A 118,707-nucleotide genomic window follows, 5' to 3' on the forward strand; every position below is an offset into this window, starting at 1 on the left:
CTGGGCTCATTTTTTCTTGCAGGACTGGTTTGTGCTGCAGGGTCTGCAAGGAGTGGGCATTCATCCCTCCTCTGACACATCCCTGCCTTGTCCCCCTCCTGCTCCTGGAGAGCAGAGCTGGCAGGAGCCTCTCCGTGAAGAAGTTAACCAAATGGATCGGATCCATGGCAGGATGGGGCCGGTAGGAAATGCAGCGGTGTGCAGTGCCAAAGCCGTGGTGTGTGTGCTTTTTCCATTGGGAACACTGACTCATAAAACGGAGTAAAGAGCTGTTACATTTCTGCATGATGAAAAAAACGGGCCCTAGTCTAGTCCCTCTTATGCATTCACACAGTCTCTGTCCAGTGAACGCTTTCCCTGTTAGAGCTTGTGAAACCTGGCTTCCCTTGGTAGGAATTAAATTTATTTCAGCTGAAAAGAATTGGGTGTCACCTTGGATGGGCCTTCTCCTCACCCCTAGCCAGGGCTAAGCACTGGTCTTGTGACTTTCAAAATACCATCCAGATTATTCATTTGCTGTTATTTTAATTCAGCTGAGAAGAGTTTGGCCGTGTCTCCCTCGGGTTGTGCTGTCAGCTGGTTGCTGATCAGTTATCCAAGGTATGCTTGGTAGAAAATAGAGAAAGAAGCCCTTCCCTTAGTCGTGGTTCCCACTTCTAATTCCTGTTTCAAATGCAGAGTGTGAGAGACCAGTAGGAGAAGTAGATCAGATCAGATCAGTAGATCAGAAGCAAAGAAGCTTTGGAGAGGGTGAGAGTATTCTCACTGTATCCAGCACAGGTGCAACAATTAAACATTGGATTTTATTGCATGATGTGATACAAAATGATTGTGATGTGGTGTTAGACCTTGTGCAGTCTTCATTATAAGTAGATAAAGTTTAGGCAAAAAACCCTTGAACCTCTAATTACTGCAACTATGAACTGAGATACACAGCTAAGTTGCAGTTTGTATTGCTATGCCTAATGAGCCATGGTCTCAAACTACCTGAGATTTCTGCAAATGCCTCTTTATGTTGCCTAAAATAGGAAAAAATGCAATATAGTTCAAATATTGTGACAGATCTTGAACTGCCTTTGGTAGCAGCAGTATAACAAATGTAGAAGTTTAACAGACTCTGTCAAGTCTGGAGTTGGATCAATGATCCTTGTGGGTCCCTTCCAACGCAAGATATTCTATGATTAAAAAATAAAAACAAGTATTTTGCTTTGCACTGAGGTTCAGACACAGCTCAAGGAATCACTGCTGTTTGCCCACACCCTCACCATTGATAATTGTGTGAACTGTGCTTTAGCCAAAAGCTGTTCCTCATTTTTGAGCAGCCCAGGCTTGGATGCTGAGCTTCTGTGGTTTTGCTAGGGTGGGAAGGTCAGTTGTTGGGGGACAATAACCTTCCTTCTGTCAGGTTGAGTCCATTCCCCTTCATTCTATCACCCCAGGTCCTTGGAAATAGTCTCTCTCCATCTTTCCTGCAGGTCCCTTCAGGAGCTGTGAGGCCACAATTGTGTGTCTAATGGAGTGTCTGATCTAGGTGGTGTAAAGAGATGGCACTGTTGTTGTGGCAAGACTTGTCCCCTCAAACAATATCTTCCATGATTTTTTTTTTTTTTAGGGGGAATCCAGAGGGATGTAAGCAAGATTACAGTTACTTGGTGATTACTGCATCTCTCCCAGTGTCCTGCTCGGGCCGCTAAATTAAATTTTCGTGAGCTTAAGGCATCCTAGTGAAAAAATTCTTGTTGCTTGGATTGGACTTGGCTCTCTTTAACCAGTGGGTTTTTCATGTGCTCTGGGAATGCATCCTTGCTTTTCAGTTCAGTGTTCTGGCTAGATGAACTTATCAGTGCGTGTGAATTTCTGGAGGCAGGGTGGTTTCCTGCTCACAGTGGGAACAAAGTTAAAGGCTAGGAACTCTGCTTAAATCCTTTTGTTTTTAGCAGAATGTGCTGTGGCCTTTGGCATCCCCTAATTCTGCTTCTCTGCAAACTGATAGATGATTATGGTAATTAGGGCATCTACCATTTGTGGGAATGTGGAGCATCCTGGAAAAGAATGCAGCCTTTTTAGAATTGCAAACCAATAAATCTGTTGAGTATTAATGGTTTGTTAAATTTATTGAGTCCTTTGGGACTGCTGAATGAAAGACCTTATATAAATGACACTTAATTTTGTTATTGCTAGAGAAGGGCTTGCACAAAAGCAGCAGTTATCTGGGAATCTGGGAAACAAAGGTCTGGAGCTTGCTGCCAACATCTGCTACCACTTAAAATTTACAGCATGAGGCACTAATTTGTAGAGGGATTCTGCAGCCCCTGAGTGTGGTTATCCCTTGGTGAGGCTCTTCATATGCTGCATGTGTTCTGCCCACCCTAACTCCTTGGGAAGGGACTCTGCCCTGGGTGGTCACAGGGGTTGTGGGACATTCTGGTTACAAACCAGGTTACAAATCTGCTTTAAACACTGTTTCCTCCCTCACAGAATTGAACAGAAAGGAGCAGTGATGTTTCTTACTCACGACCTCAGGTGTCCTCACAAACATGAGCTGTAGAGTACCAAGCAGTTTTCCAAGGCAGGTAAGGAAGCTTTCTATTTCTAGGAACTCCTTCAAGCTCTTGGGTCTTAGCATGTGGAAAAATCCATTAATGTGTGGTGTTTGGCTCTGGCTGCTTTGCTTCTGGAGCAGTGGGAAGCTCCACCCCTCCATTTGAAGGGAACCTGGGAACCTTGCAACACCAATCTACTGTGAGTCATCTACCCACAGGGGGAGAGAGGAATAAAACCTTCCACCTCTCCAAGCTGATTGCCATGGAGTGCTGCCATGTCCTAGCAATTTCATGGATGCTATGATGAATTCACTAACAAGCTTCTTGGAGGCATTCTGTGCTGCAACAACAGCAGAGGGAACAGGGCAGGGCAAAGTCACTTATTTAATGCTTCTATTTCTCTTCCTGTTCTGGACCAATAAATTGTGAACTGGCTTTTGACCAGCAGGTTTGCTCACAGTCTTGAGGAACAGGTAGTGGTGACTGGTGACCAGAGTTTTGTGTGTTGATTGAACTGAACTAAATTCTTCCCATAACAGCTCAAATGGATCACTTAGCCATTTTAGGAGCATATTCAGCTAAAAACAAAGCCCATGATTCAGTAAAGCATTGCTTTCTTTATCCTATTTTTAAAACATATTCCAGGGAGCTTCCAAATCTTCTTTTGATGGCTGTTTTTGGCTTTTTATATTGTCTGTGACCAGAAGCTGTAGAAAGAGGCCAGAACAACTTCTCAGATTTGTGAGCAGCCCTTCTAGGGCACACAAGATCCAACCTGAGGTTTAGTTTTATGTCAGGTTGAGGAGGAGTTTACTTTTTGGAGATCTCCCATGGCACACAGACTTCCTCACCACTAGGGGAAGAGAGGGTTCCACCTCCATCCCCTCTCTTGTCTCTCAACTGGCCTCAAATTCTATCCACTGCATTTGTGCCACTGATGCTCAAAATGATATTTTAACTCCATGTTATACATAAATACTTCATTATTCAGCAAAGCCTATTATTAGTGGTTGGGAGGAAAGAAAAGGTTCTTTTTCTGAGATCCTTTTTCTTTAGCAGCTCAACTACAAATGGAGGCAAAGAAAGAGAAGCAGTAAAGGAGTACTTTTCCTCCTGTTTGATCTTCCCTGCTCTTAGGACATTTTTGTTGCTCTTTCCACCCCACAGAGATGAATGTTTCCTTCAGCATCTGCCCTCCCATGAGCCCATCCCCACAAAGGCCTGTGGTTGCTCAGCACACTTGCATTAATAATAATTTGGCTGGAACAGTGCCCTTTGTTCAGGAGAGCTGGGATTGCTCTTGCACTTGCTTTCCCAGAGTACAGGGAAGGAAGATTGCCTCCATAGCAGCCCTGCATAGCTCAGGAGGGAGTGGAGAATGGAATGCCAAAGATCAGTTGGTTCCCAGATAATTTGATGGTGGCAGGACCTGTGATTTCCACAGTGGTTGCTTCTGGTTTTGACCATGAGTCCACAGCCTTCCCACTGGCCTGCTGGACTGGGAGGGTGGAAATATTAATTTGAGCATGGAAGGTTTATCCCTTTGCCAGTGGCTCAGGAGAATGGGGTGTTTGTGCATGGGTGTGAATTCTGGTTTTGCAGGGATCTCGTTTCTTTATAAAGCAGCTGATACACGTTTCCTTCCAAAGGCGTGCAAGACCTTTTCACTCGGGATTTGCCTGTGTTTTCATAGACTTTGAGATCTGATTACATCTCAGATCATGCTCAGTAGTTCATATGCACAATCCAAACTGTTTCACTGCTTCATGTTCTGCTCTGCAAAGTTATTGATGCTTAATGGGTTAACTCCCTTAGTTAGTAAAGAAACTGATTTTTTTCTTCCTGGTCTTGAAGTTTCCCCTTAGGAACAATTCAAGCTGACTCCCTCACAATTTTGACAGCCTTTGATACTTTCCTAACAAGGTCTTAAGTAAGTATTGTTGCTCCCTAGTGGTTTAGAAAGAGTAAGTCAGAACCTCAAAGACTGAAAAATAAAATCAAAATTACTTTTTTCCACATCTTCTGTTTTTAAATATTTTAAGGCTTGTTAGTTCCTATTCCCCAGGAACTTGGGCCTTGCTGAACTGTAGCTGCTGAGGTGCTTTTTATCACAAAATTACTCCCAGAGCAGCATGTTGAATGAGATATTGGGTGATCTGAGAGTTGACAGCATTGATTGTGCAGAGTGTTATTGGCTTGACCCCTGTGCTGATTTTAAACATTTCAATGGTGTTGAATATTTGTTAGAATCTGATTAAAATTTTGATGTGCTCATCCTCAGGTTATCTGTGCAAGAGGGAAGTACCTGGGCTGGATTCTAGGCAGATGGATTAAAAGTTAGGCTCTACGTGGAGTACATGGAGCATCTTCCTTGCTTATGCATTCCCTAACAGAGGAACCGAAGTCAGGACAACACCAGTGTGGATGGAAAATATCATTCCCAGCATTGGACTGAGGGTATGTACAGATACAAGAGTCCCTGATGTCCGGGAGAGAGAAAACCTGTGCTGCTGCAGCTCACTTTGCACTCCAGTCTTTTTGGTTGTGATCTCTCCAGGAGCAGCTACTGCTGAATTTGCTCATTGGGACTATTCAGCATATCCATATTGGTGATTTTATTTGCAACTGGAGAGAAAACATAATCCTAGTGCATTTTACACCCTCTTGGATCAAGGACTGGATGCATTTTCTATCTTCCCCCGCAGTAGTTTTAGGAAATGTTGTTTTGTTCCTGGTGATGCTCCATCAGAGCTGCTCTGAGGAGATACTCTGGCTGACACGTAGCTTCAGCCTTGGAGCCTGCTCCAGAAACATTCCTGCCAAATGCCAAATGCCTGGCCACTGAGTCCCTGCTTCCCAGCACCAGCAACTGGCTCCTTGCAAGGTGGGGAACTGCTGGGGGAGGGAAGCATTTCATGAATCACAACTCCCACGCCTTTGCATACCCACAACTTCCCAGCCAAAATGCTTCCACCCTTATTCACACTAGATCCCACCTTTACTCCAGAATCTTTTCCATCTGTCCTGCAGGCTGCCGTGCAAAAGGGAAATGAGAGAATCGAGGGCTTCTCTGAAAAGACATTTTGCTGACTTTAAGCCAATAAATGTGTGTGCCTGCACCCAGTGGCCCCTGATCTCCCCTGTTCCTGCTGCCACTGCCATCACCAACACTCGTGACAGCAGGAAGAGGATGGATTTACCAGTCCATGATGTAGGAATATCTTGCTGCTGGACAAGAAGCAGTCTCAATTTCGGAGGGTCAAGTGGGTGCCTTGAGAAGCTTTCTCAGCTCTGAGAGCTTCCAGAGGGACTCTGCTCGTTTTTCATGGGGTGTGTATTTGATAGTAGGCCAAGGAGGATATTTTTTCTGGGTCTTTAGCTAGTGGCAGGGATTTCCTGCAATGTGAACTGCTGACTGGTGTAGGGCACTCTAAAATGGCTTGGTTTGGAGGACCTGGGTGGGAGTATCAGGCAACACCTGAAACTTTTGTGCTTTTGGGATATTAGCAGTGCCTGGAAAGGAAAAGATAGGGATTTTCTTGCTGATGGGGAGTGGTGAAAGCAAACCACCCTGTTACTAGAACATGAATCATGAAGGTACAGGCATCAGTTGCCCTTTCTAACATATGTTGGGGTGGTAAGAGTGGTGTTCTTCTCTTCCTCTTTCTTTTCCCATATCCATTAAATAAGGATTATCTCTTGCCTGTTTATCTTCCTAGATGTAATGCAAGGATATTAATACCATACTCTTTGAGTTGTGTTTGGATGCCCAGTGAAATGGATAAGCATTAAGATGCCAAATCCCACTAGGCTTATCTTGTCCTCAAAGAGATTCCCAGAGCTGGATCCCAGAGCTCCTTAAAAATAAGTATTTCAATATGAACAGAGCCCCTTCAGCTGGTTGAGGATGCTGAAGGTTGGCAGGAGTGGCTGCAGCTGGCTCATGGTTTGAGGAGGAAATGCCAGGCAGGAGTTTGTCACTGTGTAACTGATATTCTTAGCTCCACCCTGCTCCCCGTCCTCCGGCTAAAGCTTTCCATGGAAAATTTAGCTACCATTGGCTCTGGTTGAGGCTCCAGGCATTGAGGCAACGTTCATTTGTGCTGTTCAGGTCTTTAAAAAAACACAGCAGGGACTAAACCCCCAGTGAAGTCACAGTCTGGGTAGTGACTGATGGATGAAAAGTTGGCCTGGTCCCCCAAAATGGTGATTATTTCTGTCCTTATAGTCATGTCTGGGGTGTTCAGGTTACAGAGAGGGGGTGACTCAGCTCTATCAACAACTGAGCTGCCTTACATTGTCTGTCTTCACCTAAGGACCTTGGGCAGACTGGGAGTGGAGCTCAGTGACTCCCATCAGCTGGGCTGAATCGTGGCCATGGTGGGAGGCAGGTTCTCCCCAGCTCAGTGATAAACCATTCTCCAGTTAGGCTGGCACTAAGGGTTGGGAGCATTTGGTTTGGAAAGAAATATGGCATTAGACAACAAAGAGTCAAGACGCTTATTTTGTTCACAACTGAGCTGCAGAGAATTTTAGGATGTGGTTTTGACTTTTTCTTAAGCATTTTGCTTTCCTCACAGCTTTGTCTAATGTGATAAGATTTCAAAGAGTTGGTTCAGCCAGAGGTATGTCTTCAGGAACCTGCAGGTTCACACTAGGTATCTGTGTCAGAGCTAGAAATAAACCCCATGTCTCCAAAGACTTGATCTCATCAATGCAAGGGAGTTAGAGGTGCTTTTTCCTTGTGTTATATGAAAAGAAGGTTAGGCTGGAGTGTCTGCCTTGGCAGACACTGCTTTTCCTTTTCCAGGGAATGAGGGGAAGGAATTCCTTCCAGTGGCAGTGAGAATTGCCTTTGTGTTCAAGCCCATAGACTGCAAGAGATGGAGCTGAACATTATGTACAGATTAGAAATGTAGCTTTGCCCAGGAACTAAAGATGCAGGAAGAAGAGTCAGGGCTCTGGCAGCAGCCTGGAACGTACACCAAGTTCTTACATTGGGTGTGGGATTAAAGCTTCATCTTATGGCCATTGCAGGGAAGTCTTATGGCCATTGCAGGGAAATCTTATGGCCATTGCAGGAAAGACTGCCTTCCAGTGATTCTTGGAGTCCTGGGAAATGGGTGCCATGGGGGAATGCTGCAGCATTTCTGTAAACCAAACCAGCTGCTTATTAGCCTTAAAGCTCTACTGCCGAAGCTGAACATGCTCAACTGCTCCAGGAAAAATCATACACTTGAATTAGAAAGCCTGAGGCACTCTGTTGTTCTTTGGGTTTTTTTAATATCTGGGAGAAGGAACCACAAATTTTTTTTTTCTCTTCACTGTGTTAGGGTGAGGAAGAGATTTTTTTAAGAATTAAAAAAAGATGAGCCATAATTTTTTCTGTTTGGAATCTGAGGGGGTAAAAAAAATCACACCTCTGAAAAAAAAGAGAGAAGAATTTTATTGGACCTGTTGAGGACACAAAAAATGTCTTATATTTCAGTTCAGCTTGAACAGCGGAGCTTGGAAAAGAAAATTAGTAGAAGAAAGAAACATTGTTTTAAATAAAACCACTTCAAGTTCTAGACTTGGAACTTTTCCCTTGAAAAATGTTACAGTGAAACATTTTGTGAAATTTGAAACTTAAAACTCATCTGGAGTCACTCTTTCCTATGAATATTTTCATTTTCAATGAGGTCTCTATTTGCTCCAGTGCTCTAGTGAAATATTCCTAAATAATGTATGCCTGTAAAAAAGAGCCTCTTCCCTGCATTCAAACCAACTGTTGTTCAAAGAACCTTTTCTATGAAGGCAGAAGATGTATCAAGGTGTATTTGCCATAGGGATAGCCTGAAGTTCAAAGACACCTTCAGTCATTCTGAACAGCTGGGTGGTGCTGGAAAATAGAGAATTTTTGAAAGATGCTTTCAAATTTTGTAAATTTTGAAAGTGAGAGAAAAAGAGGGAATGGTTTAAAACTCAAAAAGAGAATATTTAGATCAGATATTGGAAAGAAACCTGGCACAGGTTGCCCACAGAAGCTGTGGCTACCCCATCCCTGGAAGTGTCCAAGGCCAGGTTGGACAGGGCTGGGAGCAACCTGGGCTAGTGGAAGGTGTCCCTGCCCATGGGATGGAGTGGGAACGAGATGAGCTTTGAGATCACTTCCACCCCAAACCACTCTGGGATTCTGTGACCCCCATGCACCCAGGGTTTCACCTGCAGTGGCTGCACGTGACCTGTTGAGTCCATGCAGTTGTTTTGGTGTCTGTCTGTTGGAAGCACAGCCACAGGGAGCACGTTTGGCACTGTGGCTCCTGTGTGATGCCGTGGGCTGTGATTCCTGCATGGCTGCTACGTGCACAGGGAAGAATTTGATCCTGTGCGAACAGGACAGCCACGTGCACTTACAGGCAATTCCATGTTCCCTTTCCCAGGGAAAATGTGCTGCTCAGCTGACATACATCCCTCTTGATTTTGCTTGCCAGCACTTTCCAGCTGACATGTTTGCACGAAGGCTGCACCAAGTATGAACTGTATTAACCGTTTTGTTTTTTACCCCCTTTTGATATTCCTATGTTATCCTTTTCTGTTCCTGTCTAATATTTTATCAAAAACACTTGGAGTAAAAGTGAGGAGAGAGTTTGTTTTTACTTGCCATAGGTTGAGGATAGTGTAAAGCTATAAAAACACAGGCAGAGAGAAAAAGACCGTGAAAAGGAGAGATAGAAATAGTGGGACTGTGGTTGTTAAATCTTAGACCAACCAGGCTCCTGTCATCTGCCTGACTTCTCCTAGCTCTTACACTGGTCACTGAGGTAACTGTGTCTGTCACTGGAACTGAAAATTCTGCAGAGGCTGAACGAGCTCTTGAGTTAGGAAGCCCAGTTTGCTGCCACAAGCAGCCATGTGTATGCTGTCTCCTCATGGATTCACCTTGGATGCCCTGGCTTTCTGTGTCTGTAAGATGGGGTGTGACAAGGCTTTTGCTTCCACCAGGGCAGCCCATCCCCATCACTTTTACAGGCACTTTGCAGCTCAGACCAAGTCTAATTTGCATCAGGCAGCATGGGCTGATGAACTGGAAGACATGCAGGAATAATGCCAAGCAGCAACTCTTGCCATATCCCTGGACTGCACTAGAAGTCACTCTTGCTCTGTACTGAGGCTGTTCCAGTAACTAACTGGCAATTCCTAAAGAAATATGTCACCATGAAAGATGCCATTAAACCTAGCCTATTTGTCTCCTGATGGAGACATTCCTTGTCTGACTTCCTCGTGAATCATGGGGAGAGAGAGAAAACTTGCTTGCCAGGCCTCCTACTCATTTTTATCCTGAGAATATTAATCCAGGCTTCTTCTCCAGAAGCCTCCATATAACCAAACCAAGAGAGAACAGGAAGGAGAGCAGGAGATGGGCCAAAGTCCTACAGCTTTCGTCCTTGTTTCTGCCAAGAAGTGGCTTTGGAAGACCAGAGAGGGTCACACCACCAAACTGAGCAGTGTGTAAGATGCAGTTCATGAATTTCAGTGCATCAAACTGAAAAAGAGTGGGATCACATCAGATATTGGGGGAAAAAATCCTTCGCTGTGAGGGTGATGAGGCCCTGGCACACGTTGCCCAGAGAAGCTGTGGCTGCCCCATCCCTGCAAGTGCCCCAGGCCAGGCTGGGTTGGACCAGAGTTTGAATCCCATTCTCAGGAGAGTGATAAAATTTTGCAGGATTTTTCTGTGTCTTGGGCTGACGTGCTTATAGCAACACTGTTACTTTAAAGGCTGATGCCTTCCTCTCCTTTTTGTGCTCTAGAGCCTCAACCACAAGCCTTGCTTTAATTTAAATTTTAAACAGCTGACAGACACACACGCAATGAAGAATTATGAGCTGTCGCTGCCAAGGATGCCATCAAATGGCCGAGTGAAAGGGAACATTTACAAACTAATAGAAGTTGTTATTAAGGGGATTATTAATGAAAGGCCTTCAAACAAAATAACTCACTCTCCTTCCAAATGCCTGAGGTTATTTTTTTCAGCCTCCTCTTTATTTTTCTTCTTACTAAGCTTTTTAGGAAGCTAAATACCAAAAGAAATGATTGAAGAAGCTGTCACCATCATATGGGTAATTTTTCTGGGACCTGGTTTCGCAAGAGCTCATGTCATGTGTCTGTCCACCCCTGCTCATTTTCACAGATGTAGTGAACTTCACAGCCTGTTCTAATTAACACCAGGCCTAATGAGGGACTGCGAGTGGGCATTCAGGGGTGGGGAGGAGAAGGGAAGAGAAAAATAATTCATACTGTTATTACTTGGTTTTGGTTAGTTAGGGGAAAAAGGTTGTAGGGCTGGAAAATATGACTTGGCACTTAAGGTTTCCTGTGGCAAATGGGGTGAAGAGCTGGGATTCAGGGGAACTGGTGTGTTTTCCTGGGTTTTGGATCATGTAGGTAAGGATTTGCCTGTCATGTCAGAGGAGGTGTGAAGGTGTTGCTATACTGGGCACTGACTCGACAAGGTGACAACAGAGGTTACTTGCTTTGCTTTGCTTTGCTTTGCTGCTGGGATGTCACTGATTCCTGGCATTGTCTCCTTCCCAGCAGCTCCAGCTCCTACTCCAAAGTAAGTAGTGCTGTTTTCTGGTGAGTGTAACATCCGCAGGTTGGGAACGCCTGGGCTGTGCCAGAGCAGGCTCTCCATAGGCTAGGCTGGATATATCAGTGCCTGAGGAGCAGATGTTCTCTCTCCTGTGCCATCTTTCCCTGGAAAGAGGTGGGAGGACAGCTCTCTTAAGTCACTGGATGTCTGCACCCCCAGCAGAGTGGGCAGCAGGCACAGGAAGGAGAATCTCCTGCTCTGCTCTGCTCTCCTGAGACCACTGGAATACAGTGACCAGTTCTGGTGTCTCCAATGCATGAAGGACATGGGACTGTTGCAGCAAGTCCAGAGGAGAAACAGAGTTGACAGGCTGAGGAAGATGGGGCTGTTTAGCCTGGAGAAAGTTGATATATGGAAGAAATTCTTCCCTGTAAGGAGCACAGGGCTCCATCCTTGGAAGTATCCAAAGTCAGGGTGGATGGAGCTTGGAGCAACAAGGTCCGGTGGAAGGTGTCCTGCCCATGGCAGGGGGTGAGATGAGCTGGTATGAGATGATGGTCCCTCAAAATGCTGTATGAGTGAAGTGCATTTCTGAGCTGGATACAGGCTTTTCAGGGAAATCAGGGCTTTTCTGGGAAGCTCAGAGCAGTTTGGCAGATGTTTGTGGATGGAAGTACCCACAAGAGAAAGGCAGGGATTGATCAGTGTGAAGAAGAGGAAGGGCAAGGCCACAGTGGCTGGGATGGAGGAGGCAGCCTGTGCTCCATCTCTGGAAGGGACCAGGCTTGCTCCTGCAGCTCTGGTCTGACTTGGGCCATGAGCTCAGACAGCTGGTAAAAAATGGATGATGCAGAAGAAGCATCTTTGGAGCTGGAAGCAGTAAAAGGCTTGGCTTCTTCCACGGCAAATGTTTCCATGAATCAGGATGGAAAAAAACTTCAGCTGAATTAGTTGTGTGCAGCTGGGAGAGGGGACTCTGCCAGTTCCCCCCTCCTTCCTGTCACTGTGAAGGAAAGTTGGGAATGTCTTTAAAGGGATTTCACATGATGCAAGTGCATCTTTCCTGAGGTTTGGGAGGCAGAGGCCTTACTGGTGTCTTTTTTGCTTGCATATGATGTAGATTGTCCCCAAGGGCCGCATGTCCCTTGCTCTCAGCCTTTGCAATCCAGCTGCAGTTAAAATCCTCTGGCCTAAGGAAATCAAGGAGCTGAGCTGCTGCTCTGCTGAATGAAGCACCTATCTCATGGGTGGCACTGGACAGCTCAGTGGGAGCCTGGGAAAGGGAATAAATGGGATTTGCTCTCTGTTAGTGCTCACCACCCTCTTCCTGCCATCTCTGTAACCTGTGACAATGCACAATCCTCTCAGCACTTCTGAGCTTTCTGTGAGGTGCAGCTCCCTCAAATCCCTGGAAAATACACCTCCAAGTGTGGAGGAGTTGGCATTCACAGGAGCACAGTGTTCCCCAGTGAGCAGCCAGCAGTGACTGAATACAAAACTGATATCTCCATCAAGTCCTCCTGTTCAGGAGCTGCCTCACCTCAGAAGTAGAAATTTCCATGCTGTTATTACTCCTGCATCTGGAGGAGCTGGGAGGGTACTCCTAGGCAAGGAGGCCAGTGTTAAAGGATTTGGAGGTAACTGAGGCAGAACAAGGTGGGCTTTAAGGACTCTCTCAACCCAAACCAGTCCATGACATTATGATCTTCACTTCATGAAGGTTTTGACTGGCACAAGGAGCAGGGGACAGGTGTACCAGGGGTTTGGCACAGAGCTAGATGTGGACACAGAGATCTGTGAGTAGCTGACATTACCTGAGTAACATTTGGGAATGCTTTCCTGGTTGCTTGCTCTTGGGAAGACTCTATTGCCTTAACTGGAGGGATTGCTGCCTTGTGGGCTGAGTAGGAGGGGAGGATCATCCCTGCAGCCTGCATCCTCTGGGCAGTGGGAAGGAGCAGTATTCCCAAGAAACATCTCTCCCTTCTCACTTAACAATGTAAGATGATCAGGGCAGCTGTGCTTTTCAGTTTCTGGTCTAAGCCCACGCCACATTTCTTTGAAAAGCTTTCCTGTATCGGGTGCTTGTGGTCCTGCCTGTAAAATGGTGTTTCCTGAGAGCTTCCTGATAGTCCTCTCTGATTTCTTTCCTTGTGGGCTGGTCCTCTGCTGGTTTGCTTCTAGATTTGCTCTCTGCTCTGCTTTCTGAGCACTGTCTGTGGTAGCCTGAGGTGTGCTCAAGCCTCTCCCAGCTGTTGGTGTGACTGATGTCCCTCAAACATTTTGCAATCAGTGCAGCACAGCAGGTCTGTGGGTTCCCCGTGCATCTGGGCCTGGTTCTGCCACCTCAGGTGACACCACAGTGGGCGCATGGGCAGTCAGTATCCATGGATTTACTCTGTGTAAGGACAGCAATATCACAGAATCCCAGAATCATCTGGATTGGAAGGGGCCTTAAAACTCATCTCAATCCACCCCCTGCCATGGGTAGGGACACCTTCCACTAGATCAGGTTGCTCCAAGCTCTGTCCAACATGGCCATGAACACTTTGGGGAAAAATTAGTCTTAATGTGAAAATCTCTGTTTTGGTCAGAATACACATTTTCCACTGGAGCCAGGACAGATGGAACACTTTGCCCATTCGTGCAGTAGTGTCTCTCCCCTGGCTGCATGCAGTTGCTTTGGAAGAATAAGCTTATTTAGGGTTCAGGCTATTAAAAACATCTGCTTTCCCATGTATCCTGAAACTCTGCAGGGTTTGAAAATGGAGAACATGTATCATGCTTGTCCCAGCCACCATAAAACATTGGCTCCACAGTTTAAATTGTGGGGTTCTAATGATGGTTTATCTGTATTATTCAGTCCTGTGTAATGCACTTTTGGTTGTGGTGCTGTGATCTCTCTTCCTGCATTGGACCTGGGCCACCTAGCCATATTTGCAGTGTGTGGTTAAACATCAAATGCATCAGAATAAGCAAAATAATCACTTCCAGACTAAACACATTTTAGATTTGTTTAGAATATTGAACAAGTTTCATCACTGGGAGATGTCTCTTCTGTGACATCAAGCTACATAGATGTGTCTCTGCTGATGCCAATTTCTTTTTCCCGTGTTTTTGGACTAAAAGCATAAAATCCTCTGAAAATCCTCCTTTGACTGTGGTAACTCTTGGATGAGGGTCAGTCTGAGCATCTCTGAACATAATATCTATGTCTTCCATGGCCTCTGTGGAGCAAAAAGTTACAGACGGTTATCCTCCTCTTTCATGTGGGAAAACTGGATCATGAACAGACAATAATCCTCATCTATTTAGCTTGGAATGAGTTGGGAGAAGCTGGTGACAGTGCTGGAGGAAAGCAGAGTTTTGGTATTGGTTGAATTTGCTACAAGACCCTTAACTATTTTTAGCAAAACTGCCTTCTGGAGATCAGGGCACTACAGCCCTCCTGCTTCCATCTACCCTTTATTTTTTGGAGCTGATTTGTCTGTCTCCTTGCTGGCTACACTTGTGCAGTTGTGGAAAGAGTTTGTAATGCATCTGTGTTGCTGAGGGATTCTCTGGCTCCCAGTTTCTCTGGAGGGAAGGGTGCAATTAAGAGTCTCCCACCAAATTCCAGTGAGTAATCACACATGGACCATTGTCCCAAAGCAGCCCTGACTCAGGCACCAGCCACCCTCTGGGTACCACTGCAGGAAGAGCCAACAGGCTCCTTCCTGGCCTTGAAAAGTGGTGGGAATGCTGAGTAAGAGCAGGATAAATAATAAGGCTGGGTCCTGAGCCAAAAAAAAAAAAATAAATAAAAAAGGTGACTGTAGTCAGTATGTGTTGTCCAAAGTTAAGGCTGAGCTTTTACATGGCCACGGTGAACCATGGGTGCTCTGGAATGGTTCAGCTTCCCATTGGGAAGCTTTCCTTTAACAAGGCATTTAAGTACATGCCTCAGGGCAGAGAAGAGATTTTGGCTCACTGACAGTAATATCAGACATAAATCTGATCATCTGACTGGAGTCAGCCTGAGATAAGATTTAAAAAATTAGTTCCTAATTGAGTTCTTCCCCAGCCAGGGATAGTTTTTATCTTGGACTTCTGAAGTTCTTTACAAATGAACCCTGGCTTCCCCTTTCAAAATATTTCATCTTGGACAACAATGTAGTCAGTGATTTCAACCTGTTCTTGGAATGTTTGTGCTTGCAGCAATTAATTTTGCAAAGTCAAGTTGTCATTTTTTTCCCTCTCATACCTAAATAGTAAAAGACACATTACTATGGATAGCACACAGGGTTTTGTTTCCCAAATCATTGGAGTACAAGAGTGAGGATGGAGAATTTGTGACAAATTGTTGTGTTGATAAACAAATGGGCTAAAAGGAATTAGTTTCCCAAAGTAACTGAAAGTCCTTCTGCATATGTTTGGCTTTTCTGAACACATTCTTTTCAGTATGTTTAGTTAGAAAAAATACTTTTTTATCTACCAAGAAATGTCTATTCCGTTTGTTTTTTTTTTCAGAATATGAAGTATTGAAATTAAAAAAAAAAAAAAAGCTTCCATTTATATTCCAAGAACAATCAAGATTTTAATTCAGATGCTGCTTTCTTCATATTTTTAATGTCGTTAAGAACAGGGCATTCAGAGATGACGCTGGATGAGTTCTGTCATATTTATGAAGTCATGGAAATGGCAGCATCTGGATACAGTATGGAAATCCTCAACCAAAAACTTTTTAAGTGATTACATTTTAATGTAATCATCCAGGTTTATTCCACTATACTGTGTGTTTATTGGATTTGGATGGAAGATGAGTCAAGACTCAAACCCATATTGTGGAATGTCAGTTAAGACTGCGTAGCCTTAGGGAAATATCCCTAATTGTGACTGTTAACTGTGTGCACTTTTCAATATGTAATTGATTCACAACCATCATGAGCATCAAACATATCAGCTGCAGAGCAGTATCTGTTCAATATCAACATTGTGTCATGACCTTTTGCTTTCTGAAGTATCAGTAGCAAAAAAACAAAGTAAACTGTGTGCGTGGGCCTGACCCTGCAGTGCATCACTCCTGCTTGGCTAATTCAGCATCAGTTCCTTAATTACCAAGTGGGAATAAATTATAAATAATAATAAAGAATAAAACCTGAGGCACCATTTGGGATATGTTGTCCCAGGAGGAAAAGATTCTCCCTGATTATCTTTCTGTGTGTCCGGTTGCTGCTAAACCCCAGCAGACAGGATGTGGTATCAATGACCTGTCCTAATTATCATGTACCTCCCCACAGGTTACTTAAGCTGCTGATTAATGTGGCTTTCACTTTTCCCACATAGCAGGGTCACAACAGTTTTGTCTGTAATGGGATTTGCCCCTCTTGTAGCTATTTCCAAAAGAAGTCCCTGAAGTGATTCAAGAAGTCACTTGAAATGATTCCATGAAAAGAGAATGGGATCACTATAACATCTATTTCTTCCTGTTTGCCAGGCCAAAAGGAGCTGGAAAATAAAGAAGGAATACAAAGAGGTATTCAGGAGTGTTCCTCATGTCAGGACATTTTCTGCCACTAGCCCACCAGGACAACTGGTGACACTTCGCTGGGGATAATTCCAGAGCCATCTGGACACAATCCAGGGAGGTTGGACCATTGACTCTCTGTGGTCCCTTCCAGCCTGACCCATGCTGGGATTATGTGAAACTGAAGCCAGCCGAGGACTGGAGGAGAGTTCCCATTCCCTTGAAATTCCCTCATCCTAGTCCAGGCTTGGGGGATTGCTGGACTGTAACAGTAAGGGTGACCAGAGCTACCTGCAAAGCTGCTGTGGGATAATGGCTTTTATTGGAGCTGGAAACTGTTGGATCAGTTCCCAGCAGCAGCCATGGGGATGGCCTGCAGGAAGCAGCTGAAAGCAAACAAGCATTGGGTTTTTACTCTTTCTGAGAACTGTCTGGGTCACCTCCTTATCTGTGATTTTTATTTCTCAAGAATAGGCTGCTCAACTCTCGGGATGAGAGGACTCAGTGCCTTGGAATTACAGCTGGGAAATGCTTTTGGAAAAACAGAAGATGTGCTGGAGGAAGATAGTGTTGTCTCTCTGGCCTGGCAGGTTTGCATAGGTTTGGGGCTTTTTTTTCCATTAAGATGATACATTGATTATATTATGTGGAGGGAGGTATTCCTTGGAAAACTCATGATTTCCTCACACGACATGTCTGTGATGTTCTGTTGCTATGACCTCAAAAGAAACAAACAGCTTCCTTGTCAAAAAGCCTCCAGCTCTCTTGAGCAGGCTGTGTCCCAAGAGGTCTGACTGTCTCCCTCCTCCTGAGGGTGTCTCCTGCTCCTTCCTTCAGGATTCTTCCTTATGTATTTGATTCCTTTCCTTTATATAGGTCTGCAGTGGTCTGGCAGATCTCAGAATCAGTCCACAGCTTCCGAAGTAGTCATGTGTTTATAATATTCTGGGAGGAAAAAGATTTTAGCTTGGGAGTAAAAGAAGATGACATTTCTACTGACTTTTGTATTGTGTTTGACTTTGGACTGTGCATTGCTTTTTATGTTTCACCATGTGTTATTCCTCACCCCTTGTGGACTATAGAATAGGAGGGAAAGAGAGGCATGGGCAATAACTGGATTAAAACCAATATTTGATTGTGGTCATGTGATGCTTCTTTCTGGCCTTAGTCTCTGTATTTATAACAGAGGGCCAAGCAGAGCCCAGAGTCAGGGCTGAGTGTGGGGGACAGTGCTGAATCCCAGGAGAGACAATATCCTACTGCAGGGTGGGATAATCTGCTCCAGGGGGGAGCCCAGTTTCTCAGAGCACTGTTATTCCATGCATAATGTTACATTAGAGCATTGCAGGAGTGGATTCTGCTCATTCATTTCAGCTCTAAGGGCTGACAGTAGTGAGGAATTCCATGCCAACCACACCTCCCTGAGGATTTCTTGGCTCTGTAATTCCTCACGTGCTGGAGCAGATGATCTGCAGCAACATGGGGCTTCCCCTTCTTGGGGTGGCTACTGGGATTTCCCAGCATGTTCAGGCAGAAATTAATCTGCTTCTTGTATGGAAGGCCCATGTCTGCTCTGGATGTGCAAGCAATGTGTGCAAAGCTCTGAAAGGTGAATGTCCCAGTCCTCATTGTGCAGGTCTCTCAGACACTTGATGAAATCTCTGACTAATGCAGAAAATTAAAATTGTTTTTAAAACTCACCCTGTGTGCAGGAAAAAAAAGCATAAATGGAGAGAAATATGACTTTATCTGACAGGCTCTAAGCTGTGACTGATTTATCTTCTGTGTTGCAACATGATCCTGCCCTGAGCTGCAACAGAAGGAAATTTGCCTTGCAATCAAAGAGTTGTTAAAAATGTGTCTATTTCTGTCAACCCAAGTGGGGAAACCTTTGGATCCCATTCAACAGGTTGGGATGACTCAACTCCCAGCTGAGTTGGTCACACTGCCCCAGTACATACAGTATGTGACACAAGGATTAATTCTTCTTGGCTTGCTCACTGGGAACTTTTTTGTGGCATGTTGCAAAATCCTGTACTCTTAACCCATCAGAAACCCCGTGGTATAAGCTGGACCTTCATTACCCTCAACATATGATGAGGAATAGGAAGTTTCTGACCTAATTCCATCATCTCAGTCTCCTTATCATCATTCCCATGTTCTGTGGGACATTTCTTCCAGCATCTCCTCTCTTGTGAGCTCATCTCTTATGGCCTGCAACAGGGAACAAGATTTTCCTAACCCTTTAGTAGCTGTGAGGTGGAGGGTGGGATTTTTCCAAAGCACTCACCCTGTGAACTGCCCTTCTGTGGAAATAAATGGTGAGCAGTCTCAATTTTTGTGGGAGCAGGGTCAGAGCAACAATAGGATTTTTGTAGAATCCCACAGATCAAGCCAAGATTCCAGCACTCACCATCCTGAATTCTCTTTAAGGACAAGAAGGGAAATCCCAACAGGAGACCCCAAAGGAACATAACATTTTCCCTGCTCATTTCAGCACACAGTGTGGGAGCAGAGACCTCTTGTGAACTTGCCTGAATGCTCCTACCTCTGTTTGTTGTACAAAGATGGAATCTGAACAAACAGAATCAGGGCTTTTTCAGTTATATCGCTGCATGATCTTGAGTTAAATGAGCTTGGTCTTGAAGTACCAGGACATTTTATTAATCACCTTTGCTCTAGAGTGCAGACAGTGACATTGGTCTTAGAGGGAACAGGTTTCTCCCAAAATTATCACAATCACAATCATACTGAAAGGGATTAAAGCCCATTTCATCCCACCCCCTGCCATGGGCAGGGACATCTTCCACTATCCCAGGGTGCTCCAAGCCCCATCCAGCCCGGCCTTGGACACTTCCAGGGGTGGAGCAGCCACCGCTTCTCTGGCCAACCTGTATCTAGGCCTTCCTACCCTTACAGGGTAGAATTCCCTATTTTCCTAGCCCTGAAACCCATGTCAGTAGGCTGTAGATTCAAAAGAATGGGGGAAAAAACCAAACTAAAAAAACAAACAAACAACAAAAAAAAAAAAAACCAAAAACAAAAAAAAACCCAAACAAAAACCACTAAAAAAAACCCAAACCAAACCCCAACAAAACTAAAACAACCAACCCCCCCTCCCCCCAAAAAAACCCCAAAACCTCAACAATAACAAAAACAACAACAAAAAACCCAACCAAAAAAAAACCCAACAACAAAAAAAGCAAAACTGGGTAACTTATATTTCTCTTACTTAATTTAATCAAGAGATTGGGAATTTCAGCCTCGGATCAATGACACAATGTGAGACTGAGACTTGCAGATAAAAGAAGTGAGTGGCTCCTGTCTGAAATATTTGTAATGTAAATAGATGAAGATGATGCTGAGGGAGAGGGACATAAAATGATATAGTTGGTTGAACAATAAGTCTTCAAGTGGTTACTTGATTAGAATTCCCACCAGAATTCAGCCCAGGTTGATTAATCTGCCTAAGGTTGTGTTCTCCATTGGTTTGAGGAATGCTGTTTCACTTCCTTGCTGCTGGCTAGCCCAGGGGGCCACAAGTAATGTGTGACTGAGCCCATTTCTTGGAGGAAGGCTGAATTTCAATTCCACTTCTCCAGGGGCCTCTTCTTGAGTCCCAACTAGAAAATGTTGCATCTTTTCAAACAGCTTTTTCCTGTGGCTGATTAAAATAAAGCAGGGTCCTCCATATCACCTGGCTTGGGAAAAACCCACTGAAATCTGAGTGAAAAGCCAACTTTTGTTGAAGTTCTCCCTGTCCTAGATGTGAAGACTCCAGCTGTGTCAGCAGCAGCACAGAGCTGCCTCCTCCCAGTCTGTGCAGCTCCTGGCTCTGCATGTCAGCATGGTAAAAATAACCCTGTTTTTAATCTAAGTGGAAATATTAAGGACTTAATTATCATCTGCTTTGGAGCTATTTTTTTCAGCTGAGACTGAGGAGATAGGAAGAATCTGGCTGCTGTTCCCTGGTCCTGAACCACCCAGCCACACTGAAAGCTAAAGCAACTTGGTGGCTCTTGTATTTTTAGTGGCCCATGTGGCAGGAAGGGATGAGAGGGAATTGCAGTTACTTCAATACCCCCTTGTTCCAGGCAGGAGTGTGTGCCTGTCCCCAGAAGACCCCTTGGCTGTGTGTAGCTTTATGTGAAAGAGGGAAAGTAAAATCTATTTTTAGGCAGTCTGAGTGGCCTGTTATTGGAGGCAAGGTTGTTGACTCATGCCCATCTGATATCATTTAAAGGGTTAGATATTGCCAGCTAACAAAAATAAGTGCTGTTACTCCCTCCTAGTCAATAGAATTAACTGTTCTTAGCTGACATTTGCTTTTATGGCAGAAGCTGTGCATCCCCAGGGCCCTGTTAATAATGTATATATGGCTGAGAAGGTGCAAATCTGGATTTTCTTGGGACTGTGGTGATGGAAACACAAATATGAAGGCAGCAGCGTTGCCAGGGAGCCTTCAGCTCTCTATGTTCATCTCTATTCAAAGAATCCACTGAAATGATAAAGGAAGGGGACAAAAGGTTGTTCTTTTAGCACCAGGGGCTCTTCCCTTTCCATGGTAGAGTCTTGGAAAGGCCCTTCCCTCGTCCTCTTCATCCCAGCCTGCCTCAGGAGCATTCTCTTTGTTAAACAGAAACTCTTCTGCTTCCTGTCTGTTAGTTTTTGGCATCAGTTTGGAAACCCTGAATTGCTCCCTGGGGATGAGCGCTGGAAAAGTGATGGGAACTGGTTTCCTATCAGCAGCTGAGATGCAATTCCTGGCTCCACTTTTCTAGGGAAAAGTGTACAGACCTGGACAGAATCATGTGCACAGTGGGAGAGACCGAGCACCTCTCGTGGGCTGAATGTGTGAAATCCTGAGGCAAATTCTTGCAAACTCAGGGCACGTGGGAGATGGGAGGGAAAGCATCAGCTCATAAAGCTTTGCCTGCTGGCTCAGGAGCAGGGAAAGAAATGCATAAAAAGTGAACATAGTTCTGTTTCTTTTTTAGGTCACAGCTGGAATTAACCATGAGTGGAATTAACTGAAGTAGAAGAGAAGGATGAAACAACAGGAAGAGGAACTGCTTGAAAATTGGTGAGCCAAATGTCCCTTTTGAACAAGGAAGATGAAGGATTTACTTGGTGTAAGGTCACACAATCTACAAGATCCTTGTCTTTCCTTCCCTCAGCTGGGATAAGGGAAGCCAGAGCTCCAGGTATCCCACCTGAAATGTAACATTAAGGGGAGATGCAAATGGCAGGTGGCCAAATATACCTTCCACTGCTTCCACTGCAGCTGTGGCCAGGCTGACTCTGGGAAAACACAGCAGCAGCCAGAGAATCCCAGAAAGAATCCCAGAATGTTTTCTTTTGGGAGGGACCTCAAAGCTCATCTTGCTCCACACCCTGCCATGATCAGGGACACCTTCCACCAGCCCAGGTTGCTCCAAGCCCCATCCAACCTGGCCTGGGACACTTCCAGGGATCCAGGGGCAGCCACAGCTGCTCTGGGCACCCTGTGCCAGGGCCTGCCCACCCTCACAGGGAAGGATTTCTTCCTAATACATAACTTAAACCTGCCCTCTATCAGTTTAAAGAATCATGTCATTCCATAATCATTTAGGTTGGAGAAGATCTCCAAGGCCATTGAGTCCAACTTGTGCCTAATCCCCACCTCGTCATCAGCCTGGAATGCTGAGTGCCACATCCAGGCCTTCCTTGGACACCTCCAGGGATGAGAACTCCACCACCTCCCTGAGCAGCCTCTTCTGGTGCCTGACAGCCCTTTCCATGAAGAAATTCCTCCTGAACCTCCCCTGGCACAGCTTGAGGCTGATTCCTCTCATCCTGTCACTTTTTGCCTGGGCAAAGTTGCCGATCCCTACCTGGCTCCTGTTTTAGAGTGAGGAGGTTTCTCCTGAGCCTCCTTTCGTTTGGAGACAGAGCTGAACTCCTCCCCAGAGCTGCTCTAATCCCTTCAGCTGCTCAATACCCAGTGTGATGGCCATTTCTCCCATTGAGGGAATGCTCAGAGCTGCTCTCTGGGTGCACTCTTTGGCTCACCATAGTGCCTTGATCACACTGTTAGTATTCAGGCTAATCAACACCAAATGGGGTCTTGCTTTCAGAACAGATTTTTTTCTGTACCATGATAATAGGAGTCATCTCAGAAATATTCCTGGAAAGGGCTTGTTTTTCCCCCAGATGAAAATGGGGGCAGAGAATGGCACTCTAGAGCCAATACCCCAACCCTTTGTGGGGTTTGGAAAGACTTCTTTAAAGTGTTGCTCAGTGTCACTGGATGGGTAAAACAAAATTTTGCTGATCCCCAGGTTAGCACTGCACGTGCTGGCACGTGTTCCCTTTCCCCTAACTAGAAAATTTACTCCAGACTTGAAAAAAATCTCTTCCCCGATGTAAATAAATTCCTTTCTAATAAAAACACATTTTATTTTTCTGACAAAACAAGATTTTTCACAAGGGGAGTGGGGGAAAACTGCATTCAAAAACACACAGCAAGAAAGCACATCATAAGAATATAGGCCAAGTAGTCATCAACAATTAGAATAATTTCTTGGACAGGGCCCCAAAATATATATTAAAAAAAAAATCTTCTTTATTTATGCTATGTTGATTAATGATACGCTAATAGCTGAGGCATGTCTTTAATAATAATTTGGTTTTTAAAAAACCTAAGCAGAGCTGGGATCCTCTTTGGGCTGAAGGGGCATTTGCAGTTTTCCAGCAAGGCAGACACTGGGACCATACCCAGCAGCTCTTGGAGATCGCAGCCATGCTCCAACAACGCCCAGAAAGCACATGCCCAACTTTACCCTTCCTCCATAAAACTTGTGGCACACAGTGACAAGGCACAGGGAAAGAAATGCTGGATAAAGGGAGAAAGGATGGAGTTGGCCAAGTCAGGCAGGAGGCTGTTGTTGGAGCCAGGAGCTGAAATCACCTCTCCTGAGGATGCTCTTCACCATCACTGCCAGAGGCAGAGCTGACCTTCCCGTGGCTCCCTGTGCAAGATCCCAGGCTCCACAGGACCTGACACTTGGTTCCAGCTTCTCCTTTTATCTTTTTTGCTCCTTGGCCCTCAGGCTGCGTTCCCTGGAGTGTACCAGAAGCATCACTGTGAATTCCTGTCAGAGGGCTTTTCCAATTAGAAAAGAACATACAAAACCAAACAAAAACCCCGAGCTATGACCCAAAACCTTCCCTGAGGGCTTTTTAACCCAAGCTCCCAAAGAAGTTTAATGCTGTGGTGGAGGATTTTGTTGTGCAGTGTGGCCTGAAAGGTGGGGAGGAGAAGGGAGAGCAGGAATTAATCCTGTGGTGCGTGGTGAGCAGGATGTTCACCTTGCAGACAGATGCTTTTCAGCACTTAGTGGAGATGCACTCCCTGCCTAGTTGCATTTAGCCAATCCCTGACCTTTTAGATCAGTGGGAAGAGTCCCAGGCAGTCAGCAGACTTGGGAAAAAAGCCCCAAATGACAGAAAAAATTAGACTTTGGGAGTTTTGAACTGTTTTTGTTTGACTCATGGCTGCGGGTATTTTCCTCTCTGTGCAGCTGTTGGGAGAACTGGGGGTGGCTACTGGGAGATGATTGAATCCATGTGACATCCCTGAGGTAAAAGAGCTCTGTGGTGAGGCCTTAAAATGTTACAGCAATCCCAAGAACCAAGAATCCTGACTGGCAAGACTGAGTCTGGGAGAGCTCTGCTGTGAATTTCCTGGAGCTATTTGGGCAGTGGTAGCACCCACTGCCCCCAGGGTTATGTGGGAGAGGCCAAAGGGATGGGTTGTCGTCCCCAAGAAACTGCTTGCAAGAGAAATGAGGAACAGAAATTGCTATTGCAAATTTGAAAAAAGAAAACAGGAGGGTTGGTCAGATGTGGGGGCTGATGGCTCCTCTGGCTGCTTTTAGGTGCCTCCTTGGATGAGCTGACTGTCTAAGAAGGGTTTTAATGAGGTGAAAAGGAGCTCAGCTGCTCCAGGAGTTAGGACCAAGGATGGCTGTATCCTTGTAAATCCTGTGTCAATTGTAGAGAGGAAGAGAGGCTCAGGAAACTGCATGGCTGTGCTGCTCACAGCTGCTGATTCCTCCCTTCCCAACTCTGCTTCCAAGAGGGGTCAGAGCCAGGGCAGCAGTCAAAGTGCCAGGGAGAAGTTTCAGTGCTGATAGCCATAGTTTCTCCTCCATCTGCAAAGCTGAAAATGGAGAGAGACCAAGAAAAAGTCTGAAGTACCACAATGATGATGATAATAATAATAATCCCAAATTCCCTCGTAGTCAGTCTCATCTCACCCCACCCGTTAGTTCTTCTCCAGAAATCCTGTTTCCCCAGGATTTCTGGCACCCTGAGGAGGACAGATCTGGTGCAGGAGTCATGCTGGGGGTCAGAGAGATAGGATGGGATGTGGGTTTCTTTCAGGACAGCAAATTCAGATCATGGTCTGCCAGAGGTTTTTCCATGCAACCTTAAGCCTACCTTTTAAACTCCTCTCTGCCTCAATTTTCCAGCAATTAAATGGGGTGGTACTTTTCTCTTCTGCTGTTTGGATTGTCAGTTGTCTAAAACAGAGGCAGTTCCATCTCCCAGCATGCTGGCTCCTGCTGCAGCTGCTGCCATGGCATCCCTTTTAATGAGGGAATGAGCCTCTTCCTCCCTCTGCTCAGGACCAGCACCAGGGACAAGGAGCCAGGATTTGCCTCTGAATTGCCAGATTCCAGCACGGATTATCCAGACACATTTACAAAAAGCCACAGGACAGCCTCTGCTCGGAGAGGGAGCTCCCTGAAGGTTTTGTCCCAGCCCACACTGTCCCCGGAGCAGCTGGGTCCCTCTGGACTGCCGGGCTCTCACAAGCAGGGCTGGCCCGAGGGCTCTGAGCAGGTGTTGCAAATTTTCCTTCTTTTGTGGTTTTTTCCTCCATCAGGGCAGGACCATCTGTGATGCTCTGAGGTCACTAATGGTTTCCAGGATCGCCAGGAAATAGAAAATACTTGTGCAGCCTACGACGTGTAGGGCAAGCAGATACTATGCTCACATGTGCAGGAGCACAGAACAGGGTGTAGGGTTTGTGAAACATTCCAGTGGAGCGGCTTCCAGCGGTTTCTGCCTAAAGGAGGATGCACAGCTGTTCCGAGCTCTATTTGCATGACAAAGGCAAAAACAATGCCGTCGTCTAAGTCACCTTTTTCTCTGTGTGCCAAGCAGGGCTCCCTTCCAGCTCCTTGCTGGGACCGCTTCCACCTGCAGCCAAGGAGTTCCGAGGTGTTAGCCCTCAAACCCACCTGGAGGCCTTGGGTTTTTGGGCTTCAGCCCAAAAATGAAAATGAAAGCCTGCTGGAGCCAATGGGAGTCTTTCCATGAAATGCTCAAGGGTTTGCTTTGCATTTCATTTGCTCTCTGCAAAGCTGAGCTGTGGCCAGTTGAATGACTCTGCTTTGGGATACTCATGCTATCCTTTGGAGGGCTGTTTCAGAGGTTAGGAAGAGTCTCCAAGCAGGAAGCAAATCCTACCAGGAGCACCAGGGTCTCCTGGATTTAATCACCCCCTGAAAGCTTGATGAAGCTCTTTAATGGGGCAAGGCCACTTGCTGCTGCTGTCACTTGTGCACAAATCCTTCGTGGTCCAGAGGGAGCTGTGGGTGCTTGGAGGAGAGCTGGGATGTGCTTGTGTAGTTTTGCAACTGCTCACAACATCTGTCTCAGGATCAGTATTCATGGATCAGCTAAAAGGAACCTGGTTCAAGTGGGAGGCATTGTGATAAAAATGTCTGGAAGTTTCATTTGCAGCCAGGACAGGGAGCTGAGTTTTCCTAGGCTGGCATGGGTTTCTTAGGCTTTGACAGAACAGTTTTTGTTCTGACACTCTCAGAACATTACTCTTTTTTTTTTCTTTTTTTTTCCTTTTTTTTTTTTTTTTTGCCTCTTTGAGGGAGATGTTTTCATCAAAATCTAACTTCAGTATGCTATAGACTGTGTGATTTTTATAGTATATTAATAGTCTGCTCTATTGCTTAGCTGTTAGTGCACCAAACTATTCTACTTCTTTGAGAAGAAGAGGTTTTGTGCTATCAGAAAAAAAAATCAGCTTTACTTAAGCAAACTATACTGATATTTCTGGGTGTTTTTTTAGCAATTCACTAAATAATTTCTACACTTTTCATTTTATTTGCCTTTCTAGGAGCTTACAGAAAAATACTGGGGCTTTCCAGAGACCAAAAATCATACCTCCCAGCCCACATGAGTGTGGTTGTTTTTGCAGGATGCATTTTTTGCATCCTTTTGTAAGGATGTATTTATTTCACTGGTGAGACAGTCCCTTTATAAGCCTGTTTCATGGTCCAAGTGGTCTGGCAATAAGAACCTGCAGTAATTTAATGCTCCTGATTTTATATGGGTTATTACACATACCTGACTTCCCCCAGGGGGGTTTCACTGACCCTGAGGCTGGATGCCATACACAGCCAGAGGGATATTGTTAATCCTCCTATTATAACCTGGGGAAATTGGGAATTGAGACAGCAATTATTTTCCAGAGGTGGTGCAGGGAATCAAAGGGAGGTGAAACCATGAACACTGGTGCCAGGCTCCCACACAGTATCAGGAACCCCAGCAGGTCCAGCAGGTGCTACCTGCGTTTTCCATTTTGTCTTGCCAATGTTTTTCCCAGATCCCAGCCTTCTGTAGAGAGAGGCCTTGTAGATCTCTTTCAGGAGTATCCACTCTGTACTGTTTAAAACTTTGTCCTTGAGGAAACAGAATTTTTCCTCCCTCTCTTGAAACTTGTGCTCTCTTCAGCTGTAGCATCACAGGAACTTAATTAGCATGATCCTGCATAAAACTGTTTTCTCAACAGTTTCACCCCAGCCAAAATTTTTGCTTTCTGAAGATGAGAGAGATGGACAGTACATGCATATTTTTGAATTTGCTCACAGTTAGCAGCTCACCAAGATTGTTCCAAACTTTAAAGCCCAGCTTGTATGTAGTAAAGGGTTTAAAACAATTTATTTTGGTCCTGTTCTGGTAAAGAAGTGCATGTTTGCAGCACATGCATGGCCTCTACCCCTGTTTATGCAGAGGAGAGCCTGGTTTCACTGCCAGCAGAGTTTTGACTGCATCTGGGTGAAACTGGATGGAATGGAAGGGCTGGGCAGCCAGATTGCAACACGAGGGTAGGGGTTGGAGTATCTGTGGAATGCCCAAGCAGGAATCTGGTGCAGTGGAGTCTGGCCTAAAGTGGAGACTGCAAGCCCTGCCTGCCCTGGAGAAATCCTGCAGGCCCCTGTAAGGAATTAGAGGGAGTTAGCCAGTGCTTTAGGACAGATTTACAGGGGGGGATTGGAGACAGACAACCCTGCAGCAGCGTTTGTTTGGGTTTGCAGCTTTCAAGATGCTGTAATTAAATAATAAGAATAAAAATAAAAGAATAATAATAGCTATTAAACAGCTGTTCCTTTATCCAAGGAGACCCTCCCCAAGCTTTCCCAGCCCCATGGAAATCCAGGAGTCTGGGGACATTTCAGACTGGCGTTTGTGCTTTGTGATGTCTTGCCTTTTCAGGACCTTTAGATGCTACATGTAAAGCAGATCTTAAAGTGGAAGATCTTAGGAAAGGGCCTGCCCTTTCCATGCATTGAGAAATACAGTCCATTCTCCAGCTTTTGCCCATATTGCAGCTACCCAGGCTTAGAATAATCTGGTTTAAGATAACATGATAACATTCAGCTTGCCAGGGGCTGCTTCCTTCAAGTGTTACCTTCCAAATGTTTGGGCCAAGCCAGTTCCATTCTTTTGTGTTGTTTGGGGTTTGTTGTTTTTTTTTGTTTTTTTTTTTTTTCACCATTCCCTGAGCTTTCTAGGAAAAACAGCTTCCTCTGCAACCAAATATAGTTCTAACTGCTCCTCTAAGAGCACTTTTGATTTTGCTGTTCATAGCAAATCCATTGGAGCAGGGTTCTGTTAACAAAACTCTGGAGAAACAGGAGGTCAAGTGATGTGAGTAAATAGACTTCTCCTTCTCTTTGGAACTCCCATTCAAAGCGAAGAGGAAATTATCCTGACAAAAACTCCAGTTTTAACTTTGGAGATTGCTCTTTGAGCCACAAAGAACTAATTCATGCTCGTGGATTGCATAAAGACACTTATCCACATCTTTCCAGTGCTCCCAGATGTACCCAGAGACAATGATTTTATTTTTATAAATATACTTTTTCATCTAAAGAATGAAACCCCAAATCCTAAGTCCTAGAATTTTTTAGGTCCAGATATAATTTCTGATTTGAGCCAGAGGTATATTGTTTGAGGAGGGGGTAAGGGTTTGCACAGGACAGCAGCTGGCCAGAGCTGTCTCTACCTCTGTTTCTGAGATCTGCTGGGTTTTGCTGGGGTTTTCTTTCTCCCCAGAGAGAAATCTGTGCTACTGTTTCTTTTGCACAGTGCTTTTAGCTGGCTTTCCACCCTCCTCTTCACATCACTGAGATGTTGCCAGCATGCAAAACGCCACATCTTGCAGAAAATTCATGCCCCAGACACTTTATATGGAACTCACACACAGGTCCCTGGGCATGGGAAGCCATTCCTGATGCTGTCACACCTTTGTTTTCCCCAGGATGAGGAACCAGAGGTAAGCATGGCTGAAAATCTCATTTCAGATGGCCCACCCAGCCCTGTGGTTTGTGTCTCCACCTCTTGTTATTCAACAACCTTGAGCTGCTTGTCGGGGTGGGGACCACCAGCAGTGATGGAGAGATGTGTTCACCTCTTGGAAAATAACATTTTTATGTAGCCACAAACCCAGGGCAGTCACTGCTCCCTGCCACTTCCTCCTCCCAGTGTCCAGAAGTGAACTTGTAGAGGCCATTTGCAGATTTTTCAGGCCTCCAGAAATGCAAGAACTTAAGCCAAAAAAAGCTGGCTTTCTCTTCCAAATCTTCCGGCACTGGCACTGTGGGTCCTCAGCCTGGCAAAATCTGTATTGTGTGCAAGATTCTGGGTGCCCTGAAACCTGGGTCCCAATGTTCCCATGTAACCTGAACTGATGATTTCTGTCAGGAAAGCTTGAATTAAGGGAAGCCTGTGGTATTCTTCAAGAGATGAAAAGGAGTAGGTTGGAAAAGCCCCAGCCCATTAAATACCCACTTGCTGATGGGAAGGGAGTACGTGGGAGAGACTCTGTGGGGACTTTGTCCCTTCTTTCCACTCCTTTGGCTCTGTGCCTTTTTCCAGCAATTTCCATGGCTGTCATTCTGGTGACATTCCTGTCAAATTCCCCCCTTGGCTCATCAGACTCAGTGGGCAAAAATCTTGCTCTGGTTTGGCTCAGGACCTAACTGGTCACTGTTCCCAGTCCCTGCACAGATTTCCATGCCCACAGCTGCCCATGGCTTTTCCAGATTTCTAAGCAGCCCTGTGAACCAGCCACATCCCCATGTCTAAGGGGCTTCCCTTTCCTCCAAATGACTCATGGATAAGAGGCCCTTTCTTCCAGAAGGCTCCCAAAGACATTGCAGATGTTGCAAAAAAAAAAAAAAAAAAAAAAAAAAAAAAAAAAAAAAAAAAAAGGCAAAAGGTTCCTGGAAATTACTGTACTGTTGGGATAAAAAGTAAAATATTGCAAAGTGGGTTTGTACTCCCAAGGGAATGGCAGAATGGCTCAAATATACATTCCTTCCACCTATCTTTGAAAAGACTGACTCACCCTGTGGGGCTGCTTCTTTCTCTTTCCATCAGTTGCAGAGTCCTGCAGATGTAGCTTAGATGGGCATTTAACTTCCAGGATCTTTGAAACACTCTGTAATATCTTAATTTCTCTTTTCAGATTGGTAATGTCCAGCCCAGCTCCTCACTTGTGCTTTAATCATAAAATGAATCACAAAAATGTTGATGGTTTGGGTTGGAAGGGATCCCAAAGCTCATCCCATCCCACCCCCTGCCATGGCAGGGCCACCTTCCACTAGCCCAGGTTGCCCCAAGCCCTGTCCAGCCTGGCCTTGGGCACTGCCAGCGATCCAGGGGTGCTCTGGGCACCCTGTGCCAGGGCCTGCCCACCCTCACAGGGAACAATTTCTTCAATAGTGCAGTAAATAGAGGGTTACCAACCCAAAACCTTCTTGTTTTAAGTCAGGCACAATTATCTGGGTGCATGCCAATGATGTTTGCAAATTTGGGGTTAATGCATCTGGAGGCAGAGTTTGGACTTAAAGATAATTTCTTTGTGCTGAGTGAGAGTGGGCTGATTTTACTAAAGATACATTTTGCAGGGTTTTTCATATTTCTCTGACTGCACTGACTTAAAGAACAGCCCTCGCCACAAAGCTATTACATCATGAACTTGATATCTCTCCCTGGGAAAAGAAACACTTTTTAGGAAAAAAAGCAAATGGAGTATGGAGTGGGGGAAGAAGGAAGTGTTCAGAGGAGTTCAGCAAGCCTGAGATTCCTCCAGGGTCCCCAGCTGTGCTGTGTTGTCCCAGCTGACCAGCAGACATTTCCTCTCCGCACATTGATGCCTTCACAGAGAGATCAAAGCGCCTGCCCTGGGCACGCTCCGGCCAAGTGTGGATGTCCTTCCTCCAGGCAGCCTGATCCACAGCTTCCTGCCCCTTATCCCTCCCTGCTGGATGCCTGGGGCTGAGCACAGGCTCTCTGGAGCCCGCGGTGGGCAGTTTGTTAAGTGATGGACACTTCTTCCCAAGCTCTGTGGTCCTGGTGCCTGGGAGCCACATCCGCTGCCGGAATATTCCGGGTGATGGAAGCAATTTTCCTTCTATGCTGAGGAGAAGGAGAGCAGCACCTCTCTGATGGTCCCACCACACCACATACCCCATGCTGCCACTCTTCAGAGGTGACTCTTTTGGTGGGTGGCCTCGGGACAGCCCAGCTCATGCAGTGTTGGGAAGTTGCAGGAATCCAGTCTGGAAGGCACCACCAGCTCTGCTGCCCCACAGGGTTGGTTTGTGATACAGGCCAGATCAAAGCCACGGCCTTTGCCAGCCAGGAAATGCTTCAAAGCAGCATTTTACATCTCCGCTGTATTTTTTCAGAGGATGATTCTGATTCACAGAGTTGTTTAGGTTGGAAGGGACCATAAAAATCCTCTTGTCCCAAGCCCTGAACAGGTACACTTTCCAAGAGAACCAGTCCTGGCATCTTGCCTTTCTAAGTGCACTGAGCAACCATCACTGAGCACAAAGGGACAGGCAGATCTGCTGAAAATTGAAAGTGCTGAAGGCAGTGGAGTGTGTTGTGCAAGGGCTCCGTCCCTCATCCGTGTCAAATTGCACAAATCAATGTTGGCCAGAAGAAGTGAAGCAACAGCTTACTTCCTAACATGGAAATGTCCCCATATGCTGTTCCTGGCTGAGGATTGGGGACAAGAACAGCAAGGGGGTGGCAGTGACTGCAGAGTGTCCCTTGCCCCCACAGTGCCCAAGGGAAGGAGAACAGCACTGTTTGCCATAGATCTGACAAGTACCAGGGCACTTTGCACCCTGTGAAATCCCCCTGATGGCACTTTAAACCTAAATAATGTCTCTTCCTTGAAAAGAAGCTGCTGTTCTCTGGGATCCAGCCTCCTCTGGTTAGATTCCCTGGAGCTTGAATGTTTCAGGCATGTTGCTAGCACAACAAGTTAAAATGGGAACTTGTAAAATCCTATATTTGGGGTTTATTTGCACAGTTGAGCAGCAAAAGACTGTTCTTCAAAAGGGGAGAGCAGTCAAGGTCCATCTGTGCAGTGTGGGGAAAACAACTGGTAGGTGCCAGTGGAGGAAACCCAAATATACCATGGGAGTCCTGGCCCTGGGGATGAGCCACCATTCCATCCAGAGGAGCATGCAGCCTCTCTCTGCCTGGCATTCTAAAGTTTCAGGTTTATTTTGATTTTAGTTTTAACTACACTCACCATTTAGCCCTGTCCCAAGGCTTTGGGCAGTGTGACCTTCCTGAGACCTGAGGTGCTGCTCGTGTTCTGTTCCCACAATTTTCACCTTTTTTTTTTTTAATTTTTGTTCCCCTTAAATGGCCACAGCTGGATTGTATCCTGAAGGTTTTTCCAGAGGAGTTATTTAGCCAGATGGCATGTTTGTTTAGCAGTAGCTCTGGACACCAGTTCCTCCCAGATGTCCTTGAAGGAGCAGAGTGTCTTGCCCACAGCTCATCAATCCTGTGGTCTCTGTGTTGCCAAAGCTTGTGGACAGCATCTGTCCTGATGTTGCTTCCAACCTATCCCAGCATTTTTATCCATTTAAGGGCTAGGGATTTGGATTGCTTCTCCTTCCATATGAGTTTCTCCATCATTTTGACCAGTGCAAGCTCTTATTTTTTGAACTTCTCCCCACATTCATTTGTTCTCTCTGATCATGACTTGCCCACTTAGCACTCCAGAATTTTCTCTCTCTCTCATTTCCTTCCTGAAGGATCCCTGATGGTCTCTGTGAACCTCTTGTTGGAGCAAAACTCCTCTCTTTTCTGAGAGTTTCATGGCTTGCCCCTGCAGTCTAGCTCAGCTTGGCATTTTATCCACGTCAGTCCCGTCAGCTCTCACCCACCTCTTACATCTCCGGGCTCACTGGAGCTTCTCAAGACATTCAAAGGCATGCAAAAAGGAGAGGTTTTTTACAGAATTTATGAAAATGACATCCAGCCACAGCTGATCATGCAGTAGACATTTGCAGCCTTGCCTTCCAGCCCAATGGCCAGGGCATGGAGCTGGAGGGATGGGGAAGGTGTTGGAAAACCTGAATTTTGCCTGCCCTTGCTCTGTGGCAAGATTTCAGCTCTCCTTCAGCAGTGACTGGTTCAGGTGGTGTAAACAGACAAAGTAGGAATTTCTGCTTCAAATCCAAGGAAAGCATTTAATTGTTTTTTTCTTTTGCTCTGTTTTTTCAGAAATAAGAAAAATGAGAGCGAAAGCTGCAGCAGCCACGGGTTGTGGAGCTGCCTGCTTGAGCACACAGCTCTGGGATCTGCCCTGAAATCCCAGCTTGTGGGGAGTTTCCAGCCCTCCTGGGGAAGGATTCACAGGTGAGTTTTAGCATGAAACCCCTAATGCCCACAGGAATAAGCAGAACAAAGATGACAGCAATTTTTCTTTAAAACTCCTATTTTCAAGGCAATATCAGGATTTTCCTAGGTTTGACTTATTTCTTCTGTAAGAGCTGAGGCAGAGGGGGAAGCACAGCTTCCCAAGGGGCAGGGGCAAGGCTGGAGCAGGAGACCAGAGGGAGATGACATCTCCAGCAGCAGCTGCTCCAGGGAGGGAGGATCATTGCCATTTCCTTGAGGCAGAGCTCACAGAAATTGGGAAAACTGGGAAATAATAACACAAACTTCATTTGAAAATCCTCAATTTGTGGGGTTTTCTGATTTGATCACTGGCCTAAAAATTAAGGTTTTTTGAATTGGAGGTTCCTTTTATTTAACTGGAAGGGTGGCTGTGTGGCTGATTGTGTCTGTAGCTTGTTAGCCCTGGGCTGGAATTCAGTCCCTCAACAGGCTTTGAATGGGGTTGTTTTCATTTCTGTCCTCATTGGCACAGGATGGACAGAGGCCATGACTAAACTTTTCTGGTTTCTGTGCCAGTGCAATCATATGAGAGCTTTGGGGGCTGAAGGAAATGCTGAGGCCTCTTACATGAAAAAGGAGAGGTTTTTATACATTGGATGAAAATGAGCAACCTCAGATAAAATCTGGGGAACAAAAACCATCCAGCCCTTCCCAGTACTGGTCAGCAATAGCAAAGATTAAATGCCAAGGGAAAAAAGCTGGATCCAATGGAAACTGCTGGTCCAAGATCTCCCAGCTGAGTATCTGGCACAGTGCAGATTTGGGAGACTTCAGCAGCAACCTGAAGATGAAGAAAATTAAGAAAAAGTTAAGAAAAGGCTGTCATTGACAGTGAAGTCACAGGCATTACAAAGTAGGTATCTCACTTCTGCATTGCTTAGTGACTCTAGAGAGTTCCTGCTCTAAAATCAGCAGCAAGTGCTTATTAGAAAAATATCCCTCTGTCCCTTCTCCCTGGTGATGCTGGGGAATGCCAAGGCATTGAGACAAACATGACCTTGCTTGTAAGATGCTGGCCTTCCTAGGGCTGAGTTCCTCTGAGCTCTTCCAGAGACCTTTGGGAGTGGCTGGAGGAATGTGCCAGTATCCCTTGACACTGGCCCAGGACCTGCCTTTTGTCCATGTTTTCCTAATGGAAAGCTTCTAAAAAAAAAAAAAACCAACCTGACACTTCTATGTTAAACCCAGTCCCACCTCTTCACCTTCCAGTGGCTTGGCTCCAGCTGCACTCAGCTCAGGCCACAGCAAGCACTGCAGAAAGCTCTGGAATGTGCTGAAAGAAAAGGCAAAACCAGCCAGAACAAGGCCAAGCATCACCTCCTCTTATTTTAGTAATGTGGTCCCAAATGGGGACCCATGTCAGCCCACTCTCTGGAAAGCTTTCTGCCTGCTGCCAACCCCCTAGAGCAGGAGGCTGAACTGGGGGGAGGGTTCATGCCATGCTTAGATGGTCACTGCCCCATCAGCACCACCATCCATGCCTCTCATGATCCATCTCCCACCCCCTGGGTTTTCCTTTTGGAGTCCCTTTTGGAGTCCCCCCAGCTGCCCCTCATCTGGGGGAGCTGTGTCCCTCACCACGATCAAGCTGTGCCATCTTCTCCTCCTTGATGGCAGAGGTTTGGTGGTGCTGTGGCCCTGCCAGCCACGGGGCAGGATGTCCCTGTGTGCACTCAGGGCTGCACAAACCTGTAAGAGCAAACAGTCCCCACCCAAGGTGTCCAAAACTGTTATTTTGGAAGCAAATGGCCAAAGAGTAAATACAGAAATAGAAAAAAATATTTTTTGGCCTGTGTTGTTTGTTTTTTAAATTTGTATGAGCATTTTTTGCCAGGCAAATAAACCACTCAATAACATAATCTCAGCAGAAAAATAAGTGAGAGAAGCAGTTGGGCCATCAAGTGCTATAAAAGCAGCTTTCACAGAAGGAAGTGGTGCTCAAAAGCAAGGATGTGGCATTGCTGCTCTGCACTGGATGGTGGAGCACCTTTAGTCACCGAGTGATCATCACCCCTCCCTGGGGTCTTTCTTTTTTACCCCAGGACTGCCAGAATAGGATCAGGCTCCCATGGAAATAAATTCCTTCTGATCCTTGCTGCTGTCTGATGATAGTGGAAGTGAAGGGGCAGCTGCTGGATTTATGGGAGAGCAGGATGATAAGGAGTCAGGAAAGAGACTTTGGCTCTCACACAGGATTTTGGGGCAAAGCTGGTGTGTTTCAGCAACACCTGTCAGCCCTGCTTTAGTTGGTGCCCAGCGAACGTGGAACTGAGCAGCACCCACATGGCTCCGGGCAGGCGCGGGATTTTAATGAATTTTAAATTAATGAAATTTAAATTAATGCATTTTAAAGACCTTTTCAGGACTGTTGTACTGTTACACGCCTGGCAACATTAAAGCTGAGCTGAATCAGTCTGTTCCAGCTAGTAGAGAATGCAAACTCAGTTTGGTAGTGGTGTGAAACAGGATCTTTTGCATGGCTGGGAAGAGGGGTCTGTGTCAGGGTGACATTTAGACCCACAGTGACAGTTTCCAAGCCATGCCATCTCCCAGTGCAGCATGTTTGGCTCCTTCACCCATCAGTCTGGCATTGGCAACACATCCCTGGGGATTGCCTGATTCTTATCTGTGGCCAAAATGGGAAAGGAACTGGGAAATCTTGCTGCCAGCTCGGCATCTCCCCTGTCCCCTCGTGGTTTGGGAATCTTCTTGCCCCCATGAGAAGCGTGGCAGTCAGACTTCCACTGATTTGCTTGCTTTAAAGCTGTTTCATGGAAAAACTTGTCTTTTCCTGTCTGCTAGGGGAGGGCTGATCCCAGTTTTCAGCTCTGGGTGGGATCAGAAGTGGGACAGGGGTGTTCCATCCAGCACAGCCCAGCAGAGTGTGCAGCTACCTGCCAGCTTCACGCCCCACGTGGCTGCCAGGAAAGTCGGGCTCTCACGCCTGGCTTTGATTTGCTGCAAAATATTCTTTCATCTGAAAAAATGACAGGGAAAGCAGCCAGAGAGCAAAGCTTTTGAGGACACACTTTGAGCCAGCCCTGTGCTGCTGGGATGTGGAGGAGGAATTCCGGACAAGCAGGTTTCTTGTAAAGGCCCCAGGGAATCAGAGGGTGCAAAGTTAAATTAAAGCTTGAGGTTTTTCCCATATTAAGGTATTATTAGATTAAGTATTACTAGAAAGTGCTGAGTTTCTTTAAGCCCAGCTTGGGCTGTTTCAAGAAGGTTGTCCCTGTAAAATACGAGTCACCACATGCTGCAGAAAAGCTCTCTGCAAAAAATTGTGTCAGTGAAGTAAAGGAAAAAGATACTAATTGGAGGAAATTACTCGAATTTCTGCCTTGGATCAACCAGTACCAACCCCTGCATTTCTGGAAAACAGCAGAGCCAAGGGCTTGGAGTGCTGGAGGAGTTACTGGCTTGTTTCCTGAGGATTAGCCACGTTGGTAGGGTTGCAAGGGAATCAAAGCTCATTGAGCAGCCTGGTTAAGGACTGGGATGGTGTGGGAACACTGAGTTAAAAAGGCATGGGGGGAAAGCTGCAAAGTCAAGGGAAGAAGGATGGAAAAGCCCCATCCCAGTGCCAGTCTCCCACTTTAGGGTAGGATCACAAGCCTGCAGGGGATGAATGGAGAAACAGCCCCCAGGCTCCCCACAGCACATCTCTGATTCCCACTCTCATGGCAGATGGCTCCAAACATGCTTGAGCCTCACTCCTCACACATTTTTCAAGATATTAGCAGGGCTGGGTTTTGGGAGAAAGATCTCCTTTTCCACCTTGCCTGCTGATAAAATCATTCCAGAAAAATCACAGTGCAGCTGGGCTGCAGCTACACAAGGGTTGGTTTCTTCTCAGTCCCCCTGTGTTGGCATCACCAGCTTTGTTTGCTGGGTGTACAATCCCCCTCCATGGGTGTCCTCTGAGTTGGCTCCCACAGGGACAGTGCAGATAAAACCATGTCTTGCAGGTATTTTCCCAATTCCCAGAGGATGTTTGAGGTTTATCCTGAGGTGGGGTGAGGACTGCTGGAGTACCAAGGTAGGGTAGATGGGGTTTTGGTAGTTGAGCTCATGAAAATCACATTTCTATCAAATTGGAGGATTTTTCTGGAAAATGTAATGGTGCTTTTCCCTGGATGGCCTGGCTGTGACGTGGAGAGGTAGAGGATGAGCTGCCCCACCAGCTTTCCCGTGGGATCCTGCTCCATGATGCCATCCCAAGTGTGCAGGAACCAGAGCAGACGCTGGTGATCTCAGGAGCATTAAACTTGCTGGGGCTGCTGACTGAAGTCTCCTTTTTTCCACCAGAGCAGGGACAGCAGCCGTAACGTCAACAAGGGACCTCTTCCAGCTCTCACGCAGGGACTCACGACTACAAATCATCCCCTTGTCTTAACCAGCTCAGAGGGAAGCCCAGCCATGCAGGGTCTCTAAAAACACTTGGCTCTCCACTCATGGGTTATTTCCTTGCATCCCTCATTGCCTGAGCCGGTGCTGCTGTTGTTGCCCTCCACCAGTGAGCAGAGAGGTCCCTGAAATCCAAAAGGTCCCCTTCCTGCCCCTTGCACGGGGATTTCCCTGCTCACCCATGTGTTCAGTACACACAGGGCTCTAAGCATTCATAGGGGCTCAAAAGACGTGGATGATTTTCCCCCCCAGCTTGTGGGGTTGGCAAGGGAATTGTTTTCAGCAGAGAACAGGCTCCTTTTGCCCTGCCCTGGTCCCCATCCCTCTCCTTGTCCCCTCTGGGATTTGCTGTTGAGCCGTGTGGACTTGGCCTCAAGGCATTTCTTTCTTTTTCTCTTTTTCTTTTAAATTTTTCTTCTATTTAATCTTGCTCCCTTTTCCTGTTGTGTTTTTCTTTTTTTTTTTTCTCCTCTTCCTTCTTTTTTTTTTTCATTTTCCCTTTCCCCTTTTCCTTTCTACTTTGTATTTTTCCTTCTCCCTTTTCCCTTTCTCTTTTCCCTTCCCCCTTCTCCCTTTCCCCTCTCCCCTTTTTCCTTACTTTCTCTTTTCCCTTTTATTTATTTTTATACCCACATACATTTCCCATTTCCCTTTCTTTGTTTCCTCTTTCCCTTTCCCCTTTCCCTTTTATGCACTTTATTTAAATACACATACATTTTCCTTTTCCCTTTTCTCCTTTTTTTTTTTTTCCCTTCCTTTTTTTCTCTGCAATCCTCCCTGTTCTCGTGCTGCCTTCCCTTCTCTGTGTCCTGCCCTGCGGGGCCGGGCTGGCGACGCCCCAGCCATGAGCTCATGCAGCTCCCGGCTGGATCCCGGATCTGCGTGGGAGGCAGGGAGACGCTGTCAGCCCAGGGCTGGCCACATTTGGGATCTGTGGGGGCTGATCCCGACTTCCAAGTGCTCTTCGTGCCTCTGAGAAGGGATGGCAAAAGCCGGCTGCAGTCTGAGCTTGGGGTCAGACCCAGCTTCTGGAGGGAGGAGTGCAAAGGGATTGTGCTGTCTTGTTTGGGATAACCATCCCAATCCATTCGCAAATGGCTTTCCAAAATTTCCAACATATCCAGCTTATCCAACATATAAACTTCCAGCGATGCTCCTTGGAATGAGTGTGTGCCCATTTCAAAAATGCAAATATTTATCTCCTCAAACATGCCCTGCTTGAAACTCAGAGGTGGCAGTTGTGTTTGAGAACCAAAGTTCCCCCTGGGGCTCTCTGCTGAGGCCAGAGGGGGTGAAACTGCAGTGGAGGGGCCTGTTGGACCTTCAGGGCAAACCCAGGACCTGTGGAGAATATTTGTGGTTTGTGCTTCCCAGTTCTGAGCTGGCCAGTCCGTGGGAAGCTCATTGCCAGCCTGCAAACCCCTGGCAGCACAGTGGAGCCAGGGGAGGATTGTCCCAGGAAAAAGGGACGGGATGAGAGGAAAGGGCCTCAAGCTGTGCCAGGGGAAGTTCAGGTTGGACACCAGGAAGAATTTCTTCATGGAAAGGATAGTCAGGTATTGGAAAGGGGGTCCCAGGGAGGTGGTGGATCCCACATCCCTGGAGGTGTCCAAGGAACACCTGGACATGGCACTCAGTGCTCTGGGCTGGGTGACAAGGTGGGAGTCAAGGTTGGACTCGATGATCTTGGAGTTCTTTTCCAACCTTCATGACTTTTTCCAGCCTTAGTGATTCTATGATTTGCTGCTTGGCCACTGCAGCATCGTCTTTTCCAGCTCTTCCAAAGTCAAACATGGGCTGCTAGCAGCATTCCCAGGCCTTTACAGCTGGGAAATAGCAGCGACCTCCTGAGAGAGCCTGATGTCACAAGACTTTTCAGCCTGATTTCCAGAGCAGTGGTCTGGATGTGCTTCAAACTTCTGACTGCTTTTTCCAAGCAGCGTTGTTGGTCAGGATTTTTGTCTCTCCTTTTTTTCTAGACTCAACCTTCCCCAGCTCTCAGACCTTCTTGTGCAATCCATGTCCCATCGTAGACACGTCTGGAAGAAACACGGAGATTTCCTGAGCGCGCTGCCATGGAAATTCCTGAGATTTCTGCTGTGGATGGACACGTAGGGAAGGAGGAGGCAGCCATTTAGGAGGTGCATTTTCCACAGAAATTAATCCTTTCTGCTCACCCCCTGTGCTCTGCACCTGCCAAAGGCTTTTTCACCCTGTGGTACCCAGAACTGAGGGAAGGCTCAAGCATTCGCTGTGTGCCAACTTTTTGTAGCTACTTTGTGCCTCTGGCAGGTTGAGAGATTGGAAATGTGGCTTGGAGCTCTCCCTGCCTGCTGGAAATACCAAGGGAGCAAAGGCATGATGAAAACTCCTGGGGAGGTGGTGGATTTTGGCAGTGGGCTTCTCCCATGCTGCTGCTGAGGCTGGGAAAACTCATCACATCCGCCTCTGGCATGCCTGGAGGAGTTTGGTGGGATGCACAGTTGTGGGGCATGTAGCAGGGGAAATCAGAATGGAATTAGATGATCTTTAAGGTCCCTTCCAACCCAAAGCCTCCTGTGATCCTGTGAGTCAGGATGACCCATCTGGGAAAAGATTTGAGCCCACACTGCCTCGTGGGCATCCAGGGATCAGCACAGCCCCCTTGGAAAAGCATTCCCTGCCACAGGCTGCCAAAGGAAATGTGCAAGGGGGATGTTCTCCTCCCCATCCTTACGTGACCACCAGCATCAGATGTTCCCAGGATGGGACACAGCTGTAGGGACAATGCACGGGGCTGACCAGAGTACAGCCTGCTCTTTTGCAAGGAGCTTGGCTCCAGACTGCAAGCAAAACTGCCTTTTTATTCCCAAAAATAAGATTATAAAAGGGAGGCAGCGTTCCAGCTGCTGCCTGTTGCAGCAGCAGAAGAGGAGGGCTGGAAGGGATGAGCAGTTTTCAGTCTTCCCAACCCAGCAATGTCCAAACTCCTGGAGCAGGACTGGGGGCTCAGAGTGGGGGCTTTGAATGGAGAGGGGTTGAATGGAGGGGTTAAAAAAAGCTATGGAAAAGCAGAAAAAGGCCTTCTAGAGTGTTCAGTGCAGGTGTGCACTGGTTGCTGGCACCCAAAGTGATGGGGAGCTGTAAGCCCTGGTTAGGAAGAGTCACCATCCCTTTCCCTGTGCCCACACCCCTTCCCAAGGTAGCTGGGACAGGAAAATGGGGCAGATGTGGCTTTTAACAGATTAGGAGGGGAATGGTAAAACTGGGAGGTAACCCTCAAGCCAGAATCATCAAATCACAGAATATGCAGAGTTGAAAGGACCCACAAGGATCATGGAGTCTAACACCCCAACAATCCCCCCTGAGCATCCCTGGCAGTGCTGTCCAAACCCTCCTTGGGCTCTGTCAGCCTGGGGCTGTGCCCATTCCCTGGGGAGCCTGGGCAGTGCCAGCACCCTCTGGGGAAGAACCTTTCCCAAAATCCAGCCTGAGCCTGCCCCGACACAGCCCCAGCCATTCCCTGGGTGCTGTCCCTGTCCCAGGGAGCAGAGATTGGAGCTGCCCCAGGGGAGGAGCTGCAGCCCTTAGTGAGATCTGACCTCAATCTCCTCTTCAGGCTGTTTAATGTGAGATTAACCCCATCCCTGCAGGCCCATGCCCTGCACAGCCAGCACACCTGGCTTCCTTCCTCAGCTCCCATTTCCAGGATGGAGCTGGCTTTAATCCCAAACACTTCAGATCTCATTAAACTCCTCCGAGCTGCCTGTATTTTTCTAGCACTTAACAAGGCCTTTGCACTTGGCTGTAAACCTGGCTCACCTGCCCTGTCCTGCTGGGAAGGGGGCAAAAAGGGGCTCTGGGCTGCGCTGGGAGGATGCTCTGACTTGGCCAACTTCAATAAATAGTCCCACAATGGGAAGAGAATTCTAATTCTCCCTGCTTAGTTCATGTCTTACTTCTGTGTGACGAGCTGTGGCTGTTCTCAGACACTCAGGGGCTTGTCCATTGTGGTTTTGCAGGGTAACATTTCCATTTGTAGGTTTCCCATTGCCCAGCTTGCTGGTTTTGATCCCAGATTGACACCTACAACCTGCAGGCTTTGAAGGCAGGAAGAGGGGGTTCAGCTTCCAGGCTGCTCTGGGGGTGCCCTTCTGCCTTTTTCCCATGGCTCTTTCCATCCTGGTGGAAAAACAGCATTCCATAAGCCATCCTGAGGGAGAAACAGCATTAAATATAATGCCCCTGACATTCTGGGGCCACCTGCATTCACTGCAGAGCTGAGCTGCTTTATAAGGCTAAGGAAAAAGGATGGAGGTGAGAAAAAACAGAGAAAAGAAGGAGAATTATGGTGCAGGTGGGAATTTTGAGTGATTATTTTGGAAAAAGCTTCTGGATCTCCAATTTTTTGTTGTGTGTCAGGTGTTTAATCCAAAATCCACCTCTTCATAACTCCAAACACTGAGAGTCCAGAGATCTGTATGTTTCACCCAGCAGGGACCCCAGTACCTAGGGCAGGATTTTGGCTTTTCCAAAATCATTTCTCATTTCTAGAAACTTAAAGAAAAAAAATGAACTTGGGTGAAATGCAATGCCATGAGATCTGTGGAGCTGTGGGATCACTCTATGTAACTCTCCTACTGCAAAACTCCTATTCTAATATTTTTTACTTAGAAAACCATTCTTGTCCCCAAAATCACCAGAATTCCAGGGATAAATATGTGAGCAGTGAGTGAGCATGTTGACTTGCCTTTCCAAGTGGCACCAGTTTAAGCTTTCAGCTGCTGGACAGTGCGTGGCAATGCTGTCACCCCAGATCTGCCATCAGTAACTGGAGGGATGTCCTAAGGGCTGGAGCAGGGAAGCAGCAGGGGAGCCTGGAATCCCAAACACTACAGAGGAGCAGCCACAGTGCTCCACTTATTTCCAAAGGCTGTGTCATGGCCTCTGCAATATTCCAGTCAATCTAATGCAGTGCTCATTTTTTTTCATTAACCTCCAACGCAACCTCCCCATCTGCCGAATTAATCACTGCTGGAAAGCCTGAGGAGTATTTTAGAAATAACAAACTACTGATTCTGTCCCTAACAACCTCTTTTTTTTTTTTTTTCTTCAGGCCTTTCAGTTCCACTCCAGTTCATTGACCATGCTCTTGCAGAGCCCATTTGTAAGGCATAAATATAAAATATATATATTAACTCTCACTCACTTAAATAATTTCTGTCTTTTTTCAAGAGCAATGGCTTATTTGGCCTTTGCCCATTAGGACACTCCCATCTCAGAGGAGATCCCCAGCAGCACATTGGGGTGCTTTCATCCCGGGTTTGAAGCTAATTTTTGGTGAGTGAGAGCTGAATGTTATTCCTAGAGTGCTTCCCTGTCTGCAAGGCATGGAGCTATGAGTTTGGAAAGCATGGAATGGTTCAGAGTGGAAGGGACCATAAAGATCATCTTGGTTCCACCCTGCCATGGGCAGGGACACCTTCCACTAGCCCAGGCTGCTCCAAGCCCTGTCCAGCCTGGCCTGGAACACTTCCAGGGATCCAGGGGCAGCCACAACTTCTGTGGGCAACCTGTGCCAGGGCCTGCCCACTTCACAGGAAAGAATTCCTTCCTAATATCTAAAGTAAATCTAATCTCTTTCAGTTTGAACCCATTCATGGCAGTTTGAAGCCATTCCCCCTTGCCCTGTCACGCCAGGCCCTTATAAAAAGTTTCTCTCTGTGTTTCCTGTAGGCTCCCTTCAGGTACTGGATGGCCACAATTTGGTTGCCTCAGAGCCTTCTCCAGGCTGAACAATCCCAATTCTTTCAGCCTTTCCTCACAGCAGAGCTGCTCCATCCCTCTGATCATCTCCATAGCCCTCCTCTGGACTGCCCCATGTCCCTCCTGTCCTGGGGACCCCTGAGCTGGACACAGGACTCCCCATGTTGTGGTTTTCCTTCTGCAGAGCCTTTTCCTCTCAGGTGGCCCTGGGATCCCCAGGCAGCACCCATCACTCTCCCACATCCCTTCCCGTTGCATCTTGCTGCCAGGGTGGGAAAAACCCCAAAAGATGGGGGTCTGAACCTCCAGCCTTCCCAGCCCCAGGAGCAGAGCACAAGGCTCATCATCAAGCCCCTGCCCAGGGTGTATCATTATAATATCAGGGTTATACTTTTATAGTATCAGGGTTATATCTTTATAATATCAGGATTATGTCTTTATAGTATCAGGGTTATATCTTTATAATATCATGGTTATATCTTTATAGTAGCAAGGTTATATCTTTATAATATCAGAGTTATATCTTTATAGTATCAGGGTTATATCTTTATAATGTCAGAGTTATATCTTTATAGTATCAGGGTTATACCTTTTTAATAGCAAGGTTGTATCTTTATAGTATCAGGGTTATATCTTTATAATATCAGAGTTATATCTTTATAGTATCAGGGTTATATCTTTATGGTATCATGGTTATATCTTTATAATATCAGGGTTATATCTTTATAATATCAGGGTTATACCTTTATAATATCAGAGTTATACCTTTATAATATCAAGGTTATATCTTTATAATATCAGGGTTATATACCTTTATAGTAGCAAGGTTGTATCTTTTAGTATCAGGGTTATATCTTTATAATATCAGGTTTTACGGAGCAGCACGGTGAGCTCATCGCAGCTTTTATTTCGGCGCGGTCGCCGCGGCGACGGGGAGCGAAACAAAACCCGGGGTGAGCGCCGCGAAGTTTCCTGGCTGCTGGGGCTCATTTTTCTTGGTGAGCTGGCTCCGGGAGGCTGCGGAGCGGCCGCTCATGGAAACTCGAACGTCTTTCCCTCTCCCCTGTCTGCTCCCCCGTCTCTCTCCGCAGCGATGGAGATAAAGGTTACACATCTGGTTCGGATCTGCTCTGTTTAACCGAAAAAGATAAATCACCCCGCGGCTGGAGCGCACGCCCGGCTCTCGCTGGGGCTGCTCATCCCGCTGAGCCGCGGGGTTTGCTCTTGGGAAGGCTGAAGGCTGTGCTCCCCGGGAGCTGCCTGCTGCCATTTTGAGTGAGCCCCGACCTCTGGGCAAGCTCCGAGAAGTTTAAAGTTCTCGTGGATTAAAGTTTGGGGATTTGGAACCACTCGGGATGCTCAGCTCGGCCGGCGGAACGGCGCTTGCTTGCAGGGAGCTCCCTGCCGGGTGTGGCTCCCCGGGAGCGGCTGTTCTGCCCCAAACACTCATGGGGCTGCAAAACACAGGCAGAAAGCAACGGAGCACCTAGAAAATCCAGGCTCTTCCAAATCCCCTTCTTTTACCTGATCATCTCCATCTTACTGCAATGATTTTGGGGTTGGGAGTTGGAGTATTTCCATCCCAAAAGCAGCAGAGCCCAGGCCAAGGAAATGGCCGCACATTTGTCCCCATTTCCCGAAGATCCTTTGCTGCAGGCTCTAGGTTTATCTGCATCTCTGCTCAAGCACTTGGATACAGTCCTAATTTCCAGGAATGCCCAGCACGGAAGACATGGTTTCCCTTGAACTCCTGACTTTGCAATGTCAACACTGGCCGTGTAGGGCAGGTACATCTGAGCATCTACAGACTTCTAGACTGGCTTCTTTTAGTGATGTAATAAATTTAATACTGGCTAATAAAATGTGTCAGAGCCACTTTGCCTCTCCTTGTAAAGGTCTCCCTAGAAGGCTGTGATTAAATGCAAAGCTACAGCATTGACGGAACCTAACCAAGCATTAAATGCTGATGCTGTCCTAAATTTAAGGGTCTGGCTTCAATGTTGAACTCTAGGACACATCCTGCTCTTCACTTTTATGACACCACTAGTACCATAAGTGGTTATGTGTGTGCTCTAGGGTTGAACCCTGGAGTTCTCACCAGCAGGCTCGTTGCTTTCTGGTCTCCAAGGGCATCAGAGTCATACAAAACCCTCTTGATTTCAACTGAAAAAGTGAGATTTGACAGTGATTTTTTTTGTAATTGTTTGTTCCAGGGACTGTCCACTATCACTCTTTAAGGATGAAGTGTGGGCGTAAGAGGCAGTGTAGGATTTTGTGGCTTCTTCTGGGCAGCCTAACTGTCCATGAGGAAATCCCCTGGTAAAATAAGGGCTGGTGGCTCTGCTGATTGTAGCTCACCCATCTCCCTTCAGGACCTGAAGGGACAATACAAGAAAGATGTAGTGACAGGACAAGGGGGAATGAATTCAAACTGAGGGTTTAGATGGGATTTTGGGAAGGAATTGTCCCCTGTGAGGGTGGGCAGGCCTGGCACAGGTGCCCAGAGCAGCTGTGGCTGCCCCTGGATCGCTGGCAGTGCCCAAGGCCAGGTTGGACATTGGGGCTTGGAGCAACCTGGGCTGGTGGAAGGTGTCCCTGCCATGGCAGGGGCTGGATCAAGATGAGCTTTAAGGTCCCTCCCAGCCCAGCCCATTCTGTGGTTCTTGCCTTGGGACAGAATTAGCACTCATATTTGAAGACACAGCATTACATTCAAGGCTCACCTGGACCTTATGCAGGTCCCCGAGACAGGGTCACCTCAAAATACACCAGCCCTGTGAAGGTTTCCCTGACCCAGTCCTGGAAAAGTCCAGCGATTTAGAGCGATTTTTATCTTTCATCTCACAACGTGCCCTCAGCTTGAGGGGAAGTTCTGGCCCGGGTCTGGCTTTTATGGCTGTCCCCATCCTGGGCAGGGCTGTAAGACTGACCTTTTGAAGCAAGTCCAGGGGCATTTTTGATGCATGAGGTGAGGTCTACAGAAGAAATCCTGCTCAAAGGGGGGTCTGAGCCCACCCCAAAAGCAGCAGGGCGTGGCTGCGGGGGCTCCCCGGCGGCAGCCGGGACTCGGGCCAGGCCGGGCTATTTTTACTGGGGTCTGGTCCCGCAGCCACGCTGGCAGATGCGCTCCCGGCTGCGGATCGCTTCCATGTGCAGCCCCCATGGCCGCTGGCCGGGGGCCCAGGGCGGAACGCGCTTCCTTACAGGGATCGGGAGGCGCCTGCAACGCCCCGGGGATGGGGGGATGAGGGGGTGGGGGAATGAGGGGGTGGGGGAATGAGGGGGTGGGGGAATGAGGGGGTGGGGGAATGAAGGGATGAGGGGATGGGGGAATGAGGGGATGGGAGGATGGGGGGATGAGGGGATGGGGGGATGAGGGGATGAGGAGATGAGGGGATGGGAGGAGATGAGGGGATAGGAGGGGATGGGAGGGGATGAGGGGATAGGAGGGGATGGGAGGGGATGAGGGGATGGGAGGGGATGAGGGGATAGGAGGGGATAGGAGGGATGAGGGGATGAGGGGGTAGGAGGGGATGAGGGGATGGGAGGGGATGAGGGGATGGGGGAATGAGGGAATGAGGGGATGAGGGGATGGGAGGGGATGAAGGGATAGGAGGGGATGAGGGGATGGGAGGGGATGAGGGGATGGGGGAATTGGGGGATGTGGGGATGAGGGGATGGGAGGGGATGAGGGGATGGGAGGGGATGAGGGGATGGGAAGGGATGAGGGGCCCCTTCCCGAGCTTCTCTCTGCCCCGGCGCGCTGGGCATCCTCGGGCTGTGCCCGGCACCCTGGAGGGCTGCAGGGGCCGGGGAAAGGCGCTTCCCCGGGAAGCGGAGGCGGCGCAGGCATTGGGAAAACCTCTCCCGTGCTGCAGAGGGCTGGGAGGACGGAGGGAAAGGTCGCTTTTATCTAAGTGCAGCTTTTAAACCGCGTGAGAGCAGAAAAGGGGGAGCTTGGCCATGCCCAGTGCGTGCAGGGCAGGCTCCTGAACCCCTGGGAGCCATTGCAAGAGCCAGTTACAATCATAAATAAATAAATGAACTTTACCCGTTCCCCTCTCTATCTAATGAAGCCCTTGTGTGCTCGGGGAAGGTGCCAAGTAAACAGCGCAGTTCCCCCGGCTCAGCTGCGCGGCTTGGCTCATCCGCAGCGAGCTGTCCCCTGTCCCCACGCAAGCGGCTCGGTGCTGACGGGAAGTTTTAGGCTCTGGGCTGCTCCTCGTGCCAAGAACGGGATGCCTGGAGTGGAAATCCCCACGAGGACAAAGCCCAGAGCAGCCCTGTGAGCTCTCACCCTGCGGATCATGCGTAGCTCAGTAACTCAGTCAGGCAAATCCCCCTGGGAGAGCCTCCGGGGGCATCCTTGCTGTGTGTGCAACACGCGTGGAACATCTCCTGTCGTGGGACCTGCCCGCAGTGCTTCACAAAGTAGCAGGACAGCTGCTTTCAGGTGGTCTTCTCCTCGTGCCAGCCCCACCCTGACCTGTGGAAGAGCACCTGGAGAAGCCCTGAATGGCAAGGGGCTCCTTCCCAAGATTCAACCATTCCGACCCAGTTTTCCAGAAGTCAGTGCCCTCTCCCAGTTCTCCCTCACGAATGCCCTGGTTTTGGTGTTCCAGCTGCCCTCTCCGTGGCATGAGCCTGCAAGGCTCCATTTTCCTTCTGGGCACCTCCAGCAGGCCATGGGAAGCATTATCAAGCCCTGCGGAGGCTCGGGGAAACTGAGGACACCAGCCCCACAGCCCCGAGCTCCCTGTGCCCTGGGTGGCCACTTTCATCTGCTCTCTGCTTTCAGGGGGGATTTTTGAAGGGGCAGGGCAATGTGAATTGCTTCTGGGAATTGTAGCTTCTTTGGGTGAGCTCAGAGAAGGAGAGGAAGGGTAAAAATCATGGCTGTGGAAAGTGAAGGAGATGAAAATACTTATGGGGTCATTGAGTCACACAGGGACACCCAGGACTGGCTCAGGTCATGCTAAATGCTCTGTCCAGCTGAGTTTAGATTCCTTCAGGATGGAGATTTCACAACCAAGACATCTCTGTTTCCACCTTTTTTCCAAGCTGGAAATCTCCAGGTTGCCAGCAGCCTCTCAGTGCTGTCCCCCTGAATATCCTTACTACATCTGTCCTCCCTCTGAGGAACAGTGGGATTTCCCCCCCTCCCCCCCCCAGATAATTTCTTTCCTGACCCTGGAAATTTATTCCATTGATACTCACACTGGCTTTAACAAGACAAACCCACAAGTTTCTCAAAACCTCCATTAGACTTTATTTAAAAGTTCTTTGTATAGACTTCCTGACACAGAATCCATAATAAAAATAAAACCCCCCTCCCTCCCGCTGCTCCCCCTTCCCAAACTGCTTTGCTTTGTATTTTATAAAACATACAACATCAGAAGAATGCCAGAGGCATCCTACACCACAATTTAAAGATTTGTTAACTGAGGCCTTGGTCCCAGCAGTGCATTTGCATTTGGAAACTTTGCTTCCTTTTCCTTGCTAGTTCAGTTGGCCACATGTGGTACAAATGCATACAAGAGATCTAGTCTGAGATCGAATCCAGCAAAAGGAGAAAAAAAATTTTAAAAAAGAGGAAGAGTGAAAATGGAATCACTTGTTTATCAGTATCAGCCACTCTCTTACACAAAGGCTTCCCCTGTAAAGTTACACTCAGTTATGAGAAGGATAAAAGCAAGCAGGTAACGAGTTGCAGTGAAATTATTATGTTGGTTTTTTTTTTTTTTACTCATTTTTATGGTGCCTTAGATAGGCAGACAGCCAGAATTGGGGGGGAAAAGGACTAATTTAGAGACATGTTGAGAGACAATAACAATCTGCACTTAGGTAAATATTTGGCAATGTTGAAGCTATACAATATAACCCGGGCACGTGTAGCACTCAGTCCACAAACAGTTTAGCACCATATTGATAGGTCATGCAGCAAAACCCTCTCCTCGGGGTTTGCTTGGGAGTTAAAAGCATGAAATATTACAGTGCAAGGTTGTCTATACCCTTAGCTTCTATAGGGACAAGGTGGCAAAGGTGATGCTGTCTCAGAGGTAAGTTTTGGCCAGCCCCCAGCTCTATGTCCCCATTGTCGTCACCGCGCCGGGGTTGATGGTGCCTAGTGGGGAAAGAAGGAATGAATCAGGCTTTGGTGCAGGACATTGAGGAAAGATAAACGAGGTAACTGCCAGAGCCCAACCCCACGCAGCAGAGGGGGAGTGCCAGGGATTTGGCTGGTGCCTCTTACCAGGGGCGCAGAGCTTTTCACATTCTTTCTGCGTGTTGAACCTGTTCTCGTTGCCGCCGCAGCCGCCGTACCAGAAGCGGGCGCAGCTCTTGGTCTCGGGGTCGTAGTACCACTTCAGCACAAAGCTCCTGCAGGTGCCCTCGTCCTTCTGCAGCCGGCAGATGTCCAGCACTGCGGGAAAGAGCAGGAGCAGCCGTGGTCAGTAGCGCTCCTGGGTGAAGCACAGCCTTTTCTGAGTGCGTCTGCAGGGCAGGGCTGGAATGCAAGCTGAGAAAGGGCATCCCCAGCTCAGGCTGTGCACATCTCCTGGGACTAAATCCCATCCCCATCTTTGCAAAGAGAACCTCTTTCCCTGGGGGTCACCAACCCCGGTGCACAAGTTTGTTTGTCTCCGGTGTTGCTGCCATGCATCCAGGAGCGATGAAGGAAGAGTGTTGCATGGCAGTGGTTGTCTGCAAATCCCTTGGATCCCTTGGAAATGAGTTGGCAGGTCTCAGAACTGGGAGAGGACTGGCTGGGCTGCAAGGCAAGAAGTACTGGCACCACTAAAATGACTGATTTCATTTAAAAGATAAATTTTCCGTGGGAAGATGCTGCTGGGTCCACCACAGGCTGCCCATGGCATCTCGCATCCTTCACCGGGTGAGCGAGGAACAAAACAGCAGAGCACGTGGATTGTGTGCAAATGAAATTGCCAAATAATTTTTTAAAAATAAAATTTTAAAAATACCTGATATCAGCCACTGATTTGCCATCAGGTCAAGCACCTCCCTTCTCACAGGAAAGCAGAAGGAGCTTGTGCCACCTCTGCTCAGCACAGCATAAGCACCACAGAAAAGGGGGAGTCAGAAATCAGTATTGACCTTCCAGTTCAGCTTTGCTTTTGGGCTCCTACAGCCAAAAGCTTCCCCAGGCCTTAGGCAGGCTCTTTGCCTTTTTTATATTCAGATTTTCTTTTTCCAAAGCCCATCTCCTTTCTTCCCCACCTTCCAAAACGCTGAAATCCATCAGATGTGAACACAGGAATTACTCTACCCCAAACCTGCACAGGAATAAAATCCAAACACTAATCAAAACAGAAGAATTTCTTTTGCATATATAACCTAATTTCCCCCTCTTTCAGTCTGAAGTTAAACAAAAGGTAACCCAAAAATTTCCTAGGATTGATGGAGAGTAAGAACTAGGGAGTTAGAATGTGTTTTAAGCTGTAGCAAGTTGAAAAGATGGGGAGAGACAGGGTTTTAAGTCATCCTGCAGAGAAAATGTGTCTGGGCTCTTCAGTTGCACTTCAGAATTACTTTTGTCATGGTAAAAAAGTTAGTAACAATAAAAAAATAAAACCATAGAATCATTAATGTTGGAAAAGTCCTCTAAGACCCTTGAGCCCAACCATTACTCCAGCACTGCCAAGCCCACCACTAAACCATGCCTCATGTTCCACATCTACACATGAAAAATTATATATAAAAAGTCCATAATTAAATGGGATTACAGCATTTAAAATGTCTCCAAAGAGAAGTGGGTCTGGTGCACGTTTTTGCACCCAAAGTGCCTTAAGGTTTGGGAGCTCAACTCATTTCTCATTGTTGCACCTGCTGAGGGCTGAACCCAGAGCCTGAGCCATCACCCAGCACCTTGAAAGCTGAGCTGCACTGAACTCCTGTGTCCATCTTCCATGTGGATTCAAGCTCTGGCTTTGCAGAAAATGGAAAGGGAATAAAGCAAGCAGAGCACAGCGGGCAGAGACCTGAACATCCCTCCAGGGCCCCTTGGCTGCTTTTCTTGACTCTGTGCCCGGGGCAGAGCAGTGCCAAGTTGATGAAATATCACTTTTAGCCTCAGAAACAGTTGCTGGAAACATCATCAAAGCATGTGACAGTGATCAGAAGGGGCTGGCCTGTGAGACAGGGCTAGCAGGAACACGCACCCTCCCAAGAAAACCTCATCAGGGAGGCTTCCCTGCTCTCCCAGGGAAACTGTGTGCTGCTTCCTCTGGCAACAAAGTGCTCAAACTACAGCCAGAGGATCCATTATGCCCATTTGCATCCCCAAAGCACCTTGAAATCCCCTGTGGCCACCCCAGGCATTTCTGTGGCTGGTGGTGGCCACCCCCTCCTTGCCTCCGCATCTCTGCAGGGCTGCCAGTGACAAAAATTCCCAAACTGAGGATTTAAGGATCCTAAAATGAGCCTAAGTCAAATGATGTGGAAGGGTTTGTAATTTGCCTTTTCAAACCCCATCATGCCTCTGCAAGGACTAAAGCCCTGCCTTTAGGTACCAGAGCTGTCTTCACTCCTTGCTTTCCCTCCCAGCTCCACAAAGGGTTCTAAAACACCTCTGGGAGGGGGAGGCTGCTCTGATAAGGATTTTCTGGGCTCTGCTCCCATCCCAACCCCTTGCTGAACTAACACAGGTGATTTCAAGCCTCTTCTTCTTGCCCAGGTCTTGAAGAGGTCTGCAAACATAACCCCTTAACCTCAGAAACTCCTTGAGAAGAGGAGGGCATCACCATTTTCCTGCAGGCTCCTCCCTCAACCTTGACTTTTCTCTTTTGGTGATGAAGGAAAACGACTCCATGCAATGCCTGAGCCCCATGGAGTCACTTTCCATCAGGTGCTTTGGTTACAGGCAGTGAAATGCTGGGAATTCTCTGCATTGCAGCAGAGGGGTGGCGCTTCTTGGTCACACAGAGGTAACACAAACTGGTTTGGGACCATGCCATGCTCCAGTTCAGCAGCCCCAGGTCCCTCATGAAGCCCAGTGAGCTTTGCCACTCGGGCTGTGCCAACACAGCACGTCCTAGTGGGACAACACACATGCAAAGTGACTGGCTCATGCAAAGCAGATGGAAGGGCATGGTCGTGTGAAGGAGCAAGTGAAAACTAAGTCTGTGCTACTTTTGATGTGGGGTTGGACAGGCTTGGATGCATGCTGTGAAATGGTCAAGGTGAGAGAATGGATTTGCTTTGTTTGTGATGATTAATTTTTTGGGGGGTGTGTTACCTGATGACAATCTTTTCTCAAGGGGTGGCTGCTGCATGGCTTTCTCATCTGCTGCTGGAGGAGGAAAAAGTGCACGGGTTTGGATTTTAAATGGTGCTTTTTCTCTGATCCAAACATCATTTGACAATAGGACAAAATGCAAAAGGGTGAATCCTCATGGGGTACTTACATGGCTTTAAGCATTTGTTATTGCACTCAGCTTCGGTCTCAAATCTATTGGCATTACCTCCACAGCCACCATACCAACCCTGGCTGCAGAACTTGTGTTTGGAGTCAAAGAACCACACAATCTGATAGTCCTTGCACTGCATGCCCATGTCAAAGTCCAGCAAGCAAGGATCTGGCCAATCTGCATGGCAAAAGGTGCAAAGGTTAAGTGATTCTGAGAGAGTTAAAAGCTGGAAAAGCAAAGAGATTGAAAAGAGAAAAAAAGGGAAAACAAAGTCTGGTTCAGGACTGGTGGCATTTCCCTCTCATGTGTTTTGTCTTACTTTGCTGGATGCAAACCTTCCTCAGCCTCCACTTTACTTCTTCTTGCTCTTGGTTTTGTCACAGATCCAAACCCCAGATCTTTGGAGTAACGTAGTGGGAACCCCTTGCTCCCACTGGTGCACTCAGGACTGAGCCCTCACACAAATCCCCCCACTCTCTTTTCAAAGCTCTTTGTCTTGGCAGTAACTTCTAGTCCTTAAGTGTGTTTATCTCTAAAAGCAAGTTGCATCTGGTATATGTGAAGGCTCTATGAAGGCTTAAATATATGTTCCTTTCCTGTCCCAAAAATGATAATTTAGGACCAAATCCCAGAGTTTTTATTAGCTGTGCTGGGCCATCCATGCTATTTTACCTATAAAAGGAGTGCAGAGTGTGGGCTTTCCTCAAAGGTCTCTTGGAAGATTTACACATGGGTGTCTCCCATGACCTAGAGGAGGCTCAGCTAAACCCATCTCCAATTCCCTGCCCTCTTTAGAGCCTTTATCTTGTTGAAAACCTTTGGATTAGCATCCCTGGGGAATGCTCCCCCCAGATTGCTGGCTGCCATAAATCCTCAGCTGGAGGCATTTGCTGCAAGTGGGCCAGCGAGTGGAGCTGAGATGGAGAGGTCTGTGTGGAAGTGCACAGCAAGCACACAGCACATCCCTTTGCCCTGGAGCAGGAGAAGCCCACATTTCCCCATGGGCTGGTGCCAAGGGGTTAAGCAAGGGGTTAAACATAGCCAGGGGGTGCTTGTCACCTGGTGGGAACGAGGGGGGATGAGGGGGGTGTCAGTGCCGGGGAGAGGGGCCAAAAGAGCAGGAGCACATGGGAAGGGAATGAGGAAGGGTCATGCAGGAAGGTGAAACGAGTTGGTCCTGCACGAACCCTTGGCCCCTTGGCTGCACAAAGCTCCAGTGGTGCCACCAGCCAGGCATGAATGAGATCCGTGCTCATCCCACTCAACACCAGCAGCCAGAGCTCAACAGCATCTCCACAGCTCCTGGCTGAACACACTGAGCAGCAGCATTTCCCCGTGCTCTCACACCGCTTTGTGAAGACAATGAGCCACAGTGCAAGCGAAATGTTTGAAGGAAAACATGGGAGTGATGATTCAGGGATGAGTTTTGGATGACAGATCCATTGTTGCTGTGCCTGCAGTGGCTGTGCTGCTTCATGAAGGCTGAGAGCCCTTCCAGTCCTTGGAGGAGGGGTTGTGACACTGAGTGTGACAGCACCGATGTGATGAGCTTGATGTCACCCAAAGCCATGAAATGAGGCAGAGACCCCCGGACTGCCAAGGGTGTCACCAAGGCCGTGGTCAGCTGGCTCTGCAGAGCCAAGCACTTGCAGATCCCCTGGTGTTAGTGGGACTGAGAGCCCCCAGCCCAGCAATCCCCCCGTGGCCCACACTCACCACTCTCAGGCCCTTCCAGTGGCTCAGTGTTGAGCATCATGTTGGCCAGGGACACCTGGGACTGCCCTGGGGTCTCTGTGGAGAGGAGGCAGAGGGTCAGTCAAGGGGGAGGGCATCAGCAGCAGCATCCTCACTGCAGCCACCAACTCACTCCCTGGCCCCAGCTCCAGCACTGGGGACAGATCTGGATCTGTTTAGCCCAGCACACAGAGATGAGAAATGTTTATTGGAGGCAGCTGATGGATGAGCAATCCCCAGCTGCCCGGCTGTGCCAGGATGGGATCACCTTCTGTCCCCAGCCAGTGGCTCTGCTTGGGCTCATCCACAGAGGAGCATCCTCAGGGCCCCATGTGACTGCTTTGGATGTCCCCACCCACCCCACAGCATGGACAGGGCAGGGGTTCAGGAGCTGGATGTGGCCTCTCTGGAGCCAGTTTAGCTTTGGTCTCCTGGCCTTGCAGATGGCAGAATAGAAATGGCACCCCCCAGGGGAGCCAATCCATGATGGATCTGTACTCTCTTGTTCCCTCAAGGGCTCTCTTGGACCACACTCCTCCCATAAGGCTTCACATCCCCCTAGGAGCTATGGTGAGGATTGTGAAAAAAATTCCATGGAGGGGTCTGCAGCCATAGGAAGGGCTGGATTTGCTTTTCTTTAGTATATGGTTTGGGTGTGGCTAAGGAGGAGAATCCTACTCAGTGTCCAGGTCACAGCTTGCCACCACTGCCTACTCCATTTATTCCCATTCAAGATTAATTCCATGGGAAAAGCAGCTTCCCTGGGCATCGGGAGCTCAAATTCAGCACATGCAAATGTTACTTCTGCCCACTGATGTCTTTTCTCAATATTTTTGTAGGCATCTTTATTGCTTGCAAAGGTAAGGGACTGGTCCAAACCCACTGAAGCCAGAGGAAATGCTCTCCATGGGCACTGGAATTGTCTTGGAAATTCCAGACGAAGCCAGATATGGGGCACTGTCAGGACCAGCACAAACTTCACACCACCAAGCCAAGTCACCCCTGTGCCAACTGTATTAAAATAAAACTTGGCTGTGTCTTAGACAGCAACTTTTGGCCATGCCAGAGAGTTTGGTGATGGATCTGCACTCATGGAGTTTGGATCCTCAAGGGATCCAAACCTTCAGTTTCCTCTCCTCTTTGTGGCTTTTTCTGGATAGTATGGGAAGCAGATCAGTAGCTATGGGAATGGCTATTAGGGAAGAAGCTTTTCTTGCTTATTTTGAAATTGGGCTGGACTGGGTTTACCAGTTTGACTCATTACTAATTGCAGTAGTGCATGCTGGGCTTCCACCCAGACCTTCTGCACTGATGTACAAACCCTCCAGCACGTAACAAACCAACTCTGGGACTGCCTTTAATTATCCCACATTCTGTGCTGATTTAACCCCACTGAAGTGTAAACTCCCATTTTTCAAAGAAACACATTTGCCACGTCTCATTTGCTGCTGCTGATGGCAGACATGAGGTGAGACGACATAGCACAGCCAGGGCTGGGATTATTGGTACCAACTGATTCCCAATCCCTTTTTTTTTTTTTCCCTCCCACTTTTTGTTGCCCACGTGTTTTTAGGAGTCACGTACTCGTGCTGAATGAGCCTGTGTAGGTTACTTTGGGCTGGGATTTTTGGTAGCCAGTGACGGCGACGACGTATTTCTGCCCGCTCCTGAGCCCTCGGACCACGTGCTCAGTGCCAGTCAGGTTTTGCCTCTGCACGAGGGAGTGGTCGTGTGCCAGGGTGACAGTGACATCAAAGGTGCTGTGCGGCTCGGGGCTGGCCCAGCGCAGCCTGGCACTGCTCTCGGTGACATCTGTGATCTGGATGTCGTGGGTCTTGGCTGCAGGACAGAATCAGAAGGGACACCAAGCAGTGAATGAAGAGGGAAGGATCTCAAGGAAAAAGTGCCTCAGTGCTGCAGAATTTTTTTTCCATGGCAAGTGCAAGCCAGGCTGGTACCTGGCTGTCTCAAATGCCACTGCAGGAGAGGCTTGGTTTTACATAGCTCAGATGATTCACCAAGTGGTTTATTTATCTTTAATAATCTGCTGCAATCTAGCAAATCAAAATCCTTTTTTTTTCCCCTCTCCAAGATTCTCACAGCTTGAAATTCCCAGCACTTTCCCAACAACTGTAAAAGTGCCCAGTCAGATCCTTCCTTCTCTAGGGTGCAATGGATTCACTGAGCTGCTGAAGACCTTCAAGCCAAGCCTGCCCAAGACTGAACATAAAACCAAAGACTGGTTTGGGTTGGAAGGGACCTTCCAGACCATCTCATTCCAACTCCCATAAGATGGGCAGGGACACCTTCCCCCAGACCAGGTTGCTCCAAGCCCTGTCCAACCTGGTCTTGAACACTTCCAGGGATGATAACCTTAACAGGTGAAGGAAGTTGTTATGGAAAGGTTTTCCTGCTCTGCCTGGATGAGACCTTTATAAACACTGCTTGAAGCACTGGTGGGACAAGAAACACCAGGAACGTTTATTCCCCTCAACCTGATGAAAGCATTAGCCTTTCAAAACTTGATTGCTTTTATTTATTGCTTTTTATTATTTATGCAGGGACTTGCCATCAGTGACTGGATGAACTTCCCTGTGCTTGGACACATTCTTTGATCCTTGCTCAGCTAGTGCAGATCTGCCTGAACCCCCTTGCAAAAATACCTGGGAAACTCCCTTTGGATGAACTGTGCTCACATGAAAGAGGCTTGGCATTCCCAAATACATCTCCACACTGATGATTGATGAACTATTCCTATTAGCTGAGAGTTCAAACAATGCCATCATATGAACCATCATAAATAGCAAAACTTGGCCAAGGGGTGATGCTGCAAGGAAATCATGGAAATAAATGAGCCACACTAGATAGAGAAGCACTCTATACCTGGATGCATTGTTCCTGCTCGTGTTTTACCTGGGGGCAACAATTTTGCACAGAATTCTTAACACAAGTTGACAATGCCTTCAGCACAGACTTCCTCATTTACACCTAAAACTGAAATTTGGCCTGTGGGTGATATTTCCCACAGGAATAATCCTCTCAGGGGGCAAGAAGGGCCACAGCCTGCTGTGGTTCAGCCTAGGGGGAGGCACTGCCCACAGTTCACATACCGCTGTGTCTCCTCCGGCCGCCGGCCGCGGTGGTGTTGCTGGTGGCCCGGCCGCTGGCTTTGGTGTGGGTGGTGGCACTGGCTGCTCCCTGGGCTGTGGCGTTCCCCTGGGCCACGGAGCTGGCCGGGGAGGTCTCGGGGGCTCTGGTCTGGGCCGTGGTGCTGGCAGGAGTGGTTCTGGAGTGGGCACTCGCCGCCGGCCTGATGGTTGCGCTGACCGTGGTGCTGGCAGGGAAGGTCTGGCTGGCAGTCGCGTTGGGAGCCACGAATCTGAGCAGAATTTTGGAAGTGGAGATGAGCTGACGTAGAAACCATTGGCAAGAACCCACCTGAGGTTAAGAGTCTTTGCCAGCTTTAGCTTTGCCCACAGTGAGGAGTGAAAAGTGCTCCTAGTGGAAGGTGCCCCTGCCCGTGGCAAGGGGTTGGAACAAGATGTTCTTTAAGGTTCCTTCCAACCCAGACTGTTCTGTGATTCTCTGATAAGGGCAAACTCAGCAGATGGATCTGTAGCATGCCTGACTTCCAGGGGCTTGGCCTTCTAAAGCCAGGACAGCTCTGTGCCAGCAGTGAGTCTGGGTGACACAAGCTTTCCCTTCTCTTCAGAAAATATTACCATGGGTGCTGTGTATCAGATAACCCAGGGCAGCCCAGCCTCTAAAAATAATGCTTGGAGTAGAAAGCCCCAAATTCATAATAATTTCTGGAATTCCCGACCTACACGATCAAAGTCAGCATATACCTCCTTCATATTTTTATACGTATATAAATATGAAATTTACCCCAAATTTAAAAATATACCTCACCCTTCTCTAGCAGCTATCTCTGTTGCTCTTTTCACACAGCACTGGAGGAACCAGTAAAGTTAATTGAAATATTATTCAAATTATACTAATTAAAAGATAATCCTGATTTTTGAAAGTTAAGTTCCTTTTTCTTTCCTTTTCCCCTAAGCATTACTCACACTGCTTTCTGTCCGATGAGCACGGGGTGCTGGCTCTGGACTTGCTGACCATTCTGGAGCCACTCACATTGTTTCCTTATCTCTGGAGACAGGTAGAAAGCAAATTCACCTGGAGACAGAGAGAGATATTAAATACTGGAGTTGAGGATGGTGGATACCTGCTACCAACACATTACATTTATTTCCTATTAATTTAAAAACAAACAAACAAACAAACAAAATGACTTTCCTATTCTTGCTTGATGTTTGGTTACTGCAACATCCTGGGCTGGAAGATTTGTTATTCCAGTTTACAAACATGAGGGCCTTAACTACAAGAGGGTTGTTTGCCTGAGTCTGTCACTTATAAACACATTTCTTGTAAGAGGGCACTTCCAACCACATAGGTAATGTTATTTTTTCAAGAGGTAGGAGTTTCTAGGACTGCTGTAAGCAGTAAATGGGAAAAGCAAACTGATATAACCTAAACATTTATTTCTAGATGTTTGCTTCCTATTTGGTGCAAGACATTCCTGAACCTGTGGTATATCAGCCCACTAATCTGATTTTCAAGAATTTTTGCTAAAACCCAGATTTCCTAGAAGAGGTCTAATTCTTATCCTTGCTGGATGGGTATGTTTAGGATCTGTGGCAGCTGGAGGTCTAGCCTGGGTTCTCTAGCAAAGCTGAGATGTAGATTTTTGCAGCACAGCCAGCATATCCCAAATACAGCAGGTTTGTTTATCCCTGAGCAAAGAATCCTGTACATCTGGTCCTTCAATTTGCATAGAGAAACTCCAGATCTCAGCCTGAGCCAGCCAAGGGCCTGCTGGACATGATGTTTATGCTGAAGTTGGGAAGAAAGATCTGCTGTCTGTTCAAGGAGCTCCAAGGAAGTGCTGCAAAGGGCCTCAGCAGGACCTATGGGAGAGGCAGGCCCGGTGGGATGAGATCAGGTGAGCCCATGGAGATGAAAGCAAAGCACACTGAAGTGCAAACTCTACTTGGTGGATCAAAATGGAAGGTGACGGGGAAGCCAAAGTGAACAAAACCCAGACATACTCAACTAGGTAATTATGAGCAGCCCAAATTGCACCAAACTGTACAAACCATCAAAAAGATACTAACTTCAGTGGGTCCTGCTGCTCAAAACCTTTCAGAGGCTACGTGTTGCCCCTTCCATGACACTTGGGCTGCAGGATGTTACACTTACTTCTGATAAAGGATGGCAGCAGCGTCCCAAAACGCATCAAGGGCTCTTCATGGAGCTCTCCTGGTTTATCAACCAGCTTGAAGAACACGTCATTTGGCTCGCTGGCAAGGCTGTAGATATTCTTGGCATTCACCTTCCTGCCGATGCCCAAGATGACAAAGAAGTACCCTTTGCATTTTGCATTGATGACAACCCTCTCCAGGTGCTCAAGTTCTTTTTTGTTCACTTTTCCAGTCATCATCAGAACTATGACTTTTAGGTCCCGAGGGCTCGGTGCACTTTCAAAGACATGAGCGATTGTGTGTTCAATTGCACTTCCCAGAGCCCTCGTGCCATGAAGCTGGGTCATTTGGTTGTGGAGGTAATTAATGATCTTCTCTTTGGATGCATAATCAGTTAGTGAGAACTCAGTTTTTACTGGTGGGAAGCTTGAGTTGGTTTCGTGTTCATAAGGAGCTTGCTGGAGAACGGCCACTCTGGCGTGGTGCTGGGACACTTTTGGCTCTGAGCTGATTTCCAGGTTGGTTACAATGTGGGAAATGTACTTCCTCATCTCACTGAACTGCAGAGGGGTGGTGGACTCGGAGCTGTCCAGGATGAAGGCTATGTCTGAGTCCACATCTGTGGGGGCTGCCCTTCTGTCTCGGAATGCAGGTCTCTGGCCAGTTCCAACACAGCTGGGATGGGGGTCACACACATCTAGGGAAAAAACACAGGGGGTGGTTTCACCTGCAGGACCCAAACACAACTCTCCCTCATCACTGTAAACATCTCTTGTGTCACATGGAATACCATCAAGCCCTGGACATTCACTGGTCCACTGCTTGATACCTAAGTAATTTCATCCCACAACACATTCAGCAGTGTGTTCAGCATTTTTTTATGTGCTCCTTTGTCCAAGGGGATCCCTGAAGCACACTGTCAAAAGTGGCAGAAGGCCATCTTTTACAGCACTTAGCTATCAGTATTTGGGCTATAAAAGTGGCATCCAGACAAAAAAGGAGATTCTCCTTACAAAGTAGAGAACGCCCAGCGAACCCCATTCACAATGCCATTGTTTTCTGCTCAACCCAACAATCCCTTGTAGCCACCAACAAAAGGGCCAACTCCCAAGTTGGGCTTCCCTTCTTACAACCGACTGCTGTGTGGCCAGAAGGATTTGGAACTGTCTAGAGGAGAAACTGGAAGCTTTACCCAAACAAATGTGACAAGTCAAAAGCCTCTGAATGGTTTGATTCAGCTGAGCGCCGCTGGTTGGAAGAACAATGGCGTGGCCAACCGCTGTGTTATTGATCTGGTGAGATGGAAACAGAAACACACAGAGTCAGTAACGCTGCCTTCTGTTGCTCTCAGCTCAGAGGAGGGCAGGGCAACACACAGCTCTGAGGGATTCTCTGCTCAGCACAATGCTCTCAGTGGATCCCTTTTGGAGGAGCCTAGTGTCCTCGGTATCAGTTTAGAGTCATAAACTCCAAAAGGGACCACTTGAACCAGTGCTCAGTGAGTTTATCTGGGGCTTTTTTGTGGCTTTCAATCTCTGCCTGTCCACTCTCCCTCTGCCAACAAAGTTAATGTACTCTCACCTTCCCTTTCTGTCATAATTTTCCTTCTGTTTCATCCCACACTTGGCACCCTGGAGCCATGGCCTAGGAAAAGAGTGAACTCCTGAGAGTCTCACTAGCATTTCCCAGCATGTGTTGTGGTGATTATGGAATTAGGGTTTCTCTCCTAATGGATGGATGTGTTTGGCCAGCAATACTCTCTTCCACAATTGAGAGGCCCATGAAAGCCAAGCGTTGCTTGTGGCATCCAACACCATGAAATCAGACCAAGGGCATGAACAGAAAATAAAGAAAGGGGGAAAGACTCCAACCTCCAGAGCTCTGGCAAGAACAGCATCCTGCCTGCTGGTGAGGAACACCGGCACAACCCCGGCGTCGTAGAGCTTCAGCACAGCATCGTTGAGCTGAGGGGACGCCCTCGTGTCCCCGTTGCTGAAGAAGACAGCCACCTTCCTCATCAGAAAGCCACTGCGGGCACGCTTGAAGGTATTCCTGGCCACGAAGGACATGGCGGTCTCCAGACTGCGTGGCTTCGTGGTCAGGGTTGCCTGGAAGTTTTGGATCTGCTGGAGGAGGCTGGATTTCTTCCTGGCATCAGCAAAGCGGATCTCGGTGGTGACCTCGTTGTTGTAGGTGACCAGAGCCACCCGTGCCCCCCGGGGACAGTTGCTCTCGGCGATGGTTAAGTTGTTGACCACTCTGAGCACGGTTTGCTTCATCCTGTTGAAAACCTCCCTCACAACACCCGAGGAGGTGTCAATAGCGAAGGCCAGCTCAGTTGGGAAGACAGGGCACTCCTTGGGACCTGTTGGGAATGTGCATCAGGAACAAATCATGCCTCAAACAGCTGTCAGGATTCAAGGAGTGCGTCCTCATCAGGGGTAAATAATTCATATGTGGGGAGAGCAATAATTGTGACATGCAGCCACCCTGGGGTTTAAAGGACTGAATGAGACTTACCATAGCAGCAAGCTGTGGAAAAGATGGAAAGAAAAAAACAGCTTGGTCAGTGCCATCCAACATAACATGATGGGCAAATAAGGGTAGAGAGAGGGGCTTAGCAAAGCACTGAGGAGGTACTCACGGCATTTGTCTTTGATGTTCCGCACCAGCGCACATTGCTTTAGGAAGTAAAGAAAGGGGGGGAAAGAGATATGTCACACAGCCAACTCAAGGGTGTTCCAAAACAGGAGAAAAATTATGCCACACTTACATCTCTGGATTCTCCTTTCTCGCCTTTAAGGCCCTGTTTCAAAGAATGAAGAGAAGTTGAGTGTACTGAGTGCAAAGTGTATCTCCAGGGTGCCTTATGAACCCTGTCAGGATAACTGCCAAGCCATGGGTCATGCAGGAGCCAAGGGAAAATCTGTCTGTTTTCAGCTGTGTTTCCAACAGCAGAGTGCAGGGCTCTTCTGTGTGAGGAGTAAACCTAGCTGAGGCCAAACCCTAAATGGAGGTTGGAACTGGAAGGTCTTTAAGATCCCTTCCAACACAGACCATTCAATGAGTTACAATGCTCCAGGTTCATCTTGACCTTTCTAGGGAGCCTTGTTCCAGCCAGATTTGGTCATGGCCCATATTCTGTGTGGGGTGGTGAATGATAAAGAGATGAGAATCTCCTAGAAGGAATTTTAAGGGACATATTGCCATGGGGAATTCCTAATGCCTGGTAAAAGCATGCCTCTTGACTTCTTCCTTTGGTTTGAGGAAGGGTAAATATTTGTCAGTGATAAACAGCTGCTTAAAAATTTATAGAGACACATCCCAGACAAATACAGAGGGATTTCCCCAACTTGAATTCAGCAGGAGACAGTGATGGACTTATTTTTCAATGCCTGGCACCCACAGGCACCATTACATGAAGCCAAGCAGCAATGCAATGGACACTTACAGATGGCCCAGGGTATCCAATCTCTCCTTTCTGACCAGGTGCCCCAGGTACTCCTGCATTTCCCTAGAAAGAGAGAGCAAAGAAGTCCTCTCCATGAGGAATACTCCCAGGAGCACTTTGAGGAAAAGGTGTGTCCATCTATCAGGGCATTCATGCAGAAGGGAAAATTTGTAAAATTGTCCAACTTACTCTGCGACCTCTGTTTCCTTTGGGGCCGGGGCCTCCAGCGACACCACGGTCACCAGGTCCTCCCTAGGAGGGGAAAACCACAAACAGCAGCTCTAAACCTGCACAGGCCCATGGAAAATGGCTTGGAAAATAAATGCACAGCTCATGGGCTGCACCTACCTTTGGCCCTGCATAACCTACAAAGCCACGTTCTCCCTGAAACAACAGAAAGGTTAATTTGGATATGTTCTAGAAAATACCCTCATCCATCTGCGCTGGAGATCTTGGCTGCTTCCTTGTCCTTGTTGAGGAGGTGGGAATGCTGAGCATACACCTACCTTCCTGCCTTTAGGACCCGGGCCACCAATTCCATCTCGTCCATCATCACCCTGAAATTGAAAAGCCAGAGTCATTAATACGTAAATGATACGTCATATATAAACAACTTAAACCCCACAGGTCCAACAGCACCAGTAGACAGAAACCACTGAAGCCACAGGCCTTTGTGAAACTCTTAAATGTTCCTTGAAGTTCCTTAAGTGTCCTTAGAGGTGTGAGAGCATGAGCACACTCACCATCTCTCCTCGTGGGCCCGGCTGTCCGTTCGGCCCTTTGGGTCCAGGGTTTCCAGGCTCACCCTAAAAAGAAGAGCATCTGTTAAAGCATGTGCTAGAACTCCAGGCTGCTCTGAGCCCTTCCCACCCCATCAACACTGGTTTCTTCTCACATAGCAACCTGCAACCCTGCACGTGGCAGAAAGGCATGAGTGGACCTACACAGCCCGAAATACTGTCATGTACATGCTCTTTTGTGGGATCTTTGGTGATTTCAGGAAAGATAAAACCTTCCCACATGGGCATTTTCTGAGAATCTGCTCAGGAATGTTGATTCGGGATCTCAGTTGCTCAGTTACTTTTGCCTTTCTGTTCACTGAAATGGGAGTCTAATGAGACAATGAGCACAGAGCTGCTTTTATCCGCACTGTGAAAGCCCAAGAGGTTTATCTCCTCTATTTCTTCAAGCCCATGCAAAATCCAGCAGCTTTTTGATGCAGCTTTAGTTGCTGGTGCCCAGTGCTCCTGAAGACATACCTTTCTTCCCAGGGGACCAATCCTGCCACGTTCTCCTGGGGGTCCTGGGGGTCCACTCCCTGCCTGGAATGGAAATCAGGACAGGCATATTGGCAACATTCAAAAAAGCTCAGGGGCCAGGAATAGGGAAGTGGATGACCAGAGAAATCATGTATGACTAGTCAGGCTGGTGTCTCTCAAAACACCTCAGGAAATTCAGAAGTCTGCTTCATGTTTGGGAAGAGCTGGAGGTCTGGCTCAATTCAATGCAAATGTCAGCAGCAATTTATATTGTCCCTAAGAAAGCACCCACAGGAAAGCAAGAGGGGGAAAATCATGCTGGGGGTGGGGAAATGCAATATGGCTTTATGCCAAATGGCTGAGGAATGCAGCAAGAGGGAGAAATAAATACATGGGCTGGCCCCTGCAGGCATGTGAGATGGTCAAGCTCTGGCTTCAGAGGATGAAACATCACAGAGATCCCCACCAATCACTCAAGAATACTCTTTAACTAAAATTCCAATAATGGGCCAAACACTGAAAGTCTGACCCCTCTGTGGTTGCTTTTAGCTCTTTTTCTTCTGTAACTCTTGATCAAGAAGTCTTAAGCATAAGCTGAGAGGAGAATCATGCTAGAAGAGAGTGTTAAAAGGGGGTGGAACAGAGCTGGAGCCCTAGGAGAGGGGAATGTAAAGACACATTGGAATAGCAATAGCATAGTTGGGCCAATGTCTGGGAAGCAGCAGACTTACCCTGGGTCCAGGGACACCCTGCTCTCCTCTGATGCCTGGTGTGCCAACCTGGCCAGGGGGACCCTGTGTGGGAAGAAAAGAGAGGTCGTCAGCACACGTGGGCACAAACACACCAAGACCCAAAGGGAAGTGAGTGCTGCAGTGTCTGAGGGATGCTTTGCAAACACGTCACACCTCGGTTGGTGTGAACACAGTGGCTGGCAGGATAGCCAGGTCACAGCTCACCCAAAAATACCCAAATCCCAACAGTCTTTGTGGGTGAGACTCTCTGGGGAAGTGGCTGTGATGAAGTAACACCACATCATCATGAGGCAAGGCCTTTCCTCTGCTGGGAGCTCACTGACCTGTGGCCCTCGCATGCCTTGTTCTCCAGCTGGCCCTGGCTGACCAGGCGAGCCCTTGGTGCCCTGGAAGGATAAAAAAGCACAGTGCAGGTTAACATGGGAGGATGTGGTCAGCACCATGGGAAGGGAAAGGGGAGATCAGGGTATCCACAGCTGCACAAAGAGCAGGGAAGAATGGATTTTCAGCTGGGCTTTTTCCTTGGGTTTTTATCACCAAGATATGGTGATAGCAGACAATAAGCACAGTGATTGCCCCATTGCAGGGGCAATTTGCCTCCTGCAATCGATAGCCATCAGCCATCATGCCTTGGCCCTGTTACACTGCTCCAGCAGCACACGGGGACAAAACATCCAGCCAGGGAATACTGTGGGAGACAGGCAGGCACGTGGACAGCTGGTTCTGCACCAAGTCCAGCAAAGAGCACACAGAGAGATGAGCCTGAGGAGGAGGAGGAGGAGTTGGGAAATTTGGAGGAGAGAGGAGGCAGAGGGGAACAAGCAAAGCCTGCATGTGCCTTCTCTTGGCAAATCCCTCTGGGTGCTGAGGCTGCCTGGCCCATGGTGTGGCAGGAGCCCCATGTGTTGTCCCATCACCACCTACCTTTACTCCTATGGGCCCCCTTCGTCCTGCCATGCCCTGCAAATGGAGGAACAATGAGGTTTGTTGATCTAATATGTAAGCACACCTTCCCCTATTGCTTTTAGATAAATGCTTCTTATCAATGCTTCTCATAGTCCAAAAATTAACATTTGGCTGTTTTAAACTACAGGGGGCAAAGGGAAATCCACATGGTCAGATCTCTTAAATCAGACTTGGGCATGTTTTTTCCCTCCTCACATCCCCCATATAGGTGAGCTGCTCCCTCATGCATGTCAGGAGTGTGTCACCATCCCTGGGACAGGAGGGACACACAACAGGGAACACATCCCAGCTCAAGCTCCACTTGTGCCTTTCCAAAACCAGCAGCCAAATGCAGATGCATATCATGGAATCACAGACTGGTTTGGGTTGGAAGGGACCTTCAAGACCATCTCATTCCAACCTCCTGCCATGGGCAAGGACACCTTCCACTAGACCAGGTTGTTCCAAGCACCATCCAACCTGGCGTTAAATATAAATCATGTGTAGCTCCTCTAATCTGAGCTCTGAGTTATTTGCATGGGAATAAATTTTACTTTTGAAGTCTCTACAGCAAGCCAGGAAGCCATGAGGCATCTTCCTTTTGAGATTTTTGTCTTTTTTTGGGGGGTGGCTTATTAGGTTTTTAAGTTGAATTCCTGATGTCTGTGAAACAAAATACATGGAAAGGAAGGAAAAGTTATGGTCAATCTAAGCCTGGGCCTTGCTGACTGGAGGTCTGGCAACTCACCCTCCTCCCCACTTCACCATCTGGGCCCTCTGGCCCTGCCGGTCCAGGATCTCCCTAAGGGAAAAACAAAACTCAAGTGAGAGCCCTGAGATGAGCAGGCACTGGGAAAATAGATTCAGATCTCAAAAAATGTCTCCTTTCATGCTTTCACACAATTTAATAGTCCTGCCTTTGGTGGGAATCCTTCTAACTCACAGAGAATTTCCATCAAGTTTCTGAGCCAGCAGAGATCAACATTCCTGTTCTTTGGGAAATGCCTTCTGACAATTTAAGACACATTTTTTATTGTGAGCTGATGTGAAAACAGATGGGTTTTGCAATTTTCCAAGGAACTTGTGGTTTGTTTTTTTTTTCTTGCAAAGGTGAATCAGGAGGTTTAGATTTGATGTAATCTAATCAGTTCTCTGCTTTTGTATATGACCCATGAGAACATACAAAGGTAATTTCCAAGTACAAAGTTATTTTTAGAGGCAATATCCCAAAAACGCATTGTAAAATAATAATAATTTTTTTAAAGGTGCTTTTTAACACAAAACATCTCCTAAACTGACATCTTCCCAGAGAAAGTTTTGGTTGCAAACCAACAACATTTTCTAGTGGAAAAAAATATTCCATCTGACAAGGCACAATGAGATTAAGGAACTTGCATCTTTTTGGCAGCATCCTTTTTTCTCCCTTTCTCTGGCTCGTTCTGTTGTAAAACCCAAAAAACAACACAAGACAACAAAAAAAATTTACCATTGGTCCAATTTCACCCTTTTGTCCTCTGGGGCCCCGTTGAGTATTATCAGCTCCTGAATCTCCCTGAAAGCAACAGAGCAATGAGAAACACCTGTGTAAGTGGAGCATGAAAATCAAATCTCATAAACTGAGAGTTCTCTGCTAGAGCTGAGAACCAACTTTTCCCTTTTTTTCCCCCTTTTTGACTGAAATAGATTAAGTATTTCAGCTGTTTTCAGCCAGACACAGCTTTTCAACTGAGAAGTAATATTGAAGAAGATGAGGAAGGGGAATTTAATATGGTGAAGCAGAGATTGATGGGTTGGTATAACATGGTATCTATGTGTCACTTCTGAGTCCTTGCTCTGTCATGGGACCTGCCACTGTGAAACAGCATTTAATAAGCCAGAGCTACCCTCTCTGATGACTCCAGGATCAGTGGAAAGTGGGTGGAAAATGAAGAAGATTCCTTAGCAATATTTACCGGATCTCCACGGAGCCCACGGTCACCTCGTTCCCCTCGTTCACCCTTAACTCCCTTATCTCCCTGTGGGAAGAGATGGAGAGTTAGGAGGAGCAGCTCTTGCTTGTTGAAAACATCTCTGCCCAGCCCTCAGCCCTGAGGGGAGCACGATGGCTTTCCTCCCTCCCTTGGCTCAAATCCACCTCTACAGCATCATTTAGCCTCACTATAAAAGAGATCAAAGCCTACCCTCCTGCCAGAATATCCCTTCTCTCCAGAGGAGCCAGGCAAACCCTTGTCTCCCTAAAAGAACAGAAAAATATTTTAGAATATTTGCCACTTCCAAGGTGCTTTCTAGATACTTCACTGAAGCATCAAGTCATTAAGAGAAAAACAATTAAAATTACTGACCTCTTCTCCATCAATGCCATCCAGACCCATTTCTCCCAGTTCACCCTGTGGAAGGGAGGCAAGAAGCAAATGCTGACTGAGAGGAAGGGGGAACAAGGCGGGGGATATTGATGTGCCACACACTCACGCTCGCTGCTGTGGCATGAGGGAATAGCTCCCTACCTTCTCTCCTGGGAATCCCCGAGAACCCTAAGGAGATAGAAAAGAGTGTTATTCCACTTTTGTTCAGCTCACTGCCATAGGAAGCAGTGGAGAAAGAGGGCTGGGTTTGGTGTCAGACCCAGAGCTACAACCAGGACAGGACTTTCCCTAGTTTTTCTTATGTCAATGTTTGTCTTCAGCTGCCTCCCCAGCACTTGTGCCAAGACAAAATATGTGGGGCATGGGGGTTAATCCAGCTGATCCAATAAAATATCTCACTCCTTGCCACAACTCTTCCTTCTGACTGACTGACAAACTGACTTTTAGTTTCTCCCTGCACCCATTTTTATGTTAATCCAGACCCAGTCCTAGTGCCTTTGTCCAAGGCTGAACAGATTTTTAACAAGACTCAGTATCTCAGCTAATGGGCTTGGTTCATGCATTCCTCTTATCTCTGCCAGAGGATCATGTGGTGAGAGCAAATGGTAGGAAACATCCCCTTAATTTCACTACTTCCCATAAACATTATATGTTTCACCACCTTTTCTGGCTTGGGGTGCAGCTGCTGTCCTGGACCATTAGCTCAAGGTTCCTCAGCCATGGCTCACTTGTCTCCCTCTTCCCCAGCAGCAGAGTTCCACCCACTCACTGTCCCAGCCCTGTGCCAAGACACGCACATCCATCTCTTCCCAAATCTTTCCCCCAGAGCCAGACTACAGAAGATAGATCATCCTTGTCTGTGGGTTGAGCCTGGGTCTCTGGGCTGCCTTTTTGTTCTTCATAGCAGCACCAAAGCCAAAACAGCCTCTGAAAACCCTGGTGCCTGGCCAGGTGGACACAACCACTCAAGGGCACATGGTTGTGTGAGCTCCTGAAGCAGCAGGAATTACCCCTGGGGGACTCCCACCCGCTGAACTCTGGGTCTGCTCTGTGCAGGCTTATTCCACACCTACCTTTGTTCCTCTGTGCCCAGGGCATCCCTGGAAACCTTGTGTCCCATTCACACCCGGTGGTCCACGCTCACCCTGGTGCATAGAGGGGAAAAACAACAGTCAGGAGCTGCCTGCTAAGCCTTTTGCTGTGGTTATCTGTCACAGGAGGTAGCTTGGAGGCACAGGAGCAGCAGGTTTTGCCTGGCAACCCCACCGTCTCTTGCCCACAGCCTTCCTCACGTAGAGACCAACTGCAAGTCTTCATCATTGAGAGAGAAACATCCTTCCCAGTCCCTCAGCTGTGAAAGAGCTTTGTGAAACCACTCTTTCAAAACTAAAATGACAAGAAGAAGCTCTCAGAGTTCTGCACAGATGTCTAATCCCGTCCTGACCTTCAAGCCCCAGGAAAACATTGCCTTTGGCCCCTGCCTGCACTGTTGGAAAAGCCACAAGCACTGTCAGCCCCTTGGCCTTGGCTTCAGCCCTTGGGAGTGATGCATGGAGGGATGTTTATTCCAGGGCTGACGTGGGATTCATGCATAGTTTGGATGAAGAGTGTTAGTAAGAGTTCACGGGATTCACGTTGTCTGCCGTGTGAGGGATAGGAACATCACTCTTGGTTCCACTTTTGGACTAACTCAAATCTTTCAGCTGCAGGTGGTATGGATAACTTTGGCATAGGCTGCAGATTTGATGAAGTTGAGGATTTTATTTGCCTTAGGGAATAGCACAGAGATGGGTGACATCAAATAATGGGAGTTATTTCCCCATCATCCTTCTCCAGCTCTCAAGAAGCTCCCTACTGATTTTCTCTTGGGAGAATCTGGGACCAGCAACTCAGCATGTCAGGTGTGGGAAACTCAGAATTCTGCTGTCTCTTCTAACCCACAACCACATTCCCAGCAGAAAAAATTCGGAGTCTTTTCATTTAGTGGAAACACCTCCAAACACTTGACTATGGTGAGATCCCCATTTGAACAGGGGCAGTCACTCACCGGTCCTCCTTCATCACCAGGGTAGCCTCCGTAGCCAAGATCCCCTGTGACACCCTAGAAGATAAAAAACAAAATTGTGAATTTCCTTCATAGTTCTGTGATTGATATTCAAGATTTCCCTAGATAAGCACAAAGTAACTGCTTGGAGAGATATAATCTCCTTTTGATGTCCCTAATTTGCTTCACAGGATATTTCACCCTATCTTTCCAGACATTTATTCCTGCCCTCTTGGATGTTTTGCAGCACTGAGGCTGTGGGGAAAGGGAAGAAGAGCAGCCCTCAATTGCTCTGTATGTCCCAAGGTCAGTTCTCAAATGCGGGGAGTAAATGAAGCTGATCTCCCAATTAACATCATGCACTGCAACTACACGACCTGCACGTCACCACCAGGCACCTGTGCACAGGGACCCTTCATCCCCAGATGAAGTGACCTACCTTTGGTCCTATAGGGCCTGGCACACCTCTGTCCCCTCTCTGTCCTGAGCACTTGCAGGGGACCTTGCAGCACGTCCTCTCTGCGATATTATCCTGCAGGAAAAATGGAAAGTGAAAGCATTAGAAACCTGCCAGAGCCCCAACACCACTGATTTTGGACACCAGAGGGAAGGGTTTAAACAGAAACTGCGTGGGGTAGAATTCATTGAGTGCATGTTATAGGACACCAGTCCCCAGAGCTGTGCCTGTCACTGAAGAGAGAAATCTCATTGTCAAAGGAAAAAATTCCAGTCTGTGGAGAAGGCCACGAGAAAGTCACAGCTCACCAGCAGCCACAGGCCGAGAACAGTTTGCAAGCACACGGTAAAGGAGAAAAAAAAGGTTAAAAAGAATTATATGGACTCAGAGAAACCACAGCTTGGTTTTACATCATCCATCAGAAAGAAGAGGGGAAAAAAGTCACTTTCTTTGCCAAGTACATTGCTGGCTGCAAACGTTTCCTGCCAGCTTCGCACATTCACATTTTGGAAGGGTTTTCCTAGGCTATATTACTTGGGGAGGGGCTGAGGACCAACTCTTATCCCAAAACCCAAGGCTCACTCACAAATGGCTACACTTTGATTTGTGGGGAAGGGCCCAGCAAGGTTACCACAGGGACCAGTGGTTAAACCCAGTCTTATTAAATTTATTGGAAAAGGAGCTCAATCATGCTGGTAGCAGCTGAAAAGTTGGGAGGAACTGGACATACAGAGGTTGACAGCAAATTAACTCAACACTCAAGAGGGACTATGCATTGGGAATGAAGTAAATCTATGAAGAAGAAAGAATGGGAATGGAATGGGTTAGGTTGGAAGGGATTTAAAGGGTAACTCCTTCATTTGTAAAAGCATGTCTAAAATACAGGCAGTGCATGAGATCAGGGAAAGAAACCTCGAAAGCAACGCTTCTACAAGAGGTTTAGCACTGACCAGGCACGACAGGGCATTACTGTAAAGTTAAAAAAAAACAACAGTGTAAACACAGGCAGAGGGCGGGTTTTTGGCACTGCAGCTTTTGATGGCATCTTAGCCCATCCCATTTGACCTAAAGCCTCAGCTGGAGTAGGGTTTCTTCAGGAGTGGGAAGAGACCGTGATCTGCTCTGAACTTTGTTTGCTGTGGCATCTGTGGAAAGAGCTGACGTGAGGCAGGGAGGGGAGAGGAGCAGAGCCAAGAGGGTGTAATCCAGCCACGGCTCAACCCTGCTGGAGATCCAGCCGTGGGCTTTCCTCCAGCATTACAAGGCAGCACTGCCTGTGCCAAGATACTTACAAGCTGCTCTGCCAGCTCAAAATCCAAGTCCAGCAGATTAACTCTGAGTGGTCTGTTGTAGGTGAATCCACGGCCAAACTCCAGCTGCATCACCCTGTCAAAGTTGGTCACTCGGTCCAGCCCGACGAAGATGAGAGCATTGACTCCTGGCAGAGAAGCAGAAGGGGATGTGTGATGGGGAGAGGTGCTCTGCAGGGCCTGCACACCTCTCCCCTGTGAGAACACATGGTTATCCATATCTTTGATTGAAAGCCTTTTCAATAGAGATCAAGGATCTTCAAACAGATCCAGTGTAAGTTGCCCACATGCTTAGGTGGCAGCAGGCAGTTAAACATCACAGGAAGGCAGTGAAGAATAGCAAGTGCATGTAGAACTCACAAAATCCTTAGCCTGTACTATCAAAAGCAGATGAATTTAGGATAAATTGTGGTAAAATGGGCTATATGATAACATGGACTATAATCACTGCCTAGAAGAGCAAAAAAATTACCTTCTGAGTGTAAAGTGGACGAAGCAGCCTCCAGCTGATTTATTGGCTCATCTACACCATCAGTAAAATGGATTATGACCTGGGAGAGAAACAAATTTCCATCAGGACCCAGAATATTTCAGGTGTGAATCACAATCTATATGCAACCTGAAGTGCCTTTTTCCAGTGCTTCATCTGAGAGAGAGTGAGGGGACTTCCACACCTTTTCCAGGCCATGAAGCTCTGCATTCCTGTGCCAGGTTCCTGTACATTCCTGTTCCTGTACATCATACAGGTGTTGATAGAGCACAACACAGGAAATATCTGGAGATCAATCATTTGCAGCTAAGCAGTGACTGTGGGAACTGGCTGCAGTGATGCTCATCAATTGTCAGGACAGGACTGTGACAATGCAGTGCAGCAAACAAGTAGGGCTTAAGTGACTACATTTATGGTGAATAAATTCAATTAATTTAATTAATTTTTTAAAATTATTATGAATTTACAGTTTCTTTACCAACCTAAGGACATCAGAAGTCAGCTTTGCTGGCCAATACCAGCCCAGAGGTCTTGACCCTGACTCACCTTGGTGCTGCCAGCGGGCGAGGATCGGAATTTGCTCAGGTAGGACCTCAGTGTGTCTGCCCTGAGGTAATAGGGCCCGCGGGTCCGCATGTCCAGGAACCTCTCCAAGAGCTCGGGCTGGTACTCAGAGAAGTCCAGCCCCTCCACGGGTCCCCCCTGGGCCTGGGCCATGATGGCCACCCTGACGTTGGGTGCCTGGTTGCCAGTGCAGCTGATCTTCTGCATCTGCATTATCCTGTTCAGCACGGACTCCACTCTCGACTCCAGGCCTCGCTGGGAGCTGAAGATGTTTTGACCGGGCCCAACATCACTGACATCGAAGCCAATTATCACATCTAAGTCACAGTCTGAGAGGGGAATGAAGAAAGAGAGAAGAGCATCATGGAGCAATGCAATGATTGGTTTTCAAGTACTGGCTTTTCTAATTACTCCTTTAGTAGTTAATGAGGGCACTGCATCAAGAACTGACACCAATTGCTGCACAAGCGCCTTCTGTTTCCTTTCACCATAGCAGTGATAACCTGGGAAAACTTGTGTTTTATTAATTTACTTTTTTTAATTTTAGCACTGGGACGAGCTGCCTAAACCAAGTCCAAGAGAAACTTGCATTTTCATCAGGCAGCTAAGACTGCTTTTCTCTCTCCAGCACATGGAAACCTGTCAGTACTTGTACAGTGTGCACCTTCTGCCTGTGCTGGAAGTGACACTCAGAGAATCACAGGAAGGTGTTTGATTTCTCTTTGATATTAGCCACACTGCCTGGTTAATATCTTATCCACACTTGGGATAAGTTAATACCACCAGCAGTGGTTTGCTATTCCCAGCACTCAGTTTTTCTTAGCTGGAGCTGCTGCTCAGCTCAGGGCTGTTGTGCCTCTCTTTCCACTTCTCCAGAGGCTTAGGAGATGCCTCTGCTCAAAGTCAGAGGGCTGAGCCATGATCAGCCGTGCTGGGAGTAGGACTGACTCTAATGTAGTAAGTAAAAGCAGCTGCTGGGAGTCTGATCTGACAGCAATACCAGCTCACTTACCACAATTCCCCTGCTTGGCTTCTGAAGTAACCATGGGATTCCTTCTTACGGCAATTTTACCATAAACTACAACCACTCTGTTTTTTTCCTTATATACCTGTCATGAGACCAGGTGGGTATCCTGGATGATCTGGCAAGGGAAATTCTGGTTTTCCCCTCCATTGTCTAAAGGGGTTACAAGAGAGCTGGGACATATACTTTGGACAAGATCCTGGAGTGACAGCAGGGGGAATGGCTTCCCATTGCCAGAGGGCAGGGAAAGATGGGATATTGGGAAGAAATCCTTCCCTGAGAGGATGGGGAGGCCCTAGCAGAGGTTGCCCAGAGAAGCTGTGGCTGCCCCATGCCTGGAAGTGTTCAAGGTCAGGTTGGACGGGGCTTGAAGCAACCTGGGATAGTGGGAGGTGATTCATGGCAGGGAAGTTGTAACGAGATTATATTTGGAGTGCCCTCCTACTAAAACTATACTAGAATCCTGTGATTCTGTGATTTCCAGCATACCATGCATGCCTGAATGGACAAAAATTTTGATTATATTGTAATAGACACAGGGAGGGGAAACAAGGGGCATCACTTTTCATTTTGGCAAGAAACAAGTTGGTCTGCCAAGGTAATATTGGTAGCATGTCCCTGTGAGAAAGTCCAAAGTGGGATTTAGTCCAAAGTGGGATTTAGTCCAAAGTCTAAATGTGGTGGTCAGAGACCAATGATTTAGTGCCTAGCTGTCACATGGGAAATGAGTTCCACCACGATGGCACCTCTGTGGTGATGTCACTCCAGTCATTCACAGGCTGAAGTCCATAGACAGGCAACTCTTGTACCAAAAGTTTGCAGCCTCCATCAGACTCCTGGAGGAGAAAGGAGCCCATCCTGCACCTCAGACCATAGGCAAAGCACAACAGTAGGACAGACAAGTCCATCAAAACACATTGAACATTAAAATCCACCCCTGAGAATGACCTGGGAACATCATGAAGGGATTGTTCTTACCTCTTGTCACATCTGTTGGTGCTGGGCACAATCTCTCCTCCATGGCAGCTTCCAGTGTGACCAGGACCTGCTCATTCAGCTCCGACAGCTCCTGGGCTGTGGATGCCCTGAAACTCATGGCGTTCTCACTGGCCAGCAGGCTGACTTCCTTCAGGTCAATGTTCTTCACACCGACTGCGAACACCTTGACGCCTTTCTGCGCGATTTCCAAGGAGGCCCTTGGACCATCATCCGTAGACTTCCCACCCGTGACGATGAAGGCGATCTGGGGCACCCTCTGGTCAATCCTGCTGCCAGCCTCCTTCACAAAGTGTCTTTCCTGGATGTGCTTGATGGCCGCACCGGTGTTCGCCACTCGCCCGCCTTTGTAGATAACTTTGTTGATAGCATCTAAAATCTGAGCTTTGGTGGAGTGGTCCTTGAGGAAAAATTCATCAGTGACATCCGAGTTGTACTGGGCCAGTCCTACCTGGATAGAGTCGCCATCCCTGTAAATGGCATCCACCACAGAGTAGACAAACTGGAGAACTTCTTGGAAGTTATCTCTCCCCAGATTGATGGAGCCATCCAGCAAAAACACAATGTCAGCTTGCTTTTTACTTCCTGAAAAGATTACAAAGAAAATACAGTTGTTAGTAATTGCTTGCAGCATCTATAACATTTAAGCTGCTCAGAGCATTGTGAAGTAGGACTTTGCAAATTAAATTTCTCTCTCCTTTCTAACATTTTAATTTCATTGACTCTTGGCTGGATTTTACATCCATACAAGAAAATTTTTGTATAACACTTCATACAGCATTACTTCTGATAGGCACCCTCATCTCCTTTCAGATTTTACTATATTCTTTCCTAACTCAACAACTTCAAAGAAATTTTTTAATCAATGCAACTAAAGGTTTGGGAATCAAAAGGTGTTATTACAGCATCATTTTCACTTTATACAAATACCATCTATACTCTGTTCAGAAAAGCCTCCAGGGTGAATAGCAGGCTTACCAGGTGGGAATGGTCCAGGTGAGTCTGTTGTAGGTATTGGGAGCTCATCAAGAATGTTCTGCACCCTCTTTTCTAAGGTTGAGAGTCCCGTGAAGTCCTGCACCACAAGCACACGCCCAGGATCATTGGTAATGACCTGCAGCTGGTCCCTGTCCACATTCCTGGCTCCAACACCCAGAGGTTTGATGTTTGTGGAAGTGATCACTCTGGCAGGTCTGTCCACGTCATCCTGGGACCGGTCTCCAAGGATGACGACCAGGTGCTGGGGCACTCCATCTTCTATCCTGCTCCCCGCAGACTTGATGAAGTAGTTCTTCACCACAAAGTCAAGGGCTTTGCCAGCGTTCAGGGGGGACCCACCTCTAAGCCTCAAGCGGCGGATGGCTTCCAGGACGGCATTTTTGGACTTGTGGGTCTTCAAGTAGAACTCGGGGAAGATACTATTGCTGAACTGCACCACCCCAATCCGCACTTTGTTCGGCCCCACTTCCAGCTGCTGGACAATTCTGCTGATGAAATCCCGAATATGAGCAAGCCCATCTGCCTGAACGCTGTCAGAGCTGTCAATGAGGAACACTATGTCCTTTTCATCTCCAGAAACATCTGCGGGGAAGCGAGAAGAGAGGAAATTATTGGCGTGCCAAGCCTTTGCTTAAGCTTTGCTGGAGGATTTCTGTGTGATCTGCTGTCATGTGAGGTAGAACCATGTGGCATATTTTGGCCAACTTTCAACATGGTTCTTCAGGGAACCGTTCCAAAAGGGCCTGTGTGCAAGTGGGAATGTGTATCTGCCTGTTGTTTGAAGCATGTATTACTCAGAGTTTCATTCATCAATACTCTTCCCTGGATTTGTCAATGTTTCCAGCTTTATTTTGCCCCAGATGTATGCCTGTTTCCTAGAGGGCTCCTCAGTAGGACTAGGCAATTGTATACATTGTGTATTTGAATTGAAATTGACCCAAATAGGTGCCATGTTTAGGTACTTGACTTGAAAATCATAGGTTATAATGTATTTAGGTACTTGGGTAGAATTGCCATCTGTCTAAAGCTTTCCTTCTAAAATTGTATATGTGCTATGACTTTGTTTTTAACTAACGAAAATCTTGACTTAAAGAGAAGGTCTTTTGGGCAACATTTGTTTGAGTAGCAGCCCAGAGAGAGCCAGTGCCTTACCTACGGGGGGTTGCACATCTCCCAGCAGCCGCCTGATTTGGTCCACAGTCAGGGTTTCAATTGGAGTCAGCAGCTTCTGCTCGAGGCTGGGCAGTTCCTGGAAGCTGGAAACTTGGAATATGTATTCAGGACTAAGGGAAATCTGTATCATCTCTTCAGTATCCACGTTCTTTGCTATCATCATAGGTGCCACCCCCACTTGCTTGACTTGGAGGGATGGATACTCAAAGTCATCATCGGACTTGCGGGAGGAGAGGATGATCAAGAACTGCGGGACGCCCTCCTCTATGCGGCTCCCGGAGGGTCGGGTGAAGATGGTCTTGGCCACAAACTCCAGGGCCTCCCCCACATTCACCTGCTGGCCACCTTTGGACCGCAGCTGCCTCACGGCGTTCTGCACCTCATCCTTGGTGGAGTGGGTGTTGAGCAGGAACTCCACGTGGGGATGATCGCTGAACTGGACCACCGAAATCCTGGTGGTGTCGATGCCCACGTCCAGGTTGTTCACGATCCTCCCGATGAGGTCGCGGACGAGGTAGAACTCCTGGGCGGCGTAGCGGGAGCCGTCAACCAGGAACACGACGTCCCTCTTCACACCCGCTGCAGGAGAGAAGGCATTGGTCAGAAGAAGCACCAGGAATTGCTTATGGAGAGCAACTAAGCTCATCATCTACACCACTGACCCATGCCTCTGGCCATGGGGACAGTACTCCTTGTCTCCCTGCCTGGGATAACTCCTGGAAGCCCCAGCAGGAAGCTCTGGGTTCAACCCAGAGACACAACCAGTCTGCTAGGTACATCCCAGAGGGTGCAAAACCAGCAAATTCTAGAGCAAAGGAAGCAAGAGGGACCAACGGGACAACTGGAACAGCAATTCATTGTGAGATCTCCACCTGAGAAAATGTAGCTTGGTGGTAGTTCTTACTCAGGGCAGGTTGCTTTACATTCAGAACCACCCCTCTTTCTTTGGCTTTACCCTCTAGGAAAGATTCTATCCTATTATTCTCTCACCTTCTGTCTTTCCAAGGATGATTTTTTAATTCCTAATAAAGTGTTTTCTGCAGTGGTAATTCAGATAATTCAGAGCCTGAATTATCGCAGAATATCACACTGATAAATGGAGATGGAGGAAAGCAGTCTAGCTGAGAAGGGAATGAACAGAGTAGGACGGTGAATTTCTAAGGAGCTGATATGGGCTGGATACTCTTCATCCCAGGCATATGCTGGCTGGATTTCATTCCAAGAGGGACCAGAAATGTAAGATCTGATCCTTCTCCTGATGCCCGCTTCCAATTTCCCTTTCCTCAGTGAATGAGGGAGGCAAAAGTAGGAAAAATCAGCATGTCTTATTTAGCAAAAAGCTGACCTTGATTTATAGTAGTGTGAAGGTGTCCCTGTAGCATCTAAATGACACAATTTCCATTCCAGAAGGAACAGCATGGACTTAAAATCCATCCACTTAAAATAAGATTAAGGCAATAGCATTCACTTTGTGCGTCTTCCATGTGGGCATACAGGATGGACCACCTCGAGGGACTGGGCTTAAAGGTGGCTCAGTTTAATTGCACAGCTCCTGCCAACCCTGAGTGCACCAACAGGGGGACCATGACAAACTTGGAATCTTAGCCATGACCATCTTTGCTTTTCTCAGTTTGTGTTGCAGCCATGATGTTACTAAACATCATATTTTGCCACTGGCTCTCAATGCAGACACAAACATCTTCTCACCTGGGCTGGGTGATGTAAAAACCAGGTCAGGGGCAAGTGATTCTATCTCTTGCTTGGTCAGCCGGATGACTCTGTTGGAGACGACCTGCTGCACTGAGTCCAGCTGGCTGAAGTCAGGCACAGAGATAGCAAAATCTGGGAGGAAGGAAATGGTCTGCAGCTCTGTGAGGTCAGCGTTTCCAATCCCAATGCCAAAGGGTACTGTGCCACTCGTTTTCAGGACCACTGAGGGCCTCCTGACATCATCCTGGGATCGGTCAGCAGTCAGCAGGATCAGGAACTGCGGGACGCCCTCCGCTATCCTGCTGCCGCTTGACACCGTGAACACGTTCTTGATGAGATAGTCGAGGGCTGCCCCCGTGTTCAGAGGAGACCCTCCCATGAGCTTCAGCTGCTGGATGGCGCTGACGAGATCTGCTTTGTCCTCGTGGGTGTCCAGCAAGAACTCGGGCTGTATGGTGTTGCTGTACTGTGCGACAGCCACGCGCACCTTGTCGCGGCCAATGTCCAGGCTCTCGACAACTCTTTGGACAAACGTCTTCAGGAGAGGGAAACCTCTTCTGACACCATCCGAGCCATCGATCAGAAACACCACATCCTTCTTCTCACCTTTCTCAACTATTGTTTGAGACAAGTAAGGGAAGTGGGGGGAGGGAAAGTGAGATTCTCTTTTGCAGTGGTTAATATTCTCCTCATACATTGAACTTGAACTGAAGGAGAACAAAGCTCAGGGAGGGGAAGGCAAGGTGTCAAGAAAAGTGGTTCAGTTCCTTTGCCACTGGACACAATCCCTTCTGAGGGGGCAGATGGGTGGAAGCTGGTGGAAAATGGAATGCAGTGCACCCACCAAGTCATAGAATCATAGACCCATAGGAAATAGGGTGCCAAGGGACTTCTGGGTGCCATCTGCTACCTGAGGATGGGAGAAGCCAACAGCTCCCAAGGGGCATGGGAAGGTGGCATGTGGCTTTGCAGTGTGCAACAGGAGCCTGGGATCTTTTGTTCCCAAGAAACAATGAGTTTCTGGATGAAATGGCATACAGGGAGTGCTCACAGGGAGATGGTGAAGAGAGGGAGAGAAAAGCTTTTCTGGTGCATTACTGAACTTAGAAATAAATAGTTCTGAAAATAAATTAAGAAATTGCTGTAGAGGTCATCCAGCTAAAAATGCTGAAATGCTCTTCTAAAATTCTAGATACTGGTCGTTTTTTTTCTTTACTATCTTCAGGAAGAAAAAAACATGCTAATTGTGACCAAACTATTCTTCCCCCAAAAAAAGTCAGACAAAAACCACAAAGAAACAAACAAATCTCAAAATCAAGAACATGAAGTGTCAAAAATCAGAGAACTTTGACCTGTTATGCTATTGACCAACAGAATTGCAAAGCTTTGGCTGGGCCAAGCAGAAAACATCACTGGCTCTCAAACACAGCAACTGCTGGATGACATCCCAAACACTACTGTGGCTTGTTTAGAGCAAGGTTGAGTGGGACAAGCAAGAGCATGATCTGCCCCTCTGAAGAAAATATTAATTATCTACTTAAGAATGCTTAGCTGTATAAAGAGGGCAGTTGAATTCTTAATCCAGATTTCAGATCAAAATGATTTCTTAAGAGGATTGTTGGAAACCTGGTGGGTTAATGCATAGGAGAGGAATATTGATATAGGTGGGAAGAGGGAGCAGACATTGCCTGGTGTATCCCAGTTTCATATACTTCCTCTAAAGTTCAGGAACAATGGAAAAGTCCTATTAAAAATCCCTGTGTAGCAGACAAAGAAGAAAAAAATATGGTTGCTCCTATAGAATGGATGTCTTTTAGCCAAGAATACTAGGGAAACTGGGTGGATGCTGCTGTTCCTGTGCAAATAGCACAATTATTAATAGTCCTTGGTGATCAAAGGAATTCCAAATGGTCTGGACAAGACAGAAATGGTTTTAAAAGGGAGGATAGAATTCAAGAGCACTGCTTGCACAAATCTTCGTTGAGACAGAAACTGCACAAGTATGGCAAGAGTCATGAATCTGCATGGAAAGATAGGGTAAGAGATGACCGGGGATGTCGTTGTGCTCATTTGGAGCAGGCTGATGCTGGGGAGGCAAGGGTGAAAAGGTAGAAGAAAACCTACAAGACTTACAAGGAAGGATTGAATGAGCTGGGTACACAGCTGGTGACATGAGGATTGAGACAAGACCTACGTGTCAAGCCTAAAGTAGACAAAAGGGCTGCAGAAAAATCTAAAATATTTTCGTCTATCTAAAGTAGATAAAAGATGAAAATTTGGGAGCAAGCTGACATCTGTGTCCTGCTCAGATTGAAGGAAATGCAGAACACTTAAACTATGACTAGGGAGACAGAAGAGTGACATGAAAGGAAGGTGTTGTCTGATAAAAGCAACTGCACCAATTGGCTATGGAATCTGGGAAGTCTCCCACAAGGTTTCCAGAACAGAATAGATCAATGTCATCTAGTTCTGGGCAAAAAGATCCTGCAGGGGACAAGGGTGTGTAGCAGATGGCACCCTAAGATTCCTTCCAGGCCTATTTCATGTTTCTATGGTTCTAAGTCCATCTATCCCTTTATGGAGAGAAGAGATGGATCTTACTTTTCCTTGTTTCCACCTCCTTTTGGGAGACAAGCCAATGCTCCAATTAGGGCTGCCTCAGGAAATCACACATCTGGACATGCATAATTTCCAGTGCTGTGGTGTAAATTTGTTCCTGTGGCCACGTAATTCTTTTAAAGACCTTTTAAAAATTATTCTTCAATTAATCCATTTCATCTACTGTGCTTGAATGGTAACTGAGTCAAGAGCATCTGATTTATTGGTGTGTATGTAGAACATGGAGAAACTGCCATCATATCCTGGAAGAGATAACAGAGCAAGAGTGAATCCAGTGTGCTGGAATCCACTCCTCCAGAAGAGGGAAGATGGAAATAGAACTTGAGACAAGCCAGTATTTGCTTCTTTTAGCCTATGCCCAGCATTGCACATCAATTAATGCAACATCTCTGGGGCAACAATGTCCTGTTATTTCAGGTTTGTCCCATATTTTACACACTGGAAACAGCACCAGCTGCAGCTCTTGCTGCTGAACAAAGGCATTTTCCTCATTTATCATCAGAATTTGGTTTGGCACTTAATGCTTAGCCAGATGAGAGTGTGAGCAGAGGAAACTCCAAGTACAACAGCAGTTTCTACACAATTGTTTTAAACATCAGCAGACCCAGATGCTCCAGTTACCAATTGAGTGGGGCATGTAAGTCATGTCTTTCAGCCTCTTGGAAACCCCGAGGCTCCCTGTACCTGCTGGTTGAAGCTGGACTGTTCTCAACAGGTTGACTATGTGTGGCTGAAGCTCTGAAATCCGTTGGAGGGATTCGACGTTCAGAAGGAATTGCGGGGCGTAAACAATCCTTTCCAGCTCTACGGGGTCAGCATTTCTGGCTTTGATACCAAAGGTTACAACTCCAGTGTGCTTCAGAACATCTGATGGCTCCTCCACATCATCAGTTGATCTCCCAGCAACAAGGAGGACCAAAAACTGGGGAACCCCTTCTTCAATCCTGCTTCCAGCTTCCTTCACAAACAGTCTTCTTATAGCCTCATCAAGTGCAGCTCCAATGTTCAGCTGCTTCCCAGTTTTAATCTTCATCCTTTTCACTTTGACAAGCATATCTTGCTTGGATGAGTATTCATTAAAGTCAAATTCGACTTGGATGGTGTCGCTGAACTGAGCTACAGCGACTCGTGTGGCATCGGAACCCACGTTCAGGTCAGAAATGACTTTGTGTACAAAATCCCGGACGGCAGGAAAGCTGCCCAAGAGGTTGGCTGAGCCATCAATCAGGAATAAAACATCTTTCTTGCTTTCTAGAATAAATTCACAAATGAAAAGAGGGGAGGAAAAAAGAAAGTAAAGCATTTTTCTTCTCGTATGTCATCCTAGAAAATTGTCTGCAAGTTAGCTGGGTTTCAATCCTTCAATATTCTCATTTACCAAAGTATTCAAAGTCTTCAGAACTATACAGCATCTGAGGAAGAAGGGGAAGCAAGGACATGTCTATCCTAAGACTCAATAAATTTGTGCACCAGATGAAAATATCACATACTGTATCACACCAGATCACATCATTAATTGGCTGGTTCAGTCATGTTTTAGGTCTAGCAATATGTTGACAATACAGACAAGGAATAAAGCAGAAGTGAGGGTTGGTTGGGTTTTTTTTCCTATTTAAAGGCTCAGTAGACAACAAACAGACAGTTCATGCACATGTACACAAAGCATTTTCTGGATCTTCTCCCACTTGCATCACGAAGAGCATCTAAATCCATAAAGCCTTTCACCTGTTTCAATTTGATGCCCTTTCAATCTCATTGAATACCCAAGGCAAACCCAAGCCTCCTGTACCTTCATATTAATCTTAAATCGTATCCTTTCAATGACTAACTCATCCCAGTTGTTCCTATGTCTTCCTGGGCACATAGCCACAATAATATAATTAATGAGAAAATACCTGTTTAAAGACGGTTAAACTTGCCAAAAGTCTTTGGGTTTAATATTGTAGGATAACTGAATTTCTGGAGTCAAATCCAGCCTCTGTGACAGCCTGATGACACCACTTTGACCAAGAGGTTCTGGGGATGGATTTGACCACCTGTTCCTGGCTAGACCTCTGCTTCTGTGTGCTCTTTGGCATGACTTTAATCTTTCCACGCCACTTCTTGTGGTCAAAATCTCATACTCCCATTGCCTGATTTACTGCACAAGATGCAGTTACAGGTTGTGGCCCTATTATGGGAACAGCAAGGGAACACCAGAGTCAGTGAGTGGTGGGCACAGACTCACTCAGATCCTCCTGTGGTCCTGACCTACCAAAAGACTTAAAACTTTGCTTTTAAGGTGTGGTAGCAATGACTTGAACAAAATTCATACAGTGTCAAGCCATGTATTCATAGAATCATAGAATGGTTTGGTTTGGAAGGGACCTTAAAGATCATCAAGTTAAGCACAGCCATAACCACTTAGATGACTCAGGGCTTGGACATGTGTCAAGGCATACAGTGGAAACAAGAAATTTACTTAAACAAGATTAACTTCATGCAGTCAACATGCAGGAAGGTAGGTATTACCTGTTGGGGCGAGTGGAACCTCTTCCACACCTCCACTAACATATGTTGTTATAGGCTTATTTAACTCCTGTGGTAAAGCTGCCAGAGCACTGAAATCATCCATAAAATACACCATTCTTGGATTAAAGGCAATCTTTTCAAGTTCTGCCTTATCCGCATTCCTAATGCCAACAGCAAAGGTCAGCACTCCAGCCCGAGCTAATTCATTGGAAACTTGGAGGAAGGGATCGGCAGAGCTCCCTGCCGTCACCAGGACTAGGACCTGGGGCACTTGTTCATTTATTCTGCTCCCACCAGCCTCCGTGAAGTGATTTGAGAGCACAAAGTTCAGTGCGGAGCCAGTGTTCAGCACCGACCCCCCCTTGGGCCTCAGCTGCCCCAAGCGCTGGATTATGTCAGATTTGGTTTGGTAGGAGTACAGGGAGAACTCAGTTTTGGGAGTGTCGCTAAATTGCACTAAGCCAACTCGCATTTTGTCACTGCTGACATCAAGGTAGTTAACTAGGGTGGCAACAAAGTCCCGCACAAAGGGGAAGTTGGCATTTCCGACGTTGAGTGATCCATCCAAAAGAAAGATGATATCCCTTTTGGTTACTTGAACTGCAGTAGAGCACAGAAAACAACATGAGACATCACAGAAAACAAAAAATGGAAACTTTTTTTATCATGTGTGCATGCAGCATATGCTGTACACACATGTGAATCATGTTAGTTGGGGAGAGAGAGAGAGGAGCAAGGGTGTGATCAGCACAGAAGTAACAAGGACCTTGCTGGAAATTACTGAATTGGGCAGGGAAGGATTAGCAACTCTTTTAAATGTCAGGCTCAACAGCTACCTGAGGATACTGCTCTGTACTTTACTGTCTTTTGTTATAGACATCCATTTTGTGGGCTGTCGAAGGGGGAGAAGTTTCCCACTTTTGGCAGCTCTTACTTCCTTTTTTAAGGTTAAATCCTTCCTGGGCTATCTCCAAGATCCAGGACATAGGTGTACACCCCAAGACACCACAGAACCATCACCCTGTGCTCTTTTTTTGCTCTAAACATGTCCAGATCACACATCAAAATGCCAGGCTTTTAAACAGAATCTTGGAGAACTGATGATATCCAAGACATCCCCCTAGATGCCTTCCTCCAAATGAGTTATTCCAGGATATATTTATGCCCACTGCTAATTCTGCCCATTATATTTCTGTTTAAATAATTTCTGGCTAGATTAATCCATTTTCTAGCTTGCCTTGTCCCTGTAAGCTTGCTGTCCTGTATATAAAATATATAAATACTGAGCTATTCAGAACGAAAAGGAAATAAAGGGCTCTTCGGAATACAAGGACTGCTCTCAGATTTTACAGATTGTCTTGGCTTTTTGTATTTTAAATTTTTTCCAGAAAAGTGCCACTGAAGGCCCAGGGTGAGACAATAGCCGGTTAAAATGCAACTGCCCAGTGTCAAAATCAGTTTTGTTGCTATCAATAATAATTTACAGGGGCAGAATATGGTCCCTTACTTATTGTGTGTGTGAATAGCTGTGAGCACAAAAAAAGGACTGGAAAAATAGAGAAGCTGCATGAATGATCTTTAAAGAATGAGAAAACACAGGAACATTTTTAATTTACATTGAAAAATAAGAACATCAGCTTTGGTGTATAGCCATGCAAAACTGTATTAGCTGGAAACACATTCTGAAACAAAGCTTATTAAATGATAAGTCCTGTGATATTTATCTTCATTAAGGACAAGTATTGGCAAACTGATTTCAAAATGCCTTCTTTTCATGTAAATCAGAAACATGCCTTAATTCTTTCAGGATTCTTTCCAAACATTCTGTTTCTTTTCCATTGTGGTTTATAATTGTAAATTACGTGAGAAACTAGAAAAAATATGAACACAATTCAACAGCTACTTAAGCCAGTGGGAGCCTCACTATTGATCTTACTGGGAGCTGGAAGAAATCCTGATTTTCTAATGTTCATATTCCATGAGACAGAAAGGTTCAAATATGATCTAGTGCAACATGGATTTCATCTCAAGCATCTCTATTGTGAAGAAATCCTGAGAAATTTGGTATAAAATTTCTATGCACCTAGAACTTTCTTGAAAAATTTCTATGCACCTAGAACTTCCTCAAAAGCCATGACCCTATCAGTTGGTTTCTTCCAAAGTCTACTTATGTCAATGGCAAGGACAACTAAAAAGACTCCACTGGCTTCATAGAGCTTTGGATAATCTTCCAAACAGATTAAATGAAAATACTGAAATATCCTTGCATACCTCTTAGGGTTCGAGCTGAGCAAATCCTAAGAAAATGAAGTATGTTGTTAAAGGGTGAGTTTCCATCCAACAATGTCAGCTCTGAACATCTCCACAAACAAACTGGCTTATGTTCTTTACACTCCAAAGAAACCTCTACTCTCCTGAACAAACACCCACTATGGATGATTCCCAGACTGAGGAAGAGACTTTAACAATCACAGGTGTCCCATTCATAGGCTACACGCACCCTAAGAAGAGCAAAATAAATCCTCCACTGAACAATTTGGGTACCTAACTAGTAAAGCACATCTTTAACATCCAGCCCTTTAAACGTTGGTGGCAAAATCAGAATGGGACAAAAATCTCCAGGAAGGAACCATAAATCTGTAACAACAAGCACACTACCAAGTTCACTGACCTGTTCATGCACTCACATTTAACCATGCTGGAACATGCATTTGGTATGGTTTTCCCCATTATCTTTACATGTCATAGAATAAGAATTGGCAAACTTATAAACCACACTTCCTGAATTAGAAAAAGGCCTCTAATTACCTGAGGGTGGCTCTGGGACAATCAGTCCTCCAGAGAGTGTCCGGATAGGTGACAGCACTTCAGGAAGAATGGCTTGCATGAACTGAAGGCGGAAGTCGTTCGGGTTAAACACAAAATCTCGTTCATGAGCAATTTCTTGAAGCTCTGCCAGGTCAGCGTTTCTTGACCCAACGGCAAGGGTCACTATCCTGTTCCTCTTCATCTCTGCTGCAGCTTGGCCAACAGCATCCCTGGACTTACCCCCAGTGATGAGCACCAGCATGGGGAGCACACCTTCCTCCATCCTGCACCCGGCAGCACTGGTAAAGAAGTTGTCCCTCACAAAGTCCAGTGCTGAGCCAGTGTTGAGTGTCGTGCCACCCATGAGCTTCATCTTCCTCACATTAGCCATCACATCCTTCCTGGTCTGGTGGGTGTTAAAATAAAATTCTGGCTTCACAGTGTCCGCATACTGTGCCACCGCCACTTGGATCAGGTCGGGTCCAACCTCCAGCCTTTGGACAATTTTGGCAACGAAATCACGAATTGCATTAAAGGGGGCAGCCCCCAAAGCAGTTGAGCCATCTATCAGGAAGACTATATCCTTCTTGTTCACTTCAATAACTGCAAGTAACACATGAACATCATGTTAGCCTTCAAAACACTCTGCATCAATTCTGTGCCAATAGCTCAGCAATGTTCAGGATTTCTTGTTTGCTTGGAGTACTGTTACTCTAAACACCTTTAAAAAGGTCTTGCTTTCCAAACAGAATTATTATATTAGGCTCTAGCAGAGGACTAATAGAAAATCTGACTGTTTCCCCTTTCTAAAACACCAAAGAGTTGAAGAGTTGCAAAAACTGTGACTTTTTACACACTTGGATATTAAAATACATGGACATGTCAAAGCAAGAATGAAAGGCAGTAAGGAGAAATCTTGGCACTGAGGGCACATGAGATAAAATAAGCAGGTGATGCTCCTTCCATCTGCAGAGTAACCACCTGAATGGTGGTGGTTTGGTATGAGAAGTATTAGGTTCCTGAGAGCAATGACACAAGGAAAGAACAGTCTCTACCTACTCAACATACCTGGATTTTGGGTCTTTGCATCCTAAATCTTATTCCTTATGTAACAAAAACAAGTTATGGTTTTTCTCAGCACAGCTGGCCCATTCATGGATGAGCTGGATTATGTTCTGGTGGCCATGTCTTTAACAGACAGGTTCCCTGGCTTGTAACTTCTGAAACTTTGGTATCGATGATGGCACAGGACATGGAAAGAGCACAATTAGCTTTACAGTGCCCTGGCTAAGTTTGAAGCAAGATAGTCAGGGAGGAAAAAAACCCTGTTTTGTGGCATTGGAACCAAAGCATGATGGTTCCATCATCATGATATTTAATACAGCAAATGCATTTTTTTAAAAGGTGGATATTAACAAGACCAATATGATTGTGATAACAGCATTATACATGATTATCATGATGCCTAACCTTAATACCATCTTTTAGAGAAATCCTCTCACATCATCACCTCCCTGATTTCATGCCATTGACGTGAGAAAGGAAACTTTGTGCTGCTTCCAAGTTATGCTGGAGCACTATGAATCATTGTGTTACGTTGGACTTGGGGTATCCTTAAATCACCCACCCACCTAAGAGCTCCAGAGATGGGTTCAGGATTCAAGGAGGCAGGTCCATCACCTCCCAGGCTCACTGCCATACCCAGTGCACAGCCTGCTCCCACGGGGATCTCATATTCCCCAGGGCAAGTGGTAGCAAATGCTGCCTTTCCCTGCCTGGATGGAGAAGAGCAGCCCCCATCCCATCAGGGCTCCTCTACATGGAGGCTGTTTACTTTGGATTTCAACAAAGAACAAAACTCTGGCTGCAGTCCTCCTTGGCCAGACACCAGCTGGCCATGGATAGCGGTGCTCCCAAAGGCTGGGTGCCGTCAGGTTTCTCACTATGGGTGAGTGCCATGAGACTGGGCTGCCCCAAGGGGTCACTTGGAGCTGGGGATGACATTTGTGATTCAGCTCTGACAAAAGATCCTGAAAGACCTGCTTGCCTTGCAGAACCTTTGCAAATGCCTCTAATGGAGTCGTGCTAGAAATAGTGTCACTAAGGACCAAACGTAAAAAAAATGGAAGGTTAAAATTGCCTGCCATGGTGCTGTCAGGCATAAAATGATGAGGACATGCACAAAGCAAACATGGTGGTGCCTTCCTCAAGCCACACCCTCAAGTGAGCTGACAGTGGTCTGCAATTGGCTGCCCATGCTGTCAGAACAGAGCTACGCAAAAAGCAGCGAGGGTTTGTGTAAATTATTCCTTTCCCAGAGCCATGATTTCCAGCATTCATCCCTCCAGCCAGGCTTTTTGTCCTCCTCTGTTACTCCAAGGAGGAGAGGGCTGAAAACAGGAAACTTTCCAAATGGATAGCAAGGGCTGACATTGCTGCTTTGTATGACCCAGGAGAAATGTCCAAAGCACATCCTCAGCTTGTCAGCAGCTAGAAACCCAAAAGTGGAGAGCCTGGAAACTTTTGACTTTTGGGGAAAACATCAAAGGGGCTTTGGAAAGATAAGAGAGGCTGGGAAGGAAGAGTTCCCTCCACTTCTCATTCCTTTTGCAGCTCTCAAATCCTGCAGTATTTTTTGTCAGAGGAATGCAAGAACCAAACCCAAAACACACAGGAAGAAACAACCCACGATTATGGTTTGCATGGACAACAATTAATGCAAAAGCCTTTAAGCTAGGCTGTGCACATCTCATAGGGTTTAATTCAAAGCCCTCTAAAGGTGATGGCAATTCTCCCAAGAACTTCAAAGGATTTGGGGTCAAAGCGTTATATCTTTAACTCTCAAAGTTGGGAATGTTGGAGGGTGTCAGCGCTGAACCCAGCCCTGCACAGTTCCATCCTCTTTGCCATGTCAGCTGTCTGGTGAAGCACCTCAGCTAACTTCATCATCCAGGCTCCCCCAGTGGGTGAAGGAGCAGAAAGCCACTTTGGAGTTCCCCTTCAGCCCAGGATGAACAGCTGGCAAGCTAAAGTGAAGCGAGATGACTTCAGCATTTCACAGGAGCACTTGGCACCACAGAGGGTTTGGCATCCCTTTTGGGCTGCAGCATCTCCCAAACTGCTTTACACTGCAGCCTTCCAAGTTGTTGATGTCAATCAAGCAAACCGGTCAAAATTGATTTCCATGGGTTCCAGGGGAAGGAAATTCCCTAAAGATCCTTTGAAAATAATCCACTTCTCCATTTAACCCATGCATCTGTATGTAACTGTACAGGCTGACGTAGCACCTTCCACAAACAAGCTGAGAAATATGCAAGTGCAGATGAAACAAAATGTACCAAAATATTTTAAGCTTGCCATTCAAACTGTTAAAAAACAGACAGGAGGAAATAGAGATTTTCCACTGAGTTGCACGGATCCCAGCATACACATTTTAGCTACACATGCTGACTTCATATTATTTGGCTAAATACGGTTTTTGTAGGGTGCTACAAGAAAAAGTTTTCCATGTTCTTTCCTGGAATAATCAAGGCAAGGTCATAAAATGATCTTTAAGGCAAATTCCTCCCTTTGATTTGAGCCACAGGATAGCAATCATGTTTAGGCATGGATCAGCAAAGACATCTGGAATGCAGTTTTATATTTCAACATACGCCATGAGGAACAGGATGTACAGAACTCCAGACTGACAACAGGATCCCAAAAGTGCTGTTTGCATTAAGCATCCTTTTAACTAAGTGCAGCAGCTCCAGGTTGGTCCCTTCCATTGGCCTCTGCAATATGTCATATTGTGTCTTTTGTAAATCCCTTATTTGCCCCATAAATCCAGATATTCATTTTCCGACCATGCCTGAGCTGATGTTAGCCCAGAAATAATGTCAGTGGGACTTATATGGGTGACAAAGTAACCAAAGTGGAATATTAACACACCTGCATTTTTAATTCCAGTGGCCTTGTGGAAAGCTGCAATCTTTCTCAGCTGATACATCAAAAGTAGGGATTTCACTTCAGAAGAGCTAAGGGCTGTTCAGTTTTTAAGTTCAACAACACAGGAATGTCACCCTTTTACCAAGGGCAGCCCAGAGCTTCGGTGAGTTGTGGAATTTTACTGTTTTAGCAAGCAGATAATTTCAACTCTGGTGCATAGGGATCCATTTAGCATTCCTGTTACCTTCCTCAGCCACATTTTATGGTCACGACACTTCCAACTGACATATAATGTAAGCTTACATGGCATAAATATTTTTACAACTGGCAGTGCTGCAGTGTTTACTCCCAGGGTGCTTAGATACTCGATAAGGATTATATGAGTTTTTTTTATTATACTCTTTTTTTTTTTTTAATTCTGCTCCTGTCTTTTAGAACACCCCACATGTCATGCCAGTTATTGCAACAAGACCTCATAGTTTTTGAGAGATAACCTACTGGGCCAATGAGTTTCTGCACAGAAACATCACTTCTCCATAACGAGACCAGAGAGATTAATTGAAAAAAAAATTAATTAAAAAAAATTAAAAAGTTAAAAATTAAAATAAATACTTAAAGCTTTAAATATGCTCATAAAGTGTGCAAAAGTTCAATCATTCATCGATTCACTGAAATGCAAGGGTCTAGAAAGGCATACATACCTTCAGTCACAATGGTTGGGGCCGCTAACAAAATGAGTCTTTGGGCCACTCCAACAATGTTGGGCAGTAATAATTCTTGAAGAGCATCAAGGTTACGGATATCCAGGGCAGTATAGGCGAAGCTTCCATCAGTAGCAATCTGCTGCAGCTCTGCACTGTCAGCATTCAGGACCCCAATGCTAAATGAAAATATACCAGCTTGCTTCACCGCTAACAAGCCCTCTCGGATATCATCACTAGACTCTCCACCACTTATCAGCACTAAAATCTGCGGCACCGCTTCCTCTATCCTGCTGCCTCCCGCCTGGGTGAAGAGGTTCTCCACCACAAACTCCAGTGCCGCACCGGTGTTCGCTTCCTCGCCCCCGCGGAATCTGAGTGCCTTCACGGCATCCAGGACATCCGCTTTTGTGGAGTAGCTGTTCAAAGCGAACTCGGTTCTGGGTTGATCACTATACTGCACCACCCCAATGTGTATCTGCTGAGCTCCAACTCTGAGGATTTCAATCAAATTTACAAGGAAATCACGTATGGCTGGAAAATTGACACTTCCGATGTTGTTTGATCCGTCAATAAGGAAAATTAGGTCAGCGGACTCTTGAGCTTTAAAAAAAAGAAATGCAAAAGGTGAAAGCATTAAAATGGGTGATTACATGCAGTTGTAACAGTGTTCTGACATGTTTCTTGGAAAACCAGTGAGAAACACGAAAATGAGAAAACAAAACAACGTGATCACTGAGGAGGTGATTTTGCCTCTTAGTTCTGCATTCTGATTGAATATGAGCTCTCAGGCCCTTCCCAGTAGCATCCACAACCCATCAAGGGAGGGCTTGAGTGGATACAACATGAGCCAGTGGCTGTAGTAACATGGGGTCAGCATTATTGGCATGCAAGGAGAAACTTAGCAAAGTACAGTTTTTGGAAATCTAGTACATTCCATCACTGGCCAGTACTGTCCAAACATTCAGACAGAGCCAAAAGAAAAAGGTGGACTTTGGTGGTAATTCACGGTGAAGGTAGAGGGTGAGGAGGTTTTTACCATTCTATTTTTTAGGAGGAAAAAAGCCAACATTAACTGGATGCAGGGAAAGTTTCAGCTTCTCTGTCACAATTCTGCTCTTTTGTTGGTTAAACACAGAGGCTGAATATATGGGCTTCCCCCACCATGAATAAGTATTATTTAAAACACACTTGTAAGAAACAATTGAAAAGGTTTTGGCTATTTTTGTTTGATGGTAACTCTTTGACCAGCTGCCAGCATCCACCTAAGTTATGTCTCTAGCAGGCTGACCCACACAGTTCTCAACCCAGGCCACACAAAAATTGTGTCACTTCAAATATTTTGCAAAAAGATGGGTTGATTACTTCCAGAGGGGTCTGGTCTGTACTTTTCATATGGATTCTGGATATTCAATCAAGGAATGCAGAATCAGGTTAAAAAAGGGTGATGAAATCAGTCATGACACAATTATCCAACTCTAGTTGTTGTGACCATACCCAGATGATCACAAGCATTTGCTGAGAATATATGCACACCAAACAAAGCTTGTACATGGCATGAATGTGATGTTGAGAGGGAGTATTTTTGCTGTGAGACTTACCAAAGCAGACCCAAAATTCCCTGGTGTCTGCTCTCACTCCTTTTGCTCAACTAATTTTACCATCGACATCACCAAGAGCTGTATGCATGCAAAAAAGATGGGGGGAGAAAACCCCAAAATATGCTCAGATGTTTCCATGCTGTTACTCTCCACTCACGTCAAGAACTCAAATTTCAGATTATTTGCAAATGACCAATAAGCAACATTTGGAAATCCCTCTGTCAGCTCTCAACTTTTGAAAGCCAAAGGTGAAACCAGCAGCAAAGCTGGCATGTGGTTTAGCAAGGCCAGGAATAAATCCGAGATCTTTGCTATTAACCAGCACTTCCAGTAAATTATTTATTTATTGTTGATTTAATTGTTTTTCTAGTACATGTTTTCATAAACTGGGAGATTCAAATAATGCTGCAATTCCAGCGACAAAGGAGGTCTCCAAATCACCATTGCTCCCCTGTACCAACTTAATGGCCAGTGTTGGCTCAGAGGAAGTAACCAGGGTTCAGAATTTCAAGGAGCTCCAGGATTTATTTTTCTGTCGAAGCAAAATTTAGAGGTGCTTAGGCTTGGTTTTGGACTGAGCCATTTTCAGTTGGGATGTACATATTTTACTTTATCGTAAAAATGAAAGGGAAACCTCACAGTGGTTTTACCCAGGGATGCTTTAGATATCCTGGATATCTTTTTGGAGGAACAAGATTCCAGGCACTAATGGGTTGCTCCCACAGAAGAGAAAATAGATATGAAACAGATGTGTTGGATAATTTGTCATCACTGTAAAAAAACCTTTTACTTCAGTGCACATTTAAGGAACAAGCTGGTGTGGAGAACAAATAAAAGCATGCTGGTTACACAACTAAGCAAGGAGGGTCAGATGAGACAGACAGCTCAGATTTAATAAAAATTTCAGGGCAAACTTGGGGCTGACTGTTATACTTACATGAGTCAGCTCCAGGGACTGCCACAGACCAACAGTTTTGGTTCTCCTTACTAGAACCACTACAGGACTGGGGCTTTTTTACACTTCCATTTCGTATTAGGGCTCATTTCTAACATAGCATCAATGGCAATTTTTGACATTTTAATGCCACATGTAGTAATCAGCTGAATAAATTACTTCTTAAACTCTTATTTGTACCATGTTTTGCACACTGTTATCGCCCAAGGTTTAGGACCTGTAACACTTTTTCCCATGTTTAACAATATGCTGTATATCACCCATGCAAGTCACACAGGGACAACACTACAACAGTAGGATTAACTTAAATTCGTGTTATAGGATGGGAAGGAAATGCTTGCAAAAAATACCTTTAAGCAGAAACAAACTTGGAAATGCACGATACACACAAAGTAGGAATTTGGCTTTAAAGCTTTAAAGATTTAAAGGAGAGTCTGTAATTCCAGATGTTTCCATTCAATAGGGTTACCTGCTGGCATGGCCCAGAGGACAACCAGCTTTCCCAATTGATTTCAACAGGGAAGCACTGGGGTTCTTCAGGGCTAAGATGTCCAACAGCCACCAGAGTGCTGTCAGCAGCATAATGTTCATTTTCCACATATATTGGTGTCATTTCCTTAGCTTTGGCAAGCCTTTTGTTGTATTTGTGGGGCAGCTACTCCCCTGTGGCTTTCCTGTGATCTGGATATTTGCCCTGTCAAGCGCTTTGCACGACAAAAAACACACGTGAGCACGGCCTTTTGGTGTTGCTCGGTGTCATGCAGTGATGGAGAGCACCCAGTGGGACTGGCGTGAGGGTTAATCAGGCAAGACAACACAGGGGGATTAATGTCACACTGCCTCATCACACTGCTGTGGCCTTACGTCGCCCCACAAGCTCTCGACCTTCAGATGGAGTCTCAGGAATAAAAAGAAAGGTTTGATCCCCAGGACTTCTGTTTTGAAAAACAACAAAGCTGCTCAGAAGGCTCTTGCCATGCTGGAATTTCATAAACAGAGAAGGGGTGGAGGAAGATTGGTTTGGGGTTTTCTTTCAGGGAAATTGGGCCCTGTGTTGCAGTCAGTGCAGGTCTGTTGAAGCCAACATTTGCAGGGAGGTTTCAGTTATGGGAAGGGTCCAGTGCTCCAGCAGGTGGAAGACATGGGCTTGTAGAGAAGACTTTTCAACCACATACCTTCTCCAGGTGCACGAGGAGGGAGGTTAAGAGACAGCTCAAGGGTGGGCTTCCAGCAGAGAAAACTCCCCACCCACCTTCTTTTTGCTGTCTTCAGCCAAGAATGTGACTTTTTGGAATGACACACTGCTCAAGAATGTGACTTTCTGGAGTGGCACACTGCACATCTCCCTGTCCCCCCGCCTGGTTCTAAGGGGACATTCATCATGGTGTCCCTGCAACCAGCAGCGCCCTTCTCAGTCTTCAGAGGATTTTCAGTCAGGGTCACTGCCAGGTCTGGTGTGTTCATCCCCTCTTTCCCCACCTTGGGAATAAACAGGACAAGGCAATTTACTAACTCTGCAGGGCTCCCTACGCTTGAATTTCCATGCCATATGTGCCAAAGGATGGCTACAAGGTGCCACTGCCCATTCAAGGATTCCTGCCCTGACTCCTGACAGCTGTGGCTCAGTATGCAAACAGCACCTCGGCAGCTGCAAACACGGGGCCACACACTTCAAACCTTTATTTTTAAACCTCTGAACGTCCATCTCAGTCTTGCCCCTACAGAGTGGCAATGCCAAACAGCACAGAGCCAGCAGATACCACCAGTCAGCCATTACCTGTGATGTCTTTAACCAGTCCTTTGGCTCCAGCCTTTTCTGGAGTCATGGAGGAGTGGACACTTGCCACTAAGTCCCCAACTATGCCGTGGAGAGTGGTAAAATTCTCTAGGTTGAAGCGGTGCGTATCGAGGGGTCCGCTCGCTACTTCCTGCAACTCCCCTTCCACTGCGTCCTGCACGCCGACCGCAAACAGGTTTACACGAGCCGAGTTAAGGAGAGATGAGGGCAGAGCCACATCATCCCGGGGCTGTCCGTCTGTCAGCACTACAATAACCTGGGGCACGCCTTCACTGGCTCTGCTTCCAGCAGCTTTAGTGAGGTGCTTCTCGATTAGGTACTCTAATCCTTTTCCAGGCTCGGCGCCTCCCCCCACGTAAGTCATGTTGGCAATATGGGACAGGACGTCCTGGGTGGAGGGGTAGGTATTTAATTGGAACTCTGTGTGGGGGTTTCCACTGAACTGGACCAGGGCAAAGCGAAAATCATTTCCTCCCACATCTAAAGCTTTTACAACATCATATAGGAACTCTCGAACGAGTTGGAAGTGTTCCTTCCCAACGCTCCAGGAGGAATCCACTAGAAATATTATATCAGCCACGGCAATGGTTTTGACAGCTTTAAAAAAACAGATGGGGGTTTAGGATTTTCTATCGGTCAGCACAAGCATGCCTCCTCCTCCTCCTCCTCATTCTCACCCAAAACAACCAACAGCCTCCTTGGCATGGTGAAAGTGAAGCTCAGCTTCCCCTTATCGCCCACAGCAAAATGAGAAGCGCTGGAGAACAATCAGGCAGCCACAAGAGCCCCGGCCCTGCAGGTGCTGGGGGGACAGCATGCCACCTGCCCTGCCCAGAGAGGGGGAGCCAAGGTGCTCCTGCACTCCTGCACCCTCGCCCATGGGTGCTCCTGCCCTCCTACACCCTCAGGACACTAGCCCTGAGCCAGACACAGACAGCAGATTCACCTGTTAGTTCAGGCTCATTCAGCTTCTAGCTGCTTGTGTCTCTTGCATGGCTTTTGCTGGCTCCGTGATAGTGCTCAAGGAAGGAAGGAAGGACAGCTTGGTTTAAGCAGCCTGGGTGCTGGCATGAGTTTTCTGTACTGTTCCTGCTGTTAACACCAGCTCCAGTCCTAAATGTGCCAGCACCACATCTTTAAACAGCCTTTCTGCAGGTTAGTGGCAGTGCTCTTGTCACTGCTAAAAGCCCTCCTACACATGCAGGGAGGGCAGAACAGCTCTGCCCAGGAGAAGACCCTCTCAGGAGCACCCTGAGTGCAGGTCCCACACCCAGGTGCCCTGCAGAGCATCCTCCATGGCACTGAGGGTGTCATGCTTGGGGAGGCACCGTGAGTGTTGGCCAAGGCTCATTTCCCAAGGACCCTCAGCAAGGTGGGAGCTGAGGAGCAGGTCATCCATCCACAACATCCCATGGACATGCATGTCAAACACCAAACAGTGCCAATGAGTGCTTGTAAAGGGCCACAGTCAGGTGAAGCAGCCCGGGCTTACCTGCTTGCTGCTGAGCACCAACCAAGCCAAAGCCTGAGAGCAGGAGGCAAAACACTGCCACGAGGGGCAAATGTCGATGTTTCCTCATTTTCCTATTTTATGAGTTTTCCTTTTTTTCTTTTTTTTTTTTTGTTTTTTTCAAAGCACCTGATGAGAGACCTAAGGGGAGGAAAACAAGGAGAGTTAGAAATAGCAGCAGTGCTAGCCAGGGACAGATGAGGCACAAGGTAGAAAAGCCAGATCATGTGGGTTTACAAGGTTTTTGTGGCACTTTGGCAGGAAAAAAATTCTTTGCTGCTGGACAGAGTGACAATTCACATAATTGACCTTTAATCATCCCTGTGGAATTAGATTTTTTTTTTTTTTTTTTTTGCCTGTGCTGTCCCAGGCAACATGTAATATATAGGAAAATGCTTAGGCTTCTTTACCAGAACACACAGTGGCCTCCCACCTGCCCTCCCCACCCATGGATGACCAGCTGATACATCTTCGCCAAAATACTTCCCCTTGCTGTGGCCTTTTCTCACTTTATTTCTTCCAAACACCACAATAATTGCCCTGAACATCCTCCCTTGCCTCAGCTCACCTTTTCAGCTGTCCCAAATATACAAATGGAAATTTAAGCACTCTAGACCCAAGTGAGCCACATGATCTGGCCGCACAGCAAAAAGCCCTTGGACTCCCCCAGGCTCAGAGCCCCAGTTGTGGAATAGCCTGCACTGGCTGATATTTTGGAAAGGCACCAAGAATAATATTTTATCTGCTGGAGCCAAAAATATAATTTAAGCAAGTTTCTTATCTGCGATCCACCTGGCAAGCCTTCTGAAACAACGTCTCCACCATGAAGGCCATGTTTCTGTTGTCATAGAGATGACCAATTTATTATTTAATCTTCATTTCCTAGCCTACAGAGCAGAAACCAGCAAGACCTGTTTAACTGGGAAAATATCCTCCCAAAAGGGGGCACAGTGATTTAATACCTTTCATTCCCCAAAGGGGATCAATTACTCAAATCAGCCAAAAGTGACTCCAATACATCAAACTGTTAACCAGATCATCATAAAAGGCAAAAAAAGGTGATTCAATTTTCTTGTTACTATCCTTGCCAAGTCCATCAATCCAGACAGCTACAACAAATACAAGAGTCTAACAGGGCTAAGGGGAAGAGTAACACTTATTTTTGAGGAAAACTGTGGTAATTACACTGATGGTTATTGCTGGCATGGCTGGAAACAGAACCAAGAGTCAGGAATATGGGAAAATCTGGACATAAGGAGCTAATCCCATTTCTGCTGCAGAGACACTCCTCAGGGATATCAGAGGGCAGTTCTGTGGAAAGGAGGGGACAACTTCCACCTGGCTTCCTGAAATCCTGTGTGACCCTGACACTTCCTCTGGCTCCCTGTGTGTCAAAGCTGGGCTGGGGTCTGGTCTTTCTTGGTAGAAGAGATTTGCAGCATTTGGTCTTTCCTGCGCTCCAGATGGAATTTATGAATGTCCTATAGCATGAGTCTGGGAAAAGCTCTCCTCTGCCTTTACCCCTACTAATAATGATGCTGATTAGGATAATAATAATAATAATAATAATAATAATAATAATAATAATAATACCAGATGTAGATACATTGAACAAGCCCCCAGAGACAGCAGTTAGCACACAATGTTAATCAAGACATGCCAAAGTCTTCCTTTTCATTGGTAACCCTGCAATTTATAGAGTCAGCTGCTGCAGCCCAGAGGTATCACTGTCATTCCTGAAGAGACTAAACCATCACCTTTGTGAGCTGGCTGTTCCAGTGCAAGCCAAACCTCCCAGTGCCTCCAGCAGGAGCAAACCTGTTCAGATGGACTGTGTCCCTGATGGGCATCTTGCTCCCAGAAAAAATAGTTTCACCCAAAGGATGCATGGAGAGGGTTTGTCCCCTGAGTACACAAATACAGAAGGGTCTGTAGGTCCCAGAGCTGAGTTCTGCAAAAAGCACCAAGCTCATGACAACCATCCACCCAACCCTATGGGAGAGTCTTCCCTCTGGGAAGAAATTTATGGAAGAGCTGCAAGTTTTTGAGTGGGACCTGCTTGCAGCATCCATTGGGATTGTATAGAAGCCCAGAAGAGCCTAAAGTGCTGGACAATGCCCTCAGGCATAGGATGGGATTGTTGGGGTGTCCTATGCAGGGTCAGGAGTTGGACTTGATGATCCTTATGGCTTCCTTCCAGCTCAGGATATTCCATGGTTCTCTGATTCAAGATGTGTATGTCTCAAATAAATCCTCATGCCTCTGCACCCAACAAAGGATGGCTGGTGATGACAACCAAGGATTGTGGGCTGTTACCCACTCTGGGAAAGAACAGATGTGGCTGGAGAAAAGGCCACACAGAGGCAAGGCAGCACTTTATGGGACAAATTCTGGCTGGAGGAGATAAGCACAGCACAGGGATAATGGGAAGCAGGAAGACCTCTGGAGTCCCTTGACCCATTTCAAGAAAGTTCTAGGAAACACATGTTAGCTAGTTTGCATAGAAAGTAAGAAATTTTTCTCCAGGGAGGGGAAAATGTAGTTGTTAAAGGTACAGCCATGAAGCCCAGGTGCATCTGTGCCCCTGCATACCCCATCAGCTGGATCAATGCTGGAGTCAGGAATGGTGATCTCACTGCCTTCCTTTCAGTCTCTCCTTCTTTAATCCATCACCCTTTCTCTCTTCCTTTCACTCTGTCCTTCAACAAAAGCCGCTGCCACATGCTTATCCTGAGATCAGGGAGATCAGCAACTAACACATCAAATTCCATGCCAAGTGTGTCATTTTTTAATAAAGCTTTGTAAGCTTTTGTAAGCCCTCTCACTTTTGTCTTTTCTTTCAACCATGAGCATCTACAAATCTTGGGAGCCCCCTTAAGGGTGGGATGCTACAGAGTGAAAAAGCTGCTAGCACTGAATGAAAAGTATGAAATAAAATGCATTCTAAGGAAAAGAGCCCACTAAAGTAATGTGTGCTGTAAAACTGCTCATATTTCCTTCCCAAACTGCAGGAAGTTATGTTATCATCCTGTTTATTAGCTGCTGGCAGCCAATCCCTCTTCAGACACAACAGCTGAGGATGAGCAGAGCATCAAGATAAACCAGTGAAAATTGATGTATTGCTGGCTAAAAAGTGACAGGACTGAAGCAAACATTTGGGGGCTTTTTTGGTTTTAATGTCAAGCAGCTGCTCAGAGCCTGTTTACAGCCATGAGATGTAGCCTAAGGGAAGAGTGAAACTCCCTGAGGCTTGGAATCTCCCCTGCCCACAGCATCACCCATGAACTCCCGTAGCAGTGGGAAGCTGAGATTTTCCACAGAATTTTTTAGTTTGGAAAAGACCTCCAAGACCAAGTCCAGCTCAGAGAACTGAGTGCCACATCCATGTGTTCCTCGGACACCTCCAGGGATGGAGACTCCACCACTCCCTGAGCAGCCTATTCACCTCATTCCCCATTTTCTCTTTTAGGAGGCCTCCAGATTTATCTCCAGCTTTCTCTGTGACCTCCACCATGGTATTTATAGTTCTGTAAAAACAAAGGGACTTGTCCATCAACAAGAGATGAGTTTTAGCATCATACAAAACCATCCTAAACTCATAGGAGCCAGGAATAGTCATCAGAAGGAAAAAGGCAGCAAAGTCTTGCAGGAAAAGGTGATGGATGTCTCTTAGAGGTTGACAGCTTAAGGAAAAGAAGAGCCTCTAAGAAGAGCTGCTTCTGAGCAGGATTTTCTCTTATAGCCCCCTCTCCATGGCACTCATTAGCTAATGAGGAAGAGTTCAGTGCTTGCAGAAAGGGGTGGGCAAGGAGATGATTTTCCTTTAGGAGATGGCCCTTGAGAAGAAGATGCAGCAAGGACAGCAACCTTTTGTCTAAAGGTAATGTAGTGGGGGTTAGGTGGGTGGGGTAATTTATTTTTTCTTTCCTTGGATGGGAGAGTTCACCCAAAACTTTACTCAGCTCTGTTTTGACTGGGCGAAGTCTCTGGCTCAGTGAGAAAAGTGGTTTAAGACAATGAATAATGCGATTTTTATTGCTTGGCTTGCCTAAGTGAGGCACAAGAAGTAATTTCCGTTGCTCAATGTGTTCTTGCTTTGTGTCCCAAATTACCACCAGTCACAGAAGCTGGAGGTGGCACCAGCTTGCAGGGGATGGATGATAAAACCAGAGATGTGAAATCATTTTAATACTTGGTTATGGTAAGTATTTGTTTTGCAGCTTTATTCTCTGGCATTGTTGGGTTTTCAATAATGTATTTTCAACAAGGCAATTTAATTGTAGATTTATTTCATCTTTTAAGTGAAAAGTTCTTTTCAGGCCTGTGGGATGAAAGCTCTTGTGAAGCTTATGCTATATCCATTTCAAGCTGGAAAAATATGCTGAAAAACCTGATTCCTTTCCTTTAGGAAAGGAAAGAGTTTTCCTGAATTAGGTTAGCACCAAAGACTGGGAAGCCAATTTCTTCATGATTTATGTGCTAAAAGATTAACTCCTGTAGCCTTCAATAATCTGAAAGTTTTATGTCTGTCTAGAGTTTATATAGTGTGTGCAGACTTCTTAATATTACAGTATTTCATCAGAAGAAATACATCTGTTCCTAATACTGCTCTCAAAAAGCAATCATTTCTACCTCCAACACAATGAAGTGATTTCCTTAAATATTTTCCCCAGCAGCTATTTTTTGCATATATTGCATACTTCTCTGCACATAAAAATTGGTGGTTTACATTTTTTTTTTTCGTTTGAGTAGATGTTATAAATTCACTTTCTAAACAGTTGTTTGCTTGTGTGTGTTGGGGTGGGTTTTTTTTTCACTAGAGTGTAGTTAAAATAGAATGGATGGGATAATGGGAAGAAATTCTTCCCTGTGAAGGTGGAGAGGTCCTCATACAGAATGCCCAGAGAAGCTGTGGCTGCCCCATTCCTTGGAAGTGTTGAAGGGGGTTGGAACAAAATGGTTTTTAACGTCCCTTCCAACCCAAACCATTTTGGAATTGTATTTACAACATTTGTTCCCATAATCTCCCCGTTCCTGCGACACATTCCTGCTGGAAAGCTGAGCAGCCTCTGGGAAGGAGCAGAGCACGGCAAGCTTGGTAGGCATTTTCTGGGGACAAATGGCCTGGATTTGAGCTTGGCCTTGTGCAGCTTTCCCAGCTGCCATGCCCAGGGACCTCTGGAATGCCTCACTGCCCCTAATCACAGGATATCTATCCAGTTTTCCTACCCGGCCATGCAGCATCCCCAAAAAAATATATTGACTAAAAACCTGAGAAGCAATTACAGCCCTTAAATGCCCTGGTGCTTGTGGGGTAGATCATGCTTTTCTCATGGGAAAAAGAGGTGCATTTGCAGCTGGGTCCCAACAGCTTTTCTGAAAGGGGGACAGGAGAGCAAAGCATCAACCCACAGGCGGTGCAGGATGCTGTGAGCATCCGCTAGGCCCCTCCAGAAGTATCTCATGGGGATGTCAGAGCCAAAACAAAGAGGCTTCTGCCTTCACCTGCATTTGCTTTGTGGGGATTTTCCCTTGTCCATCATCACCCTGTTTCCAACCAAACTGCTCAGCCTCAAATTCCCTTGGCTTGGCTGTTCTCTGCTGTACACACAGCCATGGGGGCAGCAGTTGTAAGCCCTGCCAGTGGCATGGAAGTGGACACCAGGCAGCCAGAACAATTACTTGCATCCCCAGAAGTGGGATGCGATTGCACTCATGGCTGTGGAGTGAGCAGCTGGGAGAACCAGCTCCCAAAATCCAGATGTGCAGCTAGGGAGCTGCAGATTGCCCTCTGGAGGTGAGGCATGCTCCTCGCTTGCCTGGATGAATTCCCCCATAAATTTCCCTGAGCTGGGGAAAACGATAGCCAAAAGCCACTCCCAGCATGATTTTGAGGCTGAATGCCATGATTTTTTCCGTGCATTAAAAAAAAAAACAAAAAAAAAAACAAAAAAAAAACCACCTTAGTCACCTTTTCCAAGGGACAGAAGTGTCCCCTGCCTGGCCACCCCTTCATCACAGAACCCTATTCCAATTGGATCCACAGCCCTTCAGAGAAGCAAAGCTAGTTCTAGAGACTCAGGATGAGCTGAACAGGACAGATCCTGGATTTGTTCATGGTTCCAGGTGGAGACATTAAGATTTGTCTCAGCTCTTTTGAAGCGTAAATGTTGCTGCCAAGTGTTACTGGGAAGGTGAGGCTTGTGGGGTTGAGGGTTGCCCCTGAAAAAATTTATTCCTACAAAGGCAGACTTGAACATTAAAAAAAAAAAAAAAGAAGAAGCCTGAAAGGGTGGAAAAAAATCTCCCTGCTTTTGCAAGCCACTGGCACTCTGATTTTTGAAAACCAGTGTTCAGCAAAGCAATAGAGTTACAGTGCTACTATATTCTACCCAGGCAAGTTCCCTGGGTGCTAGAATTTAATATGAATCACATATTCATTGCTGTCCTTCTAAGCATGCCGTTGGCTTAAAATCTAGTTATTTTCTCCATCCAAAGACTGAGACCAAAATAGAGTCATTAATAAGAGGAAAGGGAGTATTTGCTAAAAAAAAAAAAAAAAAAAAAAAAAAAAAAAAGAGGAAACTCCCTCAAAGATCAATGAGTCTTTATGTATAGTAACCGGAGCCTCCCAGAGCCTCTCCACCCAAACAAATCAGCTCCTTAATGTGGAACACAGATCACTTAAAAAGGTGGAAAAAGTGATGGGCATGTGGAGGGGTAAGGCTGGCTGTGATTCACAGCAGGGAGCAGGCACGCAATGCCACCCGGCGCCGTGCACGCCCAGCCCAGGCCAGGCTCACCCCTTTGCTGGAAATCCAGTGGGGAACACAATCCAAGGCTGGCAAGGCTGTGCAGTTACCACAGCTTGTACTGATGGAAGGAATAAGATGTTCCCTCCTGTTCCTGGACAGGCACGTAGCAAAAGTAGAAGAGGAACTTTTTTTTTTTTTCCCCTTCTTGACATGTGGGAATAAAGCAGGGGCTGGTTTAGCTCACCCAGAACTCAGGGAAAGTTACTGAGTTTGAATGGAAAATCATAGAGATGTTTGAAAAACCAGAAAAGGGACTGGGAAGGGTGCTGGAAACTGGAGAGGGAATGAATGAACGATGGTGTGGTGGCAGCAAGCACGCAGCCCTGCACTCCTGTTTTAAACACTGTCGCAGCCCTGGTCATGGTCAACTTCTCTGCAAAGACAGAGAATGTTTGGGCATGAAAAGCATATTTCCCTGAGCGCTGTCAGAAGGGATGGTGCCAGGGAGATGTGGAGCTGAGTCTCTCCTCTGCCACTGCATTCTTACATGACCTTGGAGGAATTCTCCAGCTCCCTGTAAAAGCCTTAGTCCAGAAGCATCTCTCTACAAACCTCCTAAACTGGGTATTTTGCCCCAGAAGCATCACTACATAAGCACCGTAATTACCCAACCACAAATACTGATTCTTTTTTCCCTAAACCAGCAAGAAATGGGGCAAAGCCAGAATTTTGAAAAACGCAGGAAGGATTCCTCCCCCACTAATGTACGTGAATCATCACAGCAACCAGAAATGAGCTGAGAGTTTCCCATTGCACTCACTGGAACCAGAGGGGCTTTGGCTACCCCCATGCCAGCCAGTTTTGGCCCTTTTGCTTGGTCAGGAAACCAGTTTGGCCACAAGCATTTCTCGCCCCAGCTCTGCTTGGAAAGGCAGGGCTTTGCTGAGCCCAGTGGGATGATGGCAGGGTGTCTCCAGATTAGTCATAGCCACCCCTCAGCAAGTCCCAGGAGGCTGAGGGAAATGGGGGCTGTGGGGGGAAAGGGCTGGGGAAGGCAGGAGGAAGAGCAGACGGGAGCTGTGGAGAGGGATGGTGGCTCCATACACAACTGGAGAGCCCTTTCCCTTAGGGGAAAAGCTGCTGTTTGGCTAATTTCCCTCTCTGTAGATGACCACAAGAGGATGAGGGTTATCCTTGGAGCCACATGCTGGCCCACCCCAGAGCAGTGGGAACATGTCTGGCAGCAGGACCTGAAACAGCACAGCTGAGCACCTCTGCTGGGTTCATCCTACTTCCCCTTGCGACAGAAGGTGTGAGGGCAGCTATCCAACACCCCCAGCCCTGGGAGCAGGAAAGGGGCACTGAGATAGCCCCTCAGCACGTTCCTTGCAAGGTACCATTGATGTCCCCATCTCCTTGTGCTGATACATCTTCCCAAACCACCACATGCCCTCCTTGGGGCACTGCTTCCCGTGTCATCCTGTTCCCATCTCATCACACTGCTTCTGCAGTGATTCTGAAGCATCTAATCCAAAAGCCACCCTGAGGCAGCAGGGGAAATACACTGGTCTGTGCTTTTGTATGGGTTTAGTTCCCCTGCAGCGATGGGGACAGGAGTGTTCCCACACACCTGTGGTGCATGAGCTCCGGGGAGGAGCTCACGGGCTGAGCAAGCCGGCAGCATCGCTCCGCTTTTCTAAGAGTGATGCGAACCTGGGAATGGCTGAAAAACCCCCAAATACTACCACCCCGCCAAGGAGAAGAACCATGCCTTAGCAGCTGCTGAGCTTAGGCTGAGGGCTCCCACGCGGAAAGCAGCACTTACCCCTGAATGAACCTCCAGAAGAGTTGCTTACTCCAGGATTTTCCGCCCTGAAGCTCCTCTCACCCTTGCTTCATGGCGAGCGGTCTGCTCAGCCTTCCCAGCGCGGTCTGGCCGTGCTCGGTGGGGTGCTGGGGTGAGGGAACGGCGGGGCACCAGCGGGACGGGGGCACTGCTGGGACGCTGGTCCCTGCGCGGCGGCTGCCGTGGGTCTGAGCGAGGCCGGGGGAGGCAGCTGGCTCGGCAGTGCCGGGGGCCGGGCGTCGCAAATGGGATCCAGATGGTTGGTGCTGGCGCTGCCGGGGCTGAGGTCAGAGCTGCTCATCACACCAAGTCCGCCCCGCTTCGGGGGACGCCTCCGCGCTCTGCGGCTTCCCCCTCTCCGCGCTGGCCCTGCCGCGTCCAAAGCGCTGCTCCCTTGTGGGCGAGAAATAGGTATTTAAATTTTTAAAAAAACAACAACAAAAAGAGGAAAGATAAAAACCAAAAAAACAAAGCCCTGTGGGATTGGAGGAAGCTGATTAAACCATGTCTTTCGGTGGGGAAAGGCTGGTCCTGGATGCTGGCAGGAGTCGGGATGTGCCAAGGACCATACCAAGTTCCGGAGCAGCACCGCTCCGAGATGCCCGAGGCTGGGTAAAGCACAGCCTCTCTCCCTGAGTGGTTGTAACACCAGCACACGGGGAGAGAGTCTCTTCTCTGGCCACCTTCCCACTGAAATGCAACAGCAGGTTTTTATAGGGGAGGCAGAAGTGGGGGTTTTATGTTATACAAAACTAATCAATAGAAGTTAACGCCTTAGCATAACTATTTTAAAAGATATATAGGTTTAGTTTTATGTTATACATAACTTATAAATAAAAATTAACACCTTAGCATAAGGATAACTATTTTAAAAGATGTATAGGTTTAAAAGGAAAAGTTTAAAAGGCAGCAAATCCAGTCTGCAAGCTCCCAACGGGCAGTTTTAGAATTTTTTTTAATATATGTGAAGTGAAAGAATACTTTAACCTTTCATTAGGCAGAGCCTAATAAATTCGGGGCTAATTTTATTCCTGTGTCTTGAGCAACAGCAGACCACTAGCCAAAGTGGAACATTTCAGGCTGGACTGGGTTGTGTTTTGCAATAAATGCTGGTATGGAAAATTTAACTCTTATCTCTTGCTTGATTCCATACAAGGCTGGAGTGGAGATGGTGTCCCTGGAATCAAACAGGCAAGTTCTTTTATTTTCAAAGGGGGATTTATGATGTTTGCTCTTGGGTTTGTGCTGTTTGAAAGACCAGCCACATAAAGAAATAGCTGGAATACTTCAGGGAAATGCTGAGCCCTTGGACTGAGGCAATAACTCCTTTTAGAAATTTTAGAAATTGTGCTTGGCGTGCTGCTGGCAGAGACTGAAGACACAGTGAAGAAACTCCCCAGCCTTGTGCCCAAAGGCAAGCAGGGCGTTATGCCACCCCTCCAAAATCTGTCAAGCTGGAGCTTACAGGCAGGGAGTTCCCAAATAATAAATGAGCCTGGCAAAAGGGAGCTGCAGCTCCTCACTGGGTGGCAGTGGGCACTGAACGGAGGGTGTTGGAAACAGGAACCACTGGAAAGTGGTTCTACAATGAGCTTATTTTATTTTATTTTAATATTTAATTTATTTTTTTTTCGACCATGGTGAGGGACAGCTGCTAAAAGACATGTGATGGAGGAGCATTATGCGGGCAGAAGCATCCAAACAAAAGGTCTTTCCAGGTGCTTTCAGCTGTTGGGCAGAGCTCAGCTGGAATGCCCCATCCCTAGAAGTGGACCTGGCCAGGTTGGACAGGGCTTGGAGCAACCAGGTCTACTGGAAGATGTCCCTGCCCATTGCAGTGGAACAGAACAAGGTGGTCTTCAAGGTCCCTTCCAATCCAGACCATTCTGAGATTCAGTAAAGCAAGAACTTAAGGCTACAGTTGCTATTGTAATAAAGAATTATATCCACCAGTGGTTCCAGTTTGCCACCACCAATGGTAAGCAGTATGCAGCTGGGATCTGAGTTGCCTTTTTTTCAGATCTGCCTAGAAAACCAGAGTTTTCTGTGTGGCAATGAGGGAGTGCAGGGAAACACTTTAATTGACTGAAAAAAAAAGCAAAAGAACAAACCACAGGAAAGCTCCATGAACCCCCAGAACAGTAGTGATAAACAGCCAAGTCAGAGAATTCCAGATAAATAATGTAACAACACTGGTGAAATGTGTGTGAGCTGTGTTGTGTGCCTATCACAGCTCAATTGAGAACACCATTAACTCGGCAGTTTGATTGATTTCTTTTCGTGCTGTTAGCATTTCTTCTTTTTTTTTTCTTTTCCTTTGTCTTAACATGGTTTTAATTTTGAAAAGTGCTCCAGTAATTAAATGAAGCTGCAAGAGCTCTTCAATTCCCATCTGACTGCCTCTGTGGCTGTAATAACCAAGCTGGAAGATTCTCCTTTCCAAAAAGGGGCTTTATCACTGACACGTAATGGGGGAGCAGCCAGACAGGATGCTCAGGGCATTTTGGGGTGGGGTTATCTTTTCCCCCTTTCACTCATGACCCTTTACAATCTTTCCATCATGGGAACCCAGGCTGTGACTGCTGTGGGAGTCTGGGGGTGGGTGATCCCCCTGGGGAGAGGGCTACATCTGCAGAGACAGATTTCTTTCCACCCCCAGACACCAAACAAACCCTCTGATAATTAGTAAAAGGCTGGATCACATCACACTGGTAATTTCTAGAGGCAGCTGGGACTAAGTTTAGCAATATTTCCTCCCTGGTGCATTAATAACTAGACGTGATTAATGCTATGAGTCAGGAAGAGGGTTTTGAGGAATTCTCTTTCTACCCATGAAAAAAATTAAAAGCTCTGTGTGCTACATCATTTCTAGGATGCAAAGGTGACTTTGATGTCCTCCCACCGCCAGAATGAGGGTCCCAGCTTAAAAAAAATCCAGTGAAACTGGCAGAGTGTGGTTAAATTTTGCATCTCTTTTCTGATGTGCCTCACACCTGGGCAATTTCTACCCTGACTTAGGAAACTTCTGTGGATTTTGCCCGTGTGTGATTCGGGCAAAGCACAGGGTGGCTGGCTGCGGGTCCCTGGTGACACATGGGGACACCCAGGAACATCCCACCTTGGCTTCATCCTTGAGCACCATCTGCTGGCTTTTCCTCCAGGGACTCCTCAGGCATCTGCCAAACCCAAAGTCATCTTTTCTCCCTCAAATAAAAGCTGCTCCTGCAAAGACAGAGAAGTTTCTTGCTCTGAAATGAGGGAGTACTACCAAAACCAAGGTTTGCTCCATTTCTTTCCCATCATCAGCTGAGCATCTGCACAGTGATTCAGAGGTGCAAGGTCCCACCTCTCACAGCCCTATTTTAAAGAACAAACTCTTTGTCCTGCTTGGAAATCAAGGCAAAGAGCAGTTCTGCTGGGACAGTGGGCAGGGTGCAGATTGCATTTTAATTTTGCTTGCAATAGATGGTTTTAATTAGTTGCAAAGGATTTGCTATTGCTTTTATCCAAATGCCTCCCCAGCACCCTGGTTAGGAAGTAGTCCAGGAAATATTTTCCTGAAGTTCTCTTAGTTCTGCTTTTCTTCTATACTTTCTGTTGGTCTGTCTGCCTTTGTGCAAATATTTCTTGATGTATTTTTGTCTCATCAAATGACTTTGGAACAGTCAGGGAAAGGGGCAAGAGCATCTCTAGATGGGCAGGTCAGAGTGGGAATTAAGAAAATATAAGAGACACTTGGATCTGCCCTTCCTATCCTGCAGCACTGGCTGCAGAATACTAAAAGAATTTAAAACATTTCCACAAAATCTCCCATCTTCCATGCCTGGAAGTGTTCAAGGCTGGGTTAGATAGGCCTTGGGGCAACCTGGTCTAGTGGGAAATGTCCCTATCCATGGCAGGTAGTTGGAACAAGGTGAATTTTAAAGTCTCTCCAAATCCAAACCATTCTATGATTTTATGATTTGATGATATTTTTTTTTCTCCCTCTCATAAAAAATATCAGCGACAAAAACAAGCCCTCACCAGGCTGTGTGCATTATCTGAGTGTATATACACATACTTAATCCATAGCCTGCAAAAGAGATCATAATTCAAAAGGTGAAACTTGGAGCTCTAACCAACCACATCCTGCAAAAAGCCCTTTTGCTAGAAGGGATTTTCAGCTTCTGTGATTACATGGAACAAACTACCCTCAAGTATGTAAATAATGTGGATATTTTCTCCTCTAACACAATGCACAGCCTGTAGGTCAGTAAACTCTCATGTGAACTGTGATGCTTGGCTTCTAGGAAAGATAGCTCAGCTCTTTTTCAGGATAAAAGATAATTCAGGGAGCATGAAGTGCATTTTGGCCAACACACACTTTGCCAGCCTTTGCTTTGGGTTACTGCTGTTTTCTTGTTTTAGAGCCTTCCAGGTGATGCCTTGCACAAAAGGATGAAAAAATCTTTCCAAGTCTTGGCCTCAATGTCCTGTGGCAACTTGTGCTGCACAAAAAAACTGTTTGAAATGGGCTGGATTTCAACAGTTCAACGAAACTTCCAACTTTTGTGATGGAAAAGCCTGTTACTAATTACAGGGAGAGAGGTGAGGTGGCTTGAATAGAGCTGGAGTCAGAAAAACGGAGAGGCCAGAAATACTCACTGCCCACACGGACAGGATGATGTAACGGCAGACGAGCCGAAGAGGAATTATAAGGGAATTATTTGTACTCTAAGAGAAATTGTAAGGAATTATTCATACCCATGAATGGGTGTTGTGTTATTTGGGAAGATGCAGAGGGGAAAAATAGACCTGGGGGTTTGCTGTAGGCTGTTCATTGGAAACCTGTAGTCATTGTGCCCCAGTGCTGAAGAGAAAAAATCATGTGTGATGGCAAAAGGGAAAGGAGAGCCCAGGAAATGCAGAGCTCTGTGTTGGTGTGCCACACATCCCAGGCCCCAGGGGGATGTTCTTGTTAGGGTAACCTACTAAAGAAATAAGAAAATACATTTTTTTTATCTTGCCTACCTGTTTTTTTACATGATAGAAAATTCCATGGCTTTTCTTGCCTGTGAGTAGGGTGAAACAGAAGTTGGGGACCAGCAATGCTGGAGTCTGAAATGACCTGGGGGGGATCATGGCCCATACCCCAACCTTGCCAGGGTTTCTGCTTCTCCCCTGGGGCACCAAGTCCTGAGTGAGCCCTGGCTGTGATTTCCTGACAGGGGATCGGTCCAAAATGCTGCTGCTTTTTAATCTTTGGGGCTAAGTTGAACAAGCTTAATTCAGCTGTGAAAATTGGGCCACTCTCCTGACTTGAATTAAGGGGTGGGAAAATACCTACATTCTTCTCAAGGTGAGCACAGGGGTTTGAGGAGGGTTGAATCCACCCTGCATCTCTTCCCATAGAATCACAGGAGGAGGGTTTGGGTTGGAAGGGACCTTAAAGCACATCCAATTCCACCTCCTGCCATGGGCAGGGACACCTTCCACTATCCCAAGTTGCTCCAAGTCCTATCCAACCTGCCCAGCCTCTCTGGGCAACCTGTGCCAAGGCCTCACCACCCTCACAGGGAAGAATTTCTTCCCAATATCCCGTCTAACCCTGCCCTCTGGCAGTGGGAAACCATTTCCCCCCACTCTGTGATTCCATGCCTCTCTTAAAAGTCCTTCTTCCAGCTCTCTTGGAGCAACTGTAGATGCTGGAAGGTGCTTTAAGGTCTCGCTGAAGCCATGGGAGTTCCCCTGGGTAGGCACAGGGGTCCAGGCTGCATCATCTTGCTCTCCTCCTTGTAAACTTCCTGTCAGTTGATGGGGGAGCTTACATAAACATCATCTCCATGTCGTGGCTGTTTTGTTTGGAGCTCACGTCCAAAAAATCCCAGGAAACAGCACGTATGTGGTCAGTATGTATTTATTCCTGAGGGGCTTGTCCACAATTTATACAGAGCATATGGAACAACTTGTGCTTGTTTGCCTTGAGATGTTTGATACATCTGGACATGCCGAGTTTCTAACAAGGAGGGAAATCTTTGGAAGCTAAAAAGCCACAGGTTTTTGTCTTTAGAAGCTCACTTGAAGCTAGTCTAGGCAATTTTCAGAGAGATGGATTTTGTGCCTGACAGCTCTGTTGGAGAATTTTTCTTAAAGCAAACATCAATTCCTCAGCACTGCCAGGTAATTCCCACGCAGTCAAATACAAACTAGTAATAAAGCGGAAGACCTTAATTCAGTACTGAAGCCATTTTTAAATTGTGGAAAACAAGCCAAATTAATCTGGTACAGCGGCACAAGTGACCAGATGTAAGCTCCTACTTAAAATTGGGGTAAAAGGGGTAAAAAAGAAAAGCATTAGGAAATAATTTCCTGGGGAAAATAATGTTGTTTTGCTAATTTGCTTGGCAAAAGGATTTGTTGTTTGTTTGGGTTTTCTTTTGCTAAGGAAGCCAGCCTGGTTTTACAGAGCCAAAGGAGAATTTGAGTCTTTTTGTCCTGTAGTTCAGTTTTGGGGAGGAAACAGAGACTCAGGATTTGTTATTGGGAAACATCTCCAAATTAATGGGAAACCTCTAATGAACTTTTCCCCATATTTAGGTGTCTCTTTGGTCAACCCGCACCTGCAGCACTCACAGTGCCAGGATCCTGCCACAGCCCCTGGGCTGGGGATGTCCCTGGATGTGAAACATCAACCTGTGCTGAGACAGGAAGAGGTGGGGATGGCTTTGCATGGTTACAGTTGCTGTTTATCACCCGTTCCAACCACTCGTGGCAGAAGGAGTGGAAAAACAGCCTTCAGCACTCCATATAAAACCTGGAGCCAGAGGCCTTGCCAGCCTCACAAAGTATCCACTGTCAAATGGCTCATTCATTCATGCTGCAGCAGGGACACGTGAAAATCACATCATTTCCCCAAGCTGGAACAGCAGCAGGCTTGTCCCTAAAAAATCCCAGTGTGGCAGCAGGTCACCTGTCACCTACAAGCAAGCTGGAAGAGGGATGATGTTTATGGGACTGAGCATCTATGGGAGTAAAGCTCAAGCAGAATGAGCCTGAGTGCCAGCAAAGCCTGATGGAGATTTCTGGCTCCCTGAGGAACAAAAATAACATGGCCAGGAATGCTGTCCCCTTCCCTCTGGGTTGGTGCATCACCATGCCTAGGGAGGAGGTGCATGGAGAGGATGAGTTCACAGTGGGTGATGGCCTGTCCTAATCCCTTGCTCCCAAACTGTGACCAGGCACTCTGCACTGTCACCCCCAGGCGTGTCCCTTTCATCTGAACCTGCTCTGCAAAGCTCAGGTTTTTGGAGTATGGAGCCTGATCCACTTTCACAGGGAGTGTTTTATCCTCTTGAGAGCAAGTCCAGCTGCAGTCTGCCTAGTCCAACCCCTTCCAAATATATGGAACCTCCACCATCCTGTCCCTTTGGCAAACTGCTGCTGCCCAGCCATGTGCAAGGACAAGGCTCTGTATCCAAGATAACTGATGCTCCAGCTCAAAGCCCAGCTCTACCTCCATGGGATGCATGAAAACAGAGGCCGTGTACTCACCAGCCGTTCCTTCTCTGTAGGGATGTGTCCCAAATCTTGGATTGTCTCGCTTTAATCTGTGTGTGTTTTATCTAACACTCAGGGGTCTCTGGTCCTCCAAGCAGCAAGGTGAGGGATGATAAGTTCCCAACAAGCACCATTCACAAACACCAGCATTTCTTTCACAGTTAATCTTCATTAGGCTCCCTCTCTGCCTTCAGAGCAACCTAATTCTTTGGAAATTTGGGGTTTTGTCATCTGACATGGCAGCTCTGATCCATCATCCATGAGGCTTATTGCCCTTTAATTAGAAGAAGCTGCATCCAGCCTGGCCACTAGTGAAGTTATCACTAGCCAGAAAATACTTGCGCAATTTATTGGGTGAATGTGTTCCTTTTTTTGATTCTTAGGGAAGTTTTATCCACCTCAATGCATCATGGAAAAGGCTGCATCCTGCAAAGGTACAGCCCAGGCTGCAGCACTGAGGCTCTAGGCAATCCCTCAGCTTTTCCATATTGCCATACCCTCCCCAGTTTGGGTGCACACACCAGAAGGTGAGCTCTGGCAGGGCACTTAAATCCTCTGATGCTTTAGCAGTGGGAGTGCAGGAACAGGATAGCTGGGAGGAGTGGCTTTCCCTATGGCATCATCCTGGCAGCTGGATAAATCCCTCATGGAAGGCAACAAGCTCAGGGATGTTCAAGGACCATCATTGTGTCCAAGGCCTGCTGACTGCTTGTGATGTTTTGAGGGGGCTGGGGTGCATTATGTGGCCTTAAACTGATTTGTATGGCTATAGAGATATGAAGTTCTGTATTGGGGAACGCCTTGAAGGCAGTGGTTTCCCCCAGCTGTGCTTTGGTGGAACCCAGGAGCAGATACATGGCAAAAGGGGATCAAATCTTCTTTGGGATTCAACAACGGGAGTTATTTTTACACAAATGACCTGAAACTCGTCAATTTTGGGAAAGCCAATTTGGTATTCAGCCAGGATGAGAAATACCAGAGAAAGAGAGAGAGGAGATTTGGGTTTTTTCCTCTGTTAGAGGCCAGCCCTGGCTAGGCTCCACCAGTCATGGGATAGCAGCTGTGATTTTCCTTCTCTATCAGCAGAAGGAGCAGGGAGGAGAAAAAGTTGATTTTAAGCCTTCCACAAGGGGCTGTGTGGGGCTCTAAGTGCTCTGAGGTCTATGGGGGCTGTTGGGGCTGTGAAGAGCTGCAAGGGCTATAGAGGTTTTGGGGGCTAGAGGGATTTGCAAGGTTATGGGGTCTGTGAGGTCCTTCAGAGTTCTCAGGGCTGTGAGGACTCTTGGGGCTATGGGATCCATGGTGTCTGTGAATGTTATAGGGCCTCTGGGGGCTAAGACAGCCAAGGGGACAACAAGGTCATTGACAGGTAGGAGAAGGAGTGATTGACAGGTGGGGCTGGGTGATTGACAGGCTATCAGAGTGATTGACAGGTGGGACTAGGTGACTGAGAAAGGGGTCAGCCCCTCAGGGTGATGACAGACAGTGAGGGTGACAAGGGGCAGGGCAGCAGGATGCAAACTGAGGGGCAAGATGAGGGAAAAAGAGTGGGAAAGGTCAGGGGGAGAGGGAGACAAAAAAAAAAAAAAAAAAGGGTGAGGAATATGGTGGGGAAGGGGCAGGAAAAGATAGCTGAAATGAGGGGGAAAGGGCGGGAAATGTGAGGTGGAAAAGGGTGGGAAAGATGAGCGAAAAAGAGGGGGAAAGGGAGACCAAAAAAAGGGGTGAGGAATATGGTGGGGAAGGGGCAGGAAAAGATAGCTAAAGTGAGGGGGAAAGGACTGGAAATGTGAGGTGGAAAAGGGCGGGAAATGTGAGAGAAGAAAGGGCGGGAAAAGGGGGGGGGATAATGGCGGAAACGGTGAGGGGGAAAGGAGAAGGAGAAAGGGTGGGGAAATGAAAGAAAAAAGGGCGAGCAAGATGAGGAGAAAAGGGAAAGAAAAGCAGCCGGCAGCCCCGGCTCGGCGAGGACGAAGCTCCCAAAGCCGAGCTGCCGTGCAGAACCTCCCAGGGAAGCTTGGTGTCGCTCCAGGCCTTGGGAATGCAGCGGAGCGGGGCGGCTGGAAGGGAAGGAAGGCTGGAGGAGCCGTGCCGGACCCTCCGCACTCCCCGTGCTGGCGGAAAATAAATAAATAAAGGAGACAACCCGGACCGACAGGGAAAGATGAAGAAAAAAAAAAAAAAAAAAAAAAAACCCAAAAAAACCAAACAAACAAACAAAAAAAAACCAAAGAAAAGGCACGCTGGAGACACTCGTCGGTCTTGGAAGGGGAAGGGATCAGTGGCGTCAGACCCCGGCCGGGTCCCAGAGCACGCCCCCAGCCCCAGGTGAGGGATCTCAAACAGATTTAAAGCCACTTCTTCCTCTCAGAGACCTCTGCAATGGGAGTCGATGGGGTTTTTATATAATATATTGCGTTGGAAGGGACTTCAAATCTTATCTCATTCCACTCCTCTGCTACCAGCAGGGACACCTCCCAGTGTCCCAGGTTGCTCCAAGCCCTGTCCAGCCTGGCCTTGGACACTGCCAGGGATGGAGCAGCCACAGCTGCTGTGGGAAACCTGTGCCAGAGCCTCCCTGCCCTTATTGTAAAAACTTTTCCTGGTGTTTATGTCTATATTGACCTCTATCTTTCAGTTTAAAACCATCACCCTTTGTGCTGAGGGGTGGGGCAGTCCCAGCTGTGGCTGGTGAGGGTGATGAGCAGGACGGCATTTGGGGGCCCTGGGAAGATCCTTTTCCTTTCTCCTTTCTATTTCATCTTCTCCATCCCTCACCAGTGCATCCCAGTGCCTCCAGTTTCTCTCCAGTGCATCCTTTTGATCCCAGAACAAAGGCAGGGAGCTGGGGCGGAAAAGGAGTTTAAACTGAGGGAAAACCCTCCTTTATTATTATTTGTATTTAAACTAAGACCCCTTCACCTGTGATTTAAAAGTTATCAATTGATCAAAAACCTGCCCTTTCTGTGTTTTTTGGGCTATCAATTAATTGACCAGGAATCCCCATTTTCCAGTTTAAGTGAAAAAGAAAGGTCTTTTTTGTGTCATGTGTTTATTTTGAATTTAAGGCAACACCCCACCCCCCCACCCCCCTGCCATTTTAATCATTTTAAGGTTTAAATTGAGAGGGAATCCCTGTTGTCCCTGACCTTTTTAGGGTTAAAATTGAGGGATATTACCCCATTTTCCCATAATTTGGGTATGGGTCCTATGGGGTTGTGAGGGCTTTGGGAGCTCTAAGGCCTGTAGGGTCTGTGTAGGCTATAGGGTCTGTAAGGGCTATCTGTTATATGAGGGATGACAGCTATGGGGTTTGTTAAGGGTTATGGGCTGTGTTAGGGATGTGAGGGCTGTGGGGGCTTTGAGGTCTGTTTGGGGTATGTGGGCTCTGGGGTCTGTGTAGGGTATGGGGGCTTTGGGGGGCTGTCAGTGCTGTGAGGCTCACGGGGTTTTTGAAGATCTGTAAGGGCTATGGGATCTGTGATGGCTGTTGGGACTGAGAGGGCTCCCTAATGGTCACATTGGTTGGGAAAAATGTCCTTATATCTTCAACCCCACAAATGATACTCCACAAACTTTGTTTTCATGTTCTCAGTGATAGTTTCCTAATTGCTACAGAGGTCAGAGCATCGTTATCCGTGATAATTAAAGTTGAATGGTTATTTTCTCTAAGTGAGGCTGTTGGGGTCATTCCAAATGAGATGTGGTCATGCCATAGCATAATTTAATTGCTGTATTAATGGATGAAACCCATGGCAATCCCTCGTGAGTCACATACAGAAATAGCAGTGGCATTGTACGTTCCTTCCCTGTCCTGCTTGTTCTTCTCCACTATGATGGTGCTGATAAGATGTCATTGTAAAGCTGCCAAGAAACTGAAGGGAGAAGGAATGCCATCCCAGGGATATCTCATGACTTGGAGATGATCGTGGAAGGATGGGGGGAGAGGCAGAGGCACTCAGGAAACTCCAGCAACGTGCCTGTTGGAGCTCCTGGTTTTGTTATGCTCCTGTGAATAAGGGTCCTGTGACCTCTGCCTGCGGCTTTGAAATGGGCTGGAGCTGCTGGTGGATGCTCCTGGTTCGACTCCATCTGGCTTTTGGAATCTCCTCTAGCTTGGTATTTGGGATGACCCCGTGTTGAGGGGAGCCAAAACACCTGTCAGTGTTGATGGAGTGAGAAACAAAGCTGGAGCTGACTCCACTGTAAATCACCATTTCAGCACCTCGTGTAGGCACATCTGCCCTCTGCAGCACTTAATGCAGCTGTTTGGAAAAATTGGGTACTGGAGAAATTATTGGGGTTTTGCCCCTTGGTTTGGCCCCTTCAGC

General features: G+C 46.8%; 1 protein-coding gene across 1 annotated transcript; it reads right to left on the reverse strand.

Moving 5' to 3' along the window:
• Positions 1–49,451: 49,451 nt before the first annotated feature.
• COL6A3 (collagen type VI alpha 3 chain) lies at positions 49,452–107,273 on the reverse strand. Its single transcript, XM_031505329.2, has 46 exons — positions 106,820–107,273; positions 98,222–98,380; positions 96,709–97,326; positions 92,376–92,978; positions 87,748–88,350; positions 84,940–85,539; positions 83,113–83,679; positions 79,829–80,424; positions 78,079–78,721; positions 76,906–77,508; positions 75,910–76,512; positions 73,890–74,236; positions 73,326–73,404; positions 72,836–72,981; positions 71,526–71,618; positions 71,090–71,143; positions 70,116–70,187; positions 69,184–69,210; positions 69,022–69,066; positions 68,860–68,913; positions 68,632–68,694; positions 68,166–68,231; positions 67,428–67,481; positions 66,659–66,694; positions 66,058–66,120; positions 65,714–65,776; positions 64,983–65,045; positions 64,467–64,529; positions 64,230–64,280; positions 64,072–64,107; positions 63,913–63,975; positions 63,724–63,786; positions 63,046–63,078; positions 62,917–62,953; positions 62,793–62,804; positions 62,144–62,637; positions 61,465–61,564; positions 60,271–60,969; positions 59,079–59,187; positions 58,119–58,387; positions 56,593–56,847; positions 54,991–55,065; positions 53,272–53,451; positions 53,103–53,156; positions 50,100–50,270; positions 49,452–49,970 (listed from the first exon to the last, which is right to left on the reverse strand). The coding sequence occupies exons 2-46, from the start codon at positions 98,307–98,309 to the stop codon at positions 49,930–49,932; spliced, it is 9,654 nt and encodes a 3,217-aa protein (XP_031361189.2). The 5' UTR covers positions 98,310–98,380; positions 106,820–107,273; the 3' UTR covers positions 49,452–49,929.
• Between the last annotated feature and the right edge of the window lie 11,434 nt (positions 107,274–118,707).

This window comes from Lonchura striata, chromosome 8, assembly GCF_046129695.1.
Source record: "Lonchura striata isolate bLonStr1 chromosome 8, bLonStr1.mat, whole genome shotgun sequence".
In the NCBI taxonomy this organism is placed as follows: Eukaryota; Metazoa; Chordata; class Aves; order Passeriformes; family Estrildidae; genus Lonchura; species Lonchura striata.

What these genes read in the sequence shown, in the direction of transcription:
- COL6A3 (XM_031505329.2), bottom strand. Translation starts at nt 98,309, where the DNA reads ATGAGGAAACATCGACATTTGCCCCTCGTGGCAGTGTTTTGCCTCCTG. An exon ending in AGGGATATTCTGGCAGGAGG is followed by an intron (nt 68,695 to 68,859) that starts GTAGGCTTTGAT and finishes CTCTTCCCACAG; the next exon opens with GGAGATAAGGGAGTTAAGGG. An exon ending in TGAAAAGCTCTGCGCCCCTG is followed by an intron (nt 49,971 to 50,099) that starts GTAAGAGGCACC and finishes TTTCCCCACTAG; the next exon opens with GCACCATCAACCCCGGCGCG.